The sequence below is a fragment of the Phyllobates terribilis genome, unplaced genomic scaffold (genome assembly GCF_046119375.1).
Source record: "Phyllobates terribilis strain yellow unplaced genomic scaffold, ASM4611937v1 Scaffold_1__5_contigs__length_1240528914, whole genome shotgun sequence".
In the NCBI taxonomy this organism is placed as follows: Eukaryota; Metazoa; Chordata; class Amphibia; order Anura; family Dendrobatidae; genus Phyllobates; species Phyllobates terribilis.
The window spans coordinates 700,527,061-700,671,239 of record NW_027362761.1 but is presented as its reverse complement, the minus strand read 5'-3'; the positions used below and the strand labels follow the sequence as shown (position 1 = coordinate 700,671,239).

General features: G+C 43.8%; 1 protein-coding gene across 1 annotated transcript; it reads left to right on the top strand.

The window, feature by feature from the left end:
* The first annotated feature begins 27,063 nt into the window (after positions 1-27,063).
* On the top strand, positions 27,064-135,687 carry DIRAS1 (DIRAS family GTPase 1). Its single transcript, XM_073685597.1, has 2 exons — positions 27,064-27,781; positions 133,881-135,687. The coding sequence occupies exon 2, from the start codon at positions 133,900-133,902 to the stop codon at positions 134,494-134,496; it is 597 nt and encodes a 198-aa protein (XP_073541698.1). The 5' UTR covers positions 27,064-27,781; positions 133,881-133,899; the 3' UTR covers positions 134,497-135,687.
* The last annotated feature ends 8,492 nt before the right edge of the window (positions 135,688-144,179 follow it).

Genomic DNA, 144,179 nt, shown 5'->3' with positions numbered 1-144,179 from the left:
TTGGCTGCATTTGGCTGGATCTGAGCACACAGTATGGCTCTGAATACATCAGAATTCATTCGGCTGCTTCAGTCCTGTGTCACATCATCAATAAACACTAGTGACCCAGTGCCACTGGCAGCCATGCATGCCCAAGCCATCACACTGCCTCCGCCGTGTTTTACAGATGATGTGGTATGCTTTGGATCATGAGCTGTACCACGCCTTCGCCATACTTTTCTCTTTCCATCATTCTGGTAGAGGTTGATCTTGGTTTCATCTGTCCAAAGAATGTTCTTCCAGAACTGTGCTGGCTTTTTTAGATGTTTTTTAGCAAAGTCCAGTCTAGCCTTTTTATTCTTGATGCTTATGAGTGGCTTGCACCATGCAGTGAACCCTCTGTATTTACTTTCATGCAGTCTTCTCTTTATGGTAGATTTGGATATTGATATGCCTACCTCCTGGAGAGTGTTGTTGTTCACTTGGTTGGCTGTTGTGAAGGGGTTTCTCTTCACCATGGAGATTATTCTGCGATCATCTGTTGTCTTCCGTGGGCGCCCAGGTCTTTTTGAGTTCACCAGTGCTTTCTTTCTTTCTCAGGATGTACCAAACTGTAGATTTTGCCACTCCTAATATTGTAGCAATTTCTCGGATGGGTTTTTTCTGTTTTTGCAGCTTAAGGATGGCTTGTTTCACCTGCATGGAGAGCTCATTTGACCAAATGTTTACTTCACATCAAAACCTTCAAAATCCAAGCCCCACACCTCAAATCAACTCCAGGCCTTTTATCTGCTTAATTGAGAATGACATAAGGAAGGGATTGCCCACACCTGTGCATGAAATAGCCTTGGAGTCAATTGTCCAATTACTTTTGGTCCCTTTAAAAACAGGGTGGCACATGTTAAGGAGCTGAAACTCCTAAACCCTTCATCCAATTTTATTGTGGATACCCTCAAATGAAAGTTGAAAGTCTGAACTTCAACTGCATTTGAATTGTTTTGTTTAAAATTCATTGTGGTAATGTCTAGAACCAAAATTAGAAAAATGTTGTCTCTGTCCAAATATATATGGACCTAACTGTACATTCAAAAACTCAAATGGCGCTCCTTCCCTTCTGAGTCTTGATGTGCACCCAAACAGTGTTTTTTCCCCACGTATGGGGTATCTGCATACTCAGGGGAAATTGCACAACAAATTTTGGGGTCCTTTTTTTCCTGTTACCCCTGCAAAAATTAAAAAATTGGGGTCTAAAGTAACATTTTTGTGAAAAAAGTTAAATGTTAATTTTTTTCTTCCCCATTCCAAAAATTCCTGTGAAGCACGTGAAGGGTTAATAAACTTCTTGAACATGGTTTTCAGCACCTTGAGGGGTGCAGTTTTTAGAATGGTGTCATTTTTGGGTATTTTCTGTCATAAAGGCCCCTCAAAGTCACTTCAAATGTGATGTGGTCCCTAAAAAAAATGGTTTTGTAAATTTTGTTGGAAAAATGAGAAATCGCTGATCAACTTTTAACCCTTATAGCGCACTAATAAAAAAAAATTTTGGTTCCAAAATTGTGCTGATGTAAAGTAGACATGTGGGAAATGTTATTTATTAACTAGTTTGTGTAACATATCTCTCTGATTTAACGGAATAAAAATAAAAAATTTTAAAATTGTGAAATTTTCAAAATTTTTGGCAAATTTCCAATTTTTTCACAAATAAACGCAAGTGATATCGAAGAAATTTTACCACTATCATGAAGTACAATATGTCACGAAAAAACAATCTCAGAATCAGCGGGATCCGTTGAAGCGTTTCAGAGTAATTACCTCATAAAGTGACAGTGGTCAGAATTGTAAAAATTAGCCTGGTCATTAACGTGCAAACCACCCTGGGGGGGGGGGGTAAAGGGTTAAAATAAAAACTTGGAGAAAGAAGGGTTCCCAGTGTTGGAGCTTTTTTTGCAGTAAATCTTACCCCATGGTTTAATATTTCCGGTAATTTGTTAATCCTGATAAAGCATCGGTAAATAGGTGTTTATAATGTTGTTTATTCGTGGAAATTCAGGGCTATAGTTAGTAGCAAATGTTAATTGTTTATTATTATTAGTTTTCTTATATTTATTTTTATTTTTCATAATTTCTGTTCTTGGAATGTCACTAACTATATTATTTGCTCTTTGGAGCATCCATTTAGGGTATTTACGTGCTCATACTTTAGGGCAGCACGGTGGCTCAGTGGTTAGTGCTGCAGCCTTGCAGTGCTGGGGTCCTGGTGTTAGAACCTTGCTCTTAGGTTTTTTCCTTTGCTGGTCACATGACCTTGTTGGCCTATTTAATCCTGCTCCGCCCTTCTGGCTTTGCTGGACTTCATTGTATATCTACTTTCTAGCTAGCCTGTGCTCTGTATCTAACTCTGTTAGTTTGCTTGGTCTACGGACCTCTATGTTCTATATATTTTGTTTGTTCGTCTGTCTGCTACTATTTCTGTTAGGAGGTGTCCCATTTTCCTCCCAGTCCTTAGTACTTGTAGGGATTCCTTCCCCACATCTATAGGTCTCCGTACAGACTAGCTTAGGACTTTAGCAGGTCTGATCGCAGGATCAGGTTCCCTGTTACATCGTAGGGATTCAGCTGAGTTCTATCGTAGGGACAGATCTCCTCTCTTTCCTTAGCTCTGGTAGCAGAACATAACACCTGGGTTCAAATCCCACCAAGGACAACATCTGCAAGGAGTTTCTATGCTCTCCCCATGTTTGTGTGGGTTTCCTCCAGGTTATCTTGTTTCCTCCCACACTCCAAAGACATACTGATAGGGAATGTAGATTGTGAGCTCCAATGGGGACAGCACCCATAATGTCTGTAAATTGTCTGAATTGTAAAGCACTGCAGAATATGTTGCAACTATATAAATAAAAAGATTATTATCTGCTTCTTGCTTGTATTTATTCTCTAGTGTGGTGTTCCTTTTTGTATGGATAAGCTCACCCACCGGTAAATTTTTTATCACTTGCTTGGAGTGACAGGAAGTTGCCCATAGAGTAGAATTAACGACCATTTTTTTCCTGTATGGTGACACTGAAATATATGAATGGTCATTGTTGTCCAGAGTAATATGTAAAAAAGTCAATGATATTACTTTCAATCTTATATGTAAATTTCAAATTCAGATTATTATGATTAATATATTCTATAAATTCATATGCCGACTCCTCCGTACCCCTCCACACTAGAAGGAGGTAGTCCAGGTACCAACCATACCATCCAATGCTAGAGGAGAACGGGTTGGACTCAGAATAGATAAATAGTTCTTCCCAGTAGAACATATAAAGATTGGCTATAGAAGTAGAGAAAGCTGAACCCATCGGGGCTCCCTATTTCTAGATATAGTATGTATCATTGAATGAAAAATAATTATTTTCCCACAAAAAGTCAATCGCCATAATTAGAAATTCTTGTATATTCTCCTCATAATTACTGTATTTTCGTAAGTGTTCCGTAAGTATATAAGTAACTTCCCTATGTAGTAAGCTTGGATATAGGCTAACTACAGTGCATCACAACTTAACCACACGGGATTATTTAGCCAAGGTTTTTTGTCCAATGAGGAAATGACGTGTTTCGTATCTTTGATGCAACTGGGCAAAGTCCTTATTAAGGGTTGAAGATATAAATCAATCCAGGAGTTTAGCTGTTCTCCTAGGCTCCCATTTCCCGCAACTATCGGTCTTAATGGAGGGGGAAATATATTTTTATGTGTTTTGGGGAATGAATGAAAGATAGGTGTCACCGGATTTTTAATTAACAGATCCTCTGATAGTTTTTTATTTATAGCTCCCATCTGTAATCCTTTTCCCAAGAGTTTTTCCAGCTTGGAAGATATTTTAATTGTAGGATTATAGTCCAATATTTTTTATAAATCACTTGATCTTCCAACATAGATAGGTTCAATCGTTCGTATAGTCTAGCATTCATCAAAACAATAGCTCCTCCTTTATCCGCCTGGCAGATTAGAAGGTCTCGGTTGTTCTTTAATAGCTTCCTTCTCTTTCTTAATAATATTAGTGAATTTTTGTTGTACTGTTAATGAATTCTTTAGTTTATGGAGTTCTTTCTCCACTGTTTGCTGAAAAATATCTAGAATCTGAGGACGAGATTGGATTGGTTAAAAATACGGGTTTTTAACATTGAAGAAATGATTCTGATTTATTGTATCGTCCTTCTGTTCACTTCCCAATAAATTTAAATTATATATAGCAGTCTGTTTTGTAAAGTTTCCTATATCAGTAATTGTCGGAAGAAAATCCTCCAACATTGTTGAGTCTTCAGTATCCATTATATTCGTATTATCCTTAAAATGGCATTTCAATGTAGATTGTCTGGCAAATCTATTAACATCTAACAGAGTCTTATATATAGGGTGGGCCATTTATATGGATACACCTAAATTAAATGGGAATGGTTGGTGATATAAACTTCCTGTTTGTGGCACATTAGTATATGGGAGGGGAAAAATTTTCCAGATGGGTGGTGACCATGGCGGCCATTTTGAAGTTGGCCATTTTGGATCCAACTTTATTTTTTTTCAGTCGGAAGAAGGTCATGTGACATCAAACTTATTGAGAACTTCATAAGAAAAACAATGGTGTGCTTGGTTTTAACGTAACTTTATTCTTTCATGAGTTTTTTACAAGTTTATGACCACTTATAAAATGTGTTCAAAGTGCTGCCCATTGTGTTGGATTGTAAATGCAACCCTCTTCTCCCACTTTCAACACACTGATAGCAACACCGCAGAAGAAATGCTAGCACAGGCTTCCAGTATCCGTTGTTTCAGATGCTGCACATCTCGTATCTTCACAGCATAGATGTTATGATCTGCTACAAGCACTAAGGAAAGACAGGAGATCTGTCCCTACAATAGAACTAAGCTTGATCCCTACGATGTAACAGGGAACCTGATCCTGTGATCAGACCCGCTAAAGTCCTCAGCTAGTCTGTACGAAGACCTATAGATATGAGGAAGGGATCCCTACAAGAACTAGGGACTGGGAGTAAGATGGACACCTCCTAGCAGAAATTGTAGCAGAAAAGGACAAACAAACAACATAGAACATAGAGGTCAAGAGACCTAGCTAAACTGACGGAGTAAGGTAACAAAGCACCTGGCTAGCTTAATAGTAGAAATTACAATGACGTCCAGCAAGGCCAGAAGGGCGGAGCAGGATTAAATAGGCAAAAGAGGTCATGTGACCAGCAAACTAGAAAAAACCTAACAGGAGAGTTCTAACATTACCTCCTCTTCAATGAGGATCCTCCGGATCCCCTAGGCCCAGGCTTATCCGGAAACCTCCTGTGAAACGCTCTGACAAGTCTGGAAGCAGAAACATCATCCGCCCTCACCCATGAGTTATCCTCGGGACCGAAACCCTTCCAAGCGACGAGATACTGCAAACTCCCTCTTGCCGTCTAGAATTAAGGATGCGGGAAATTTCATATTCCCCGTCCTCCACCACCGGAGGAACAGTGGCAGTGGCGTCTCTATCAGATACATCAGCTTTTTTCAATAGAGAAACATGGAACATCGGATTAATCTTCCAGGAGGTGGGAATCTCCAACCTAACAGCAGATTGGTTAACTACCTGAAGCACCTTAAAGGGCCCTACAAACTTGGGACCCAATTTTTTAGAAGGAATCCTCAACCGCAGATTCTTAGAGGACAACCAAACCATGTCACCAGCCGTAAACAAAACCTCTTGACGTTTCCTGTCAAAGTACCTCTTAGACTTTTTGTTAGCCTCCTGCAGATTACCACGCACATCCGTCCAAACTCTTTCCAAATCACCGGAAAAACTCTCCTCCTCAGGCACAGCCGATACCAATTTGGAGAATGACCCAAAATACGGATGTCTCCCAGAACTGTTATGTTCTGCTACCAAAGCTAAGGAAAGAGAGGAGATCTGTCCCTACTATAAGACTCAGCTGAATCCCTACGATGTAACAGGGAACCTGATCCTGCGATCAGACCTGCTAAAGTCCTAATCTAGTCTGTACGGAGACCTATAGATTTGGGGAGGGAATCCCTACAAGTACTAAGGACTGGGAGGAATATGGGACACCTCCTAACAGAAATAGCAGCAGACAGACGAACAAACAAAATAGATAGAACCTAGAGGTCCGTAGACCAAGCAAACTAACAGAGTTAGATACAGAGCACAGGCTAGCTAGAAAGTAGATATACAATGAAGTCCAGCAAAGCCAGAAGGGCGGAGCAGGATTAAATAGGCCAACAAGGTCATGTGACCAGCAAAGGAAAAAAAACCTAACAGCAAGGTTCTAACAGTACCCCCCCTTCTAAGAGGATCCTCCGGATCCCCTAGGACCAGGCTTATCAGGAAATCTCCTGTGAAACGCTCTGATAAGTCTGGACGCAGAAACATCATCTGACCTCACCCAAGAGTTATCCTCGGGTCCGAAACCTTTCCAGGCCACAAGATACTGCAAACTACCTCTATACCGTCTAGAGTCAAGGATGCGAGAAATTTCATATTCCCCGTCCTCCACCACCGGAGGAACAGAGGCAGAGGCGTCACCATCCGACACAACAGCTTTTTTTAACAGAGAGACATGAAAGACCGGATTAATTCTCCAGGAGGTAGGAACCTCCAACCTAACAGCAGATTGGTTGACAACCTGAAGCACCTTAAAGGGCCCTACAAACTTGGGACCCAATTTCTTAGAAGGAATCCTCAACCGCAGATTCCTAGAGGACAACCAAACCATGTCACCAACAGCGAACAAAACCTCCTGTCGTTTCCTATCAAAGTAGTCTTTAGATTTTCTGTTGGCCTCCTGAAGATTACCACGCACATCCGTCCAAACTCTTTCCAAATCACCGGAAAAATTCTCCTCCTCAGGCACGGCAGATCCCAACTTGGAGAACGACCCAAACGACGGATGTCTCCCAGAACAACAAAAAAAAGGCGAACAACCAGCAGAAGAAGATGTATGATTGTTCAGAGCAAATTCGGCAAGTGGCAGAAACTCAGACCACCCCTCTTGATTGTCTGCCACAAAACAACGCAAGAACTGCTCAACATCCTGGTTTTTCCTTTCTGTCTGGCCATTAGATTCAGGATGATATCCGGACGAAAACGACAAATGAATTCCCAACCTGTCACAAAAGGCACGCCAAAAACGAGCCACGAACTGAGGACCCCTATCAGAAACAATGTCAGTAGGAACGCCATGAAGTCTGACAATTTCCTTGACAAAGGCCTTAGCGAGAGTTTTAGCGCAGGGCAGTTTGACGAAGGGAACCAAGTGACACATCTTGCTAAAACGGTCCACGACCACCCAGATGACAGTAAAACCCTCAGAGGGGGGAAGGTCAGTTATAAAGTCCATAGCCAAATGTGTCCAAGGAGCACTGGGGACCTCCAAAGGACAAAGCAACCCCGCAGCAGGAGTATGTGAGGACTTAGATCTAGCACATATAGTACATTGGCGCACCCACTTAATGACTTCCTTCTGCCATCCAGGCCACCAAAAACTGCGACCCACCAGTCTCTTGGTCTCAGAGATTCCGGGATGACCTGCCAACCGAGATTCGTGACACTCAACAAACAAATCTCTCCTAAAGGTCCCAGGCACAAACAACCTCCCATGAGGAGTGTTAGATGGGGCATTCTCCTGAGCTTTAAGAATCTCATCTTCCAAAACGGAGTCTAAAGCAGCTATCACAACACCTTCTTGTAAAATGTTTTCCTCTTTCTCAGCACCGACTATGGGAGAAAAACTGCGAGACAAGGCATCCGCCTTAACATTCTTAGTACCAGGGATGTAAGTAACGGAGAAATTAAACCGCGAGAAAAACAGTGCCCACCTAGCCTGACGGGCATTCAGGCGCTTGGCAGCGTCAAGATATATCAGATTTTTATGATCCGTAAGAACCTGAACGGGAAATTCCGCACCTTCCAAGAAGTGGCGCCAGTGTTCAAATGCGAGTTTAATAGCCAATAATTCCCGATTACCAATATCGTAATTCAATTCAGTCTCCGAAAATTTTTTTGAAAAAAATGCACAGGGATGTAATCCATCCCCGTTATCCTGAGACAATACTGCGCCAACCCCCACAGAGGAAGCATCAACCTCAACCAAAAACGGCCTAGTAACATCAGGCTGCATAAGGATGGGAGCAGAGGTGAACCTCTCCTTGAGATACACAAAAGCTTCAATGGCCTCAGAAGACCACTGAACCGCATCAGCACCTTTCCTGGTGAGATCAGTCAGAGGTTTGACAATACTAGAAAAATTTTTTATGAATTTTCTATAGTAATTGGCGAAACCCAAAAACCTCTGTATTGATTTCAAACCAATAGGCCTAGGCCATTCCTGCACAGCCTGAACCTTAACCGGATCCATCTCAAAACCTTTGCTGGAGATAATGTAGCCCAAAAAACTAATTCTCTGTACAGCGAACTCACATTTCTCCAGCTTAGCAAAAAGCGAATTGTCCATTAATAACTGTAATACCTCACGCACGCTCCGCCAATGAGACTCCAGATCTGGCGAATAAATCAAAATGTCATCCAAATACACAACCACATTTTTACCGATCAAAGGTCTAAGGATGTCATTAATCAGATTCTGAAAAAATGCAGGAGCATTAGTAAGACCAAAAGGCATAACCAGATTCTCAAAATGACCCACAGGAGTGTTAAAAGCAGTCTTCCATTCATCACCCTCCTTCATGCGCAACAGATTGTATGCCCCCTTAAGGTCAATTTTAGAGAACCACTTGGCCCCCAATAACTGGTTAAACAGATCAGGAATCAATGGCAGTGGGTAAGGATTGCGTACCGTAATTTTGTTAATCTCACGAAAATCCAGACAAGGACGTAAACCGCCGTCCTTTTTTTTTACAAAAAAAAATCCAACCGCCACAGGAGACTTAGAGGGCCTAATGTGACCGGCGGCCAAACTTGTCTGTATGTATTCCTCCAAAGCCTTCCTCTCAGGAATAGTAAGGTTAAATAAACGACTTTTAGGAAGAGTCGCTCCAGGGACAAATTCAATAGAACAATCATAGTCTCTATGGGGAGGCAAAACCTGCGATTCTTTCTCAGAAAAAACTCTCCAAAAATCCTGAATAGGAACAGGCAATTCTCCCCTATCCAAAGCTGCAATACGCTCGTTACAACACTTGTCATAACATTTATGGCTCCAGGATTTAATTTCACTGGTAGACCAATCCAGTACAGGATTGTGAAATTTTAACCAGGGCAAACCCAATATTACTGGAGAAGGCAAGTTATTCAACACTACCAAATCCAATTTCTCATGGTGAACACCATTAATAGTGAGAGGAAATTCACTGACCTTGAGAGTAATATTCTTCAAAGGGGAGCCATCCACAGAAACCACAGCAATGGGGGATGATAAAGGTTCAGGTTTTAAATTGAGTTTTTCCACGAATCCCCCATCAATAACATTCAGTGTAGACCCGCAATCAACAAACACCCGAAATTCCATTAATTTTTCCTGAGCAATCGTGGAAGCAGCTAAAAATATACCCTTGGAATTTAAACAGGCAATACGGGCGTGACTGACCATTTTTTTTTCTTTCTTCATACGAAGCTCACAGCCTTTAATCAAATGACCAGATTTTCCACAATAGAAACACAAGCCTTCTGAAAAACGACGGTGTTTTTCTTGAGAGCGAGGTGCCACCGATCCAATCTCCATCGGTTCACCACTGTTAGTACACACATTATCATAACCAGAAACTGACATAGCAGAGGATTTGCTCTCATTAACCCTAGCACGCAGTCTTCTGTCCACCCGTATAGCTAATTGCATAGCCTGTTGCAAATCCTCAGGTGTAGGATAAGCAATTAGCAGGTCTTTAACCTTTTCACTGAGCCCAGCAAGAAATAGACTTTTCAGAGCAGAATCGTTCCACCCTGTTTGAGTGGACCAACGACGAAAATGTGTACAATATTTTTCCATATTACCTGATCCTTGTTTTAAACGTCTCAACTCAGTCTCAGCTGATGCCACACGGTCAGGATCATCATATAATAGTCCTAAAGCAGAAAAAAAACTATCCACTGATCTGAAGCATGTATCACTAGGTTGCAAAGAAAAGGCCCACTCCTGAGGCTCTTTGCGCAAAAGTGACATTATGAACCCTACGCGCTGGGATTCATCCCCAGAGGACTTGGGTCTCAAACGAAAATACAATAAGCAAGCATTTTTAAATGAAAAAAATTCTCGATGTTCACCAAAAAATAAATCCGGCAAACATACCTTAGGCTCCAAGAAATATGCTCCAGGACAGTTACTCACGTGCTGACGGAGCTCGGCCACTTCCAGAGAGAGTCCCTGCAGGTGTTTAGCCAAATCCTGAACCGACACCATGATGGAACAGAAAAAAATCTTTCCTTAGAGAATTTACAGGCTGGACTTACTGTTATGTTCTGCTACCAAAGCTAAGGAAAGAGAGGAGATCTGTCCCTACTATAAGACTCAGCTGAATCCCTACGATGTAACAGGGAACCTGATCCTGCGATCAGACCTGCTAAAGTCCTAATCTAGTCTGTACGGAGACCTATAGATTTGGGGAGGGAATCCCTACAAGTACTAAGGACTGGGAGGAATATGGGACACCTCCTAACAGAAATAGCAGCAGACAGACGAACAAACAAAATAGATAGAACCTAGAGGTCCGTAGACCAAGCAAACTAACAGAGTTAGATACAGAGCACAGGCTAGCTAGAAAGTAGATATACAATGAAGTCCAGCAAAGCCAGAAGGGCGGAGCAGGATTAAATAGGCCAACAAGGTCATGTGACCAGCAAAGGAAAAAAAACCTAACAGCAAGGTTCTAACAAGAACAACAAAAAAAAGGCGAACACCCAGCAGAAGAGGATGTATGGTTGTTAAGAGCAAATTCAGCAAGCGGCAGAAACTCAGACCACCCTTCTTGATTGTCTGCCACAAAACAACGCAAGAACTGCTCAACATCCTGGTTATTCCTTTCTGTTTGGCCATTAGACTCAGGATGATATCCAGATGAAAATGACAAATGAACACCCAACCTGTCACAAAAGGCACGCCAAAAAACGAGCCACGAATTGAGGTCCCCTATTAGAAACAATGTCAGTAGGAAGACCATGGAGTCTGACAATCTCCTTGACAAAGGCCTTAGCGAGTGTCTTAGCGCAGGGCAGTTTGATGAAGGGAACCAAGTGACACATCTTGCTAAAACGGTCCACGACCACCCAGATGACCGTGAAACCCTCAGAGGGGGGAAGGTCAGTAATAAAGTCCATAGCCAGATGTGTCCAAGGTGCACTAGGAACCTCCAGAGGACAAAGCAACCCCGCAGCAGGAGTATGAGAAGACTTAGATCTAGCACACACAGTACATTGACGCACCCACTTAATGACTTCCTTCTGCCATCCAGGCCACCAAAAACTGCGACCCACAAGTCTCTTGGTCTCAGAAATTCCTGGATGCCCTGCCAACCGAGACTCATGACACTCAACAAACAAATCTCTCCTAAAGGTCCTAGGCACAAACAACCTCCCATGGGGAGTGTTAGATGGGGCATTCTCCTGTGCTTTAAGAATCTCATCTTCCAAAACGGAGTCCAATGCAGCAATCACTACACCTTCTTGTAAAATGCTCTCCTCCTCCTCAGCACCGACCATGGGAGAAAAGCTGCGAGACAAAGCATCAGCTTTAACATTCTTGGTACCCGGAATGTAAGTAACGGAAAAATTAAACCGCAAAAAAAAAAGTGCCCACCTAGCCTGACGGGCATTCAAGCGCTTGGCAGCATCAAGATAGATCAGATTTTTATAATCAGTGAAAACCTGAATGGGAAAATCAGCACCTTCCCAGACATGACACCAGTGTTCAAATGCGAGTTTAATAGCCAGCAATTCCCGATTACCAATATCGTAATTAAGTTCAGTCTCAGAAAATTTTTTTGAAAAAAAGGCACAGGGATGTACTCCATCCTTGTTTTCCTGAGACAACACCGCACCGACCCCCACAGAAGAAGCATCAACCTCAACCAAAAACGGCTTAGTCACATCAGGCTGCATAAGGATGGGGGCAGAGCTGAACCTTTCCTTTAGAAACACAAAAGCTTCAATGGCCTCAGTAGTCCACTGAACCGTATTAGCACCTTTCCTGGTGAGATCGGTCAGTGGTTTAACAATAATAGAAAAATTTTTAATGAATTTTCTGTAGTAATTGGCGAAACCCAAAAACCTCTGTATCGATTTCAAACCAATAGGCCTAGGCCATTCCTGCACAGCTTAAACTTTCACCGGGTCCATCTCAAAGCCCTCGCTGGAGATAATGTAGCCCAAAAAACGAATTCTCTGTACAGCGAATTCACATTTCTCCAGCTTAGCAAAAAGCGAATTGTCAATCAATAACTGCAATACCTCACGTACGCTCCGCTAATGAGACTCCAGATCAGGCGAATAAATCAAAATGTCATCCAAATACACAACCACATTTTTGCCGATCAAAGGTCTAAGGATATCATTAATAAGATTCTGAAAAAATGCTGGTGCATTGGTAAGACCAAAAGGCATAACCAGATTCTCAAAATGACCCACAGGAGTGTTAAAAGCAGTCTTCCATTCATCACCCTCCTTCATACGCAACAAATTGTATGCCCCCCGGAGATCAATTTTAGAGAACCATTTGGCCCCCACTAACTGGTTAAACAAATCAGGAATCAATGGCAGTGGGTAGGGATTGCGTACAGTAATTTTATTAATCTCGCGAAAGTCCAGACAAGGACGTAAACCGCCGTCCTTTTTTTTAACAAAAAAAAAATCCAACAGCCACAGGTGACTTAGAGGGTCTGATATGACCGGCGGCCAAGCTCGTCTGTATGTATTCCTCCAAAGCCTTTCTCTCAGGAATAGTAAGATTAAATAAACGACTTTTAGGGAGAGTCGCTCCAGGGACAAATTCAATGGTACAATCATAGTCTCTATGAGGAGGCAAAACTTGTGACTCCTCCTCAGAAAAAACTTTCCAAAAATCCTGAATAGGTACAGGTAATTCCCCTTTATCCACAGCAGCAATGCGCCCGTTACAACACTTGTCATAACACTTAGGGCTCCAGGACTTAATTTCATTGGTAGACCAATCCAGTACAGGATTGTGCAATTTTAACCAGGGCAAACCCAACACTACTGGAGAAGGCAAAATATTTAATACCACCAAATCCAAATATTCTTGGTGAATACCATTAATAGTGAGGGGAAATTCATAAATCTTGTGAGTAACACATTTCAAGGGAGAGCCATCGACAGAAACCACGGCAATAGGGGATGACAAAGGTTTGGGTTTTAATTTAAGTTTTTCCAAGAATCCCCCATCAATCACATTCAGAGTAGAACCACAATCCACAAATACCCGAAATTCAATTAATTCTTCCTGAGCAGCGGTGGTAGCAGAAAGAAATACACCCTTAGTATTTAAACAGGCTATACGGGCGTAATTGACCTTTTTTTTTTCTTTGTTCATACGAAGCACACAGTTCTTAATGAAATGGTCAGATTTTCCGCAATAAAAGCACAAACCTTCAGAAAACCTGCGGTCTTTTTCCTGAGAGCGGGGTGACATCGCCCCAATCTCCATCGGCTCTCCAATGTCAGTACAGACCCTCTCAGAACTCGGAGCTGACAAGGCAGAGGATTTACTCTCATTAACCCTTGCACGCAGTCTCCTGTCCACCCGTATAGCTAATTGCATTGCCTCCTGCAAGTTTCCAGGTGTAGGATAAGCAATCAGCAGATCCTTAACCCTTTCACCTAGCCCTGCAAGAAACAAACTTTTCAGAGCAGAATCGTTCCACCCCACCTGAGCAGACCACCGACGGAAGTGAGTACAATAATTTTCCACATTACCTGATCCCTGCCTCAAATGTCTCAATTCCGTCTCAGCTGATAAGACACGATCAGGATCATCATACAATAACCCCAAAGCAGAAAAAAAACTATCCACTGATCTAAAGCACGGATCACTAGGTTGGAGAGAAAAGGCCCATCCCTGAGGTTCCTTGCGCAAAAGTGACATTATGAACCCTATGCGCTGTGATTCATCACCAGAGGATCTGGGTCTTAAACGAAAATACAATAAACAAGCATTTTTAAAGGAAAAAATATCCTGCTGTTCACCAAAAAACAAATCAGGCAAACGTACCTTTGGCTCTACAAAATGCGCTCCAGAACAGCTACTCACGTGTTGTTGGAGCTCGGCCACCTCCAGAGAGAGTCCCTGCAAGCGTTGAGCCAAATCCTGAACCGACACCATGATGGAAACTGGAGGTCTTTCCTTAGAGAAATTTTTGGGCTGGACTTACTGTTATGATCTGCTACAAGCACTAAGGAAAGACAGGAGATCTGTCCCTACAATAGAACTAAGCTTGATCCCTACGATGTAACGGGGAACCTGATCCTGTGATCAGACCCGCTAAAGTCCTCAGCTAGTCTGTACGAAGACCTATAGATGTGAGGAAGGGATCCCTACAAGAACTAGGGACTGGGAGTAAGATGGACACCTCCTAGCAGAAATTGTAGCAGAAAAGGACAAACAAACAACATAGAACATAGAGGTCAAGAGACCTAGCTAAACTGATGGAGTAAGGTAACAAAGCACCTGGCTAGCTTAAGAGTAGAAATTACAATGAAGTCCAGCAAGGCCAGAAGGGCGGAGCAGGATTAAATAGGCAAAAAAGGTCATGTGACCAGCAAACTAGAAAAAACCTAACAGGAGAGTTCTAACAATAGACAATTGCCTTCAGATAACCCCAAAGATAAAAATCTAAGGGGGTCAGATCAGGAGACCTAGGTGGCCATTCAACTCGCCCATGATGACCAATCCACTTTCCAGGAAACTGTTCATGTAGGAATGCTCGGACATGACACCCATAATGTGGTGGTGTACCATCTTGTTGGAAAAACTCAGGGAACGTGCCATCTTCAGTGTATAAAGAGGGCAACACATCATCATGTAGAAATTTCAGATATCCAGTGGCATTGAGGTTTCCATTGATGAAGAATGGCCCCACTATCTTTGTACCCCATATACCACACCATACCATCAAGATAAGAGGACTCTTCAATGACCGGTGTTCGATTATCAGAACTGGATTGGACTTCATCTGTATTCCTTGGTACAAACTCTAGTTCTTCGGGACTTAGTTCACTCTCCTGAGGATAGTAAATCACTCTCTTTGCCGGTCCGAGAAATAGAACAGCGTGCTCTTCTTCATTCGAGCTCTCAAGGTCACTGTCCACCTCCAGAGCTTCAGCCTTAGTCGATCTCGGTCGTTGGCGATCTGCTCCTGGGAAGTCTTGTGGTGGAGGGAGAGAATCACAGGGTAGTAGTAAATTGCAATGGACTACTCTGGCTTTCTTGTCCCCCATTTCCAATCGGATTTCATACACTGGACTATCATCGGCTTTCCTCTTCACAACAACATACACCTTGTCTTCCCAGTACGAATTAAGTTTTCCTGCACCACCTTTTTCACGTACGTTCTTGACTAGCACCTGACTTCCCTGTGCCAATTCTGCTCCATAACATTTTCGATCATAGTACTCCTTACTCTTGCTCTTCCCTTGCGTAACCACTTTGGACGCTGTGTTGTATGCCTCTGCCATCCGTTCCTTCCATTTCCAAACGTACTCCGGATAAGTTTTGTAAGTCTCTGACATCGGAGTATCGAACATGGTGTCAATTGGCAGTCTTGGCGATCGTTCATACAATAGGAAGAAAGGTGAGTAACCCGTTGCCTCACACTTTGTACAGTTATACGCATGTAACACTTTTGACAGAGAACTCTTCCAGTCTTTCTTCTCGTCAGCTGTTAAAATGCGCAACATCGACAATAATGTCTGATTAAAACGTTCTACTTGTCCATTACCCTCTGGGTCATAGGGTGTTGTGTGGGATCTCTGAATTCTACAGTACTTTCCTAACTTGGCAAAGAGCTGGTTCTCAAATTCTCTTCCATGGTCATGGTGTAACCTCATAGGGAACCCAAACTTCAAAGCAAAATCATTGAAGAACTTCTCTGCCGCTGTTCGAACAGATTTATTGGTGGTGGCATACGCTTGCGCAAATCGAGTAAAATGGTCCATCACCACCAAGATGTATTCTTAACCACCCTTGCATGTCTCGAGATGTAGAAAGTTTATTGAGACCATGTCAAACGAATACGTAGTTTGGATGTTGCCCATAGGTGCCCAGGCTGATGTATTGGGACATTTATCTTTCAGACACCCACACTCCCAGGTCAAGTACCTCTCAATATCTCTTTGCATGTATGGCCAGAATAAACGTTCATGGATCAAGTTGGTTTTCCTTTCCACTCCTAGGTGTCCCATTTTTTCATGGAGTTCTTTGAAGACCAACCTACGGAATACTCTGGGTAGTACCAACTGCCGGTTTTGTCCTCCTTTACGATACAGGATACCGTCATCACTGAGGTAGAGCTTCGTCCATTCTTTAACTAAAACAGATACTGCTGGTGACTCATTATCTCTCTCCCGTTTACTTGGAAACCGATTTTGGTCCACATAAAGTAGTATTCTACCAATTATGTGATCTTCCCATTGTGTTCTATGGATTTTTCCTTTTGGTAGTTGTATGGACTGGGGGTGATCTTGTTCTCTCGCTTTTATGGTGGTTTCCACCATCAATCGACACCACAATGGTGTGTCTTCCTCTTGATAAGCTTGCACTGCTTGGATAGTGCTCTCAATTACTTCCAGACTGATTTCCTCCATGCATTCTTGCATGAACTCCTCAGGCTCTAGTGGCATTCTCGACAATCTGTCAGCATCCGCATTGCATTTTCCTGGCCTGTACTTGATGCTGAAATTGAAGTCAGCTAGTTCAGCAACCCATCTCTGACCCGTTGCATTCAGTTTGGCAGTAGTGAGGACATAGGTCAAAGGGTTGTTGTCAGTGTATATCTCAAACTCTTTGTTATAGTAGAGATAATCTCAAAATCGTTCACATATAGCCCATTTCAAGGCCAGGAACTCCAATTTTCTGGAATGTACCGTACAGACCAAAAATTTAGACACACCTTCTCATTTAAAGATTTTTCTGTATTTTCATGACTTTGAAAATTGTACATTCACACTGAAGGCATCAAAACTATGAATTAACACATGTGGAATTATATACTTAACAAAAAAGTGTGAAACAACTGAAAATGTGTCTTATATTCTAGGTTCTTCAAAGTAGCCACCTTTTGCTTTGATGACTGCTTTGCACAATCTTGGCATTCTCTTGATGAGCTTCAAGAGGTAGTCATCGGAAATAGTTTTCACTTCACAGGTGTGCCCTGTCAGGTTTAATAAGTGGGATTTCTTGCCTTATAAATGGGGTTGGGACCATCAGTTTTGTTGTGCAGAAGTCAGGTGGATACACAGCTGATAGTCCTACTGAATAGACTGTTAGAATTTGTATTATGGCAAGAAAAAAGCAGCTAAGTAAAGAAGAAGGAGTGGCCATCATTACTTTAAGAAATCAAGGTCAGTCAGTCTGAAAAATTGGGAAAACTTTAAATGTGTCCCCAAGTGCAGTTGCAAAAACCATCAAGTGCTACAAAGAAACTGGTTCACATGAGGACCGCCCCAGGAAAGGAAGACCAAGAGTCACCTCTGCTTCTGAGGATAAGTTTATCCAAGTCACCAGCCTCAGAAATCGCAGGTTAACAGCAGCTCAGATTAAAGACCAGGTCAATGCCACACAGAGTTCTAGCAGCAGACACATCTCTACAACAACTGTTAAGAGGAGACTTTGTGCAGCAGGCCTTCATGGTAAAGGACTAAAGAACACAAGGAATGAATATTAGACCAGTGGAAATCTGTGCTTTGGTCTGATGAGTCCAAATTTGAGATCTTTGGTTCCAACCTCCGTGTTTTTGTGCAACGCAGAAAAGGTGAACGGATGGACTCTACATGCCTGGTTCCCACCGTGAAGCATGGAGGAGGAGGTGTGATGGATGGTGTGGGGGTGCTTTGCTGGTGACACTGTTGGGGATTTATTCAAAATTGTAGGCATACTGCACCAGCATGACTACCACAGCATCTTGCAGCGGCATGCTATTCCATCCGGTTTTGCGTTTAGTTGGACCATCATTTATTTTTCAACAGAACAATGACCCCAAACACACCTCCAGGCTGTGTAAGGGCTATTTGACCAAGAAGGAGAGTGATGGGGTGCTACGCCAGATGACCTGGCCTCCACAGTCACCAGACCTGAACCCAATCAAGATGGTTTGGGGTGAGCTGGACCGCAGAGTGAAGACAAAAGGGCCGACAAGTGCTAAGCATCTCTGGGAACTCCTTCAAGATAGTTGGAAGACCATTTCCGGTGACTACCTCTTGAAGCTCATCAAGAGAATGCAAAGAGTGTGCAAAGCAGTCATCAAAGCAAAAGGTGGCTACTTTGAAGACCCTAGAATATAAAACGTATTTTCAGTTGTTACACACTTTTTTGTTAAGTATATAATTCCACATGTGTTAATTCATAGTTTTGATGCCTTCAGTGTGAATGTACAATTTTCAAAGTTATGAAAATACAGAAATACTTTAACTGAGAAGGTGTGTCCAAACTTTTGGTCTGTACTGTAGATGGTAATTCTTCTCGGCATCTGTCAATGTTCTAGAACCGTAACTGATGACTCTCAATTTTCCATCTTGATGCTGATACAGGGCAGCTCCCAGTCTAACTTGAGAAGCGTCATAATAAAGAACAAACGGTAAGTTGAAATCAGGATATCCCAAGATGGGTGGTTTTACCAGGTAGTCTACTAGTTCTTCCAATACCTCCTTGTGGTCTGCTGTCCAGCGAATGGGCTGTTGGGACGAAACGGAGTTGTTTCTTTTAAGCCCGGTCCTACCCGCGTTCTTCTTTTTCTCCGTGGGTGCTGTTGACTCTGTTGTTATCCCCAAGAGGAGGTATAGTGGGGCAGCAATCCTGGAGAAGTTCTGAACGTAAGTACGATAGTAGGAGAGGAATCCTAAGATCTGCCTCAACAGTAGAGGGCCGCTTGTCTTTTAATGCCAGTACCAGAGCGATTTCTGCTGGGTCCATGGTATATCCTTCTCTGGACACAATTTTCCCTAGAAATCGGACTTGCCTTTTGAACAGTTCACACTTCTTTGGGTCAAATTAACTCTGTGTTGTTGATACCGCTGTAATACGGTTCTCACGTGTTCCTCATGGTCCCGGAAGGTTTTGCTGTGTGTCACATGGTCATGCAAGTACGGCTGGCAGATATCGTCCCTCAATCCTCCCAAACAGGTCTCAATGCTCCTCTGAAATTCTGCTGGAGCTGAACTGAGCCCAAACAGTATGTGGATACACTCCTATAACCCCCACAGTGTGATGAATGCTGTCAAGGGTCTACTGGACTCTTCAAGAAACCCTTGATGATATGCTTTACCCTGATCGAGGACAGAGAACCAGGTACTTCCTGATATGCTGGATAGCCTATCTTGAATCTTTGGTATTGGCTGCTGATCAGGTAATGACTTTCGGTTTAGTTCCCGGTAATCACAGAGAGTCTCAACGTACCGTCCTTCTTCCTAACACAAACAATAAGAGAGGAATAAGACTACTTCAACTTTTGAACCCAACCTCTGTTGATTAGATCTTGTAAATACTCTTTCACTTCACGGTGTAATGGTTTTGGCACAGACATGTAACTTCTGGTTACTGGGGTCGTGGCTTTCAAATTGATTTTCAATTGCAAAGATGGGATACAGCCTATATCAGAGTCATCTTTAGAGAATGCATGACACTCTTCTCTCAGCATCTGTTTTGCTATCGCTATATCTTCAGCACACAAGTGTTCCAGGGATACTGGGGGATCCCAGGACCCTGAGGTGGGTCATGCAATTTCCTCCCCTGGGCAACTCCTGTTCCTTGGTGGGGAGACTGAATTCACGGTAGACCCCTGGGCGGGTCTCACACTGGCTGGATATACCATTTTAACGGTTTCAATGTGACTTAACACAGTCTTTGGATCCAGTCTAATTTTGTATTTCAAAGTATTCATCACCAGTAGGAATCATGAGCACAGTCTCACCATGAACGAGGCCTTCTGGAAGTTCTGAGGAGTCTTTTGGCACGAACAGTCTTTTCTGGACTTTTCTTCCCGGTTCTACCTGGACTCCACACCTCTCCCCCACCATTTGGTTTGCAGGGCTGATGGTTGGGCTCCAGCCTAACTTGACTTCTTTTAGGTCCATTGTATTCTGTGCTTTCTTTAATTTATGAATCACATTTTCCACCACGGCGTTGGGTACGGCTAGCGATGTGACAATTGCATCCACCACCAGCGTCCCTGCCTTGTGTTTCGTGATGACCTCACTGATTACATTATAACCCAGGATAGGATTCTCTGCCACATTCTGATCACTGGTCATGAGAAAAGGTACCTAAAGCTCAATGGTGTTGCTGTTCCTTGTGGCCCTCAGTTGGAAAGTCACTTCCACCCAGCCTATGAAAGGGATTTCGGTCTGGTTGACAGCTTTGCCATGGAGTTCCACTGGTCCTAAGAGTTCTTTTAGTGACCGAAGACAGGTATGTGGCAGGTAGCGCCTTCTCCATTCTTCATTTAAAAGGCTCGCTTCGGCTCCTGTGTCCCACAGTGCTTTTACCAGGAGTCCATCTAGCTGGCACCGTATAAAGCACCTTTCAACGATTAGGCTGATGAGGCTATCTTTACTGACCGAGTAATCTTCCTCCCAGGAGTACATTGTTTGACTTCCACACTGGGCATTAAGTAACTGATGCCCCTGTCTCTCTTGCAGCTGTTGTAGATGGGAACTCACTTGGGGATAGTACTGACACAGCCGTTTTACCTCATGCGCTGTTCTGGGGTTAGGTGAGATTTGGATTTGCTTCTGGGGCCTCCTCCGTGTCGTGGTTATCAGTCGCCCCGCACTGGCAACCTCCTGTCTTTTAACATAAATGACCGTGACCATTGACCTTCCTTGGCATAATGTCCTTCCTCACCACATCTTAGACAGTGGACACACATTGTACTCTGATTTGATGAATGGCGTACTTCACAAGCCGGCTATCTTCTCTTTTGGAACCCACTCCTGGGTCTGAGTGATACAGGTTCAGACCTGGAACAAATCAACTTTTTCACTTCAATCAACTCGGCTCGCATTTCTCCTTTTAATTCCTCCCAGTCAGCAATGGCTGTCCTCTCTTTCGTTGGTGATTTAAGGTTCCCTCTCGGAGGGTCTCCATGATTATCTTCGGACTGGCCACCGGGGGTCTCCAACTTCAGCTGACTCATTTTGGTGATTTTAGGTGCAGAGCCTTTCTTTAACTTCTCTTCGCTATCTGATTCCAAACTAGCTGCATCACTAATTTTTTCATTTAGGACTTCGTCCAGAATGCCAGGATCTTCTAGGTAGTGTTTCAGCTGCAACTTGATGTCTTTACTGATTAACCCTGTTCCCATTGATCTCAAGAACTTCTTCTGGACTAGTCCAGCATCAAACTTCTCCTTCGCTTTTACATCTCTGGATGCAAACAACAGTGTATCCTTCAGTTCAATTGCTCTGAACAAGAAACTTTGGGGTGATTCATTATTTTTCTGTGAGAGGTTAATGAGTCGGTGGAACAATTCTGAAGTACTCTCTTCTTTATAGTGCCCTTTTAAAATCATCTTCAGCTGTTGCAAAGTCAATTGACTCTTCATTTCTAGAATATTACGGAGGTTCAAGCCTGGGCTGATCGCTTTCACCACCCCCTCAACGATCTCTGGTGCAACAAGTTCATATAAGACAGTTTCTCTTTCTGTTCACACTCTCCAATCTGTCCCAGGATCTTGAATTCTTTCCTTAGGTGATTTGTGGTGTTAGAGAGGACTGTCTTCCTGATTTATCTAACCCGAGCAGGGTAAAGGTTCTGTCTGAGTCTGTCACCCGTTCAGAGGTTTTGGTCGATTCCTGCAGGGCTGTTGTTAGGGCTTTGAATTGTTCTTTGAATTCCTGTAGTTTTGTCTGCGGACGGGGATTCCCGCTTTTGGTAATTGGTGCCGCCCCTCCATCCTCCAACTTCAACCTGGTTAGAAACTGTGTTAGCTCCTGGAGGAACATCTCCATGATGTCTTCAGCTTCTTTCTCCCCCAGCTCATCCAATTTTGCATTAATGACAGCTAACAGTTGCCTGCGGTTGTGTGCTTTAGAAATCTGTTCTTCTGACATCTTTATATGTTCTGCTACTGTTCTCAATTCTTCACAGGTTAACGGAAGAAGCAGCTCCCTAATTCTGTCCATTTGTATTTCCACATCCATTGCTGCTAGTGAGTTTTCTTTAGGGCTGGTTCCCTTTAACTGGTGTAGCAGAGTTGAATTGAGGTGCTGTGCTGCTGTGTTTTTCCAGACACTCTTCCTCTTCTCCCTCTACATGCTAATTCAAGCTTAGAATTCTCCGTACGGGCCAACAATGTTACACGCACGCCGCTAGGTTCAGATAGGGCGAGACGGGTTTCATTAATTCTTTGGCATCCTGGGGGAACCGTTACTCTGGGCGACCATAGGCTGCAGCTATTGCTGACCAGACACATCTGACAAGAGTCTTTTTCAACAGTTTAACAGTGAAATTTAATCTGAAGCACAGCCAGTGTAATTCAAGGATATTACAGCAACAATCTTCATTACAGTACAGTCTGAGTTTCTTGAGCAACCGGCTCCAGTAACAATACAGCAGTTTCTTCACAAGGCGCAGTATTACAGTCTCTTCAGTAGCATACTTCAGCATAGATTAGATCTCTTAGCAGCACACTTCTATGCACACACAACCACAGGCTTTTCCTTCACAAGGACACAATAGTATACAGCATTCTTTATCCTGCATGGAGATGGAGGGGGTAGGGTTTGATGAGGGAGATGATCCCTGTGACACAATTCCTTCCAGTCCTTATCTTCCTGCCCAATAATACTCTGCACTGTTAGTTCAGGGAGTTTATGTGACCTGTGTTTAGTTTCTCTCCTGATCTGAATCCTGTTCAGTTGCCTTCTGTCAGATCCAGATAACACACCACCTTTCTCTTCGGCTTCAGTCAGACTACAATCCCAAGTTCCCCATAATCCCCCTGGGGCTCTGCTGAAAAACTCCCTGTCTCCTGTGACTGTGTTAACCCCTCTAGTTGCTGGATGCTTCTGAAGCATAACACTTTCTGTCTCGTGTGCTTGTGTTATTTGTAACAGTTGCTGGATGCTTTTGAAGCAACAGCACTACTTCTGCATGTCACACAAGGACAGTCATGGAAACAATTATTACCTACAATTAGATACAGTACAGACCAAAAGTTTGGACATACCTTCTCATTTAAAGATTTTTCTGTATTTTCATGACTATGAAAATTGTACATTCACACTGAAGGCATCAAAACTATGAATTAACACATGTGGAATTATATACTTAACAAAAAAGTGTGAAACAACTGAAAATGTGTCTTATATTCTAGGTTCTTCAAAGTAGCCACCTTTTGCTTTGATGACTGCTTTGCACACTCTTGGCATTCTCTTGATGAGCTTCAAGAGGTAGTCACCGGAAATGGTCTTCCAACAATCTTGAAGGAGTTCCCAGAGATGCTTAGCACTTGTTGGCCCTTTTGCCTTCACTCTGCGGTCCAGCTCACCCCAAACCATCTCGATTGGGTTCAGGTCTGGTGACTGTGGAGGCCAGGTCATCTGGCGTAGCACCCTATCACTCTCCTTCTTGATCAAGTAGCCCTTACACAGCCTGGAGGTGTGTTTGGGGTCATAGTCCTGTTGAAAAATAAATGATGGTCCAACTAAACGTAAACCGGATGGAATAGCATGCCGCTGCAAGATGCTGTGGTAGCCATGCTGGTTCAGTATGCCTTCAATTTTGAATAAATCCACAACAGTGTCACCAGCAAAGCACCCCCACACCATCACACCTCCTCCTCCATGCTTCACGGTGGGAACCAGGCATGTAGAGTCCATCCGTTCACCTTTTCTGCGTCGCACAAAGACATGGTGGTGGGAACCAAAGATCTCAAATTTGGACTCATTAGACCAAAGCACAGATTTCCACTGGTCTAATGTCCATTCCTTGTGTTCTTTAGCCCAAACAAGTCTCTTCTGCTTGTTGCCTGTCCTTAGCAGTGGTTTCCTAGCAGCTATTTTACCATGAAGGCCTGCTGCACAAAGTCTCCTCTTAACAGTTGTTGAAGAGATGTGTCTGCTGCTAGAACTCTGTGTGGCATTGATCTGGTCTCTAATCTGAGCTGCTGTTAACCTGCGATTTCTGAGGCTGGTGACTCAGATAAACTTATCCTCAGAAGCAGAGGTGACTCTTGGTCTTCCTTTCCTGGGGCGGTCCTCATGTGAGCCAGTTTCTTTGTAGCGTTTGATGGCTTTTGCAACTGCACTTGGGGACACTTTCAAAGTTTTCCCAATTTTTCGGGCTGACTGACCTTCATTTCTTAAAGTAATGATGGGCACTCGTTTTTCTTTACTTAGCTGCTTTTTTCTTGCCATAATACAAATTCTAACAGTCTATTCAGTAGGACTATCAGCTGTGTATCCACCAGACTTCTGCACAACACAACTGATGGTCCCCATTTATAAGGCAAGAAATCCCACTTATTAAACCTGACTGGGCACACCTGTGAAGTGAAAACCATTTCCGGTGACAACCTCTTGAAGCTCATCAAGAGAATGCCAAGAGTGTGCAAAGCAGTCATCAAAGCAAAAGGTGGCTACTTTGAAGAACCTAGAATATAAGACATATTTTCAGTTGTTTCACATTTTTTTTGTTAAGTATATAATTCCACATGTGTTAATTCATAGTTTTGATGCCTTCAGTGTGAATGTACAATTTTCATAGTCATGAAAATACAGAAAAATCTTTAAATGAGAAGGTGTGTCCAAACTTTTGGTCTGTACTGTATGTAATACTGTTTTTCTGATTCGCTATGTCTCTTTCCTCATGTGCAGGCATTGCAGGACCTTATGTATTCATAGTTATGACCACTGGCAACTATCTAACTGTCACTATATCAGTGGTTGTAACCATGGATATCTAAGGTCCTGCAATGCCTGCACATGAGGAAAGAGACATAGCAAATCAGAAAAACTATACTACATTTCTAATTAAAGGTATTTGCTAATATTATTATTATTATTACACCTACTACATATTGGGATAGGATCTCAGAGATGGGAATACCCCTTTAACTCTAATGGGGGGCATTTGGTTTCGATAAAGGTGTGCAGCATTTGGCAGATACCCCAATGGAAGCTAAACAGACCCCATTATAAAGGGATACTTATGATAGTTTTTATATTAGTCATGCAACAAATACAGTTTTCAGTCATGCAACAAATACAGTTTGCAACAAAACTGATGGTGGTTCTGATGCCATATTCCTGTATGGATAGTGGTTCTGTTGACGTATTCATGTACTGATGATGCTTCTGGTCTTGTAATCCTGTATTGATTGTGGCTGTGGTGACATTTTCATGTAGTGATGGTTGTTCTGGTGCTGTATTCATGTACTATTGATGGATCTGGTGATGTATTCACAGTTATGATTGCTCTGGTGCTGTATTTATCACCAGAGCCATCATCAGTACATGAATACAAAACAAAAATCTTCATCAGTATGTGAATACATCACCAGAGCCATAAACAGTACCTAAAAACGGCACTAGAATCACCATCAGTACGTGAATACATCACCAGAACCATCATCAGTAGATAAATGCATCACCAGAACCATTATCAATAAATTAATGCATCACCAGAACATAAATACATCAGAAGATCCACTATAAGTAAATAAATACACCATAACCCTCATCAGTACAGTTGAAACCAGAAGTTTACATACACTATATAAAGGGTTAAAGGGTCATCAAAGGGTCACTATTGACTTTTAGGATTGCTACTTCCTGTAGGTGGCTCTAGAGTTCTGGTCCTCTTCCTCTCTGAAGAGACAATTTGCATATTTCCCAGAGGAGCATTGCGGCTTTAAAAGTCTCGTCACCGTGACATGCTTAACATGTCGCTCTCCGCAAGGAGAAATGTTACCCCTTAGATACGGTCTGACGCCTCTCACCCAGTCAAACCAGAACTCACACTTTGCACTGACGAGGGGCAGTACCCCGAAGCACAGTGTCTGCAAATTGAGTTTCTGGTTCAGGCTTATATCCTAAGTCATGTGATAAGGCTCGTTAAAGGGTCACTATTGACTTTTAGGATTGCTACTTCCTGTAGGTGGCACTAGAGTTCTGGTCCTCTTCCTCTCTGAAGAGACAATTTGCATACACTATATAAAAAGACATATATGCATGTTTTTCTCAATATCTGACATGAAATCAGAATAAACCTTTCCCGTTTTAGGTCAATTAGGATTACCATATTTTTTAATATTTGCCAAATGCCAGAATAATGAGAGAGAGAGAATGTTTTAAGGCATTTTTATTACTTACAGCAAAGTCAAAAGTTTACATACACTAAGATTACCATGCCTTTAAACAATTCTGGACTGCCCATATGATGATGTCATGTGTTTAGAAGCTTATTTTTTGGCAACATCTGAGTTAATTAGAGACACCTGTGGATGTATTTTAATGCACACAATGCTTCTTTGTGTAGCATCATGGGAAAGTCTAAAGAAATCAGCCAAGATATCAGGAAGAGAATTGTGGACTTGCACAAGTCTGGCTCATCCTTGGGTACAATTTCAAAATACCTGAAGGTGTTTCATTCATATGTACAAACAATTATACGCAAGTACAAACAAGATGGGAATGTCCAGCAATCATACCGCTCAGGAAGGAGACGGGTTCTGTGTCCCAGAGATGAACGTGCTTTGGTCTGACATGTGAATAAAAACCTTCTACTCACCTAATTCAGGCTTCCTGTCCAGCACGGCTCCATCACCTCGTCCACCTGGTGCATCAGTGGGTGCCGGACGGCGCATTGGCGTCACTGCATTGCGATGTCCTCTGTATACGCCAGGGTTCCCGGCCGAGCAGGAAGCTGATTACAGTAACTGACACTGCTGCCCTGTGAGCCTGCACTCCAGCTATCACTGTGCTGAATGCCTGCGGCCAGAGGAAGGTGGGCAGCTGCAGGCATTCAGCAACGTCAGTTTTTTTATTTCTGAAATGCACCTCCCTCGGGTAGGCAGGAGGTTTCGCCCTAGGCAGGTGCCTACCCTGCCTACCCCTAGTCCCGACCCTGACTGGAGTGCTGCTCATGAGTGACAAATTACACCATGTCCCTGAATGATTAATCACAAGTGGAGAGCCACAGACTAAGGAAAGAGGGAGAGCAGGAAACTGCTGTGTGTGGCTCTTTAGCAGAGAGAGACTAGCAGGATGTGTGCAAGGGAGCTGTGAGCATCCTGACCAGAAAGCACAAGCCCCTAGACAGCTGCAGCACGGAGGAGAAGGAAAGCACAAGCCCCTAGACAGCTGCAGCACGGAGGAGAAGGAAAGCACAAGCCCCTAGACAGCTGCAGCACGGAGGAGAAGGAAAGCACAAGCTCCATATATGAGAAGCCCGTGGACTGAAGGGGCTGCATGTTGTGCTGGAGCTGTGCACACGCTCTAAGAGCAGACACAGAGCTGCTGCACGTACTGGACCAGGAGGAGAAGCTGGAGACATCCTGCCCAGAAGCAGCATCTACACTGCGGAGGAGACTGCGAACAATGCTGTAAACAGGCAGCGGCAGGACACGACGGACGAGGTGAGAGGCTGCACCACTGCTTCCATGCTCGCTGCTCATTAGCAAGATTACCATTATAGGGCACAGTGATGGCATCTGAGGAAAAATCCTGCAGCAGGAGAGTCAGCATTTTAATGAGGGGAGCAGAGGGAGGCTGGCATTTCCCAGCTACAAGCTCTGTACATGGAGCAATATGAGGCTCCTCATCTATTTGTATTGTATATGAGGATTACAATACATATTGTATTAGAGCCATCAGAATTGCTTCAGCCGGAAGTCAGCTAGATCTCTTTCACAAATTATCTATATATGTATAACAAATGATCTAGATCTATGTATTGATCTGTGTATGGCGATCACAAATTATTTATAGCTGTCTCTATCACATACGAGCTATGTATAAATATCTATGCATCTCCTTATCATATATCTATCTATAGGACTATTTATATCTCTCACACATTTGCTATCTATAATATATTACTAGCTAATGTCATTTGAATTCACACAAACAGGCTATTTCCACCGTACACAGACGTGTGTGTGTGTATATATATATATATATATATATATATATATATATATATATATTGCACCGTCTGCTAATTGCAGGGTCGGGGCGCTCTCTCTTTCTCTTGCCTTCTATCTCCTCACCTATACCCTAGTAATACGTCTTTGTGCAGTCATGCCCTATACAATAGCTTGGCACCACTTTGTAATGACCACAGCAGTATTAACCTTGAACTGGTAGAAGTTCAGTTCTTGGACCATGTGCAGAAGACCTTCCAGAGAAGGACACCCCACTCACACTGTGGCTGGATGACATTGTACCAAACACCCTCATCAGTCTGCAATGCAACGTGAGGCCATCAGCACATGAAGTATCCCAACATGAGCCTTTGCTTGGTGTGTGTAGAGTGGGTCAGGTTGTCTGATTCAGCATATCCCACCGCATTGCTATTAACCATTGACTGATGTGTCTGTTTTTCTTTTTTTTACAATTAATTATTGCAGTGAAATCTAAGTTATCACAATCCAAGTCTACAAATTCATGTAGATCATGGTTTTACCAGCAAGCTATTATTACAGAGGCATTTGCAGTTCTCTCATTGCTTGGTTGTCATGTGGGAAGGGGCTCAGCTTCTTGTCATCTCACTCTAGATTGCTGGATCAGTCGTGACTTTACTCCTACTGGTCAGGAGAATGTGAATTGTGCTGCAATGCATGTCTCATTATTGAGGAATCCCCCCACATAACAGGAATGCGTCACATACAAGACCTGAATGACTCACATGACAAAACACAAATGTATCACCAATTACATTCTGCTATTTTTCCTCACGGTTCTCTCAGCTACATCAGTACAATCACTGCTATAATGGCCATAATAACCATGATTTAAATGCTCATGGTAAAATGCAGAGAAAGTCATTGATAATGTTCTGAAGATAATTTCCAAATTGTCCCCATAGAGGACACATTTTTTAATATTATTTCATCATCTTTGGTGTTTTAAAAGACAAGCTTAAAACAGAGGAAAATTATTTTCATTCATTCAGCTAGTCTTCAATGGATAAATATGATGGCTCAGTGGTTAGCACTGTAGCCTTGCAGCGCTGGGGTCCTGGGCTCAAATCCCACCAAAAACAACATCTAAAAGGAGTTTGTATGTTTTCCCCGTGTTTGCGTGGGTTTCCTCCAGGTTCTCCCTTTTCCTCACACACTCCTAAGACATACTGATAGGGAACTTAGATTGTGATTAGGGACAGTGATGATAATGGCTGTGGAGTTCATGGTGCTATGTACATGAGGGAAATAAATAATGTTATTGAAAAGATATAGTTATAAAAAAGGCTCTTTAGTATATGGTAAATATCTTACTTTGTGGCTGAGTTTTCAGTGTTTGAAGTTACATAATTATTCTGTATCGCTTTTATGTCTTTACAACAACACTCCTTGTCTGTGCAATAATGTTCCCATCCTAACTTTTTTAATAGGGTCAGAGCATAAGTAGAATGTGAAAATAACTAAAAGTGCTGTTAGCTTGGAGCACTGATAAGATATATGATGTCAGGGGAGGACACCCGGAGAGGGAGCAGTGGGGTCACACACATTCCACCACTGTCACCAGTCTGTCAAAGTTAGCAGCCGGGGACCACGACACCGTGGCTGCTTCCACTACTAGGCCGGTTATGGTTGATCACACAGTGAGAGTATGGTATTAACACCTCTGATTCAACGTATGTAATATATACATTTATACGGGCTGATTGGACACCAGTTACAGGTAGCATATGGCTTAAGATGTGCAGTTTACAGAGCAAGAGGAGCAGAGCTATTTAATTTTATATATTTAATCCGGAAAGGTAAGCAGTGTTTATAAAAATATACAAAGATGACACAAAATGGAAACAAAACAATACGGTGTATACAATTACATGGAATAAAAATGAATAACGAAAGAGAAGTACTAAACCTGATGTTGCAGGAATGGCTCTTACCTTTATGGAGGGAAGCGCTCCGATTAGATAAATGGAACACACTTATAGCAAACTATGTCTTCCAGAATGAACAATGACAGACACCCAAACTCTCATTTTTATTAGATCAAGGTTACGCCCATATACCTCCCCTTGCTGAGCTCATATGGGGGCTGGTTGTGGGATGTGCTATGTCTTTTCAAATTTCATGAGATCCCTAACTTTCGCCTCTGGAGGTCCCAGGCAGTAGATATTAGAGTCATGTTTCCTATTGCGATTTTACCTTTCTATAGAGATGAAACATGACATGGATAGCATCATCCTTCAGACCAGTATTAAGTTGGAGGGGTTAGAATGGCCTTAATGTGATGTGAGTGAATGCGTTATGTTCGTTCCTTTGCTACGACGCTGAAAATATATCTCTCACACATATCGGATCAACGCAAACCCCAAATATTCATCACTGACTACTGGCTCCAAAAAGTCTCAGAACAGTGCTTTGATCAGAGGAAGCTATTGCCTGGGAATTGTACTTCCCTGCCTCTGCGTAAACAAATCCCCCGCTCTAGTCACTGGTTCCCAGAGCTGATCTCCTGTGGTAAATACCTGGTCACTGCAGGAGGTCCCTACTTCAATGGAGGTTGAAGTGTCAGCTCCCTCTCACTTCCCCAGTTATAATTAGTTCCTCTCCTCCCCAGTTCTAATTAATCCCATATGTTTAATGTGAAGTTCTACTTCAATGTGTTAGAACTCTCCTGTTGGTTTTTTCTAGTTTGCTGGTCACATGACCTTTTTTGCCTATTTAATCCGGCTCCGCCCTCCTGGCCTTGCTGGACTTCATTGTAATTACTACTCTTGAGCTAGCTTGGTGCTCTGTTACCTTTCTCTGTTGGTTTTGCTAGGTCTTCTGACCTCTATGTTCTATGTTGTGTGTTTGTCTTTTACTGCTACAATTTCTGCTAGGAGGTGTCCAACTTTATCCCAGTCCCTAGTTCTTGTAGGGATCCCTTCCTTGCATCTATAGGTCTTCGTACAGACTAGCTGAGGACTTTAGCGGGTCTGATCGCAGGATCAGGTTCCCCGTTACATCGTAGGGATCCAGTTTAGTTTTATTGTAGGGACAGATCTCCTGTCTTTCCTTAGTGCTTGTAGCAGATCATAAAAGTAAGTCCAGCCCAAAAAAATATAAATAAATTTCTCTAAGGAAAGACCTCCAGTTTCCATCATGGTCTCAGTTCAAGATTTGTCTCAACGCTTGCAGGGACTCTCTCTGGAGGTGGCCGAGCTCCAACAACACGTGAGTAGCTGTTCTGGAGCACATTTTGTGGAGCCAAAGGTACGTCTGCCTGATCTATTTTTTGGTGAACAACAAGATTTTTTTTCTTTTAAAAATGCTTGTTTATTGTATTTTCGTTTAAGACCCAGATCCTCTGGTGATGAATCACAGCGCATAGGGTTCATAATGTCACTTTTGCGCAAAGATCCTCAGGGATGGGCCTTTTCTCTCCAACCTAGTGATCCGTGCTTTAGATCAGTGGATAGTTTTTTTTCTGCTTTGGGTTTGTTGTACGATGATCCTGATCGTGTCTCATCTGCTGAGTCTGAATTGAGACGTCTGAGGCAGGGATCAGGTAATGTGGAAAAATATTGTTCTCACTTCCGTCGGTGGTCTGCCCAGGTGGGGTGGAACGATTCAGCTTTGAAAAGTTTGTTTCTTGCAGGGCTAGGTGAAAAGGTTAAGGATTTGCTGATTGCTTATCCTACACCTGGAAACTTGCAGGAGGCAATGCAATTAGCCATACGGGTGGACAGGAGACTGCGTGCAAGGGTTAATGAGAGTAAATCCTCTGCCATGTCAGCTCCGAGTTTTGAGAGGGTCTGTGCTGACAAAGGAGAGCCGATGGAGATTGGGGCGATGGCACCCCGCTCTCAGGAAAAAGACCGCAGGCTTTCTGGAGGTTTGTGCTTTTATTGCGGAAATTCTGGTCATTTTATTAAGAACTGTGTGCTTCGTATGAACAAAGAAAAAAAATGGTCAGTCATGCACGTATAGCCTGTTTAAATACTAAGGGAGTATTCCTATCTGCTACTACCGCTGCTCAGGAAGAATTAATTGAATTTCGGGTATTTGTGGATTGTGGTTCTACTCTGAATGTGATTGATGGGGGATTCTTGGAAAAACTTAAATTAAAACCTAAACCTTTGTCATCCCCTATTGCTGTGGTTTCTGTTGATGGCTCTCCCTTGAAGAGTGTTACTCACAAGGTCTGTGAATTTCCCCTCACTATTAATGGTATTCATCAAGAGAATTTGGATTTGGTAGTATTAAATAATTTGCATTCTCCAGTAATTTTGGGGTTGCCCTGGTTAAAATTGCACAATCCTGTACTGGATTGGTCTACCAATGAAATTAAGTCCTGGAGCCCTAAATGTTATGACAAGTGTTGTAACGGACGTATTGCTGCGGTGGAAAAAGGGGAATTACCTGTACCTATTCAGGATTTTTGGAGAGTTTTTTTCTGAGGAGGAGTCACAAATTTTGCCTCCCCAAAGAGACTATGATTGTACCATTGAATTTGTCCCCGGAGCGACTCTTCCTAAAAGTCGTTTATTTAATCTTACTATTCCTGAGAGAAAGGCTTTGGAGGAATACATACAGACAAGCTTGGCCGCCGGTCACATTAGGCCTTCCAAGTCTCCTGTGGCTGTTGGATTTTTTTTTTGTAAAAAAAAAAGATGGCGGTTTACGTCCTTGTCTGGACTTTCGTGAGATTAATAAAATTACTGTATGCAATCCTTACCCACTGCCATTGATTCCTGATTTGTTTAACCAGTTAGTGGGGGCCAAGTGGTTCTCTAAAATTGATCTCCGGGGGGCATACAATTTGTTGCGCATGAAGGAGGGTGATGAATGGAAGACTGCTTTTAACACTCCTGTGGGTCATTTTGAGAATCTGGTTATGCCTTTTGGTCTTACCAATGCTCCAGCATTTTTTCAGAGTCTTATTAATGACATCCTTAGACCTTTGATCGGCAAAAATGTGGTTGTGTATTTGGATGACATTCTGATTTATTTGCCTGATCTGGAGTCTCATTGGCGGAGCGTACGTGAGGTTTTACAGTTATTAATGGACAATTCGCTTTTTGCTAAGCTAGAGAAATGTGAGTTTGCTGTACAGAGAATTAGTTTTTTGGGTTACATTATCTCCAGTGAAGGTTTTGAGATGGACCCGGTTAAAGTTCAAGCTGTGCAGGAATGGCCTAGGCCTATTGGTTTGAAATCGATACAGAGGTTTTTGGGTTTCGCCAATTATTACAGAAAATTCATAAAAAAAATTTCTATTATTGTCAAACCGCTGACCGATCTCACCAGGAAAGGTGCTAATGCGGTTCAGTGGACTTCTGAGGCCATTGAAGCTTTTGTGTTTCTAAAGGAGAGGTTCAGCTCTGCCCCCATCCTTATGCAGCCTGATGTGACTAAGCCGTTTTTGGTTGAGGTTGATGCTTCTTCTGTGGGGGTCGGTGCGGTGTTGTCTCAGGAAAGCAAGGATGGAGTACATCCCTGTGCCTTTTTTTAAAAAAAAATTTCTGAGACTGAACTTAATTACGATATTGGTAATCGGGAATTGCTGGCTATTAAACTCGCATTTGAACACTGGCGTCATCTCTTGGAAGGTGCTGAATTTCCCATTCAGGTTTTCACTGATCATAAAAATCTGATCTATCTTGATGCTGCCAAGCGCTTGAATGCCCGTCAGGCTAGGTGGGCACTTTTTTTCTCGCGGTTTAATTTTTCCGTTACTTACATCCCGGGTACCAAGAATGTTAAAGCGGATGCTTTGTCTCGCCGCTTTTCTCCCATGGTTGGTGCTGAGGAGGAGGAGGAGAGCATTTTACAAGAAGGTGTTGTGATTGCTGCTTTGGACTCCGTTTTGGAGGATGAGATTCTTAAAGCTCAGGAGAATGCCCCATCTAACACTCCCCATGGGAGGTTGTTTGTGCCTAGGACCTTTAGGAGAGATTTGTTTGTTGAGTGTCATGAGTCTCGGTTGGCAGGTCATCCAGGAATTTCTGAGACCAAGAGACTTGTAGGTCGCAGTTTTTGGTGGCCTGGATGGCAGAAGGAAGTCATTAAGTGGGTGCGTCAATGTACTGTGTGTGCTAGATCTAAGTCTTCGCATGCTCCTGCTGCGGGGTTGCTTTGCCCTCTGGAGGTTCCTAGTGCACCTTGGACACATCTGGCTATGGACTTTATTACTGACCTTCCCCCCTCTGAAGGTTTCACGGTCATCTGGGTGGTCGTGGACCGTTTTAGCAAGATGTGTCACTTGGTTCCCTTCATCAAACTGCCTTGCGCTAAGACACTCGCTAAGGCCTTTGTCAAGGAAATTGTCAGACTACATGGCGTTCCTACTGACATTGTTTCTGATAGGGGACCTCAGTTCGTGGCTCGTTTTTGGCGTGCCTTTTGTGACAGGTTGGGAGTTCATTTGTCGTTTTCATCCGGATATCATCCTGAGTCTAATGGCCAGACAGAAAGAAAGAACCAGGATGTTGAGCAGTTCTTGCGTTGCTTTGTGGCAGACAATCAAGAGGGGTGGTCTGAGTTTCTGCCACTTGCTGAATTTGCTCTTAACAACCATACATCCTCTTCTGCTGGGTGTTCGCCTTTTTTTTGTTGTTCTGGGAGACATCCGTCTTTTGGGTCATTCTCCAAATTGGTATCGGCTGTGCATGAGGAGGAGAGTTTTTCCGGTGATTTGGAGAGATTTTGGACGGATGTGCGTGATAATCTTCAGGAGGCTAACAAAAAATCTAAGAGGTACCTTGATAGGAAACGGCAAGAGGTTTCATTTGCTATTGGTGACATGGTTTGGTTGTCCTCTAAGAATCTGCGATTGAGGATTCCTTCTAAAAAATTGGGTCCCAAGTTTGTAGGGCCCTTTAAGGTGCTTCAGATAGTTAACCAATCTGCTGTTAGGTTGGAGGTTCCTACCTCCTGGAAGATTAATCCGGTGTTTCATGTTTCTCTGTTGAAAAGAGCTGATGTGTCGGTTGATGACGCCTCTGCCACTGTTCCTCCGGTGGTGGAGGACGGGGAATATGAAATTTCCCGCATCCTAAATTCTAGACGGTATAGAGGGAGTTTGCAGTATCTCATCGCTTGGAAGGGTTTCGGACCCGAGGATAACTCATGGGTGAGGGCGGATGATGTTTCTGCTTCCAGACTTGTCAGAGCGTTTCACAGGAGGTTTCCTGATAAGCCCGGGCCTAGGGGATCCGGAGGATCCTCTTAGAAGAGGGGGTACTGTTAGAACTCTCCTGTTGTTTTTTTTCTAGTTTGCTGGTCACATGACATTTTTTGCCTATTTAATCCGGCTCCGCCCTCCTCGCCTTGCTGGACTTCATTGTAATTGCTACTCTTGAGCTAGCTTGGTGCTCTGTTACCTTTCTCTGTTTGTTTTGCTAGGTCTTCTGACCTCTATGTTCTATGTTGTGTGTTTGTCTTTTACTGCTACAATTTCTGCTAGGAGGTGTCCAACTTTATCCCAGTCCCTAGTTCTTGTAGAGATCCCTTCCTTGCATCTATAGGTCTTCGTACAGACTAGCGGAGGACTTTAGCGGGTCTGATCGCAGGATCAGGTTCCCCGTTACATCGTAGGGATCCAGTTTAGTTCTATTGTAGGGACAGATCTCCTGTCTTTCCTTAGTGCTTGTAGCAGATCATAACACAATGGAGGTTTACATGTAAGTTCTTTCTCACTTTCCCAGGTATAATTAAACCTATATGTTCAATGTGAGGGTGATATGCCACCTCTCCAGAGATGTCTGTATGGATTTAAATTTTTTCCATGACACCCACTTCTTTTAGAGGTGGCATAGGAGACTGATTTACTGATCGTCTCGCAAGCCCATCTCATGGCACAACCTCCCTGGATCCTATAATACTCTCTCCTTCTTGGACTTGGAAATGGGCTTCTCCGTGAGGTCATTCAGCGCCTCAAGACTGGCATCTATGGGTAGGGCAATCTGAAGCTCCTGGCTAGGGTAAGCCAAAAGCAACGTTAAGGCCTCAACCTCACAGTAACCCTCTGGGACCTGCTCTCGGTCAGTAGCTGGTCCTGTTATCCCACTGGATGATGAGGGTCCAGAAGGCAGAGCTTTACCTGTGTTCTGGGCACTCAGACTGCGAGTGACAGCGGCTATGTAGGCTGTCTCTCCGGGTGATAACAACACTTTCCCATCAGCCTCACAGGCTGTGAGTAACCCTTTTCTCTCACCCTGACAGACTGGGGATACTACTTTTCCACCATCCTGACAGGCTGTGGATAACACTTTCCCATCACCTTGACAGACTGTAGGCAACACTATCCTGCAAGGCTGTGGATAACGCTTTCCCATCACCCTGATAGGCTATGGGTATCTCTTTCCTATCACCCTGACAAGCTGTGGGACACACTTTCCCGCCATCCTGACAGGCTGGGGATAACACTTTCCTATCACCTTGACAGAATGTAGGCAACACTTTTCCTTCACCCTGACAGGCAATGGGTACCGCTTTCCCATCATCCTGACAGGCTGTGCCCAACACTTTTCCCTCATCCTGACAGGCTATGGGACACACTTTCCCACCATCCTAACAGGCTGGGGATAAAAACTTTTCCCACCTCCCTGATACCTCAGGAGCAATGCTAATCATGTGGCAGCTACCACCGGCCATGTCACAGTCTGTAGTGACACTGGTCAGCTGCACGGAACCACCGCCTTCATGATCCCCGTGCTTATTCATGTCACCCTAAGCACTGATGCTGGCTCCTTTTAGGGGATCCTCAGCAACATCATCCCGCAGCATGACATGGCTGAGTTCTCCTATACAACAAAACACATGATCATCATGCTTGACATTGACATCTAAGTTATTGACATTTGAATCACACAAAGTACCAGATCTGTGAGGGTTGTCATGAATGTATTGAGCGACCAATCATCTCAGATCAGTTCCAAACAAAACATTTGTGGGGAGGTTCTCGGACACCTACACTTCCCTTAACCCCCTCTTGGCACCCCAGTCTAGGAAAACCTGGGCCATCGGTAAAGGTCTTCGAGCACCCTCAATCCCGGTGACAATGCGGGATCGTCCCAGCGATAAGTTCTTCAGGCAACACAAACTTAGGGCGGATGAGGGTTCGTTCTGCACCAGTGTCCTTGAGCCAAACAGTGACGGTGTCCCCACTGTAAACTGTTGCAAGTTTTCACGGGCCCACCCAACCATCGCACCCACAAAAAGTAAAGCTACATTAGGACTCTGGGCCTCGGAAGCAGGGTGCCTCTTCTGCCTTTCCGGGCAGGTGATGCTGATGTGTCCAGGTCGGTTGCAGGTAAAGCAACGACGACAGAGTCAGATGCAGACCGAGTGCTGGAAGATGGGGAGGACTGGCTGGCAGAGGCATTGGGTGTTGGCTTAACCTCTTTCCAGCGGGTGACTGCTTCAATCTGCGTGGCCTTGGTGGCCTCCTTTGGCTCCCAGTCACTCACGAACTGTCGCACCTCCACAGGGCAAAGATGAAGATTGGTCCTTCAACATCAGGTCCTGTAAACCCTCAAAGGTGGTAACCGATTATCTCTGGACCCACTGCTTGAAGTTGGTTCTGAGCCTGTCCACCATATCACTGTAGCTTTTGTGAGGTCCACTTTGGAGGGTCCAAAACTTTTTTCAGTACACCTAAGGGTTCAGCTGATATTTCCTTATCAGGGCCTGTTTGATGGCCTCATAGTTTCAATTGTGTTCACGAAGGAGAGCGGTGAATGCCTCCAGAACTTTTCCTCGTAGCCCTGTGGTTAAATATCGAACCCGCTATCTGCAGGCCTTTTTTTAAACCCTCTCAAAAACGTGTCCAGATCTGTGACCTTGTCCATGACAGGAAAATGCTCGGGATGGGGTTTAAAGGTGTTGACATTACTGGACTCACTGTGGGGTAGATTGCTCCTTCTGGAGACAAATTAATGCCACCTGGTGCTCTCACTTGGCTTGGGCCTGTTGCTTGGCTCTCTCATCCTGTCGTTCGGTAAACTCACATTCTGCTTTGTGTTCTTGTAGCACAAGCTGCATCCGCATTTGAGGGTCGCATCCTCCTAGTTGCTGCAGAATGAGTGACAAGCAAGAGTCCATTCCACTCTGGGAGCTATGGCTGCTGCTGGCCCCATCTGAGTCGGACACTTTTGGAACCGAATCCACAACTGGGCTTCCTGGTGCTCCGCTGGTCCCTGGCTCTGGTGCCATATCATGTTGGTGCCTGCTATCATCCTCCAGGTCAACACTGTCGGACCCCATCGAGACCTAGCTCCTCACACAAATGGATCAGCACAGTTTTCTCATGCTTAGCATAAGCAGCTGCCATCTTAGCCGTCAATTGCCAAATATAAGATAGAACAAAAAAACAAAAGAATGGAAGGGGTGTAATTGTTACACATACAGTATTGTCCCAGGCATTAGCATAGCTACTGGGGGGGCCCACTAGAGCCACGGCCGATTCTGTGATAAGGAAGAAGGCGGTGCTCTGAGGTGTCAGAGAGCAGCAAAATGCTTGCTCCCCTATCTGAGACTTTTCACACTGACTAGCAGTCACAGAGTCTCCGTCTGTGTTTTACAGTGCTAACCTGATAAGCTTCGGACAGTTAGCTCCGCTCAGTGGGTGCTCTGGTTCATACACTCTGGACACCCCTGTGTGCTAGTGCCCACCAGATATTTACCTCAGACACTGCCTGGCCATGACCTTAACTTATGCTCTTTGCTCACCCCAGTAAGTTGGATGACAAATTGCCAGTGCCATCCATTAACTAGCTGCCTGCAACCTTCATCTGAGGGTGGCTGAATTTATTAGGTTAATTAAATTCAGGTATGTCATATGAATGTGAGAGGATGGGGTATTGTGGGAGCTGATGGGTTTGTGGAGGGAAGACAGGGCGCTGGGGGCCATATTATAGTGTTTCGTTTTCTGAGATTATATCCACTACATTGCATTTAATAGGTGCTGTTTGGAGAGGGTGGAGATGGGGAGGTAAGGGACTTATTATTCTTACAGTCTGGGTCTTATTATAAGCCCAGCCTGTTATTATAACAAGCCCCCATACAGTAACCATGTCATGGGCAGCATTGTATTAATTTCTAGTGTTGAGCGAGCACTAAAATGCTCGGGTGCTCGAAGCTCGGACCGAGCTCACCGTGATACTCGGGTGCTCGACCCAAGTAACGAGCCCAATGTTAGTCTATGGGAGACCCGAGCATTTTTGCGGCGGCACCCCCGGCAGTCTGTAGAAAGCCTAAAAAGTGCCCAAAACGATAGTGACAGTGCTCAAATGACATGGGGACTGAATGGGGATCGCCCAGGAAGCATTTCTGACCCCCAGGTCACTGCTGTCAACAACGTGGTCAGAGGTATTAAGCCACTTTTACGGGCTAACAATAAAACGTTCAAAAACGAAACTGAAACGGTTTTCCTGTGAAATATGTTAAGGAACATCCTTTCCAGGGTAAAGACTTGTGTATAAGGTAAAATAAATAACCAAAAACAAAAATACTCCTCCACACCTTGGGCTATGTTCACAAGTAGCATTTTTTTATGCATTTTTGCACTTTTGTATTGCTTTCAACAGTGACAAATGCATTCACCGGGAAATGTCATTGTAACGGGTCTGGGAGGCGGAACCTCTGGGCTACTATACAAGGGAGCGGTCCTTGTAAGGGAGCGGGTGGCGACCAGGCAGGCAGTCACAGCAGGTGACCGGGACAGTCTCTGGGTGTACGGGCAGGAGGTCACGGCAAGTGATCAGGGCAGTCTCTGGAAGAACGGGCTGGAGGTCACGGCAAGTGACCGGGGCAGTCTCTGGAAGAACGGGCTGGAGGTCACGGCAAGTGACCGGGGCAGTCTCTAGGTAAGGGGTAGGTACGACCTGTGATGGCTGAACCTCCAGGTAGGCTAGCAAGGCAGATGGAGGATGTGTGCTCCTAGGTGAGCAAGCGAGAGTCTCTGGAATAGCAGGTGGTCACAGCACGTGACGGCGGAGCCTCCAGGTAGGCAAGCAGGCAGGTAGCGGAGAAGCGCTCCCAGGTGAGCGGGCAAGAGTCTGGAATAGCTGGTGGTCACAGCACGTGACAGCGGAGCCTCCGGGCAGGCAAGCAGGCAGGTAGCGGAGAAGCGCTCCCAGGTGAGCGGGCAAGCTGGTCCATAGACAGACTGACCGGAGTTGTAAGGCAGACCGTCGGACCTCAGGCAAGCAGGCAGGTAGCTGATGTGCGCTCCCAGGTGAGCGGGCAAGTTGGTCCTTAGACAGACTGACCGGAGTTGTAAGGCAGACCGTCGGACCTCAGGCAGGCAGGTAACAGGAAATCAGGCAGGATTAGGACAGCAAGCTGGCAGGAATCTGGCAGGTAACTGGCAGGTAACTGGCAACGGGACCTGAGGGCTGAAGCAGAGTAGAACGGTGCAACAACATTGCTCGGGCACCTCCATTTTGGAGGAGGTGCCTTATATATGGTAAAGTCCTCCGGCCATTGGCCGGGGACTCCTTAGGACGGCGCGCGCGGCCCCTTTAAGAGGGAGGGAGGGCGCGCGCGCGCGCCCTAAGCACAGTGGCCGGGAAGGAGCGCGCGCTGCCAGCAGAGCGGGAGAGGGACGCCGGGCACGGAGCAGAGTGGTGAGGGGAACAGCGTCCCTGCCTAGCAGAGGGCAGGGACGCCGGCACTACAGTCATTTTAACATTTTACAACCTTATCTGGCCATGTGCTGTGTGACACATGCATAAAGTGCTGAAAAGACATGGGAACAGCATGGGGAAGAGCCCTGGAAGCATCTCTGAAACACCGAGTCTCTGCCAAAAAGTGTGCCTATCAGAAGTGATCCTTGCCGCATCAGAAGATGCAGACTTGCAACTATCCCCGTGCAAGTCCTTGTCCCAGGGCAGTGTTCAATTGTACCTCCCCCATTCCTTGCAATTCAAGCGCAAGTATGCAGCCTGCCACCCACCCACCCCAAGGCTGCAATACCATACTGCTTGCTTGCACTTGAAATTGGGCCTTTTAGGCATGTGGAGCCGGAATCTGGCCACCACGTCATGGCTGCGTCGGCGGCCTGGTATCCTTACTCAGTCCCCGGCGGCCTGGTGTCCACACTTGGTCCCCAGCCGCCAGGGGGCGGCCGGGTGTCCATACTCGGTCCCCAGCCGCCCCGCGGCCGGGTGCCCTCACACGGTCCCCAGCTGCCTGGGGGCGGCTGGGTGTCCATAAACGGTCCCCAGCCGCCCCTATTTGAAGGACAGCCTAACCACAAACACTTGGACAAGTGAATGTAGCCAGGGTTGGTCCATCTGACTGATGCCTTCACACTGGGTTAATATTGTGGAAGCTGGGACACAGTTGGACACTGGGATGCAACACGTCCTCCAGACATAGAGGATTGTGGGTCCTGGGTCAATCAGGCTTCAACACAAAGTTCAGAAGGTAGACAGCAGCAGTGGTCGGCCTCCTACACAACAAGTAAATTATTCATGATCATGAGGCCATCCATCTCCTTAACTTTCTGTTTCTTGGAATGCAAGCGCATGTATGTAGTAGCAGCTAGGCCTGAGGTGGTCAGCGTTTTGGCGCATATCCTACCTCCTCCGAGGATTGCTGGATGTTTTCCTGCTACTATCCCAGTTCTATGACTCCTGTTAAAACAAAGCTTCAGGTGATGAATGATGGATGAGGTGATGGCAAAGGAGAAAGAGCAGGAAGAACAGGGACCATTCACATCAATATCAGGCCAGTCAACCACACGTCTTGTAGGATATGTTTCTGTACCAAAAGGAGCGGTTCGGCTGCACAGTTATAGGGCATACAGTGAGTGCAATGCCTACCAAAAATTTAGAGGCACTCTAATGCCCCTTGGAAGTGACATGGAGGTCAGAGTGCCTTAACGAAACCGTTTTTTCCATTTATAGCAACTGGGTCTCCTGTACACTGTTGGCCTAAGCAGTGAATGGAAGGCTTTCCAAAAATTATGAGGAACTGCAATGCCCCTTGAAACAGACGTGGATTACAGCGTACTAAAAACCTTCTACCCATTATTGGGGAGTGGGTCTCCCTTAGTGTTCGCCTATGCATTGAAAAGCAAAAGCTGACTAAAATTAGGAGGAAATGCAATACCCGTTGGAAGAGTCGTGGAGGTTAGAGTTAATTAAAAACAACATTTCAATGCCCCTAGGAAGAGCTGTGGAGTTCAGAGTGGTTTAACAAGACGGTTTTAATGCCCCTTGGAAGAGACGTGGAGGTCACAGTAGCTTAACAAGACGGTTTTAATGCCCCTTGGAAGAGTGGTGGAGGTCACAGTAGCTTAAAAAGACAGTTTTAATGCCCCTTGGAAGAGACGTGGAGGTCACAGTAGCTTAACAAGACGGTTTTAATGCCCCTTGGAAAAGACGTGGAGGTCAGAGTGGTTTAATAAGACGGTTTTAATGCCCCTTGGAAGAGACGTGGAGGTCACAGTAGCTTAACAAGACGGTTTCAATGCCCCTTGGAAGAGTGGTGGAGGTCACAGGAGCTTAATAAGACGTTTTAAATGCCCCTTGGAAGAGTGGTGGAGGTCACAGTAGCTTAACAAGACGGTTTTAATGCCCCTTGGAAGAGTGGTGGAGGTCACAGTAGCTTAACAAGACAGTTTTAATGCCCCTTGGAATAGATGTGGAGGTCAGAGTGGTTTAACAAGACGGTTTTAATGCCCCTTGGAAGACTGGTGGAGGTCACAGTAGCTTAACATGACAGTTTTAATGCCCCTTGGAAGAGTGGTGGAGGTCACAGTAGCTTAACAAGATGATTTTAATGACCCTTGGAAGAGTGGTGGAGGTCACAGTAGCTTAACAAGATGGTTTTAATGCCCCTTGGAAGAGTGGTGGAGGTCACAGTGGCTTAACAAGACAATTTTAATGCCCCTTGGAAGAGTGGTGGAGGTCACAGTAGCTTAAGATGGTTTTAATGCCCCTTGGAAGAGTGGTGGAGGTCACAGTAGCTTAACAAGACAGTTTTAATGCCCCTTGGAAGAGACGTGGAGGTCAGAGTGGTTTAACAAGACGGTTTTAATGCCCCTTGGAAGAGACGTGGAGGTCACAGTAGCTTAACAAGACAGTTTTAATGCCCCTTGGAAGAGACGTGGAGGTCACAGTAGCTTAACAAGACTGTTTTAATGCCCCTTGGAAGAGACGTGGAGGTCAGAGTGGTTTAACATAACAGTTTTAATGCCCCTTGGAAGAGTGGTGGAGGTCACAGTAGCTTAACAAGACGGTTTTAATGCCCCTCGGAAGAGACGTGGAGGTCCCAGTAGCTTAACAAGACAGTTTTAATGCCCCTCGGAAGAGACGTGGAGGTCGCAGTAGCTTAACAAGACGGTTTTAATGCCCCTTGGAAGAGACGTGGAGGTCACAGTAGCTTAACAAGACAGTTTTAATGCCCCTTGGAAGAGACGTGGAGGTCACAGTAGCTTAACAAGACTGTTTTAATGCCCCTTGGAAGAGACGTGGAGGTCAGAGTGGTTTAACATAACAGTTTTAATGCCCCTTGGAAGAGTGGTGGAGGTCACAGTAGCTTAACAAGACGGTTTTAATGCCCCTCGGAAGAGACGTGGAGGTCCCAGTAGCTTAACAAGACAGTTTTAATGCCCCTCGGAAGAGACGTGGAGGTCGCAGTAGCTTAACAAGACGGTTTTAATGCCCCTTGGAAGAGACGTGGAGGTCACAGTAGCTTAACAAGACAGTTTTAATGCCCCTTGGAAGAGACGTGGAGGTCACAGTAGCTTAACAAGACTGTTTTAATGCCCCTTGGAAGAGATGTGGAGGTCAGAGTGGTTTAACATAACAGTTTTAATGCCCCTTGGAAGAGTGGTGGAGGTCACAGTAGCTTAACAAGACGGTTTTAATGCCCCTCGGAAGAGACGTGGAGGTCCCAGTAGCTTAACAAGACAGTTTTAATGCCCCTCGGAAGAGACGTGGAGGTCGCAGTAGCTTAACAAGATGGTTTTAATGCCCCTTGGAAGAGACGTGGAGGTCACAGTAGCTTAACAAGACAGTTTTAATGCCCCTTGGAAGAGACGTGGAGGTCACAGTAGCTTAACAAGACTGTTTTAATGCCCCTTGGAAGAGACGTGGAGGTCAGAGTGGTTTAACATAACAGTTTTAATGCCCCTTGGAAGAGTGGTGGAGGTCACAGTAGCTTAACAAGACGGTTTTAATGCCCCTCGGAAGAGACGTGGAGGTCCCAGTAGCTTAACAAGACAGTTTTAATGCCCCTCGGAAGAGACGTGGAGGTCGCAGTAGCTTAACAAGACGGTTTTAATGCCCCTTGGAAGAGACGTGGAGGTCACAGTAGCTTAACAAGACAGTTTTAATGCCCCTTGGAAGAGACGTGGAGGTCACAGTAGCTTAACAAGACTGTTTTAATGCCCCTTGGAAGAGATGTGGAGGTCAGAGTGGTTTAACATAACAGTTTTAATGCCCCTTGGAAGAGTGGTGGAGGTCACAGTAGCTTAACAAGACGGTTTTAATGCCCCTCGGAAGAGACGTGGAGGTCCCAGTAGCTTAACAAGACAGTTTTAATGCCCCTCGGAAGAGACGTGGAGGTCGCAGTAGCTTAACAAGACGGTTTTAATGCCCCTTGGAAGAGACGTGGAGGTCACAGTAGCTTAACAAGACAGTTTTAATGCCCCTTGGAAGAGACGTGGAGGTCACAGTAGCTTAACAAGACTGTTTTAATGCCCCTTGGAAGAGATGTGGAGGTCAGAGTGGTTTAACATAACAGTTTTAATGCCCCTTGGAAGAGTGGTGGAGGTCACAGTAGCTTAACAAGACGGTTTTAATGCCCCTCGGAAGAGACGTGGAGGTCCCAGTAGCTTAACAAGATGGTTTTAATGCCCCTTGGAAGAGTGGTGGAGGTCACAGTGGCTTAACAAGACAATTTTAATGCCCCTTGGAAGAGTGGTGGAGGTCACAGTAGCTTAAGATGGTTTTAATGCCCCTTGGAAGAGTGGTGGAGGTCACAGTAGCTTAACAAGACAGTTTTAATGCCCCTTGGAAGAGACGTGGAGGTCAGAGTGGTTTAACAAGACGGTTTTAATGCCCCTTGGAAGAGACGTGGAGGTCACAGTAGCTTAACAAGACAGTTTTAATGCCCCTTGGAAGAGACGTGGAGGTCACAGTAGCTTAACAAGACTGTTTTAATGCCCCTTGGAAGAGACGTGGAGGTCAGAGTGGTTTAACATAACAGTTTTAATGCCCCTTGGAAGAGTGGTGGAGGTCACAGTAGCTTAACAAGACGGTTTTAATGCCCCTCGGAAGAGACGTGGAGGTCCCAGTAGCTTAACAAGACAGTTTTAATGCCCCTCGGAAGAGACGTGGAGGTCGCAGTAGCTTAACAAGACGGTTTTAATGCCCCTTGGAAGAGACGTGGAGGTCACAGTAGCTTAACAAGACAGTTTTAATGCCCCTTGGAAGAGACGTGGAAGTCACAGTAGCTTAACAAGACTGTTTTAATGCCCCTTGGAAGAGACGTGGAGGTCAGAGTGGTTTAACATAACAGTTTTAATGCCCCTTGGAAGAGTGGTGGAGGTCACAGTAGCTTAACAAGACGGTTTTAATGCCCCTCGGAAGAGACGTGGAGGTCCCAGTAGCTTAACAAGACAGTTTTAATGCCCCTCGGAAGAGACGTGGAGGTCGCAGTAGCTTAACAAGACGGTTTTAATGCCCCTTGGAAGAGACGTGGAGGTCACAGTAGCTTAACAAGACAGTTTTAATGCCCCTTGGAAGAGACGTGGAGGTCACAGTAGCTTAACAAGACTGTTTTAATGCCCCTTGGAAGAGATGTGGAGGTCAGAGTGGTTTAACATAACAGTTTTAATGCCCCTTGGAAGAGTGGTGGAGGTCACAGTAGCTTAACAAGACGGTTTTAATGCCCCTCGGAAGAGACGTGGAGGTCCCAGTAGCTTAACAAGACAGTTTTAATGCCCCTCGGAAGAGACGTGGAGGTCGCAGTAGCTTAACAAGATGGTTTTAATGCCCCTTGGAAGAGACGTGGAGGTCACAGTAGCTTAACAAGACAGTTTTAATGCCCCTTGGAAGAGACGTGGAGGTCACAGTAGCTTAACAAGACTGTTTTAATGCCCCTTGGAAGAGACGTGGAGGTCAGAGTGGTTTAACATAACAGTTTTAATGCCCCTTGGAAGAGTGGTGGAGGTCACAGTAGCTTAACAAGACGGTTTTAATGCCCCTCGGAAGAGACGTGGAGGTCCCAGTAGCTTAACAAGACAGTTTTAATGCCCCTCGGAAGAGACGTGGAGGTCGCAGTAGCTTAACAAGACGGTTTTAATGCCCCTTGGAAGAGACGTGGAGGTCACAGTAGCTTAACAAGACAGTTTTAATGCCCCTTGGAAGAGACGTGGAGGTCACAGTAGCTTAACAAGACTGTTTTAATGCCCCTTGGAAGAGATGTGGAGGTCAGAGTGGTTTAACATAACAGTTTTAATGCCCCTTGGAAGAGTGGTGGAGGTCACAGTAGCTTAACAAGACGGTTTTAATGCCCCTCGGAAGAGACGTGGAGGTCCCAGTAGCTTAACAAGACAGTTTTAATGCCCCTCGGAAGAGACGTGGAGGTCGCAGTAGCTTAACAAGACGGTTTTAATGCCCCTTGGAAGAGACGTGGAGGTCACAGTAGCTTAACAAGACGGTTTTAATGCCCCTTGGAAGAGACGTGGAGGTCAGAGTGGTTTAACAAGATGGTTTTAATGCCCCTTGGAAGACACGTGGAGGTCACAGTAGCTTAACAAGATGGTTTTAATGCCCCTTGGAAGAGTGGTGGAGGTCACAGTAGCTTAATAAGACGGTTTTAATGCCCCTTAGAAGAGCCATGCAGTACAGCATATTAAAAACATTATTCCCATTATTCGGGAGTGGGTCTCCCATAGTCTTTGCCTATGCCTTCCAAGCAAAAGCTGCCAAAAATTAGAACGGAGGAACTTGCAATGCTGGCAACACGGACCACGGTCACCCTGGTGGTATAGTGGTGGTGGAGGCTGAGGATAAGGAGAAGAGCAAAAGACAGCTGAAATGAGGAAGTGTATACCCATGTGTGGGTGTGTAGCGGTGCATGGGAATACACCTCCCGAAATAACACAGTGGATTTGACTTTATGTTACTCTGCTGTCATTTGGTGGTGATGAGAAGTCTGGCCCAATCCAGCCCTTGTTCATTTTGCTAAGGGTCAGCTTGTCAAAATTGTCAGTTGACAGGCGAGTGCGCTTATCAGTTATAATTCCCCTAGCGGCACTAAAAACACGCTCCAATAACACGCTAGCGGCAGGGCAGGCCAGTACCTCCAAGGCGTACAGAGCGAGTTCATTCCAAGTGTCCAGCTTGGATACCCAATAATTAAAAGGCACAGAGGAATCACGGAGGACGCTGGTACGGTCGGCAAGGTACTCCCTCTCCATCTTTTGAAACTTTCCACTCCTTGTGAGAGTACCCCGCGCCTCAGGGCCTGTAAGCTGGGCGGGTCTCAGAAAACTATCCCAGAATGTTGACAGTGTTCCCCTGCCTCTGCTGGATTGGAGTTGCGTCTCTCTCGCCTGTACGCCTTGGTTGGTCAACGAACTGTGACCTCTGCCGCTAGCGTGTTCAGATGGGAATTTTTTTAACAGTTCTGCAGCAAGGGCCTTCTGGTACCACCACATTTTTGTAGACCTCTCCACCTCAGGAATAAGAGAGTGAAAGTTCTCCTTATAGCAGGGGTCTGAAAGTGTCACCAACCAGTAATGACTGTCACCCAACATTTTGACAACGTGAGGGTCACGGTTGAGGCAGCGTAACATAAAGTCAGCCATGCGTGCCAGACTGGTAACAGGCAAGACTTCCGTGTCCTCACCAAGATGACGACTGACCATGCTCTCCTCCTCCTCCTCCTCCCCCCTGTCCTCAGGCCACCCACGCTGAACCGACGGTATGACAGTTGTAGAGGTACTACCGTCTACAGTGCATGATACCAGCTCCTGTTCTTCCTCCTCCTCCTCCTCCTCTCCCTCATTGTCCCCCAATGCACTTTGGGATGAGATGAGGCTGGGCTGTGTGTTATCGCCCATTACGGCTTCTTGATCCATCTCATCATACTCTGGCTGCAATGCCTCCTCTTTAATTCTCTGCAGAGAGCGTTGCAAAAGACAGACAAGTGGGATGCTGACGCTAATGATGGCGTCATCGCCACTCACCATCTTGGTGGATTCCTCAAAGTTTGTCAGGATGGTACATATGTCAAACATCCAGGTCCACTCCTGACGTCTTATGTGTGGAGTCTGACCTGAATATCGACGGCCTTGTTGCAGCTGGTACGCCACAACTGCTCTCTTCTGCTCACAAATCCTTTGCAACATGTGGAGGGTAGAGTTCCAACGTGTGGGGACATCACACACCAGTCGGTGTGCCGGAAGATGCAAACGCTGCTGCAACATAGCAAGGGCGGCGGAAGCTGTAGCCGATTTCCGAAAATGAGCTGACAGGCGGCGTACTTTGATGAGCAGATCTGGCAACTCAGGGTACGATTTAAGAAACCGCTGAACCACGAGGTTAAGCACATGAGCCAGGCATGGTACGTGTGTGATCTCGCCTCGCCTCAGAGCCGCCACCAGGTTACGGCCATTGTCACACACGACCATGCCTGGATGTAGGTTCAGCGGTCTCAGCCACAGATCTGCCTGCTCTTTCACAGCTGTCCACAACTCACAAGCAGTGTGAGGTTTATCACCTAAGCTTATGAGTTTCAGCACAGCCTGTTGCCGCTTGGCTGAGGCAGTACTTCAGTGCTTCCAGCTTGTATCTGATGTGGTGATATCTGAGATGGAGGCTGAACATGAGGAGGAGGAGGAGGATGATGCGCAGGAGCTGTACACTGTGGGGGAAACTCTGACTGACATAGGGCCCGCAATCCTCAGTGTGGGGAGGATGTGTTCCGTCCCAAGGTCATACTGGGTCCCGGCTTCCACTATGTTTACCCAGAGTGCCGTCAGGGAGATGTACCGTCCCTGGCCACAAGCACTTGTCCACATGTCCATTGTCAGGTGGACTCTCCCAGTAACTGCATTGTTGAGGGCACGGCAGATGTTTTGGCACACGTGCTTGTGTAGTGCGGGGATGGAACACCGGGCAAAATAGTGTCGGCTGGGGACTAAGTACCGAGGGACAGCCACCGCCATAAGGTTGCGGAAGGATTTCGTCTCCACCAGCCTAAAAGGCAGCCTTTCCAACGCAAGCAGTCGTGAAATGTGCGAATTTAGGACTGTGGCCTGTGGGGCGTTGGCTGCGAATTTGCGCTTTCGTTCATTCAAAGCTCTGGGATATGGACAATTGAACGCTGCGGTGGGACGTGGACGTGGACGTTGATGCTGTTTCTTGAGAAACTGCCATAACAAGTGAAGACTGAGAGGAGGGGGCATAATTGCATGCAGTATGGACAGGGGATTGCCTTGCACGCACAACAGGGGGTTCTATTACACGCACAATAGCGGAAGAAGCACTGGTGACACCCGCTGACACTGGTCGTGGACCCTGGGGTTCGCCCCACAAAGTCGGGTGCTTTGCTGCCATGTGCCTGATCATGCTGGTGGTGGTCAGGCTGGTAGTTTTGTCACCCCTGCTGATGCTGGCATGGCAGGTGGTACAAATGGCCATTTTGGGGTTATCAGCAGAGTCTTTAAAAAAATTCCAGACTCTGGAAGACCTTCCGGTTGTACTGGCAACGTCCCTCGTGTTGGTGTTACGGGGAACGGTTGCCCGCCTTCTGTCTGTGGCCACCACACTGCTTCTTCCTGCCTGTTGGGGTACTCTGCCTCCCTCCCCCTGTGTGCTGCTGGCCTCGCTCTGTGTGTCCTCCTGCCATTTTGGGTCAGTTACTAGATCATCCACCACCTCCTCCTCTTCCACTTGCGCACCACGATCCTCCTCCTCACTTCGTGGCAATTGTGTCTCGTCATCGTCCACCTCTTGTGACAAATTGCCAGCGTCGACTACCTGTGGCCGTGGCTGTTCAAATATTTGGGCATCGCTACATGGGATCTCCTCTTCCACCACTTCAAGCGGAGCAGGCGAGGGGCACAAATATGGAAATGGACCAGTGAACAGCTCTTGAGAGTGTCCAAGTGTGGGATCAGTTGCTGTCTGACGACACTCGGCATGTTGGGAGGAAGGAGCATCAGGGTGAGGAGGAGTATGTGGTCGAGACTCACGGCTACTAAAACTTGACCGTGTGGAAGACAGACCGGAGGTGGTGGTGCCCAGGTAACTGGAAGTATTATCTGCTATCCAATTAATAACATGTTCACACTGATCAGTTCGCAATACTGGTGTTGTAGTGTGCTTCCCTAGTAATTCGGTCAAGAAGTGGGAGCGAGAAGATGTGGCTGTTGGTTGTGGCACATTTTCACCTTGGTCACGGCCCCGTCCTCTACACGTACCATCACCAGAACGTCCAGTTCCACGTCCCTTGCCACGCGCCTTGCCCATTGTAAATGAAGTAAAGTAGCTTACACTCGCACTATCAATGGAAAAAGGGTAAAAAAAAGTAGATTAGAACCGTGGAAGAGGAAAACCACAGTTCTATTTATCTGGCCTACACCAGACTATTTTAAACAGATATATTTGTGTCTGAACAGTCAGGGAGACACTATTACTGTTTTTTTTTTACGGAAAAAATGCCAAAAGCAGGATAATACAGAGATTTGAACCGTGGAACTGCAAAACCACAGTTCTAGTTATCTGGCCTACATCAGACTCTTTTAAACAGATATATTTGTGTCTGAACAGTCAGGGAGACACTATTACTGTTTTTTTTTACGGAAAAAATGGCAAAAGCAGGATAATGCAGAGATTTGAACCGTGGAACTGCAAAACCACAGTTCTAGTTATCTGGCCTACACCAGACTCTTTTAAACAGATATATTTGTGTCTGAGCAGTCAGGGAGACACTATTACTGTTTTTTTTATGGAAAAAATGCCAAAAGCTGGATAATACAGAGATTTGAACCGTGGAACTGCAAAACCACAGTTCTAGTTATCTGGCCTACACCAGACTCTTTTAAACAGATATATTTGTGTCTGAACAGTCAGGGAGACACTATTACTGTTTTTTTTTACGGAAAAAATTCCAAAAGCAGGATAATACAGAGATTTGAACCGTGGAACTGCAAAACCACAGTTCTAATTATCTGGCCTACACCAGACTCTTTTAAACAGATATATTTGTGTCTGAACAGTCAGGGAGACACTATTACTGTTTTTTTACGGAAAAAATGCCAAAAGCAGGATAATACAGAGATTTGAACCGTGGAACTGCAAAACCACAGTTCTAGTTATCTGGCCTACACCAGACTCTTTTAAACAGATATATTTGTGTCTGAACAGTCAGGGAGACACAATTACTGTTTTTTTTATGGAAAAAATGCCAAAAGCAGGATAATACAGAGATTTGAACTGTGGAACTGCAAAACCACAGTTATAGTTATCTGGCCTATACTCTTTTAAACAGATGTATTTGTGTCTGAACAGTCAGGGAGACATTATTACTGGGTTTTTTTACGGAAAAAATGCCAAAAGCAGGATAATAAAGAGATTTGAACCGTGGAACTGCAAAACCACAGTTCTAGTTATCTGGCCTTCACCAGACTCTTTTAAACAGATATATTTGTGTCTGAACAGTCAAGGAGACACTATTACTGTTTTTTTTTACGGAAAAAATGCCAAAAGCAGGATAATATAGAGATTTGAACCGTGGAACTGCAAAACCACAGTTATAGTTATCTGGTCTACACTAGACTCTTTTAAACAGATATATTGGTGTCTGAACAGTCACAGACACAGTACATTTTTTTTTGGGTGGGGGTGGGGGGGAAATACCAAAAGGTTAATAAGACACGTATTTGTACAGTCTGACTGAGGAAAAAAAAAAATACAGGATTTAGATGAAAAAAAAAAGGATATTTCCTGGCCCCTGAGACCGGGGAATAAGTCTAGCAATTTGACCAGCAGGAGCACACAGGACTGTAATGCAGTGTTTGTTGGTATAATCACTGCGTCTCCTATACAGCCGGCCTGCCTGCCTGATATCTGGGATGGATATTAGTCCTGAGAAGGACTGTTTGTTTGATTTGGCAGCCTTTAGAGACCCTACACTACCTATTTCGCACTATATATCTCTCCCTAACTCAGCAGCACTGACCCTACACTGGCTGATCTGGAGCGACTGTGTCCAAGATGGCGGCGCTCGCTGTTAAATACTCGAGGTGACGCTGTGCTGCCAGCCAATCACTGTAATGCCCACAACCAACATGGCTGTGGCATTACAGTGACTGGCTGGCAATCCCTGCATGTTCATTGGCTCTGTAAAGAGCGCCAAACATGCAGGGCGGAGACCCGAGCTCCCGCCCGAGTAACCCGGAAATGCTCGGTGCTCGCCGAACATCTCGAGTAGCGTGATGCTCGGGCGAGTGACGAGCAGTGTCGAGCATGCTCGCTCAACGCTATTAATTTCTTAAAAAAGCAACTTATTATTGTAAAGTTAGTAAAAGGGAATCGGAAATCTGTCAGCTGATGCACGTTTCCCAAACCATGTGCAGCATGTATCATCCACTGGCTGTAGTATCCCAGCCATGTATGTTTGTAAGGGGTACAGGGTGGTAGTAGTGGCGAGAGACTGCAGTTGTTGTGTTCCTACACCCTGACCGCCCACAAATACAAGATAATGTCCCGGTTGTCTGGTGATTTGCATGTAGTGCTCAACACTTACAGTTTCCCGGGAAATCTCTGTTTTCTTCAGGAGTTCAGTTGTTGCCGGCAAATAATCACTTTCAGGCTCTATCTCTCTTTTATATAACATAACTTTACTAAACTCCGTTTGTTCAGTTTTAGTCACAGATACAGTCTTTTTGGACATCACCGTTACAGTTGTCATCATCTCTTCTGTTCCTCCTGTCCTGTCTTCAGTTAGTTTCCCCAGTACCACAGCTTCCAGAACACGGTCCTACTCTCCTCAGGTATGTCCCTGTCCATTCTCCCCTCCTTGGGAGTAGTGAAGGCTGGCTCCATCAGTCCTTCTACAGGCCGTAGACCTCAGACGTTTAGGGAATTTTCCTCAGAGTTGTCTGCTTTATCGTTCCCCAAGCTGCCTAACTCTTTTCCATCATCTGTCTGTATCTCTATTGACCTTCAGCCCCCAGGGCCCTGAACTTCTCCTCAGTCTTCCTTCCTTTGTCCTTAACATTACCAACAGCAACAACTGCTCTGACTCAACTGAACCCTGACAGGAATAACCATTTTTCTCCCCTCTGATCCAAACTCTTCCCCTTTCTTAACAGAGCCAATCAGCAACCATCTCCGCTGGTCCCTGGGCAAACTTCTCCTTTACTACCCTGACTCCTTCTACACTGGAGCTATTACTAAATACATTAACTATTTCCATCCTAAACTATTGTGCCCACCATTGCACTGTACCCAATTCCTAATCTAATACACTATCTACTCCTAACATATACTGTCCCTGTAACTAACATTAAACAATAGGTATTTACATATTCATATATAAACACAGAGTAGAACTATACGTACACAAAAGGGAAAGAGGCGCATGACCGTCCCGGTCACCCTCTTACAGATTCCCGGTTGAGGAAGGGAAGATTCTGGAAATGTTATTGAGTTGGAGGCAGCAGGAGGTGGTAAGGGCTTGGATATGTGGTTTGAAGGACAAGGCAGGGTCAATGGTTATTCCGAATCTTCAGCCTTCTGATACAGTAGAAGGCATGATGTACGGTCATTTATTGTGATAGATCTGGTAGGGCGGTTGAGTAAGATGGAATAAACATTGAGTTTGATTTTGTCCACATTGAGTTTTGGAAAGCGTGATGAGATTAAGGATAATATGGCTGATAGACACTCTGGGACTCTGGACAGCAGAGAGGTGACATCTGGGCCAGAAAGGTAGTACTGAGTGTTGTCAGCATATACAGTAGGTGGCATTGAAAGCAATGAGACTTTGAGCTGTCCAAAGCCAAAGGTATAGATGATTTTAGGACAAAAAGAAACAGAAATTGGGCTTCCAAAGGCGCTGACAAGGATGCGAGGAAGAGAAAATAATGTTTTGAAAACGTTAACATTTATTGAGCTATGCGTTAAGGAGCTGGTCCAGCCCCTTCATCAGGCTTTACAGACTGAATAATAATACCATCATTTATACCATCCCTAGTGACCTCACAATCTTACTGATTGGTTGGCCTCATAAAGTTAATTTCATTACTTCACCTGTATTAAAAACATACATCCAATAGCAATTACCCATGCCATTTGCAATCCCTGCAAACATGTATCCATACAAATTGTTGTTTTAGTATAATTACATACAATGAATCATTATAAACATTTCCTGAAAAACATTCAATGTGCAGATAAAAAAAATAATTTTTCACAAAAATGTTTTTTCACTTTTTTTTCTCTTTCTTTCTCCTTTTAATTTTCTTCTTTCTTTTTTGTAAATAATGCAATAGTATCCAAACAAATCCTCACTGGAAGGTATTATCTACACATTCATTTAAACCCTCAGGCGTCAAGGTGCATAGTCTAAATATCCAATAAGACTCCCTGTCCTTAAGTTTCTGGAATCTATTGGTTGTATTTTGAGTTATTTGTTCTATAAGGGTAAGTTTCAGAAGGTAAGGATCATTTTTGTGATCAGTGAGGAAATGTTTAGATAAGCTATGTGTAATAATACCTTTCCATATATTATACCTACAGTGGTGGCCAAAAGTATTGGCACCCCTGCAATTCTGTCAGATAATACTCAGTTTCTTCCTGAAAGTGATTGCAATCACAAATTCTTTGGTATTATTCTCTTCATTTAATTTGCTTGCAAGGAAAAAACACAAAAGAGAATGAAGCAAAAATCAAATCATTGATCATTTCACACAAAACTCCAAAAATGGGCCAGACAAAAGTATTGGCACCCTCAGCCTAATACTTGGTTGCACAACCTTTAGCCAAAATAACTGCGAACAACCGCTTCCGGTAACCATCAATGAGTTTCTTACAATGCTCTGCTGGAATTGTAGACCATTCTTCTTTGGCAAACTGCTCCAGGTCCCTGATATTTGAAGGGTGCCTTCTCCAAACTGCCATTTTGAGATCTCTCCACAGGTGTTCTATGGGATTCAGGTCTGGACTCATTGCTGGCCACCTTAGAAGTCTCCAGTGCTTTCTCTCAAACCATTTTATAGTGCTTTTGGAAGTGTGTTTTGGGTCATTGTCCTGCTGGAAGACCCATGACCTCTGAGGGAGACCCAGCTTTCTCACACTGGGCCCTACATTATGCTGCAAAATTTGTTGGTAGTCTTCAGACTTCATAATGCCATGCATACGGTCAAGCAGTCCAGTGCCAGAGGCAGCAAAGCAACCCCAAAACATCAGGGCACCTCCGCCATGTTTGACTGTAGGGACCGTGTTCTTTTCTTTGAATGCCTCTTTTTTTTTTCCTGTACAATCTATGTTTATGCTTTTTCCCAAAAAGCTCTACTTTTGTCTCATCTGACCAGAGAACATTCTTCCAAAACATTTTAGGCTTTCTCAGGTAAGTTTTGGCAAACTCCAGCCTGGCTTTTTTATGTCTTGGGGTAAGAAGTGGGGTCTTCCTGGGTATCCTACCGTACAGTCCCTTTTTATTCAGACGCCGACGGATAGTACGGGTTGACACTGTTGTACCCTCGGACTGCAGGGCAGCTTGAACTTGTTTGGATGTTAGTTGAGGTTCTTTATCCACTATCCGCACAATCTTGCGTTGAAATCTCTCGTCAATTTTTCTTTTCCGCCCACATCTAGGGAGGTTAGCCACAGTGCCATGGGCTTTAAACTTCTTGATGACACTGCGCACGGAAGACACAGGAACATTCACGTCTTTGGAGATGGACTTGTAGCCTTGAGATTGCTCATGCTTCCTCACAATTTGGTTTCTCAAGTCCTCAGACAGTTCTTTGGTCTTCTTTCTTTTCTCCATGCTCAATGTGGTACACACAAGGACACAGGACAGAGGTTGAGTCAACTTTAATCCATGTTAACTGGCTGCAAGTGTGATTTAGTTATTGCCAACACCTGTTAGGTGCCACAGGTAAGTTACAGGTGCTGTTAATTACATGAATTAGAGAAGCATCACATGATTTTTCAAACAGTGCCAATACTTTTGTCCACCCCCTTTTTTAGGTTTGGTGTGGAATTATATCCAATTTGGCTTTAGGACAATTCTTTTTGTGTTTTTTCATTGAAGACAAATTAAATGAAGATAATAATACCAAAGAATTTGTGATTGCAATCATTTTCAGGAAGAAACTGAGTATTATCTGACAGAATTGCAGGGGTGCCAATACTTTTGGCCACCACTGTATGACTATTCATTCTGTTGTGGACCCTCACAAGAAACCTCAGTACAGTCATCCATTAGAGGTTCCCATCAGTGTGGGGGAATGAAATGTTTGAGTTGCAATATGATAAAACGAGTGTATAACATTCTAGTCCACGGTCACAGGGAATGTTTTCCCTATCTATGAATTTTTAAATTGCAATGCAAACTGTCATCTATCTGTTGCAATGTGACTGCAGCCTTCAGTATGTTGGCCGCGCAACACAAGCAGTCGACAACAGGATGAATAGTCATAGGTATAATATATGGAAAGGTATTATTACACACTAGATGGTGGCCCGATTCTAACGCATCGGGTATTCTAGAATATGTATGCGGCCGACCAGGCGCGAATAATCATCTCCCGGCTGCATCGCCGCTGACCTCCATGCGGCTACTGTCGGGAGATCAGCGGCTAGGGCCGCTGATCTCCCGACGGCAAGTGTGAAGGGAGGACCGGGGAGCGAGGCCGCCGGTTGGGGTACTTCTGCCGCGAGCAGCCGGGAGATGACCGGCTAGAACCGGTCATCTCCCGGCTGCGTCGCCGCTGATCTCCCGACAGTGGCCTGTGTTTCAAATCCGGCGCCAATTCGCGGCCGGGCTGCACCAATCAGAGAAGCGGTGTTTTAAATTTTGCGCCAATATCGCTGATTGGTCGCACCCGCCCGGCCGCGACCAATCAGCGAAGCGTGTTTCAAATCCGGCGCCAATTCGCGGCCAGACTGCACTCGTTGCTGATTGGTGGCGGCCGCGACCAATCAGGACAGCAGTGTTTTAAATTTCGCGCCAACATCGCTGATTGGTGAGGACCAGGGAGTGGCGCTGCCTGTGCGGGTACTTCCGCTGCGACCAATCAGAGAAGCGGTGTTTTAAATTTCGCGCCAATATCGCTGATTGGTCTCGGCCGGGCAGGCGCAACCAATCAGCGAAGCGTGTTTCAAATCTGGCGCCAATTCGCGGCCGGATTTTTACATCGGTGTGCCACCTCTCTTTCTTCATGTATGAATTGTGACTTCCGCTGCGAGCAGCCGGGAGATGACCAGTCATCTTCCGGCTGCATCGCCGCTGACCTCCATGCGGCTACCGTCGGGAGATCAGCAGCTAGGGCCGCTTATCTCCCGAAGGGAAGTGTGAAGGGAGGACCGGGGAGCGGCGCCGCCTAGGCTGCTGGTCGGGGTACTTCTGCTGCGAGCAGCTGGGAGATGACCGGCTAGCGCCGGTCATCTCCCGGCTGCATCGCCGCTGACTTCCGTGCGGCAGATGAGGCGCTAACGGCCGCCATCTTGTTCTGAAATCCCGCGTCGCTGATTGGCCGCGGCCGGACCAATCAGCGACGCGGGATTTCCTGGACGGACTGACAGACGGGATAAGCCAATTATATAGTAGATAGTTTATCCAAACATTTCCTCACTGATCACAAAAATGATCCTTACTGTCTGAAACTTACCCTTATAGAACAAATAACTCAAAATACACACAATAGATTTCCGAAACTTGTTAACAAGGAGTCTTATTGGATATTTAGACTATCCACCTTGACGCCTGAGGGTTTAAGTGAATGTGTAAATAATACCTTACAGTGAGGATTGCTTTGGATACTATTGCATTATTTACAAAAAAGAAAGGAGGAAAGTAAAAGGAGAAAAAAAGGGATTTTTTTTGGGGGGGGGGGGTTTATTCTGCACATTGAATGTTTTTTAAGAAATGTTTCTAATGATTCATTGTACTTAACTATATTAAAACAACAATTTGTATAACTATATGTTTGCAAGGATTGCAAATGGCATGGGTAATTGCTATTGGATGTATGTTTTTTAATACAGGTGAAGTAATGAATTAACTTTATGAGGCCACTCAATCAGTAAGATTGTGAGGTCACTAGGGATGGTATAAATGATGGCATTATTATTCAGTCTGTAATAGCCGGATGAAGGCGCCACACATTTTAAAGTTTTAAAACATTATTTTCTTTTGGAAGCCCAATTTTTGTTTCTTTTTTCCCAAATTCTCAATCCGGATCTCCTATGGAAGTTCAGAGGGCGTAGCTGCAGCTGTGGAGGATCATTTTTGCAATTACCAGGGTTGTGTCTGCTGCTGCCTAACCGATTCAGGTGAGTAGAAATCACTCACCTCTCTCAGAAATATCTGTTGATCTGCTCAAGGAGCGCTTTGCATCTGTTTTTTCAAAGGTGTAGATGAAGAAGAATAGGAGTCTCAGGACAGAGCCTTCAGGGACACCAACAGAGAGAGGGCCGGATGGTGAGGTAGCATGGGAATAGACCCTAAATGTGAGATTAGTGAAGTGTGAGGAGATCCAGGAAAAGGGCCAGGTCTGTGATGCCAAGGGAAGAGAGGATTTGTACTAGAAAGGAGTGGTTAACTGTGTCAAAGGCAGAGGACAGGTCTAGAAGGAGTGTTATAGAATATTGTTTGTTAGCTTTGGTGGTTAATCAGTAGTTAGTATTTTTGGATAGGGCAGTTTCAGAGGAGTGGAGGGGATGAAATCTGGTTTGTAAATTGTGGAAGAGGGAGTTGGATGAGAGGTAGGAGGAAAGTTCAATGTTAGCGCGTTGTTCGAGGAGTTTGAAAGCGATCAGAAGTAGCAATATGCAGAGATACAAATAAAAAAAGCACAGCAGCACTCGACTATGGCCAAGATACACAAAGTCAGTGTGAACATTGAATTTAGACTATATCATTATTCAGGAAGCTGCACTTACAAAAAGCAAAGGTTCTTAGCACATAAATTGACCAATTTATGTGTGCCCATCAACAGCGGCAAGGTGACCTCCCATCTGATGGGTTCCTCGTTTTACTTACCATGCCACTTTTGGGCTACAAGCCTACATCTTTGGACAACACACGTCACTCCTGGGCTAAAACGCCTACAATTTAAACGGGCAGGTAAAACTGATTATAAATCACCTGCTGGTCAATGGGAGGAGTTCAGTGTCAGGTAGAAGGCAATTCAACCTCCTGTAGAGATAAATAGTAAAAAAAAACCTGACCAGCACCTCCTAAGTGTGAATTGGCGCCAGCTGCATGAATTGCATAATACAAATAAAAAAAGCGGAGCAGCACTCCACTATGGCCAAGATACACAAAGTCAGTGTGAACATTGAATTTAGATTATATTATTGCTCAGAAAGCTGTACTTACAAAAAGCGAAGGTTCTTAGCGCATAAATTGGCCAATACATGTGTGCCCATCAACCGCGGCAAGGTGACCTCCCGTCTGATGGGTCCCTATTCTGAAAATTGCTTGTTAATTGCTTGTAAATGTGGTAAAATCTACCTGTGAGTACGTTTTCTTCCAGTGCTGCTCCGCAACCCTGGATGCTTGGCATAGCTTTTTTGTGAGGTTGGTGTCTATTGATTTGTTATCTTCTGGTATGGATGAGAGGGGTGACCAAATCAATAACTGATCTGAGTGTAATATTTAAGAAAAAAGTGGCTGTTTTGTGTTGTGTAGTGAAAATATGGTGGACAGTGGCAGGGCTGGCCTTAGTCTGTATGAGTAAAACTCAATAGGGTGGGAGCACCAAAGAGCAGTTTTGCATCAGTTACCCAGGACGCAAACAAGGACAGAAGGCCTTTTTTAAAAAAAAAATCCTAAGAACTTTGATTTAGGGTTTCTTCCCAACGTTTTTTTTCCTGACCTAATATGACCCCAACAATATGTATTATACTATAAATTCCCCTGTATATTCAGTGTGGAATCTGCCTATCAAATCTGCATTAATTCCACTACGTCTGAACTCACTCTTAAAGGGGTATTCTGATGTAATACACTTATGCTGTATCCATGGATATTACATAATGGGATAGTATATGCATATCTCACCAATGTGACCCACATGTATCTCAAGAATGAGGCACTGCTGCTTCTCATGGAGGGGTGGTCAAAATTCCTATGCACATGAATGCTAAATCTCTTGACTGAGAGCGGCTCATGGCATGGCCCCATTAGTGAGATCGGCATTTAGTATATATTTCTGGCAAATCCTGTGGATATGCCTTAAATGTACAAGATGAGAATACCAAATGATGCACGATGTATCTGGGGATTGTACAAAATGAGAAAAAAAATCTCATTGGCATTGCCTCTTCAGTGACCTGAATATGGAGGTGCAGCACTAAATACACAACATGGACAGGTGTGGCACTGTTTATGGAAGAATACTGAAATATTAATCCTGAATAACCCCTTTAATAAGTGTGGGCTCACACTATACGCCATTTTTTTCTCTCGTCATTTCCCAATCCCCATAAATAATCTGATTGTTGTGTTGTGCGGGTGGCTATGATTACAGGGACACCAAATATGTCCGTGTTATTTGCTGATTTGTGATGTTTATTATTTAAAAATCAACGTATTAAAAATAACTTGTTTTTCATTATTATTTTTTTAGTTATTTTATAAGATGAAAAAAATCTCTTAGCATATGTGCACACGATCCAGAGCTGCTGCTTGTTTATGCAGCGTCAAACCCGCAGTGGCCAGATGTTACAGCATAGTGGAAGGGATTTCTAGGAATCCCATGTCCACCATGGGTCTTTCCAGTGTAAACTGACATGTGCTGCTTCTTTCCAGACCACAGCATGTCAATTTCTCTTGTGGGTCGACATGCTGTCTTTCCCCATAGACCTAACCTCTATGAGGAAAGTGGAAAAAAAATTGTGCCACTTATTTGCATATTGAGCGGAAGCCGCCGGTAGCTATTCCTTAGCGTCGGGACCGCAGGCTGGTACGCATCGTGGGCACATACCCTGATTCTCCCTGTACAACAAAAATACATACATTGTACACAGCAGTGTATTTCTATTAGTACTATCAGCCTATAGTCAGATTCTGCAGTACAGATCAAGTGCATGGAATTCTGCGCTTTACATCACTAGAGCTTGTGGCTCAGCACAGTAAAGCTCTCATTTTTCAGTAATGTGAATGTTGTGGGTTCAAGACCTGAGTAGACACTAAAAAAAGATTAATTTGTAATTGCTTATTATTTTTAATACTTTTAGGCTACATTACCACAATCAGGAACAGCAGCGCTTTGGACGCAGCATATTCTCGCTGCTTAAATCCGCATGTGTTCACTGAACCATGTGGAGTTACTGCATCTGATGACATTCTAGTGTTGAAATTCTATAGTGGAGACTAAATCCCACCCACTGTGCTTGTTATGTAGAACGCAGCGTTTTGGATGCAGCGCCGGTGAGCTAGGGCTCATAGCCTTATAGGAACAAGATAAATATTTTTCTTCAGCTCAGTATACAGGCACCATAAAAATATATTGTTATATATACAATGTATTTCTATGGAAATGTATACTCTGCTTCTGGATTCATTGCAATGTAGAGTCAAGATAACCGAATTCTCCACGATGGTTGGGAGCTATGTCTCAGCTGCTGCAGAACATCATATTTGACACCTCAGCTGCTGCAGAACCTCATTATATAGATCTCAGCTCCTGCAAAATTTCATAATACACACCTCAGCTATTGCAGAGCTTTGTAATGCACGTCAGCAGCTGCGGAACCTCGTGATACCTACCTTAACTGCTGCAGAACTTTATTATACACACCTTAGCTTCTGCAGAATTTCATTATACACACCTCAGCTGTTTCAGAATCTCATAATCACCTCTGCTGTTGTAGAACCTCATAGTACCCACCTCGACTGCTGCAGAACCTCATAATAAACACCTTAGCTGCTGCAGAACCTCATAATAAACACCTTAGCTGCTGCAGAACATTATAATACCGCAGCTGCTGAAAAACCTCATAATATACACCCAACTGCTGCAGAACCTCACAAAAAAACATTTCTGCTACTGCAGAACCTTATAATACCCACCTTACCTGCAGAGCTTCATAAGACATACCTCAGATGCTGCAAAACATCATAATACACAGCCCAACTTCTACAGAGCCTCAAAATAAATATCTCATCTGCTGCAGAAAATTATAATACTCACCTCAGCTGATGCGCAAGCTCAAAATACAGAACCTCATAATATAGCCTTAACTGTTTCAAAACATCATAATACACATTTCAGGTGAGGCAGAACCTCATAATACACATCTCAGCTGCTGGAGAACTATATAATACACATCTCAGCTGCTGGAGAACTATATAATAAACATCTCAGCCGCTGGAGAACCACATAATACACATCTCAGCTGCTGGAGAACCACATAATAAACATCTCAGCTGCTGGAGAACTATATAATAAACATCTCAGCTGCTGGAGAACCACATAATAAACATCTCAGCCGCTGGAGAACTACATAATAAACATCTCAGCTGCTGGAGAACCACATAATAAACATCTCAGCTGCTGGAGAACTATATAATACACATCTCAGCTGCTGGAGAACTATATAATAAACATCTCAGCCGCTGGAGAACCACATAATACACATCTCAGCTGCTGGAGAACCACATAATAAACATCTCAGCTGCTGGAGAACTATATAATACACATCTCAGCTGCTGGAGAACTATATAATAAACATCTCAGCTGCTGGAGAACCACATAATAAACATCTCAGCTGCTGGAGAACTATATAATACACATCTCAGCTGCTGGAGAACTATATAATAAACATCTCAGCTGCTGGAGAACTATATAATACACATCTCAGCTGCTGGAGAACTATATAATAAACATCTCAGCTGCTGGAGAACCACATAATAAACATCTCAGCTGCTGGAGAACCACATAATAAACATCTCAGCTGCTGGAGAACTATATAATACACATCTCAGCTGCTGGAGAACTATATAATAAACATCTCAGCTGCTGGAGAACTATATAATACACATCTCAGCTGCTGGAGAACTATATAATAAACATCTCAGCTGCTGGAGAACCACATAATAAACATCTCAGCTGCTGGAGAACCACATAATAAACATCTCAGCTGCTGGAGAACTATATAATAAACATCTCAGCTGCTGGAGAACCACATAATAAACATCTCAGCTGCTGGAGAACTATATAATACAAATCTCAGCTGCTGGAGAACTATATAATAAACATCTCAGCTGCTGGAGAACCACATAATAAACATCTCAGCTGCTGGAGAACTACATAATAAACATCTCAGCTGCTGGAGAACCACATAATAAACATCTCAGCTGCTGGAGAACTACATAATAAACATCTCAGCTGCTGGAGAACCACATAATAAACATCTCAGCTGCTGGAGAACCACATAATAAACATCTCAGCTGCTGGAGAACTATATAATACACATCTCAGCTGCTGGAGAACTATATAATAAACATCTCAGCTGCTGGAGAACCACATAATAAACATCTCAGCTGCTGGAGAACTACATAATAAACATCTCAGCTGCTGGAGAACTATATAATACACATCTCAGCTGCTGGAGAACTATATAATAAACATCTCAGCCGCTGGAGAACCACATAATAAACATCTCAGCTGCTGGAGAACTATATAATACACATCTCAGCTGCTGGAGAACTACATAATAAACATCTCAGCTGCTGGAGAACCACATAATAAACATCTCAGCTGCTGGAGAACCACATAATAAACATCTCAGCTGCTGGAGAACTATATAATACACATCTCAGCTGCTGGAGAACCACATAATAAACATCTCAGCTGCTGGAGAACCACATAATAAACATCTCAGCCGCTGGAGAACCACATAATACACATCTCAGCTGCTGGAGAACTATATAATAAACATCTCAGCTGCTGGAGAACCACATAATAAACATCTCAGCCGCTGGAGAACCACATAATAAACATCTCAGCTGCTGGAGAACTATATAATAAACATCTCAGCTGCTGGAGAACCACATAATAAACATCTCAGCCGCTGGAGAACTATATAATAAACATCTCAGCCGCTGGAGAACTATATAATAAACATCTCAGCCGCTGGAGAACTATATAATAAACATCTCAGCTGCTGGAGAACCACATAATAAACATCTCAGCTGCTGGAGAACCACATAATAAACATCTCAGCCGCTGGAGAACTATATAATAAACATCTCAGCTGCTGGAGAACTATATAATAAACATCTCAGCTGCTGGAGAACTATATAATAAACATCTCAGCTGCTGGAGAACTATATAATAAACATCTCAGCTGCTGGAGAACCACATAATAAACATCTCAGCTGCTGGAGAACTACATAATAAACATCTCAGCTGCTGGAGAACTATATAATACACATCTCAGCTGCTGGAGAACTATATAATAAACATCTCAGCCGCTGGAGAACCACATAATACACATCTCAGCTGCTGGAGAACCACATAATAAACATCTCAGCTGCTGGAGAACCACATAATAAACATCTCAGCCGCTGGAGAACCACATAATACACATCTCAGCTGCTGGAGAACTATATAATAAACATCTCAGCTGCTGGAGAACCACATAATAAACATCTCAGCCGCTGGAGAACCACATAATAAACATCTCAGCTGCTGGAGAACTATATAATAAACATCTCAGCTGCTGGAGAACCACATAATAAACATCTCAGCCGCTGGAGAACTATATAATAAACATCTCAGCCGCTGGAGAACTATATAATAAACATCTCAGCCGCTGGAGAACTATATAATAAACATCTCAGCTGCTGGAGAACCACATAATAAACATCTCAGCTGCTGGAGAACCACATAATAAACATCTCAGCCGCTGGAGAACTATATAATAAACATCTCAGCTGCTGGAGAACTATATAATAAACATCTCAGCTGCTGGAGAACTATATAATAAACATCTCAGCTGCTGGAGAACTATATAATAAACATCTCAGCCGCTGGAGAACCACATAATACACATCTCAGCTGCTGGAGAACCACATAATAAACATCTCAGCTGCTGGAGAACTATATAATAAACATCTCAGCTGCTGGAGAACCACATAATAAACATCTCAGCTGCTGGAGAACTACATAATAAACATCTCAGCTGCTGGAGAACTATATAATACACATCTCAGCTGCTGGAGAACTATATAATAAACATCTCAGCCGCTGGAGAACCACATAATAAACATCTCAGCTGCTGGAGAACCACATAATAAACATCTCAGCTGCTGGAGAACCACATAATAAACATCTCAGCCGCTGGAGAACCACATAATACACATCTCAGCCGCTGGAGAACCACATAATACACATCTCAGCTGCTGGAGAACTATATAATAAACATCTCAGCTGCTGGAGAACTATATAATAAACATCTCAGCTGCTGGAGAACTATATAATAAACATCTCAGCTGCTGGAGAACCACATAATAAATATCTCAGCTGCTGGAGAACTATATAATAAACATCTCAGCTGCTGGAGAACTATATAATAAACATCTCAGCCGCTGGAGAACCACATAATAAATATCTCAGCTGCTGGAGAACTATATAATACACATCTCAGCTGCTGGAGAACTATATAATAAACATCTCAGCCGCTGGAGAACCACATAATACACATCTCAGCTGCTGGAGAACCACATAATAAACATCTCAGCTGCTGGAGAACTATATAATAAACATCTCAGCTGCTGGAGAACCACATAATAAACATCTCAGCTGCAGGAGAACTATATAATAAACATCTCAGCTGCTGGAGAACCACATAATAAACATCTCAGCTGCTGGAGAACCACATAATACACATCTCAGCTGCTGGAGAACTATATAATAAACATCTCAGCTGCTGGAGAACCACATAATAAACATCTCAGCTGCTGGAGAACTATATAATAAACATCTCAGCTGCTGGAGAACCACATAATAAACATCTCAGCCGCTGGAGAACCACATAATACACATCTCACCTGCTGGAGAACCACATAATACACATCTCAGCTGCTGGAGAACTATATAATAAACATCTCACCTGCTGGAGAACCACATAATAAACATCTCAGCTGATGGAGAACTATATAATAAACATCTCACCTGCTGGAGAACCACATAATAAACATCTCAGCTGCTGGAGAACTATATAATAAACATCTCAGCTGCTGGAGAACCTCATAATACACATCTCAGCTGCTGGAGAACCACATAATACACATCTCAGCTGCTGGAGAACTACATAATAAACATCTCAGCTGCTGGAGAACCACATAATACACATCTCAGCTGCTGGAGAACCACATAATACACATCTCAGCTGCTGGAGAACTATATAATAAACATCTCAGCCGCTGGTGAACCACATAATACACATCTCAGCTGCTGGAGAACCACATAATAAACATCTCAGCTGCTGGAGAACTATATAATAAACATCTCAGCTGCTGGAGAACCACATAATAAACATCTCAGCTGCTGGAGAACCACATAATAAACATCTCAGCTGCTGGAGAACCACATAATAAACATCTCAGCTGCTGGAGAATTACATAATAAACATCTCAGCTGCTGGAGAACCACATAATAAACATCTCAGCTGCTGGAGAATTACATAATAAACATCTCAGCTGCTGGAGAACCACATAATAAACATCTCAGCTGCTGGAGAACCACATAATACACATCTCAGCTGCTGGAGAACCACATAATACACATCTCAGCTGCTGGAGAACCACATAATACACATCTCAGCTGCTGGAGAACCACATAATAAACATCTCAGCTGCTGGAGAACCACAGAATACACATCTCAGCTGCTGGAGAACCACATAATACACATCTCAGCTGCTGGAGAACCACATAATACACATCTCAGCTGCTGGAGAACCACATAATAAACATCTCAGCTGCTGGAGAACCTCATAATAAACATCTCAGCTGCTGGAGAACTACATAACAAACATCTCAGCTGCTGGAGAACCACATAATAAACATCTCAGCTGCTGGAGAACTATATAATACACATCTCAGCTGCTGGAGAACCACATAATACACATCTCAGCTGCTGGAGAACTATATAATAAACATCTCAGCTGCTGAAGAACTATATAATAAACATCTCAGCTGCTGGAGAACCACATAATAAACATCTCAGCTGCTGAAGAACTATATAATAAACATCTCAGCCGCTGGAGAACCACATAATAAACATCTCAGCTGCTGGAGAACCACATAATAAACATCTCAGCCGCTGGAGAATCACATAATACACATCTCAGCTGCTGGAGAACTACATAATACACATCTCAGCTGCTGGAGAACTACATAATACACATCTCAGCTGCTGGAGAACTACATAATACACATCTCAGCTGCTGGAGAACTACATAATACACATCTCAGCTACTGGAGAACCACATAATACACATCTCAGCTGCTGGAGAACCACATAATAAACATCTCAGCTGCTGGAGAACTATATAATAAACATCTCAGCCGCTGGAGAACCACATAATAAACATCTCAGCTGCTGGAGAACTATATAATAAACATCTCAGCCGCTGGAGAACCACATAATACACATCTCAGCTGCTGGAGAACTATATAATAAACATCTCAGCTGCTGGAGAACTATATAATAAACATCTCAGCTGCTGGAGAACCACATAATAAACATCTCAGCCGCTGGAGAACCACATAATACACATCTCAGCTGCTGGAGAACCACATAATAAACATCTCAGCTGCTGGAGAACTATATAATAAACATCTCAGCTGCTGGAGAACCACATAATAAACATCTCAGCTGCTGGAGAACTACATAATAAACATCTCAGCTGCTGGAGAACCACATAATAAACATCTCAGCTGCTGGAGAACTATATAATAAACATCTCAGCCGCTGGAGAACCACATAATACACATCTCAGCTGCTGGAGAACCACATAATAAACATCTCAGCCGCTGGAGAACCACATAATAAACATCTCAGCTGCTGGAGAACTATATAATAAACATCTCAGCTGCTGGAGAACCACATAATAAACATCTCAGCTGCTGGAGAACCACATAATAAACATCTGAGCTGCTGGAGAACAACATAATAAATATCTCAGCTGCTGAACAACCTCATAATAAACATCTCAGCTGCTGGAGAACCACATCATAAACATCTCAGCTGCTGGAGAACCACATAATAAACATCTCAGCTGCTGGAGAACCACATAATAAACATCTCAGCTGCTGGAGAACTACATAATAAACATCTCAGCTGCTAGAGAACTACATAATACACATCTCAGCTGCTGGAGAACTACATAATAAACATCTCAGCTGCTGGAGAACCACATAATAAACATCTCAGCTGCTGGAGAACCACATAATAAACATCTCAGCTGCTGGAGAACCACATAATAAACATCTCAGCTGCTGAAGAACCTCATAATAAACATCTCAGCTGCTGGAGAACCACATAATAAACATCTTAGCTGCTGGAGAACCACATAATAAACATCTCAGCTGCAGGAGAACTATATAATAAACATCTCAGCCGCTGGAGAACCACATAATACAAATCTCAGCCGCTGGAGAACCACATAATAAGCATCTCAGCTGCTGGAGAAATATATAATAAACATCTCAGCCGCTGGAGAACCACATAATACACATCTCAGCTGCTGGAGAACCACATAATAAACATCTCAGCTGCTGGAGAACCACATAATAAACATCTCAGCCGCTGGAGAACCACATAATAAACATCTCAGCTGCTGGAGAACTATATAATAAACTTCTCAGCCGCTGGAGAACCACATAATACACATCTCAGCTGCTGGAGAACCACATAATACACATCTCAGCTGCTGGAGAACCACATAATAAACATCTCAGCCGCTGGAGAACCACACAATAAACATCTCAGCTGCTGGAGAACTATATAATAAACATCTCAGCTGCTGGAGAACCACATAATAAACATCTCAGCTGCTGGAGAACTACATAATAAACATCTCAGCTGCTGGAGAACCACATAATAAACATCTCAGCTGCTGAAGAACCTCATAATAAACATCTCAGCTGCTGGAGAACCACATCATAAACATCTCAGCTGCTGGAGAACCACATAATAAGCATCTCAGCTGCTGGAGAACCACATAATAAACATCTCAGCTACTGGAGAACTATATAATAAACATCTCAGCTGCTGGAGAACCACATAATACACATCTCAGCTGCTGGAGAACCACATAATAAACATCTCAGCCGCTGGAGAACCACATAATAAACATCTCAGCTGCTGGAGAACTATATAATAAACATCTCAGCCGCTGGAGAACCACATAATACACATCTCAGCTGCTGGAGAACTATATAATAAACATCTCAGCTGCTGGAGAACCACATAATAAACATCTCAGCCGCTGGAGAACCACATAATAAACATCTCAGCCGCTGGAGAACTATATAATAAACATCTCAGCCGCTGGAGAACTATATAATAAACATCTCAGCCGCTGGAGAACTATATAATAAACATCTCAGCTGCTGGAGAACCACATAATAAACATCTCAGCTGCTGGAGAACCACATAATAAACATCTCAGCCGCTGGAGAACTATATAATAAACATCTCAGCTGCTGGAGAACTATATAATAAACATCTCAGCTGCTGGAGAACTATATAATAAACATCTCAGCTGCTGGAGAACTATATAATAAACATCTCAGCTGCTGGAGAACTATATAATAAACATCTCAGCTGCTGGAGAACCACATAATAAACATCTCAGCCGCTGGAGAACCACATAATAAACATCTCAGCCGCTGGAGAACTATATAATAAACATCTCAGCCGCTGGAGAACTATATAATAAACATCTCAGCCGCTGGAGAACTATATAATAAACATCTCAGCTGCTGGAGAACCACATAATAAACATCTCAGCTGCTGGAGAACCACATAATAAACATCTCAGCCGCTGGAGAACTATATAATAAACATCTCAGCTGCTGGAGAACTATATAATAAACATCTCAGCTGCTGGAGAACTATATAATAAACATCTCAGCTGCTGGAGAACTATATAATAAACATCTCAGCTGCTGGAGAACTATATAATAAACATCTCAGCCGCTGGAGAACTATATAATAAACATCTCAGCTGCTGGAGAACTATATAATAAACATCTCAGCTGCTGGAGATCTATATAATAAACATCTCAGCTGCTGGAGAACTATATAATAAACATCTCAGCTGCTGGAGAACCACATAATAAACATCTCAGCTGCTGGAGAACTACATAATAAACATCTCAGCTGCTGGAGAACTATATAATACACATCTCAGCTGCTGGAGAACTATATAATAAACATCTCAGCCGCTGGAGAACCACATAATAAACATCTCAGCTGCTGGAGAACTATATAATACACATCTCAGCTGCTGGAGAACTACATAATAAACATCTCAGCTGCTGGAGAACCACATAATAAACATCTCAGCTGCTGGAGAACCACATAATAAACATCTCAGCTGCTGGAGAACTATATAATACACATCTCAGCTGCTGGAGAACTATATAATAAACATCTCAGCCGCTGGAGAACCACATAATACACATCTCAGCTGCTGGAGAACCACATAATAAACATCTCAGCTGCTGGAGAACCACATAATAAACATCTCAGCCGCTGGAGAACCACATAATACACCTCTCAGCTGCTGGAGAACTATATAATAAACATCTCAGCTGCTGGAGAACCACATAATAAACATCTCAGCCGCTGGAGAACCACATAATAAACATCTCAGCTGCTGGAGAACTATATAATAAACATCTCAGCCGCTGGAGAACTACATAATAAACATCTCAGCTGCTGGAGAACCACATAATAAACATCTCAGCCGCTGGAGAACTATATAATAAACATCTCAGCCGCTGGAGAACTATATAATAAACATCTCAGCCGCTGGAGAACTATATAATAAACATCTCAGCCGCTGGAGAACTATATAATAAACATCTCAGCTGCTGGAGAACCACATAATAAACATCTCAGCTGCTGGAGAACCACATAATAAACATCTCAGCCGCTGGAGAACTATATAATAAACATCTCAGCTGCTGGAGAACTATATAATAAACATCTCAGCTGCTGGAGAACTATATAATAAACATCTCAGCTGCTGGAGAACTATATAATAAACATCTCAGCTGCTGGAGAACCACATAATAAACATCTCAGCTGCTGGAGAACTACATAATAAACATCTCAGCTGCTGGAGAACTATATAATACACATCTCAGCTGCTGGAGAACTATATAATAAACATCTCAGCCGCTGGAGAACCACATAATAAACATCTCAGCTGCTGGAGAACCACATAATAAACATCTCAGCTGCTGGAGAACCACATAATAAACATCTCAGCCGCTGGAGAACCACATAATACACATCTCAGCCGCTGGAGAACCACATAATACACATCTCAGCTGCTGGAGAACTATATAATAAACATCTCAGCTGCTGGAGAACTATATAATAAACATCTCAGCTGCTGGAGAACTATATAATAAACATCTCAGCTGCTGGAGAACCACATAATAAACATCTCAGCTGCTGGAGAACTACATAATAAACATCTCAGCTGCTGGAGAACTATATAATACACATCTCAGCTGCTGGAGAACTATATAATAAACATCTCAGCCGCTGGAGAACCACATAATAAACATCTCAGCCGCTGGAGAACCACATAATACACATCTCAGCTGCTGGAGAACCACATAATAAACATCTCAGCCGCTGGAGAACCACATAATAAACATCTCAGCCGCTGGAGAACCACATAATACACATCTCAGCTGCTGGAGAACCACATAATAAACATCTCAGCTGCTGGAGAACTATATAATAAACATCTCAGCTGCTGGAGAACCACATAATAAACATCTCAGCTGCAGGAGAACTATATAATAAACATCTCAGCTGCTGGAGAACCACATAATACACATCTCAGCTGCTGGAGAACCACATAATAAACATCTCAGCCGCTGGAGAACTATATAATAAACATCTCAGCCGCTGGAGAACTATATAATAAACATCTCAGCCGCTGGAGAACTATATAATAAACATCTCAGCTGCTGGAGAACCACATAATAAACATCTCAGCTGCTGGAGAACCACATAATAAACATCTCAGCCGCTGGAGAACTATATAATAAACATCTCAGCTGCTGGAGAACTATATAATAAACATCTCAGCTGCTGGAGAACTATATAATAAACATCTCAGCTGCTGGAGAACCACATAATAAACATCTCAGCTGCTGGAGAACTACATAATAAACATCTCAGCTGCTGGAGAACTATATAATACACATCTCAGCTGCTGGAGAACTATATAATAAACATCTCAGCCGCTGGAGAACCACATAATAAACATCTCAGCTGCTGGAGAACCACATAATAAACATCTCAGCTGCTGGAGAACCACATAATAAACATCTCAGCCGCTGGAGAACCACATAATACACATCTCAGCCGCTGGAGAACCACATAATACACATCTCAGCTGCTGGAGAACTATATAATAAACATCTCAGCTGCTGGAGAACTATATAATAAACATCTCAGCTGCTGGAGAACTATATAATAAACATCTCAGCTGCTGGAGAACCACATAATAAACATCTCAGCTGCTGGAGAACTACATAATAAACATCTCAGCTGCTGGAGAACTATATAATACACATCTCAGCTGCTGGAGAACTATATAATAAACATCTCAGCCGCTGGAGAACCACATAATACACATCTCAGCTGCTGGAGAACCACATAATAAACATCTCAGCTGCTGGAGAACCACATAATAAACATCTCAGCTGCTGGAGAACCACATAATAAACATCTCAGCTGCTGGAGAACCACATAATACACATCTCAGCTGCTGGAGAACTATATAATAAACATCTCAGCTGCTGGAGAACCACATAATAAACATCTCAGCTGCTGGAGAACTATATAATAAACATCTCAGCTGCTGGAGAACCACATAATAAACATCTCAGCTGCTGGAGAACTATATAATAAACATCTCAGCTGCTGGAGAACCACATAATAAACATCTCAGCCGCTGGAGAACCACATAATACACATCTCAGCTGCTGGAGAACTATATAATAAACATCTCAGCTGCTGGAGAACTATATAATAAACATCTCAGCTGCTGGAGAACTATATAATAAACATCTCAGCTGCTGGAGAACCACATAATAAACATCTCAGCTGCTGGAGAACTATATAATAAACATCTCAGCTGCTGGAGAACTATATAATACACATCTCAGCTGCTGGAGAACTATATAATAAACATCTCAGCCGCTGGAGAACCACATAATACACATCTCAGCTGCTGGAGAACCACATAATAAACATCTCAGCTGCAGGAGAACTATATAATAAACATCTCAGCTGCTGGAGAACCACATAATAAACATCTCAGCTGCTGGAGAACCACATAATACACATCTCAGCTGCTGGAGAACTATATAATAAACATCTCAGCTGCTGGAGAACCACATAATAAACATCTCAGCTGCTGGAGAACTATATAATAAACATCTCAGCTGCTGGAGAACCACATAATAAACATCTCAGCCGCTGGAGAACCACATAATACACATCTCACCTGCTGGAGAACCACATAATAAACATCTCAGCTGCTGGAGAACTATATAATAAACATCTCACCTGCTGGAGAACCACATAATAAACATCTCAGCTGATGGAGAACTATATAATAAACATCTCACCTGCTGGAGAACCACATAATAAACATCTCAGCTGCTGGAGAACTATATAATAAACATCTCAGCTGCTGGAGAACCTCATAATACACATCTCAGCTGCTGGAGAACCACATAATACACATCTCAGTTGCTGGAGAACTACATAATAAACATCTCAGCTGCTGGAGAACTATATAATAAACATCTCAGCCGCTGGAGAACCACATAATACACATCTCAGCTGCTGGAGAACCACATAATAAACATCTCAGCTGCTGGAGAACTATATAATAAACATCTCAGCTGCTGGAGAACCACATAATAAACATCTCAGCTGCTGGAGAACCACATAATAAACATCTCAGCTGCTGGAGAACCACATAATAAACATCTCAGCTGCTGGAGAATTACATAATAAACATCTCAGCTGCTGGAGAACCACATAATAAACATCTCAGCTGCTGGAGAATTACATAATAAACATCTCAGCTGCTGGAGAACCACATAATAAACATCTCAGCTGCTGGAGAACCACATAATACACATCTCAGCTGCTGGAGAACCACATAATACACATCTCAGCTGCTGGAGAACCACATAATACACATCTCAGCTGCTGGAGAACCACATAATAAACATCTCAGCTGCTGGAGAACCACAGAATACACATCTCAGCTGCTGGAGAACCACATAATACACATCTCAGCTGCTGGAGAACCACATAATACACATCTCAGCTGCTGGAGAACCACATAATAAACATCTCAGCTGCTGGAGAACCTCATAATAAACATCTCAGCTGTTGGAGAACTACATAACAAACATCTCAGCTGCTGGAGAACCACATAATAAACATCTCAGCTGCTGGAGAACTATATAATACACATCTCAGCTGCTGGAGAACCACATAATACACATCTCAGCTGCTGGAGAACTATATAATAAACATCTCAGCTGCTGAAGAACTATATAATAAACATCTCAGCTGCTGGAGAACCACATAATAAACATCTCAGCTGCTGAAGAACTATATAATAAACATCTCAGCCGCTGGAGAACCACATAATAAACATCTCAGCTGCTGGAGAACCACATAATAAACATCTCAGCCGCTGGAGAATCACATAATACACATCTCAGCTGCTGGAGAACTACATAATACACATCTCAGCTGCTGGAGAACTACATAATACACATCTCAGCTGCTGGAGAACTACATAATACACATCTCAGCTGCTGGAGAACTACATAATACACATCTCAGCTACTGGAGAACCACATAATACACATCTCAGCTGCTGGAGAACCACATAATAAACATCTCAGCTGCTGGAGAACTATATAATAAACATCTCAGCCGCTGGAGAACCACATAATAAACATCTCAGCTGCTGGAGAACTATATAATAAACATCTCAGCCGCTGGAGAACCACATAATACACATCTCAGCCGCTGGAGAACCACATAATACACATCTCAGCTGCTGGAGAACCACATAATAAACATCTCAGCTGCTGGAGAACTATATAATAAACATCTCAGCCGCTGGAGAACCACATAATACACATCTCAGCTGCTGGAGAACCACATAATAAACATCTCAGCCGCTGGAGAACCACATAATAAACATCTCAGCTGCTGGAGAACTATATAATAAACATCTCAGCTGCTGGAGAACCACATAATAAACATCTCAGCTGCTGGAGAACCACATAATAAACATCTGAGCTGCTGGAGAACAACATAATAAATATCTCAGCTGCTGAACAACCTCATAATAAACATCTCAGCTGCTGGAGAACCACATCATAAACATCTCAGCTGCTGGAGAACCACATAATAAACATCTCAGCTGCTGGAGAACCACATAATAAACATCTCAGCTGCTGGAGAACTACATAATAAACATCTCAGCTGCTAGAGAACTACATAATACACATCTCAGCTGCTGGAGAACTACATAATAAACATCTCAGCTGCTGGAGAACCACATAATAAACATCTCAGCTGCTGGAGAACCACATAATAAACATCTCAGCTGCTGGAGAACCACATAATAAACATCTCAGCTGCTGAAGAACCTCATAATAAACATCTCAGCTGCTGGAGAACCACATAATAAACATCTTAGCTGCTGGAGAACCACATAATAAACATCTCAGCTGCAGGAGAACTATATAATAAACATCTCAGCCGCTGGAGAACCACATAATACAAATCTCAGCCGCTGGAGAACCACATAATAAGCATCTCAGCTGCTGGAGAAATATATAATAAACATCTCAGCCGCTGGAGAACCACATAATACACATCTCAGCTGCTGGAGAACCACATAATAAACATCTCAGCTGCTGGAGAACCACATAATAAACATCTCAGCCGCTGGAGAACCACATAATAAACATCTCAGCTGCTGGAGAACTATATAATAAACTTCTCAGCCGCTGGAGAACCACATAATACACATCTCAGCTGCTGGAGAACCACATAATACACATCTCAGCTGCTGGAGAACCACATAATAAACATCTCAGCCGCTGGAGAACCACACAATAAACATCTCAGCTGCTGGAGAACTATATAATAAACATCTCAGCTGCTGGAGAACCACATAATAAACATCTCAGCTGCTGGAGAACTACATAATAAACATCTCAGCTGCTGGAGAACCACATAATAAACATCTCAGCTGCTGAAGAACCTCATAATAAACATCTCAGCTGCTGGAGAACCACATCATAAACATCTCAGCTGCTGGAGAACCACATAATAAGCATCTCAGCTGCTGGAGAACCACATAATAAACATCTCAGCTGCTGGAGAACTATATAATAAACATCTCAGCTGCTGGAGAACCACATAATAAACATCTCAGCTGCTGGAGAACCACATAATAAACATCTCAGCTGCTGGAGAACCACATAATAAACACCTCAGCTGCTGGAGAACTACATAATAAACATCTCAGCTGCTGGAGAACCACATAATACACATCTCAGCTGCTGGAGAACCACATAATAAACATCTCAGCTGCTGGAGAACTACATAATAAATATCTCAGCTGCTGGAGAACCATATAATAAACATCTCAGCTGCTGGAGAACCACATAATACACATCTCAGCTGCTGGAGAACTACATAATAAACATCCCAGCTGCTGGAGAACCATATAATAAACATCTCAGCCGCTGGAGAACCACATAATAAACATATCAGCTGCTGGAGAACCACATAATACACATCTCAGCTGCTGGAGAACCACATAATAAACATCTCAGCTGCTGGAGAACCATATAATAAACATCTCAGCCGCTGGAGAACCACATAATAAACATCTCAGCTGCTGGAGAACTATATAATACACATCTCAGCTACCGGAGAACCTCATAATACACATCTCAGCTGCTGGAGAACTACATAATAAACATCTCAGCTGCTGGAGAACTATATAATACACATCTCAGCTGCTGGAGAACTATATAATACACATCTCAGCTGCTGAAGAACCACATAATAAACATCTCAGCTGCTGGAGAACCTCATAATACACATCTCAGCTGCTGGAGAACCACATAATAAACATCTCAGCTGCTGGAGAATTACATAATAAACATCTCAGCTGCTGGAGAACTATATAATACACATCTCACCTGCTGGAGAACCACATAATACACATCTCAGCTGCTGGAGAACCTCATAATAAACATCTCAGCTGCTGGAGAACCACATAATAAACATCTCAGCTGCTGGAGAACTATATAATACACATCTCAGCTGCTGGAGAACTATATAATACACATTTCAGCTGCTGGAGAACCACATAATAAACATCTCAGCTGCTGGAGAACCACATAATAAACATCTCAGCTGCTGGAGAACCACATAATAAACATCTCAGCTGCTGGAGAACCACATAATAAACATCTCAGCTGCTGGAGAACTATATAATAAACATCTCAGCCGCTGGAGAACCTCATAATAAACATCTCAGCTGCTGGAGAACCACCTAATACAAATCTCAGCTGCTGGAGAACTATATAATAAACATCTCAGCTGCTGGAGAACCACATAATAAACATCTCAGCTGCTGGAGAACTATATAATACACATCTCAGCTGCTGGAGAACTACATAATAAACATCTCAGCTGCTGGAGAACTATATAATAAACATCTCAGCTGCTGGAGAACTACATAATACACATCTCAGCTGCTGGAGAACTATATAATACACATCTCAGCTGCTGGAGAACTATATAATAAACATCTCAGCCGCTGGAGAACCACATAATAAACATCTCAGCTGCTGGAGAACTATATAATAAACATCTCAGCCGCTGGAGAACCACATAATAAACATCTCAGCCGCTACAGAACCTCATAATACACATCTCAGATGCTGGAGAACTACATAATAAACATCTCAGCTGCTGGAGAACCCCATAATACACATCTCAGCTGCTGGAGAACCACATAATAAACATCTCAGCTGCTGGAGAACTACATAATAAACATCTCAGCCGCTACAGAACCTCATAATACACATCTCAGCTGCTGGAGAACCACATAATAAACATCTCAGCTGCTGGAGAACTATATAATAAACATTTCAGCCGCTATAGAACCTCATAATACTCATCTCATCTGCTGGAGAACCACACAAGAAAAGTTGAAGAGAGAGCAGATTTAGATGCTGGACCTGATCAGGTGACTTCCAGGAAGGAGTTCCTGGAGATAAGAGGCCAGCGCGCCAAGCCTGAGCAGTTTTTGGCGCCAAGCAGCAGAGAGGAGGAGACCGTTGCTTGCTGAGAAGCCCCGTGTGGCAGGCCTAAGCCAGAGGTCTGTGAGGTGCCACAGCCGGGCGCCGGTGGAAGAGCTCCAGATCCCTCACAGATGTGACCCGAGTACTGTGCCTGCCGAGGAGACTCGGAGCCTGCTTGCGGTGCTGAGTGAGTTCGCTTTACCCGACGTCGCCCGCCGACAGACGAGGTCTAGACCCCCCCTACCCAAGGCTTGAGAGATTGCCTCCAACAGCAAAGAAGAGAGGAGTTGAGAGACTGCTGAGCCAAGAAAGTCACGCCAGTGAAAGCAGAGGAGCTGCATACGTGAACAGGGTCGTCACTTCTACTGTTCACTCACGGTACGGGGCCAATTGGGTTTATGTACTCAGGTTGGGAGGGGAACGGTTGGGGTTAAAGGAGCTCAACGTGATCTAATTGAATTTGTCCGGAAAAGACTTTCGGCCTAGCGGGAATAACCGGTGACCCCCCCTAGGGCCATATGCAGAGTTAAAGAACTCATGTGGTGTCTCCCATGACTGAGGGCACCACATTACTTTGAGAGATTTTGTATCTTGCTAATATTTCAAATTACTGTTCATTACCCTTGTTGCCAATCCCTTGTTCAGAATACCTGTATATATATATATAAACTGTTTATATTCATCTCTGACTGTTCTCGCCTTGTGTCTCTGTGCGTTGCATTCCGGCACCTGCATTACATTTGGCGTAGTCGGCAGGATGCAACATTCAGACGCAGAGATGGCGGAGCAGCCTGTGACTGGGTCCGGCCAGAGCCATATACCCCTGGGGGCTATGCTCGGCCATCTTCCCAAGTTCACGGGGGATGGCATGTCACTGTGGGACTGGGTAGAAAGACTGAGAAGTATGCTACGTATGTATCCCCTCGATCCCCTAGCCCAGGCGGAACTGGCCCTCCTAACCCTTGATGGAGAGGCCCGGCAGACTGTGATGTACCGCCCACCTGGGGACCATGACACCGTGGACAAAGTGTTTAAAATTCTAGAGCACATGCACAGTGACACCACAGATCTGGGACACTTGCGCCTACGGTTGTTTCAGCGTGTCCAAGGGGAAAATGAGACCATAAATCAGTATGTTACTGCATTGCAGGAAGTGACGGCCCATATCACTAAGAAGGCTCGAGACGGGAACCGAGGACCGGGACCATTAAATGAAGTGTTGCGTGACCAACTGATTGCTGGCTTGAAAGACCCTTCCCTGAGGCAGATCTTGAAGGAGCGGCTGCGTTTGAGCCCTGATCTGGGCTTCCTCGAGGTAGGGGCTGAAGCTAGAGTCCAGGAGAAAGAAGTTCCTATTCTCAAAGCCACAGTTTGAAGTCTTGAGGCAATTGCCCCTGGATTCACTAACAAAGAGCCTGATTGGGTACGGGAAATACGTCAGGAAATTCAAGATATTCGGGGTGAGTTGAACGCTATCAGAAAGACCCCTGCTGCCCCCTTGCCGATGGACCGCCCAACGCGGACGGAGACCAGAGCGAGAAAGACGTTCCTACCAGGCCCCAGCACGGCATGTACCTGACCTTTCGGTAGAACGAGGACCAGAGTGTTGGACCTGCGGCGGTAGGGGGCATATCTCCAAAGACTGTCCAAACCGAGAAAGGAGGAGGAGGGGACAGCTGTTAAACTAAAATGCCCCACGGTTGTGGAGCATACCGTGGGGTCTCGAGCTTCAGAGAGTGGAAGAGGGAGCTCTGAAGACATTGTCTCTGAGAGGCCCATTATCTGGGCTGAATTTAATGGGCAGCGGATCCGCTGTCTAATGGACACCGGGTCTCAAGTGACCACTATGCCTGAGACGTATTTCCAAAGTCACTTTCCTGAAGTTGCGGGAACCCACTGTCAAACTGGTGGTGGCTAATCAACTACCTATCCCAGTAGCGGGAGTAGTATGGATGTCTGTCCGGGCATGTGAAAAGGACCTCGGTCGGAAAGGGATCGTACTGACCACAGGGCCCTGAGGCGATGGGCCCATTGTAACCCTGGGCATGAATGTGCTGAAGGAGGTAGGACAGTTCCTGGCTGAGGGCTGTGACAAAAAGAACTGGACCCGCGCCACTCGAGACCCAGCTAACAAGAGAGTATTCCATCATCTCGTGCGGGTCAGCCAAATTCAAAAATTGCCCGCTACCTCTCAGTACCTTGGTAAGGTATCGATACCACCCGAAGCCACAATGACACTGCCAGTGGGACAGACTGTACTCACGTTACCGGTGCTGGCACATGTGTCCTTAGAAGGTTTGGACATTCAAATTGAACCAGTGGAGGGAGAGGAAGCGCCCTCTGGACTCCTGGTTGCTCGGACCCTGGCCACCGTGCGGCAGGGTCGAGTGCCCGTGCGTTGCATCAATCTAAGTGGCACGAATTTACAGTTGTTGCCCCGACAAGAGGTAGCGCGAGTGTGTATAATGCCAGAGGCCCTTACCAGAGCTGACACTATAGGGCTGGCACCTGTGGAAGGAGAGCCATGGACCCTGGAGGTGTCCCTCAACAGCCAGGAGAATGGAAAAGAACCCTTGGCTGGGCGCCACCTCTTGGAGAAAATGGAGGCTAATCTTACTGAGTTTTCTGCTGGACAAGTAAGGCAGATCGAACAACTTCTACAGCGATATCAGGGAGTGTTTGCACAACATGAAGACGATTTCGGGTGCACTTGGGACATTCAGCACGAAATACCCACCAGAAATACTGCTCCCACCCGAGAGAGATATCGGCAGATCCCGCCTCAAATGTTCCAGGAGGTGAAAGAGCTGTTGGGCCACATGTTGCGGAACGGCGTGATCCGCGAAAGTCAGAGTCCTTGGGCGGCTCCTATCGTGCTGGTCTGGAAGAAGGATGGTACCCTGAGATTCTGTGCAGACTATCGGAAGCTGAATGCCTGTACAGTACGGGACTCCTATCCACTCCCCCGAATTGAAGAGTCTCTATCTGCGCTAGGAAGCGCCAAGTTCTTCTCTTCCCTCGACCTGGCCAGTGGCTAATGGCAGGACCCAGTAGCTGAGAAGGATCGTCCGAAGACAGCTCTTGTTCTCCCTATGGGCCTATTTGAGTTCAATCGGATGCCGTTCGGGCTAACAAATGCGCCGGGAACCTTCCAAAGACTGATGGAAAGATGCTTGGGGGACCTCAACTTTGAAGCCACTTTAATATATCTGGACGATATAATTATCTATTCCGCTACGTTTGAAAATAATCTCCGCCGACTGGAACAAGTGTTAGAACGGCTTCAAAGGCACGGCCTGAAAATTAAGCCTCGTAAGTGTCGTCTCTTCAAGCGACAAATTGAATATCTGGGGCCCACTGTGTCCAGTGCAGGAGTGCACCCCACTGCGGAGAAAGTAGCTGCCGTGCAGAAGTGGCCCACACCCGCCAATCTAAAAGAACTGAGGGCATTTCTGGGGCTCGCTGGATACTACCGCAGATCCATTAAAGACTTCGCTAAGATTGCGATCCCGCTCAATGAATTGCTGAGAGGAACGGCTGGGGGAGCCAAGCGGCAGCCCATTCAGTGGGGCCCACGACAAGAAGAGGCATTCCGAGCATTGAAAATGGCGCTAATGGATGCCCTAATTCTGGCCTACGCTGACTTTTCGCAGCCTTTTATGTTGTACACTGATGGAAGCTTGCATGGACTGGGAGCAGTGCTGGCTCAAGTGCAAGGAGGAAAAGAGCGGGTGATCGCGTATGCCAGCAGGTCGCTTTGAGATACGGAGAAGAATCCGGACAACTACAGTTCGTTTAAGCTGGAGCTACTGGCACTGGTGTGGGCCATGACCGAGAAATTTGCTGAGTACTTGTCAGGGTCAGAAGTGCAAGTGCGGACAGATAACAACCCTTTGGCCCACTTGAAGAACGCCAAACTGGGCGCGTTAGAGCAGCGGTGGGTCGCAAGGATGTCCAAATACCAGTATAAAATCGCCTATCGGTCTAAGGCCCTGAACACTCATGCAGATGCCCTGTCCCGGGTCACTCAGACGGGGCTGAAGAGGGACAGGGATGAGGAGCTCGAAGGCGACGAGATTCCGCATTTCAGCCAGTTCGCTGCTGCCGTGGTCGACGCCCAGGAGACCAGAGAGGAGCCGAGTCCCACTCAAATTCTGGGTCGCTCAAGAGACGAGTGGATACATCTGCAACAATCCGACCCAGAGCTGGCAAAGCTGAGAGAATGGGTCGCCCTTGGTCAAAGACCCGACCAGGAAGCCAGAACCGCTTCACTTCCGACTACCCTACAAATCCTAGGCCTGTGGGAGAGGCTCTTCCTGAAGCATGGCTTGCTATGCCGAAGAATCCAGCTACCTCGAGAGTTTGATGTTACCTGGCAGGTAGTAGTTCCAGGAGCGCTGGTAACGCAGCTAGCCCAGGAAGCTCATAGAGGAGGTGCTCACTTCGGCGTAGAGAAGACCTTTCGGTGGTTGCAATGGCTGGTGTATTGGCCTCAACTGCGACAAGAAGTCGAGGGGGTGGGCCGAACATGTTGCCAGTGCGAGTTGAACAAGCCCCCGGAACAAAGAGCTCCCATTCAGACCATCCGAACTTCTGCCCCCTTGGAAGTCCTGATGATTGACTACCTGATGATAGGAACTTCATACAATGGTTATGGACACTGTTTAGTCATGACTGATCACTTCACCAAGTTCACAGTAGTGACGTCTACCAAAGACCAGACAGCAGAAGCCTCAGCTAAGGCCATTTGTCAGGATTTCATCCGGATTTAAGGGTGCCCGAAGCGGATACATTCTGACCAGGGGGCCTGCTTCCAAGGACGAGTGATGGATGAACTATACCGCATCTATGGGATCGACCGATCCCGAACAACGCACAATCACCCTCAAGGGAATGGCGCATGCGAGCGCTTCAACCGAACCCTGTTGCAAATGTTGCGAACGCTGGAAGCGGACAAAAAGATGAAGTGACCCGAATTTGTGTCCGAGCTGGTGTGGGTTTATAATAATCGAGTTCATGCAACTACTGGCTAGACCCCTTACATGTTGCTGTTTGGAAGAAGTGGGCGAGAAATTACTGAACTGGAGCTAGACTCAGAAGACTCCGGCCTGGATTCGAGAACACCAGCGCCGGCTCCATACAGTGAGAATATTGGTTGCTCAGAAGTTTCAGGAAGTCGAGCATGCAGATCGGCCCCCGACCTCAGGTGGATCACTCCAGCCAGGAGACTGGTGTACTGGTAAGGGTCAAATGATTTGGGAGTAAACTGGACCATCATTGGGAGGCGATACCATATCGGGTGGTGAAGAAGGTTCACCCAGACAACTCAGTCTACGAGGTTAGGCCCGAAGGGGATGACGCCGCGACACCCAGGGTGTTGCACCGCAATATGCTGCGACCTTGCTCCTCTGAAGCAGAATCCTGTAACGAGGTTGGGCCCTCAAACGAATTGGCTGGAGTGCCACATACAGGAACCTTGGGGAGATGAAGAAGGATGGGCCACAATGCAGCTGGGCCCGTCAGAACCGTCGATGCCAACCCCGAGTGGAACCCAGAATGAGTCGAGAAGTGACTTGCAATCCCCAGTGGTTGATTCATTGGATATCCCGGAGTCACCTCCGCAGGAGGAGCCCCGCAGAACTGAGCGGGCTAATGCCGGTATTCCTCCTAACCGAGTTTATCTGGTCTCAGATCCAACAGAAAACGCAGGAGTGTGCTCAACTTCTGTCTGAACTTGCACTGCCTGGAAAGAGACATCAATTCTGCAAGAAATCCACTCGCCCGAGGACTGGCGAACAAAAAGGAGGGAGGAATGTAGCAGAGGCAAGAGAGCCTTTAAGAGAACTCTTATATGATGCTTCAAAGATGGAGAGAGACTGCCATCTGCTGGCCAGACACAGTCAAGCGGAACCAAGATACACAAGAGAAGTTGAAGAGAGAGTAGATTTAGATGCTGGACCCGATCAGGTGACTTCCAGGAAGGAGTTCCTGGAGATAAGAGGCCAGCGCGCCAAGCCTGAGCAGTTTTTGGCGCCAAGCAGCAGAGAGGAGGAGACGCGTTCTCTGCGTGCTGAGAAGCCCCGTGTGGCAGGCCTAAGCCAGAGGTCTGTGAGGTGCCACTGCCGGGTGCCGGTGGAAGAGCTCCAGATCCCTCACAGATGTGACCCGAGTGCTGTGCCTGCTGAGGAGACTCGGAGCCTGCTTGCGGTGCTCAGTGAGTTCGCGGAACCCTATGTCGCCCGCCGACAGACGAGGTCTAGACCCCCCCCTACCCAAGGCTTGAGAGATTGCCTTCAACAGCAAAGAAGAGAGGAGTTGAGAGACTGCTGAGCCAGGAAAGTCACGCCAGTGAAAGCAGAGGAGCTGCATACGTGAACAGAGCCGTCACTTCTACTGTTCACTCACGGTATCGGGGCCAATTGGACTTAGGTACTCAGGTTGGGAGGGGAACGGTTGGGGTTAAAGGAGCTCAACGTGATCTAATTGAATTTGTCCGGAAAAGACTTTCGGCCTAGCGGGAATAACCAGTGACCCCCCCTAGGGCCATATGCAGAGTTAAAGAACTCACATGGTGTCTCCCATGACTGAGGGCACCACATTACTTTGAGAGACTTCGTATCTTGCTAATATTTCAAATTACCGTTCATTACCCCTGTTGCCAATCCCTTGTTCAGAATACCTTTTATATCTATATATTAACTGTTTATATTCATCTCTGACTGCCCTCGCCTTGTGTCTCTGTGCGTTGCATTCCGGCACCTGCATTACACAGCTGCTGGAGAACTATATAATAAACATCTCAGCTGCTGGAGAACTACATAATAAACATCTCAGCCGCTACAGAACCTCATAATACACATCTCAGCTGCTGGAGAACCACACAATAAAATCTCAGTTGTTGCAGAACCTCATAATAGACACCTTAGCTGCTAATGTTACATTAAATTGATAGGCTCGCATTTATTTCCACATTAAACCATTACATGGTGATCTGGAGAAAGCAGTAACGTCATGTATTGTATATGGCCATGCTACAACTGTTATTTTGCCACAAGGTAAGGGAACCTGACAGCGGATTCCTATTGCACCAATCACGGGCATAATGAAACAGATGTCAGCTCCATTATTGCAGCCATGTATGTTTTACTCTGATGTTGCAATTTTTCAGAGAAAACATACATTTAAAATCTGGCCTGGCATAATGCGACTAGTATGACTAGCCCAAGAGGCTGCTTTTACCTGCTCTGCTACCTTAAACAGGTGTCCCCCTGTGTTTGTAATTTTGCAAGTTGACATGCCGAATCCTAAAGTGTGTAATATACTGCTTCTCTCATGGTTCTAATTTTCAATTGAGAGAAGCAGTAGGAGGCGTCAGTCGGCACATTATTATGATAATTTTATTTATATAGCGCCAACATATTCCACAGCACTTTACAATTAAGCTGGAAAATGTAGAGAGAATAAAGACATTGCAAAGTAACACATAGATCAACAGTTACAGGAGTGAGGGTCAAACTTATAATCTATATTATAAGGCACATGACCACAAGCCTACAAATCGCATGTAAGTGATCATGTGATGACCGCTCTATTCGGCAAGTGGACAAAAATCCTAACAGAGCATATGTTGCTCATCTTTGGGATTCAACATGTCAACGTCAACTTGCAGACTTACAAACACGTAAATGACACATATATTACACACATTCACATAGCTCCCAACCGGAGCTCCTGGATATAGCGGGACTGTCTTGATTTTAGAGGTCAGTCCCGATAGGTCGAGGCTTTATCCTAACTTTCAATACACTCACTTTTCTCTTCGTGCGATATCTTCATTGCTGTATAGCTCCTCCTCCACAGTAGCGGAGCCGACATCTCTCTACACACACTTACATTAACTAAATACTAGTGTTGAGCGAGCACTAAAATGCTCGGGTGCTCGAAGCTCGGGCCGAGCTCACCGTGATACTCGGGTGCTCGACCCGAGCAACGAGCCCAATGTTAGTCTATGGGAGAGACCGGAGCATTTTTGCAGCGGCACCCCCGGCAGTCTGTAGAAAGCCTAAAAAGTGCCCAAAACGATAGTGACAGTGCTCAAAAGACATGGGGACAGCATGTGCATCACCCCAGGAAGCATTTCTGACCCCCAGGTCACTGCTGTCAACAACGTGGTCAGAGGTATTAAGCCACTTTAACGGGCTCACAATAAAACGTTCAAAAACTAAACTGAAACAGTTTTCCTGTGAAATATGTTAAGGAACTTCCTTTCCAGGGTAAAGACTTGTGTATAAGGTAAAATAAATAACCAAAAACAAAAATACTCCTCCACACCTTGGGCTATGTTCACAAGTAGCATTTTTTTATGCGTTTTTGCACTTTTGTATTGCTTTCAACCGTAACAAATGCATTCACCGGGAAATGTCATTTTAACATTTTACAATCTTATCTGGCCATGTGCTGTGTGACACATGCATACAGTGCTGAAAAGACATGGGAACAGCATGGGGAAGACCCCTGTATGCATCTCTGACACCCAGGTCACTGCCTAAAAGTGTGCCCATCAGAAGAGATCGTTTCCACATCAGAAGATGCAGACTTGCAACTACCCCTGTGCAAGTCCTTGTCCCAGGGCAGTGTTCAATTGTACAGTCATGGCCAAAAGTTTTGAGAATGACACCAAAATGATATTTTCACATGATCTGCTGGCCTCTGGTTTTTATTAGTGTTTGTCTGATGTTTATATCACATACAGAAATATAATTGCAATCATATTATGAGTACCAATAGGTTATATTGACAGTTAGAGTGAGTTAATGCAGCAAGTCAATATTTGCAGTGTTGCCCCTTCTTCTTCAAGACCTCTGTAATTCTCCCTGGCATGCTCTCAATCAACTTTTGGACCAAATCCTGACTGATAGCAGTCCATTCTTGCATAATCAATGCTTGCATTTTGCCAGAATTTGTTGGTTTTTGTTTGTCCACCCGTCTCTTGATGATTGACCACAAGTTCTCAATGGGATTAAGATCTGGGGAGTTTCCAGGCCATGGACCCAAAATCTCTATGTTTTGTTCCATGAGCCATTTAGTTATCACCTTTGCTTTATGGCAAGGTGCTCCATCATGCTGGAAAAGGCATTGTTGGGCGCCAAACTGCTCTTGGACGGTTGGGAGAAGTTGCTCTTGGAGGACATTCTGGTACCATTCTTTATTCATGGCTGTGTTTTTAGGCAAGACTGTGAGTGAGCCGATTCCGTTGGCTGAGAAGCAACCCCACACATGAATGGTTTCAGGATGCTTTACAGTTGGCATGAGACAAGACTGGTGGTAGCGCTCACCTCTTCTTCTCCGAATAAGCTGTTTTCCAGATGTCCCAAACAATCGAAAAGGGGATTCATCAGAGAAAATGACTTTGCCCCAGTCCTCAGCAGTCCACTCCCTGTACCTTTTGCAGAATATCAGTCGGTCCCTGATGTTTTTTCTGGAGAGAAGTGGCTTCTTTGCTGCCCTCCTTGAAACCAGCCCTTGCTCAAAGAGTCTCCGCCTCACAGTGCGTGCAGAAGCACTCACACCAGCCTGCTGCCATTCCTGAGCAAGCTCGGCACTGCTGGTAGTCCCATCCCGCAGCTGAAACAGTTTTAAGATACTGTCCTGGCGCTTGCTGGTCTTTCTTGGGCGCCCTGGAGCCTTTTTGACAACAATGGAAACTCTCTCCTTGAAGTTCTTGATGATGCGATAGATTGTTGACTGAGGTGCAATCTTTGTAGCTGCGATACTGTTCCCTGTTAGGCCATTTTTGTGCAGTGCAATGATGGCTGCCCGTGTTTCTTTACAGATAACCATGGTTAACTGAAGAGAAACAATGATACCAAGAACCAGCCTCCTTTTAAAGTGTCCAGTGATGTCATTCTTACTTAATCATGACTGATTGATCGCCAGCCCTGTCCTCATCAACACCCACACCTGTGTTAATGGATCAATCACTAAAACGATGTTAGCTGCTCCTTTTAAGGCAGGACTGCAATGATGTTGAAATGTGTTTTGGGGGTTAAAGTTCATTTTCTGGGCAAATATTGACTTTGCAAGTACAGTAATTGCTGTTAAGCTGATCACTCTTTGATATTCAGGAGTATATGCAAATTGCCATTACAAAAAATGAAGCAGTAAACTTTGGAAAAATTACTATTTGTCTCATTCTCAATACTTTGAACACTTGAAATGGGGCCTTTTAGTTTGGAGGAGGCCGAAGCTGGCCACTACCTCATGGCTGCTTCGGCAGCGAGTTATCCTTACTCAGTCCCCAGCCGCCCGGCTGCCGGGTGTCCACGCTCGGTCCCCAGCCGCCAGGGGGCGGCCGGGTGTCCACACATGGTCCCCAGCCGCCCCTATTTCTCCTTCAAACTTCCCCCACACTTTTCTTAGCCTGGCCTGCTTTAGGGCAGCATTGGACGAGCCCACCAGAGAACCAGACTCCTCCGGTGGGCCCTGGCTTCTCCATCAGGGGAGTTGAGAGTGCCAAGGTGAGGAGCATGATGATGATGATAGAAGTTAGCATCTGCTTTGTTTTCTTGGAATGCTAGCGTAAGTGTGCAACCTGCCACCCTCCCACCCCCAGGCTGCAATACCATACTGCTAGCTTGCACTTGAAATGGGGCCTTTTAGTTTGGAGGAGGCCGAAGCTGGCCACTACCTCATGGCTGCTTCGGCAGCTAGGTATCCATACTCAGTCCCCAGCCGCCCGGGTGTCCACGCTCGGTCCCCAGCTGCCAGGGGGCGGCCGGGTGTCCATACTCAGTCCCCAGCCGCCCCGCAGCCGGGTGTGCACACACGGTCCCCAGCCGCCTGGGGGCGGCCGGGTGTCAATAAACGGTCCCCAGCTGCCCCTATTTCTCCTTGAAACTTCCCCCACACTTTTCTTAGCCTGGCCTGCTTTAGGGCAGCATTGGGCGAGCCGACCAGAGAACCAGACTCCTCCGGTGGGCCCTGGCTTCTCCATCAGGGAAGTTGAGAGTGCCAAGGTGAGGAGCATGATGATGATGATAGAAGTTAGCGTCTGCTTTGTTTTCTTGAAATGCAAGCGCATATATGTAGTAGCGGCTAGGCCTGAGGTGGTCAGCGTTTTGGCTCATATCCTACCTCCTCCGAGGATTGCTGGATGTTTTCCTGCTACTATCCCAGTTCTATGACTCCCATTAAAACAAAACTTCAGGTGATGAATGATGGATGAGGTGGTGGCAAAGGAGAAAGAGCAGGAGGAACAAGGACCATTCACATCAATATCAGGCCAGTCAACCACAGATGTCTTGTAGGATATGTTTCTGTACCAAAAGGAGCGGTTCGGCTACACAGTTATAGGGCATGCAGTGAGTGCAATGCCTAACAAAAATTTCGAGGCACTCCAATGCCCCTTTGAAGTGACATGGAGGTCAGAGGGCCTTAACTAAACCGTTTTTTCCATTTATAGCAACTGGGTCTCCTGTACACTTTTGGCCTAAGCAGTGAATGGAAGGCTTTCCAAAAATTATGAGGAACTGCAATGCCCCTTGAAACAGACGTGGATTACAGCATACTAAAAACCTTCTACCCATTATTGGGGAGTGGGTCTCCCTTAGTGTTCGCCTATGCATTGAAAAGCAAAAGCTGACTAAAGTTAGGAGGAATTGCAATGCCCGTTGGAAGAATGGTGGAGGTCGCAGTGGAATAAAAAGACAATATCAATGCTCCTTGGAAAAGTGGTGGTGGTCGCAGTAACTTAACAAGACGGTTTTAATGCCCCTTGGAAGAATAGTGGAGATAGCAGTGGCTTAACAAGATGATTTTAATGCCCCTGGGGAAAGTGGTGGAGGTCGCAGTAGCTTAACAAGATGGTTTTAATGCCCCTTGGAAGAGATGTGGAGGTTGCAGTAGCTTAACAAGACGGTTTTAATGCCCCTTGGAAGAATGGTGGAGGTCGTAGTAGCTTAACAACACGGTTTTAATGTCCCTTCGAGAAGTGGTGGAGGTCGCAGTAGCTTAACAAGACGGTTTTAATGACCCTTGGAAGAGACGTTGAGGTCGCAGTGGAATAAAAAGACAATGTCAATGCCCCTTGAAAAAGTGGTGGAGGTCGCAGTAGCTTAACAAGACGGTTTTAATGCCCCTTGGAATAGACGTGGAGGTTGCAGTAGCTTAACAAGACGGTTTTAATGCCCCTTGGAAGAATGGTGGAGGTCGCAGTAGCTTAACAAGATGGTTTTAATGCCCCTTGGAGAAGTGGTGGAGGTCGCAGTAGCTTAACAGGATGGTTTTAATGCCCCTTGGAAGAATAGTGGAGGTCGCAGTGGAATAAAAAGACAATATTAATGCCCCTTGAAAAAGTGGTAGAGGTCGCAGTAGCTTAACAAGATGGTTTTAATGCCCCTTGGAAGAGATGTGGAGGTTGCAGTAGCTTAACAAGATGGTTTAAATGCCCCTTGGAAGAGACGTGGAGGTTGCAGTAGCTTAACAAGACGGTTTTAATGCCCCTTGGAAGAGACGTGGAGGTTGCAGTAGCTTAACAAGATGGTTTTAATGCCCCTTGGAAGAGTGGTGGAGGTCACAGTAGCTTAACAAGACGGTTTTAATGCCCCTTGGAAGAGACGTGGAGGTCGCAGTGAAATAAAAAGACAATATCAATGCCTCTTGAAAAAGTGGTGAAGGTCGCAGTAGCTTAACAAGACGGTTTTAATGCCCCTGGGAAAAGTGGTGGAGGTCGCAGTAGCTTAACAAGACGGTATTAATGCCCCTTGGAAGAGACGTGGAGGTCGCAGTAGCTTAACAAGACGGTTTAAATGCCCCTTGGAAGAGACGTGGAGGTTGCAGTAGCTTAACAAGACAGTTTTAATGCCCCTTGGAAGAATAGTGGAGTTCGCAGTAGCTTAACAAGACGGTTTTAATGCCCATTGGAGAAGTGGTGGAGGTCGCAGTAGCTTAACAAGACGGTTTTAATGCCCCATGGAAGAGACGTGGAGGTTGCAGTGGAATAAAAAGACAATATCAATGCCCCTTGAAAAAGTGGTAGAGGTCGCAGTAGCTTAACAAGATGGTTTTAATGCCCCTTGGAAGAGACGTGGAGGTTGCGATAGCTTAACAAGACGGTTTAAATGCCCCTTGGAAGAGACGTGGAGGTTGCAGTAGCTTAACAAGACGGTTTTAATGCCCCTTGGAAGAGACGTGGAGGTTGCAGTAGCTTAGCAAGATGGTTTTAATGCCCCTTGGAAGAGTGGTGGAGGTTGCAGTAGCTTAACAAGACGGTTTTAATGCCCCTTGGAAGAGACGTGGAGGTCGCAGTGGAATAAAAAGACAATATCAATGCCCCTTGAAAAAGTGGTGGAGGTCGCAGTAGCTTAACAAGACGGTTTTAATGCCCCTGGGAAAAGTGGTGGAGGTCGCAGTAGCTTAACAAGACGGTTTTAATCCCCCTTGGAAGAGACGTGGAGGTTGCAGTAGCTTAACAAGACAGTTTTAATGCCCCTTGGAAGAATAGTGGAGTTCGCAGTAGCTTAACAAGACGGTTTTAATGCCCATTGGAGAAGTGGTGGAGGTCGCAGTAGCTTAACAAGACGGTTTTAATGCCCCATGGAAGAGACGTGGAGGTTGCAGTGGAATAAAAAGGCAATATCAATGCCCCTTGAAAAAGTGGTAGAGGTCGCAGTAGCTTAACAAGATGGTTTTAATGCCCCTTGGAAGAGACGTGGAGGTGTCAGTAGCTTAACAAGACGGTTTAAATGCCCCTTGGAAGAGACGTGGAGGTTGCAGTAGCTTAACAAGACGGTTTTAATGCCCCTTGGAAGAGACGTGGAGGTTGCAGTAGCTTAGCAAGATGGTTTTAATGCCCCTTGGAAGAGTGGTGGAGGTCGCAGTAGCTTAACAAGACGGTTTTAATGCCCCTTGGAAGAGACGTGGAGGTTGCAGTAGCTTAACAAGACGGTTTAAATGCCCCTTGGAAGAGACGTGGAGGTTGCAGTAGCTTAACAAGACGGTTTTAATGCCCCTTGGAAGAATAGTGGAGGTCGCAGTAGCTTAACAAGACAGTTTTACTGCCCCTTGGAGAAGTGGTGGAGGTCGCAGTAGCTTAACAAGACGGTTTTAATAGCCCTTGGAAGAGACGGGGAGGTCGTCGTGGAATAAGAAGACAATATCAATGCCCCTTGAAAAAGTGGTGGAGTTCGCAGTAGCTTAACAAGACGGTTTTAATGCCCCATGGAAGAAACGTGGAGGTTGCAGTAGCTTAACAAGACGGTTTAAATGCCCCTTGGAAAAGACGTGGATGTTGCAGTAGCTTAACATGATGCTTTTAATGCCCCTTGGAAGAGACGTGGAGGTTGCAGTAGCTTAACAAGACGGTTTTAATGCCCCTTGGAATAATTGTGGAGGTCGCACTGGAATAAAAAGACAATATCAATGCCCCTTGAAAAAGTGGTGGAGGTCGCAGTAGCTTAGCAAGATGGTTTTAATGCCCCTTGGAAGAATGGTGGAGGTTGCAGTGGAATAAAAAGACAATATCAATGCCTCTTGAAAAAGTGGTGGAGGTCGCAGTAGCTTAACAAGACGGTTTTAATGCCCCTGGGAAAAGTGGTGGAGGTCGCAGTAGCTTAAGAAAACGGTTTTAATGCCCCTTGGAAGAGACGTGGAGGTTGCAGTAGCTTAAGAAGACGGTTTAAATGCCCCTTGGAAGAGACGTGGAGGTTGCAGTAGCTTAACAAGATGGTTTTAATGCCCCTTGGAAGAGACGTGAAGGTTGCAGTAGCTTAGCAAGATGGTTTTAATGCCCCTTGGAAGAGTGGTGGGGGTCGCAGTAGCTTAACAAGACGGTTTTAATGCCCCTTGGAAGAGACGTGGAGGTCGCAGTGGAATAAAAAGACAATATCAATGCCCCTTGAAAAAGTGGTGGAGGTCGCAGTAGCTTAACAAGATGGTTTTAATGCCCCTGGGAAAAGTGGTGGAGGTCGCAGTAGCTTAACAAGACGGTTTTAATGCCCCTTGGAAGAGACGTGGAGGTCGCAGTAGCTTAACAAGACGGTTTAAATGCCCCTTGGAAGAGACGTGGAGGTTGCAGTAGCTTAACAGGACTGTTTTAATGCCCCTTGGAAGAATAGTGGAGGTTGCAGTAGCTTAACAAGACGGTTTTAATAGCCCTTGGAAGAGACGTGGAGGTCGCAGTGGAATAAAAAGACAATATCAATGCCCCTTGAAAAAGTGGTGGAGGTCGCAGTGGCTTAACAAGACGGTTTTAATGCCCCATGGAAGAAAGTGGAGGTTGCAGTAGCTTAACATGATGCTTTTAATGCCCCTTGGAAGAGACGTGGAGGTTGCAGTAGCTTAACAAGACAGTTTTAATGCCCCTTGGAATAATTGTGGAGGTCGCACTGGAATAAAAAGACAATATCAATGCCTCTTGAAAAAGTGGTGGAGGTCGCAGTAGCTTAGCAAGACTGTTTTAATGCCCCTGGGAAAAGTGGTGGAGGTCGCAGTAGCTTAACAAGACGGTTTTAATGCCCCTTGGAATAATTGTGGAGGTCGCAGTGGAATAAAAAGACAATATCAATGCCCCTAGAAAAAGTGGTGGAGGTCGCAGTAGCTTAACAAGACGGTTTAAATGCCCCTTGGAAGAGACTTGGAGGTTGCAGTAGCTTAACGAGACGGTTTTAATGCCCCTTGAAAAAGTGGTGGAGGTCGCAGTAGATTAGCAAGACGGTTTTAATGCCCCTGGGAAAAGTGGTGGAGGTCGCAGTAGCTGAACAAGACGGTTTTAATGCCCCTTGGAAGAGACGTGGAGGTCACAGTCGCTTAACAAGACGGTTTTAATACCCCTTGGAAGAGACGTGGAGGTCACAGTAGCTTAACAAGATTGTTTTAATGCCCCTTGGAAGAGACGTGGAGGTCGCAGTAGAATAAAAACACAATATCAATGCCCCTTGAAAAAGTGGTGGAGGTCGCAGTAGCTTAACAAGACGGTTTTAATGCCCCTGGGAAAAGTGGTGGAGGTCGCTGTAGCTTAACAAGACGGTTTTAATGCCCCTTGGAAAAATGGTGGAGGTCGCAGTAGCTTAACATGATGGTTTTAATGCCCCTGGGAAAAGTGGTGGAGGTCGCAGTAGCTTAACAAGACAATATTAATGCCCCTTACAAGAGCCATGCAGTACAGCATATTAACAACATTATTCCCATTATTGGGGAGTGGGTCTCCCATAGTCTTTGCCTCTGCCTTCCAAGCAAAAGCTGCCAAAAATTAGGACGGAGGAACTTGCAATGCTGGCAACAAGGACCACGGTCACCCTGGTGGTATAGTGGTGGTGGAAGCTGAGGATAAGGAGAAGAGCAAAATACAGCCGAAATGAGGATGCGTATACCCATGTGTGGGTGTGAAGCGGTGCATGGGAATACACCTCCCGAAATAACACAGTGGATTTCACTTTTTGTAACTCTGCTGTCATTTGGTGGTGATGAGAAGTCTGGCCCAATCCAGCCCTTGTTCAATTTGATAAGGGTCAGCTTGTCAGCATTGTCAGTTGACAGGCGAGTGCGCTTATCAGTTATAATTCCCCCAGCGGCACTAAAAACACGTTGCGATAACACGCTAGCGGCAGGCCAGGCCAGGACCTCCAAGGCATACAGAGCGAGTTCATTCCAAGTGTCCAGCTTGGATACCCAATAATTAAAAGGCACAGAGGAATCACGGAGGAAACTGGTACGGTCGGCAAGGTACTCCCTCACCATCTTTTGACACTTTCCCCTCCTTGTGAGAGTACCCCGCGCCTCAGGGCCTGTAAGCAGGGCGGGTCTCAGAAAACTGTCCCAGAACGTTGACAGTGTTCCCCTGCCTCTGCTGGATTGGAGTTGCGTCTCTCTCGCCTGTACGCCTTGGTTGGGCAATGAACTGTGACCTCTGCCGCTAGCGTGTTCAGATGGGAATTTTTTTAACAGTTCTGCAGCAAGGGCCTTCTGGTACTGCCCCATTTTTGTAGACCTCTCCACCTCAGGAATAAGAGAGTGAAAGTTCTCCTTATAGCGGGGGTCTAAAAGTGTCACCAACCAGTAATGACTGTCACCCAACATTTTGACAACGCGAGGGTCACGGTTAAGGCAGCGTAACATAAAGTCAGCCATGCGTGCCAGACTGGTAACGGGCAAGACTTCCGTGTCCTCACCAATATGACGACTGACCATGCTCTCCTCCTCCTCCTCCTCCTCCCCCCTGTCCTCAGGCCACCCACGCGGAACCGACGGTATGACAGTTGTACAGGTACTACCGTCTACAGCGCATGATACCAGCTCCTGTTCTTCCTCCTCCTCCTCTCCCTCATTGTCCCCCAATGCACGTTGGGATGAGATGAGGCTGGGCTGTGTGTAATCCCCCGCTACAGCTTCTTGATCCATCTCATCATACTTTGGCTGCAATGCCTCCTCTTTAATTCTCTGCAGAGAGCGTTGCAAAAGACAGACAAGTGGGATGCTGACACTAATGATGGCGTCATCGCCACTCACCATCTTGGTGGACTCCTCAAAGTTTGTCAGGATGGTACATATGTCAGACATCCAGGTCCACTCCTGAGGTCTTATGTGTGGAGTCTGACCTGATAATCGACGGCCTTGTTGCAGCTGGTACTCCACAACTGCTCTCTTCTGCTCACAAATCCTTTGCAACATGTGGAGGGTAGAGTTCCAACGTGTGGGGACATCACACACCAGTCAGTGTGCCGGAAGCTGCAAACGCTGCTGCAACACAGCAAGGGCGGCGGAAGCTGTAGCTGACTTGTGAAAATGAGCTGACAGGCGGCGTACTTTGACGAGCAGATCTGGCAACTCGGGGTACGATTTAAGAAACCGCTGAACCACGAGGTTAAGCACATGAGCCAGGCATGGTACGTGTGTGATCTTGCCTCGCCTCAGAGCCGCCACCAGGTTACGGCCATTGTCACACACGACCATGCCTGGATGTAGGTTCAGCGGTCTCAGCCACCGATCTGCCTGCTCTTTCACAGCTGTCTACAACTCACAAGCAGTGTGAGGTTTATCACCTAAGCTTATGAGTTTCAGCACAACCTGTTGCCGCTTGGCTGAAGCAGTACTGCAGTGCTTCCAGCTTGTAACTGATGTGATATCTGAGATGGAGGCTGAACATGAGGAGGAGGAGGATGCGCAGGAGCTGTACACTGTGGGGGCAACTCTCTCTGACTGACATAGGGCCCGCAATCCTCGGTGTGGGAAGGATGTGTTCCGTCCCAAGGTCCGACTGGGTCCCGGCTTCCACTATGTTTACCCAGTGTGCCATCAGGGAGATGTACCATTCCTGGCCACAAGCACTTGTCCACGTGTCCGTTGTCAGGTGGACTCTCCCAGTAACTGCGTTGATGAGGGCACGGCAGATGTTTTGGGACACGTGCTTGTGTAGTGCGGGGAAGGCACACCGGGCAAAATAGTGTCGGCTGGGCACCGAGTACCGAGGGACGGCCACCGCCATAAGGTTGCGGAAGGATTCCGTCTCCATCAGCCTAAAAGCCAGCATTTCCAACGCAAGCAGTCGTGAAATGTGCGAATTTAGGACTGTGACCTGTGGGGCGTTGGCTGCGAATTTGCGCTTTCGTTCAAAGCTCTGGGATATGGACAATTGAACGCTGCGGTGGGACGTGGACGTGGACGTTGATGCTGTTTCTTGAGAAACTGCCATAACAAGTGAAGACTGAGAGGAGGGAGCATCTTTGCATGAAGTATGGACAGAGGATTGCCTTGCATGCACAACAGGGGGTTCTATTACATGCACAACAGCGGAAGAAGCAGTGGTGACACCCGCTGACACTGGTCGTGGACCCTGGGGTTCGCCCCACAAAGTAGGGTGCTTTGCTGCCATGTGCCTGATCATGCTGGTGGTGGTCAGGCTGGTAGTTTTGTCACCCCTGCTGATGCTGGCATGGCAGGTGGTATAAATGGCCTTTTTGGGGTTATCAGCCGAGTCTTTAAAAAAATTCCAGACTCTGGAAGACCTACCGGTTGTACTGGCAACGTCCCTCGTGTTGGTGTTACGGGGAACTGTTGCCCGCCTTCTGTGTGCGGCCACCGCACTGCTTCTTCCTGCCTGTTGGGGTACTCTGCCTCCCTCCCCCTGTGTGCTGCTGGCCTTGCTCTGCGTGTCCTCCTTACACGTTGGGTCAGTTACTAGATCATCCACCACCTCCTCCTCTTCCACTTGCGCACCACGATCCTCCTCCTCACTTTGTGGCAATTGTGTCTCGTCATCGTCCACCTCTTGTGACAAATTGCCAGCGTCGACTTCCTCTGGCCGTGGCTGTTCAAATATTTGGGCATCGCTACATGGGATCTCCTCTTCCACCACTTCAAGCGGAGCAGGCGAGGGGCACAAATATGAAAATGGACCAGCGAACAGCTCTTCAGAGTGTCGAAGTGTGGGATCAGTTGCTGTCTGACGACACTCGGCATGGTGGGAGGAAGGAGCATCAGGGTGAGGAGGGGTATGCGGTCGAGACTCACGGCTACTAAAACTTGACCGTGTGGAAGACAGACCGGAGGTGATGGTGCCCAGGTAACTGGAAGTATTATCTGCTATCCAATTAATAACCTGTTCACACTGATCAGTTCGCAATACTGGTGTTGTAGTGTGCTTTCCTAGTAATTCGGTCAAGAAGTGGGAGCAAGAAGATGTGGCTGTTGTTTGTGGCACATTTTCACCTTGGCCACGGCCCCGTCCTCTACACGCACCATCACCAGAACGTCCAGTTCCACGTCCCTTGCCCATTGTAAATTAAGTAAAATAGCTTACACTCGCACTATCAATGGAAAAAAGGTAATAAAAAGGAGATTAGAACCGTGGAAGAGGAAAACCATAGTTCTATTTGTGTGGCCTACACCAGAATCTTTTAAACAGATATATTTGTGACTGAACAGACAGGAAGACACTATTACTGTTTTTTTTTTTACGTAAAACAGGCCAAAAGCTGGATAATACAGAGATTTGAACCCTGGAACTGCAAAACCACAGTTCTAATTTACTGGCGTATACCAGACTTTTTTAAATAGATATATTTGGGGCTGAGCAGTCAGCGACACACAAAACTGTTTTTTTATGTAAAAAAGACCCAAAAGTGGATAATACAGAGATTTGACCCGTGGAACTGCAAAACCACAGTTCTATTTTTCTGGCCTACACCAGACTCTTTTAAACAGATATACTGGTGTCTGACCAGTCAGGGAAACACTATTACTGTTTTTTTTTACGGCAAAAAATGCCAAAAGCAGGATAATACAGAGATTTGACCCGTGGAATAGCAAAACCACAGTTCTATTTTTCTGGCCTACACCATACTCTTTTAAACAGATTTATTGGTGTCTGACCAGTCAGGGAGACACTATTACTGTTTTTTTTGCGGCAAAAAATGCCAAAAACAGGATAATACAGAGATTTGACCCGTGGAACTGCAAAACCACAGTTATAGTTATGTGGCGTACACAAGACTCTTTTAAACAGATATATTGGTGTCTGACCAGTCAGGGAGACACTATTACAGTTTTTTTTTTACGGCAAAAAATGCCAAAAACAGGATAATACAGAGATTTGACCCGTGGAACTGCAAAACCACAGTTCTATTTTTCTGGCCTACACCAGACTCTTTTAAACAGATATATTGGTGTCTGAACAGTCACAGACACACTCAATTTTTTTTTGGGGGGGGGAAATACCAAAAGGTTAATAAGACGCGTATTTGTACAGTCTGACTGAGGAAAAAAAAAATACAGGATTTAGATGAAAAAAAAAAAAATTTTTCCTGGCCCCTGAGACCGGGGTGATAAGTCTAGCAATTTGACCAACAGGAGCACACAGGACTGTAATGCAGCGTTTGCTGGTATAACCACTGCGCCTCCTATACTGCCTGCCTGATATCTGTGATGGATATAAGTCCTGAGAAGGACTGTTTGTTTGATTTGGCAGCCTTTAGAGACCCTACACTACCTATTTTGCACTATATATCTCTCCCTAACTCAGCAGCACTGACCCTACACTGGCTGATCCGGAGCGACTGTGTCCAAGATGGCAGCGCCCGGTTTTAAATACTCGAGGTGACGCTGTGCGGCCAGCCCATGACTGTAATGTCCACAAACAACATGGCTGCGGCATTACAGTGACTGGCTGGTAATCCCTGCATGTTCATTGGCTCTGTAAAGAGCGCTAAACGTGCAGGGCGGAGACCCGAGCTCCCGCCCGAGTAATCCGGAAATGCTCGGTGTTCGCCGAACATCCCGAGTAGCGTGATGCTCGGGCGAGTAATGAGCGGTGTCGGGCATGCTCGCTCAACACTACTAAATACACAATTCTATTATTTTCTTGACATTTGGTCTCCCCAGGAATCAAAACCACAACTTGTACCATTGAAGAGACCCGATAAAGCTGTGAGCCACAGACACCACTGAAATCAGTGGGAGGGTTTTGTATGCTTGAAGATACATTGTAGGCTCTGAACCCACAGGTAGATTATACTGGTACATAGAGATGCATCTGTACATAGCAGTGCATTTCTTTGTACCTGTATTCTAGAGAATAAAAGTAAGATTTTTTTTTCTTCCTATAAGATTAATAAAAAAAACAAGTACAATTTAATTTTCTCTTTTTGTGATTAGGAATTCAACCCATAACTTCTATCATTGCAGGCAGAAGCTAAAGCTATGAGCCACAGCCTCCACTGTTCAGGAGAGTGGGATTTTCTATACTTTAAGCTGCATTGCAGTCTCTGAACCCACAGGCAGATTATATTGTTACATAGAGATACAAAACAAGGAAAACACAATAACTGTCTGCGCATTAGTGGTCAGTAAAGCACATATGTTTGTCAGTGCCACAAAAAGTAATAAATGCACACATACTGTAAGGATAGAAAATATAGACCCATTCATGAAAATCAACAAAGAGGACTCCTAAACAAAGGGTCAGTAAATCAGAGTATGGTGAAAATATCAAAACTACATAGCAGTGTATTTCTATGTACCTGTATTTTAGAGGAATTTGTTTCTTCAAAATTACTAAAAAATAATGAGCAACAAGTGCAATGTAATTTTTAATGCGCGATTTTTAAAAATAAGAAACATCACAAATCAGCAGATAACTTGAACATATTTGGTGTCCCTGTAATCATAACAACCCGCAAAACACAGTGATCAGATTGTTTATGGTGATGGTAAATGGTGTGAAACATGGGGTTATTTTTTTTTTTTCTCCCATTAAACCCATAAAAAAGGTAAGAAAAATGTAAAGCTGAGACCATGTTCACACGTAGTGTAAATACTGCATTTTTTGTACTGCTTTTTTTCTGCACTCTTTCTACAGGTGTCCGCATCACATGATTGCAATAACAATGTTCTCTGATTATTGCGTGTTTGCTGCGTTTCTGTTATGTGTTTTGCCCTATCATTTATTATTGCATTTTTGGTGCAGGTGTTAAGCAATGTTTTTAATGTTTTTTTTTAATAGTACCAGCAAGCTTTAAATCTACACTTAAACATGCAATGATGTTTTTTTTACATGTTTTTCTTTAGGTTCCAGCTAGAAGACCAAAAGAGAAAAAAGCACCAAAACCGCACAGTACAAAATCGCCCTCAACTGTGCAGTGGGCATGGGTTTTCATGAAGCCACATCCACTTTGCTTGGTCATTCAGGCCATGTTTACATGATGCTTAAATGCTGCGTTCTTTCTGCTGCACAGAAATTCTACTGTGTTTATCTGTCCAAGCAAAGTGGATGTGATTTCATGAGAACTGCAAAGTTTTTCAGATTTTTTTTCCCTAGAGGTTTCTATGTGGACCCTACAAAAAATGCATGTAATTAACTACGGGTGTTTTTTTTTTTTTTTCAGAAAGAAATAGTAACTGGGTATGGCTTGGGCGTGATCAAAACTTGTGACGGGGCGCTAAGCGCCATAAACTTGTCCCTCTTTCTCTTCTGCAAAAGTTGGGAGTTATGACATACATATTATACACTACACACGCCCTGCACCTACTCTACAGTCAGGGGCCTATCAGAGCCTGCAGTTTCAGAACTTACTGGAGTCACGTTGAAGGCTCCCTCTGATGTCATTTCACCTATCAAAGGCCTGCCAGAGCCAGTGCAGGACCAAGAGCCATTGGCTCTGTGTTCCCCAATGGTTTTCAACTGGGGTATATCCAAGGAAATAGCGATGGCCCCCCTCACTCATGGGCCTGGTTGTTACGCCCCTGCATACTGTGGCCTACAGGAGTATAAATAAGTATTGAACACATCACCAATTTTCTAAGTAAATATATTTCTAAAGGTACTTTAGAATGATATGCACAGTGTGCTGTGATTTAAAGCTGCATATAGACGCACCTTCTACCCACGTGCATAATAGACTTATGTCAGTTATAAGGAGAAACACAATATGCGCTGAAAATAACTAATAGGCACTTGAAGGCTACCTTTACTTCTGCACAAATATAGTCCAAATGTGCCGTCCTATCCTGGATGATAATTCTTTGTTGGGAAGTATAAAGAGTCGATGTGTCAGATGTCTTGAATCCGGTATAAAGAGGGAGAGAAAGCCACAGGTACAAAAAGCCGGGCACACCCAGATACTTCTATTGCAAAAATATAATATTTTATTAAACCAGGATTTGACAAAGACCAATAAATCACACAAAAAAAACCCATTAAAAACACTTAAAAAAAGAGGAGAACCCATGCAAGGGTATAGTGTCCCAAACATGCACAAACAGGTACTTAATAATTTGTGGTATCAATAATCATTTAGAATTTTAGATTCAAAAAAGATATATATATACACTGCTGGCAATGAAGTAAATTATTAATAGCCCAATGTGCAAATATTCATGATTATAAAATGCAATAGTATGTGACTATAAAATGCAATAGTATATAGGATATGGGTAAAATGCAATATACATAAGTATTATTGAGGAGTCAAAGTAAGGGATGCTTGCTAGAGTCACCTAATCATCCTGACCATAAATTTAATCCTCAACAACCCAATATGCAAACATTTATAATTATGAGATACAATAGTATATAAAGGTTGAGCAAATTGTAATATAATATATATATAAGCATTAGGGTTGAGCGAGTATGTTCTGTCCGAGTATGCTCGGGCCGAGCTCCGAGTATTTATAGCTGCTCGGTGATATGGTTGAATCGCTCCCATTTGCATGATTTGCAACTGTTTGACAGCTTTATTACATGTGAGGAATGTGTAAGAAATAGACATTCCTCACATGTAATAAAGCTGTCAAACAGTCGCAAATCATGCACACAGGAGTGATTTAACCTTATCACCGAGCAGCTATAAATACTCGGAGCTCGGCCCGAGCATACTCGGCGAAAGGGTTAATAGAACATACTCGCTCAACACTAATAAGCATATATAAGCACTATTGAGAGGTCAGAGTCAGCATACCTGCTGTGGTCACCCAACGCGTGTCGCTGCCCACTAGCAGCTTCGTCAGGGGTAATTCCATGGTGTGACACCTCGTCTAGATATAGGAGGCTCAGGGGGGAAGTATCAGCTGAGGCGGATTGATTAATATACTAGAATTATCATCCTTTGAATTCCAGGTGGACACATGCATAGGCCGTCATAGTATATGGCAGCCGATGCATGTGTCCTAAAGATACATTGCATGCGTCTCACCGCAGTAATTGTGCAGTGCAAAGCGCTTCGTTTCCGTCCGGGCGCTCTCATGTAACATCACTTCCGGTCCGGCTTGATCACATGCGTTCCACCTAAAGTAACGGTGGAACGCAAACGGCGTCACTTCCTGTCGTAAGTGACGTGAAGCTAAACCAAAATGGTATGCGTTCCAATAATATGAACGCAAGCTTCCACTTTGTTAAAGGATCAAGATAAGTATATACAAAACGCTCTGCGCAAGGGAAAAATGGGAGAAGGAAAGAGGGGAAAAGGGGGAGAGGAAAGGTGGGGAGCTGGTAAGACACGTACACACAGAGGTACAAAGAGAACAATTGTAAGTGAAGTCATGAAAACACGAAGTGTTCACCAAGAACCTCAAAAGGAGAAAAGGGAGCATGCTCACACCCATACTCTCACCCATGTCTTGAATCCGTGCTTGACACTCCACAAAGAGTGTAGGCAACGTACCAGCTGGTCACGTTTGTTCTCACACTTGTTTGAAAAAAATCTGCCTCCCTGTGTCTGTGTGACGTCACCAAACTACTGGCTCTCTTTTGGGAAAAAAAGAGTACCTACTGTCCATCCAATGCATTTCTGAGGCTCCAACCTCAGGGAGAGACCGTAGTTTGGATGATTTGATTTTTTTGCCTGCGTGGATTGGATGGGTTGTTACCAACATCTCGTGACAATTTCCTGGCAATAGCACCTTTAGAAATATATTTACTTAGGAAATTGGTGAGGTGTTCATGACTTATTTTATCTGCTGTATATAGAAATCACATGGCCTCATAGCAAATGTTCTAATTGGGCCCCCCTCCCAAAAAAGAGCAATACCCCTTTTATGGCCATTTTAGAGTATGATGAACATACATGCCCCCACCCACACTGAGTATGGTATCCTTAAAGTGAATAGTATTTGTCAGTATGATGTCTCCATTCAGTATGACGGCCCCTACAGCTCCCTACTCTTCATAAGATCCCCCACACAAAATGTGGGTCCCCACAGCCCTCCTCGCAGAATGAGCGTTCATACAACTTACTATCAGTATGAGACCGAACTGTTCTACACTCAGTATAATGCCCCCTATACCGCCTCACACAATATAATGGCCCCCCCACAACTCCTCAATCAGTATGATTGACCCCACAGCCCCTCACACAGTTTTGGGGCCACCACAGCCCCCAATTCAGAATGAGGAGCCCCACACAGAATGAGGAACCCTGCAGCACATCATTCAGTATAAAAGCCCCCGCTTAGTATAAGGACCCCCACAGTCCCCAACTCAATTTGGGGGCCATCACATTCCCCTATTGCCCCTCAAACAGTATTATAGCCCCCACAGCCCCACACTAAGTATAATGGCACCCACCAGCCCCCCAAACAGTGTTATGGCCCCCCCCCAGCCCCTAATTAGTATGATTAGCCCAACAGCCCCCATTCAGATAGATTGGCCCCCACAATTACTGACATTAAAAAAAAAAACACAATACTCACCTCGCCCTGTTTCCCCAGTGCACAGCTTCAGTCTGAGCTGCGTGAGTACTGAGGCAACACACTGCAGGTGCGATGTAGTGACGTCGTCTCGCCTGCAGTACACGGAGTCTCAAACTCATAGGTCCAGGCTGAATGGTGGATCCTTGGGCTGCCTGATTCACCATTCCAATCAAGAGTATCCACATCTGGAGGATGCGGATACTGCTGAAATTGTGATGACAGGGGAATGGGGCCTAATGCCAAGTGGTGCCAGGCTCCCCGACTCATGAGCCCCATAGCACTCATGTGGGCTGCCGCTATGGACGGTACATCCTGTGAAAAAGTCACTGGCACAGTGTTGGAGAGGAGATATGTTTTACTGAGGCTATTAGCTTCAGTCATGGGAAACCTGGAAGTCTTCTCATACATGTTATGTGCTGAGAAGGTTAATCAGCTTAATGGGCCAGCTTTTTTGTGTACGACTATAGAGCGGGTGGGAGGTCGTTCACCATATGTCCACCCCAGGGTGTGGTGTGGGGTTTAAATACCCAGCTTGTAGTGGCATTCAGTGTTCAGTAGGTCTGGAGAGAGTAACTCCAGACATGTTTGTGTTGAGCTGACCTGAACCATGTGGAGTTGCTAAATTATAAGCAGGCGGTTCCCTGCTACTATAAGGACTGTGCTTTGTGTTACCATTTTGTTTTGTTTTCCTGTGTTTTTCTTTGATGGACTCTATGTTGGTTTATGCTGCATTTTAATAAACCAACAAGAAATTTAAAGAGAGAGCGTACCTGTATCTACCTCTGTGTGCAGCTGAGTGAGCGATCTACCTCAACCCCTGCCTGCATGTATTACACCCTACACATGATATATACAGTATACATAGATTAGTCACTGTACATGACACAAATATATATATACACACATACTACACCTTATGCATGACACATATATAATCATACACTATACATGAGACATACATATATAAAAATATATTGCTCCGAATACACTCACATGATCTTACTGAGATTGTTAGCATGCAAGGGATTGTAAGAGCATGTATTTCTGCGCCTGGTAGTCATACCCAATACTGAAAAAATTGAGGTGTTTTCAAAATGTAGTTTTCCATTTTTTTTATAATTTTCATATTAATATTGATCCTGTGATTCTCAATATACCACCACTCATTCTTGGTGTTGCAATTTCAATGTTGAGTGGTTAATTTTAAAATTCAGCAAATATTGTGTTTCGTTAGTAACTGAAAGCCATCAACGCATTCACTCCTGAACAGGATCACCTTTCATTGGGTGAGATCACCCAGTAGAATGCTAAACACAGAACAATAAGAGTTTAAATTCAATAGCATACATGTTATACTTTGTTTTTACCACAATATTATATACAGTGGCATGTAAAAGTTTGGGCACTCCTGGTCCAAATTACTGTTATTGTGAACCGTTAAGCAAGTTGAAGATTAAATGATATCTAAAAGGCCTAAAGTTAAAGATGACACATTTCCTTTATATTTTAGGCAAAAAAAATATTGTAATTTTAAAAATTACAAAAAGGAAAATGGGCCATTGCAAAGGTTTGGGCACTCTTGCAGATTTGAGATAACTTTGACCAAGATTTCAAACCTTAATTAGCTTATTAAGGTTATGGCTTGCTCCCTATCATTGTTAAGAAAGTCCAGGTGATACAAATTTCCCAGCTTTTAAAAACTCAGCCCTTCTAATCTTGTGCCAAAAATCAACAGCTATGGGTTCTTCTTAGCAGCTGCCTGGCACTCTGAAAATGAAAAGTTTTCAAGTTGCCCTTTCCTTAGTTCGAAATGTAATTAAGAAATGGCAGCTAACAGGAACAGTGGAGCTCAAGATAAGGTCTGGAAGACCAAGCAAAATTTCAGTGAGATCTGCTTGTAGGATTGTTAGAGGCAAATTAGAACCCCCGCTTGACTGCAAAAGACCTTCAGAAAGATTTAGCAGGCTCTGGAGTTGTGGTACATTGTCCTACTGTTCAGAGACACCTGCACAAATATGGCTTTCATGGAAGAGTCATCAGAAGAAAACCTCTCTAGCATCCTCACCATAAAATTCAGCGACAAAAGTATGCAAATGAACATCTAAACAAGCCTGATGCATTTTGGAAACAAGTCCTGTGGACCAATGAGGTTAAAATAAAACTCTTTGGCCACAATGATCAAAGGTATGTATTAAGAGAAGACCCAGAATTTCAGGAAAAGAACATCTCACTAACCATTAAGCATGGAAGCGGACCAATCATGCTTTGGGGTTGTGTTGCAGCCAATGGCAAGGGGAACATTTCACAGGTAGAAGGAAGAATGGATTCAATGAAATTTCAACAAATTCTTGATACAAACATAATAACATCTGTAAAAAAGCTGAAGTTAAAAAGAGGATGGCTTCTACAAATGGATAATTATCCTAAATACACTTTAAAATCCTCAATAGACTACCTCAAAAGGCTGAAGCTGAAGGTTTAACAATGACATCATTGAATATCTGTGGCTAGACCTCAAAATAGCAGTTCATGCAAGACGATCCAAGAATCTCACAGAAGTGGAAGAAAATTCCAAGGAAGAATGGATGAAAATCTCTCATACAAGAATTGAAAGACTCTTGTCTGGCTAAAAAAAAGCATTTACAAGCTGTGATACTTTGAAAAGGGGGTGCTACTAGGTGCTAACCATACGAGGTTCCCAAACTTTTGTATAGGCCCATTTTCCTTTTTGTAATTTTTAACCACTTTCTGACATTGTGCGAAATAATACGTTCCTATGCCCTGGGCCTATGGACCAGGTACATATTATCACGGCACAGCAATCGCGTCCGCACAGAAGCTGTGAGGGCTCGATCGCCACCGGGTGTCAGCTGATTCTGACAGCTGATTCCCGGCACTCAGTGCCAAGAGTGCTGCCCGCACCGCTCCCGACACTTTAACCCCATAAATGCTGCGATCGTGAGGGACAAAAGCCTTTAGAGGGACAAAAGCCCCTCTGCGACTTCATCGCGGGGTCCCTATCATTGCCATGGTGACCGGATGTCATCATGACAACATCCAGGTCACCAGGCACTAGCAAGCTAGTATGATCATGCGCAGTGTCTGCACCACTGACAGTTATGAGGTACAGTTGTGCTCAAAAGTTTACATACCCTGGCGGAATTTTTCCTTTCTTGGCTTTGTTTCAGAGAATATGAATGATAACGAAAAAACATTTTCTCCACTCATGGTAATTGGTTGGGTGAAGCCATTTATTGTCATACTAATGTGTTTTCTCTTTTTACATCTTAATGACAACCAAAAACATCCAAATGACCCTGATCAAAAGTTCACATACCGCAGTTTGTAATACTGTGTATTGCCCCCTCTAACATCAATGACAGCTTGAAGTCTTTTGTGGTAGTTGTAGGTTCTTTATTTTCTCAGATGGTAAAGCTGCCTATTCTTCTTGGCAAAAAGCCTACAGTTCCTGTAAATTCCTGCGCTGTCTAGCATGGACTGCGCGCTTGAAATCTCCCCAGAGTGGCTCAATGATATTGAGGTCAGGAGACTGAGATGGCCACTCCAGAACCTTCACTTTGTCCTGCTGTAGCCAATGACAGGTCGACTTGGCCTTGTGTTTTGGATCGTTGTCATATTGGAACGTCCCAAGTATGTCCCATGCCCAACTTCCAGACTGATGAGTGCAAATTTGCCTCCAGTATTTGCTGAAGACGTGCTGCATTCATCTTTCCTTCAACTTTTACCAAGTTTCCTGTGCCTCTGTAGCTCACACATCCCCAAAATAATAGCGATCCACCTCCGTGCTTTACTATAGGAATGGTGTTCCATTCATCATAGGCCTTGTTGACCTCTCTCCAAATGTAGCATTTATGGTTGTGGCCAAAAAGTTCAATATTGGTCTCATCACTCCAAATTACCTTGTTCCAGAAGTTTTGAGGCTTGTCTGTGTGCTGTTTGGCGTATTGTAGGTGAGATACTTTGTGGCATTTGCGCAGTAATGGCTTTCTACTGGCGACTCAACCAAGCCTCCCAATTTTCTTCAAGTGCCTCCTTATTGTGCATCTTGAAATAACCACACCGCTAGTTTTCAGAGAGTCCCGAATTTCAGCTGATGTTATTTGTGGGTTTTCCTTTGCATCCCGAACAATTTTCCTGGCGGTTGTGTCTGAAATTTTTGTTGGTCTACTTGACTGTGGTTTGGTTTTTACAGAGCCCCTGATTTTCCATTTGTTATCACAGTTTGAACGCTGCTGACTGGCATTATCAATTCCTTGGATATTTTTTTGTATCCCTTTCCTGTGTTATACAGTTCAACTACCTTTTCCTGTAGATCCGTTGACAATTCTTTTGCTTTCCCCATGACTCACAATCCAGAAAGGTCAGTGGCTGGATGAAAGATGCAAGAGTCTGTCTGGATCCCAGAAACTCACTCAGCTTTTATGCACACACACTGATTACAAGCAAACAGGTCACAGGTGAGGATGTTACCTTTAGTAGACATTCAAACCCATTTGTGTCAAATTCTGTACATGTTATCAGGCCAAAATCACCAGGGTATGTGAACTTTTGATCATGGTCATTTGGATATTTTTGGTTGTCATTAAGATTTAAAAAGAGAAAACACAGTAGTGTAACAATAAATGGTTTCACCCAACCAATAAACATGAGTGGAGAAAAAGTTTTTTTTATTATCATTCATATTCTCTGAAACAAGGCCAAAAAAGGAAAAATTCTGCCGGGGTATGTAAACTTTTGAGCACAACTGTATAGCAGTGATCCTGCACTAAAATACCTTATAACTTCAATCAAGCTGTGAAAGTCCAATAGTGGAACTAAGTAAAAAAATGAAAAGAAAATGAAAAAAAGTTGTAAAAATATTTAACATACAGTACAGACCAAAAGTTTGGACACGCCTTCTTATTTAAAGATTTTTCTGTATTTTCCTGACTATGAAAATTGTACATTCACACTGAAGGCATCCAAACTATGAATTAACATATGTGGAATTATATACTTAACAAAAAAGTGTGAAACAACTGAAAATATGTCTTATATTCTAGGTTCTTCAAAGTAGCCACCTTTTGCTTTGATGACTGCTTTGCACACTCTTGGCATTCTCTTGATGAGCTTCAAGAGGTAGTCACCGGAAATGGTTTTCACTTCACAGGTGTGCCCTGTCAGGTTTAATAAGTGGGATTTCTTGCCTTATAAATGGGGTTGGGACCATCAGTTGTGTTGTGCAGAAGTCTGGTGGATACACAGCTGATAGTCCTACTGAATAGACTGTTAGAATTTGTATTATGGCAAGAAAAAAGCAGCTAAGTAAAGAAAATCGAGTGGCCATCATTACTTTAAGAAATGAAGGTCAGTCAGTGCGAAAAATTTGGAAAACTTTGAAAGTGTCCCCAAGTGCAGTTGCAAAAACCATCAAGCGTTACAAAGAAACTGGCTCACATGAGGACCGCCCCAGGAAAGGAAGACCAAGAGTCACCTCTGCTTCTGAGGATAAGTTTATCCGAGTCACCAGCCTCAGAAATCGCAGGTTAACAGCAGCTCAGATTAGAGACCAGGTCAATGCCACACAGAGTTCTAGCAGCAGACACATATCTTCAACAACTGTTAAGAGGAGACTTTGTGCAGCAGGCCTTCATGGTAAAATAGCTGCTAGGAAACCACTGCTAAGGACAGGCAACAAGCAGAAGAGACTTGTTTGGGCTAAAGAACACAAGGAATGGACATTAGACCAGTGGAAATCTGTGCTTTGGTCTGATGAGTCCAAATTTGAGATCTTTGGTTCCAACCACCGTGTCTTTGTGCGACGCAGAAAAGGTGAGCGGATGGACTCTACATGCCTGGTTCCCACCGTGAAGCATGGAGGAGGAGGTGTGATGGTGTGGGGGTGCTTTGCTGGTGACACTGTTGGGGATTTATTCAAAATTGAAGGCATACTGAACCAGCATGGCTACCACAGCATCTTGCAGCGACATGCTATTCTATCCGGTTTGCGTTTAGTTGGACCATCATTTATTTTTCAACAGGACAATGACCACAAACACACCTCCAGGCTGTGTAAGGGCTATTTAACCAAGAAGGAGAGTGATGGGGTGCTACGCCAGATGACCTGGCCTCCACAGTCACCAGACCTGAACCCAATCGAGATGGTTTGGGGTGAGCTGGACTGCAGAGTGAAGGCAAAAGGGCCAACAAGTGCTAAGCATCTCTGGGAACTCCTTCAAGATTGTTGGAAGACCTTTTCCGGTGACTACCTCTTGAAGCTCATCAAGAGTGTGCAAAGCAGTCATCAAAGCAAAAGGTGGCTACTTTGAAGAACCTAGAATATAAGACATATTTTCAGTTGTTTCACACTTTTTTGTTAAGTATATAATTCCACATGTGTTAATTCATAGTTTTGATGCCTACAGTGTGAATGTACAATTTTCATAGTCAAGAAAATACAGAAAAATCTTTAAATGAGAAGGTGTGTCCAAACTTTTGGTCTGTACTGTACAAATCATGAGACATCGGGCTGGGGCATAGACCTCACTGGTGAGATGGGGCTGTGGCATAGACATCACAGGAGAAATGGGGCTGCAACATAGATATCACAGGAGACAAAGCGCTGCCACCACGAATTTCAGGGCCCCATACTGGCAAAATTTTCGGGCTCCCTTGAGAATCCACCCAAGCTTCACCTCTACCCCTCGAACCTTCCACAGCCCCATGACCAACCTTGGAAAAACTCCACTTCTGCACCACATCCTCACCAGTCACACATTAACAGTTCCCATCGAACACCATGTAACATAAATAGACCATCAGCTTTTGTTTTGGCCAGAAGATTTTTATTAAGCCTACCATCACGACAACGTAGACTCTTTTGGCAGGGCTCTACTCTACTCTAACGTATTAAACATTTCTTAAAATACCCAATACTCTTTTTAGGTATATTTTTATTAATTTTTCTTTAAGGGAATGAGTCACATACATTTTTTAAAATGTCTTATAATACCTCTCTCAAGAAATCACAGCCAGGGGGGTTGTAACTGAACCCACCCACTGTTATCTTTGGAGCGAACAGCTCTCTTCTGCCCCCTATCGTCCGGACAATTACATGAATGACCGGCGATTAACGGAGGAGGCCGCAGGCTGTTTCCACTAATATTTAGGTTATCGGGAAACTAACAGTGAGCATATGGTATATACACCTCAGATTCACAAGCATGGGATATGTGTACATACCCCCCTTATGGTCACGATAACCCAAGACTATTCGCTGCCATCACCAGTCATTTATACAGGCTGACTGGAGGTATGGTTCTGGTAGCATATGGCTTCGGGGTGCGGTTTACAAAAGAAACAGAACTATTCAATGTTATATTTAATCCAAAACGATAGGCAGTGTTTATAAAAAATATATAGATGTTACAAAGGGGACAAACAATACAACATAAACAATTACATAAAATAAAACAGGATTAACAAAAGAACTTGCTAAGCTAATCACAGAGATGATTCTAGCGAAGGAGAGCTCTTCGATTCATACATACGCCAATGTGTATCTCTCTACAGGAACACAGATCATAATTTGCCTTGACCTTTTATAAGCACCTGATTTACACCCTGTTATGCACACGCCCGGGCTGACGGGCGTGTGCGTGATTTAGTGATTCCACTGTGCCATGAACCGGAGAGTGCCTGGAGGGGCGTAACTAAGTATCAACCCGATCCGACCAAGGTCGCACGACAGCTAACGACGCCGTGCACCAGGGAGGAGCCGAGCAGAGGGACCAGGTGCTACTACAGGCCAGACCCCGGACACGGCTATTGACCCACACCGGGGAAGACAGGAACAGGCAGGTTAGGCTGGCACACAGACAGGTGGGTATTGGCAGGCACGGCTGGCATGCAGACAGGTGGGCACTGGCAGGCACGGCTGGAGTGCAGACAGGATACTGGCAGGCACGGCTGGTATGCAGACAGGGGGGTACTGACAAGTACGGCTGGCGTGCAGACGAGGAGGTGCTAGCAGGTTGGAGCACAGGCTGGATAGGGTCCAGTACAGACTGGGATTCAGGAACAGAACCGCATATTCGGTAGGCAAGCAGAGCAGAGAGGAATCGCTGGAGCGGTGGGCAAGGCGGAGCAGAGAGGTACCGCCGGAGCGGTGAGCAAGGCAGAGCAGGCAGAAACCACCGGAGCGGTGAGCAAGGCAGACCAGGCAGGAACCGCGAGAGCGGTGAGCAAGGCAGAGCAGGCAGGAACCGCCGGAACGGTGAGCAAGGCAGAGCAGGCAGGAACCACCGGAGCGGTGAGCAAGGCAGAGCAGGCAGGAACCGCCGGAGCGGTGAGCAAGGCAGAGCAGGCAGGAACCGCCGGAGCGGTGAGCAAGGCAGAGCAGAGAGGAACCGCCGGAGCGGTGAGCAAGGCAGAGCAGAGAGGAACCTCCGGAGTGGTGAACAAGGCAGAGCGGAGAGGAACCGCCGGAGCGGTGAGCAAGGCAAAGCAGGAAGGAACCGCCGGAGCGGTGAGCAAGGCAGAGCAGGAAGGAACCGCCGGAGCGATGAGCAAGGCAGAGCAGAGAGGAACCGCCGGAGCGGTGAGCAAGGCAGAGCAGGAAGGAACCACCGGAGCGGTAAGCAAGGCAAAGCAGAGAGGACAGGGCTCTGTTCACACTGAACAGACTGGAAGGGAAAAGCAGAACCAGATACACACAAGGTACTTACAGTGAAGTAGCGAGTGGACTCTAAACTCACAACAGAAGTACAGAGTCAACGAGTAGGAGTTAGTGTTAGAACTCTCCTGTTAGGTTTTTTCTATCTTACTGGTCACATGACCTTTTTTGCCTATTTAGTCCTGCTCCGCCCTCCTTGCCTTGCTGGACTTCATTGTAATTTCTACTCTTAAGCTAGCTTGTCACTTGTTACCTTTCTCAGTCAGTTTTCCTAGGTCTTTGGACCTTTGTTTTATTTTGTGTGTTTGTCTTTTACTGCTACAATTTCTGCTAGGAGGTGTCCAACTTTACCCCAGTCCCTAGTTCTTGTAGGGATCCCTTCCTTGCATCTATAGGTCTTCGTTCAGACTAGCCGAGGACTTTAGCGGGTCTGATCGCAGGATCAGGTTCCCCGTTACATCGTAGGGATCTAGCTTAGTTCTATTGTAGGGACAGATCTCCTTTCTTTCCTTAGAGCTTGTAGCAGATCATAACAGTTAGGTGCAGGTTCAGAGACTGCAGGAAAAGGGAAGGTACAGACACAGAGACAAACAGGCTAGGAGAGTGTTCAGACAGGAACTGACACTGCAACAAGATACAGGAGCGAGTCTGGGTATACGGCCCCCAGAGAGGCGGACAAACAGGCTAGGAGAGTGTTCAGACAGGAACTAACACTGCAACAAGATACAGGATCGAGTCTGGGTATACAGCCCCCAGAGAGGCGGACAAACAGGCTAGGAGATAGTTCAGACAGGCCTGGGAATACAGCCCCCAGGTTGGCGGACAGGCAAGAACAGAACGGGACCTGGCACATCAGAGGCAAGGAGCCCTCTGAAGGTAAGAGTTGCTCAGGCACCAGCTTCAGGGTGGAGCTGGTTTAAATATCCAATGACAGACAGCATTAGGCTGGAGACGCATTAGGGGTGTGCCCACAGCAGCTACAAGAAACAGGAAGAAACCGGGCCGCCGCCCTAAGCAGTCAGGACAGGGACAAGCAGACAGCAAGAACAGAAGCCAGGCTGGCAGACTGGACTGAAGATTAAGTTTGTGATCTTGCATAGTGGGAGATGGTGCACTATGCGAGTACGCCGCCAGGTATGTTACACACCCACACCCTGCCCCCCCCCCGTGATGACCTCACGTGGGCCGGGTTGTGGGATGTCCTCAGTTTTTTAGGATTTTATGATATTTCCAACTTATGCGATATCTTCACTCCTAACGATCTCAGAAGTTCAAGATTGCCGCCATATTTTTTACTGGGATTTCACCTTTCCATGGATAGTAAACATGACATGGCTAGTGTCAGTTATCTGTGGATTGATTTGGGGTTTATAGGCAGGTGTTACAGTTATGAGAAAACATGCAGATTTTTCCTCGATTAGCCCTGAAGATTCATGTCCCATTACGATTGGATCTAGACGAAACCCAATATTCATAACGTTCTTTCAGAGACGAAGTCTGGTGTCAATGTATTGCATTTCCCTTGAAGGAAACAAAAGTGTAATTTCAATTAAGGATGTATTTCCTGGTGACAAAAGCCTCTTCCACTTCATGTGTAAACACATGTACCCCTTTGTTATCCAACCCTCTTAAAAGACCTTTCCTGTCTTAATTACCTGCCGAATCTATAAACGTTTGTCTACACACAATAGACATCCTTGTTGGCACTGCAGGGGTCCTCTACTTCAAAAATAAGCTGCCTGCATGTTAACTAAGATTCCTCACTACACCATATGTTAACTGTGTGGTCCTATTATCAAAAAAGATTGGTAGATTGTAAGCTCTCTTTCCTACTGCAGAAGAGAGAGAAGGGAGGGAGGGTGAAAGCCCCCCTCACTAGTGGCTTCAGAGATCTTAATATTTTTCTATGACAACCACATGCAAGGGACAAATTACGCCACACCAAGAGCAGACCACATATTACCACCCCATAGTGACTGAATAATACCACATACATGGGACAAATACCACCACACCATGACCAGATCATATATTAGAAGAAAAAACAAATCATAAATGCAACCGTAGGGCCTAATTTCACTAAACAACCAAAAACAAAGAATTAGACCCCTAAAATTAACTTTTAATGATTTTGTTTCACAGCATGTAGTACCTATCATTTTAAAAACGTATATGGCAGTCAAAAAATCTGTATGGTATATGCCACATATTGAAAGTCTCAACCTAAACTAAGGGTTCCAGCCAGGGGATATTACAGAAGGGTCTATCACAGCCATAGATGTCCCTTTCTCCTGTCCCTTCCTGACAGCGGACGTTGGCACCCTAATTTGTACTGCGTGGCGCCCCCGCTCAACTCTTAATGAAAAGACACAGCATAGATAGGAATGGAAGATAGAAAACCTTATTGTTTGTTTTTATATATGTATAATAGAATCCCAGATGTACATGTTGGACATACACACGTGGTCAGAATTGTTGGTACCCCTCGTTTATATGGTGGATCACTTGTACCACCACATAGTGACCTAATAATACCACATACAAAGAACAAATAGTGCCACACCACGACCAGACCACATATTACCACCACATACTGACTGAATGCTAATATAAGGAACAAATACCATCACACCATGACTCACCAGTAGCATTAAATATGAGTTCTGTATATAGTGTCAGTGTACAGGTAATACAGGGATCAACAATGGTATACACAGGAGCCCTGCATATACACTGACAAGCAAAAGGGTAACAATGTTTTGAACTTTTGACTTTCGGGCTCTATATCTCACCATCCTCTACTGCTTTGAACGTGAGACTGCCATAATTTTATAGCCAATCATCTTCGCTATCTCATACATATTTTTGACTTGTAACTATTTAGCATAGGATTTGTTATGCAGATTCTTGTCATGTCACTGCATTGTTACTGTTTTGCTCTTAAAAATCTAAATTTAATTTTTTATTATTTTGTCAGTATTTTGTACATCCACTTTTGGCTTTCAACACTGCTTGCATCCTTCTGGGCATGCTGTTGATCAGATTCTAACATTTCTCAATCGAAATCTGATCCCAGCTCTCTTCTACACGTTTACAAAGTTTGTGCATACTTGTTGACTCACTTGGGTATGTATACAGCTTTTTCTTCAACTCTACCCTCAAGTATTCGATTGGGTTGAGTTCTGGGGACTGTGAGGGCCAATCCAGCACCTCTACTTCATTGTCATTCGCCAGTCTCGACGTATGCTTCCTGCTGGGACACTGTCGTTCTTTTCATACCCATAGTACTCGAGTGTACAAAGTAACTCATCTTGTAGGATACTCAAATATAGCGCAGTATTGAGACCACCATCGATTGTGGTCAAGTATCCAACGTCATTGGCTGTGAAACAGCCCCATATCATCAGGCTTCCTCCACCAAACTTGACAATTCCTTCAGTGTCTTGATCCGTTAGCCCCTTTTTCCCTAGCTTCTTCCAGACCCATTTACACCGATGAGAGCCTAGTCTATTGACTTTCATCTCATCGCTCTAAATAACCCCAGTGTCAAAAATAGCTGCAAAAACAACCCCTGCTATGTGTACATGTTATACACGCTGACACATGGGTATTAGGAGGAATTTTCCTGAGAAGAGAAGCATATACATTGACACGTGTGCACTTAGATCCTATAGAGCCGTGTGTGTGCATATAAAGCATTTTGTAAAACCGCGCATGCGTATTCGAGCCCTTGCTCACATATGATGGTCACCTGATCATAGCGTCACTCAGTCATCTGACCTGCTCATAAGTGATCATATAGATGTACGCACAGTCACCCGACGTGCCGATCAAATTACCCTACATCACTCTCATAGCGCACAAAGGACCAGGGCACATGCGTGTATCAACAGAAGAGCTTATTATAGACAGCAATTACAGTGGGTACGGAAAGTTTTCAGACTCCTTTAAATTTTTCACTCTGTTTCATTGCAGCCATTTGGTAAATTCTAAAAAGTTCATTTTTTTCTCATTAATGTGCACTCTGCACCCCTTCTTGACTGAAAAAAACAGAAATGTAGACATTTTTGCAAATTTATTAAAAAAGGAAAGCTGAAATATCATATGGTCATAAGTATTCAGACCCTTTGCTCAGACACTCATATTTAAGTCACATTCTGTCCATTTCCTTGTTATCCTCCTTGAGATGGTTCTACTCCTTCATTGGAGTCCAGCTGTGTTTAATTAAACTGATAGGACTTGATTTGGAAAGGCACACACCTGTTTATATAAGGCCTCACAGCTCACAGTGCATGTCAGACCAAATGAGAATCATGAGCTCAAAGGAACTGCCCAAGTTGCTCAGAGACAGAATTGTGGCAAGGCACAGATCTGGCCAAGGTTATAAAAGAATTTCTGCAGTACTCAAGGTTCCTAAGAGCACAGTGGTCTCCATAATCCTTAAATGGAAGCAGTTTGGGACCACCAGAAGTCTTCCTAGACCTGGCCGTCCAGCCTAACTGAGCAATTGTGGGAGAAGAGCCTTGGTGAGAGAGGTATAGAAGAACCCCAAGATCACTGTGGCTGAGCTCCAGCGATGCAGTAGGAAGATGGGAGGAAGTTCCACAAAGTCAACTATCACTGCAGCCCTCTACCAGTTGGGCCTTTATGGCAGAGTGGCCCGACAGAAGCCTCTCCTCAGTGCAAGACATATGAAAGCCCGCATAGAGTTTGCTCAAAAACACATGAAGAACTCCCAGACTATGAGAAATAAGATTCTCTGCTCTGATGAGACGAAGATAGAATTTTTGGTGATAATTCTAAGCGGTATGTGTGGAGAAAACCAGGCACTGCTCATCACCTGTCCAATACAATCCCAGCAGTGAAACATGGTGATGGCAGCATCATGCCATGGGGGTGTATTTCAGCTGCAGGGACAGGACGACTGGTTGCAATTGAAGGAAACATGAATGCAGCCAAGTACAGAGATACCCTGGATGAAAACCTCTTCCAGAATACTCTGGCCCTCAGACTTGGCCAAAACTTCACCTTCCAACAAGACAATGACCCTAAGCACACAGCTAAAATAACAAAGAGAGGCTTCAGAACAACTCTGTGACCATTCTTGAATGGCCCAGCCATAGCCCTGACCTAAACCCAATTGAGCCTCTGGAGAGACCTGAAAATGGCTGTCCACCAATGTTCACCATCTAACCTGACGGAACTGGAGAGGATCTGCAAGGAAAATTGGCAGAGGATCCCCAAATCCAGGTGTGAAAAACTTGTTGCATCATTCCCAAGAGGACTCATGGCTGTACTAGCTCAAAAGGGTGCTTCTACTCAATACTGAGCAAAGGGTCTGAATACTTATGACCATGTGATATTTCAGTTTTTCTTTCTTAATAAATTTGCAAACATTTCTACATTTGTTTTTTTCAGTCAAGATGGGGTGCAGAGTGTACTTTAATGAGAAAAAAAATGAACTTTTTAGAATTGACCAAATGGCTGCAATGAAACAAAGAGTGAAAAAATTTAAAGGGGTTTGAATACTTTTCGTACCCACTGTATATACTGCTGCACATGAGTATATGGAGAAAGGAAATTATAAAATAGATCACATAAAAATACAAAAAGGTATAAATAGAAGTATAAAACTAAAAAGCCTCTATCTACATTTGATATGTGAGATCATATTGGGATATGCGGTCACATGACCATCATCCCAATTATCAGTACGTGGAAACTCTATGTTTTAGACCAATCATGAAAACCAATAATTTTTCAAAATGCATAAACATTTAAATATACAGTACAGACCAAAAGTTTGGACACACCTCATTTAAAGATTTTTCTGTATTTTCATGACTATGAAAATTGTACATTCACACTGAAGACATCAAAACTATGAATTAACACATGTGAAATTATATACTTTACAAAAAACTGAAACAACTGAAAATATGTCTTATATTCTCGGTTCTTCAAAGTAGCCACCTTTTGCTTTGATGACTGCTTTGCACACTCTTGGCATTCTCTTGATGAGCTTCAAGAGGTAGTCACCGGAAATGGTCTTCCAACAATCTTGAAGGAGTTCCCAGAGATGCTTAGCACTTGTTGGCCCTTTTGCCTTCACTCTGCGGTCCAGCTCACCCCAAACCATCTCGATTGGGTTCAGGTCTGGTGACTGTGGAGGCCAGGTCATCTGGCGTAGCACCCCATCACTCTCCTTCTTGTTCAAATAGCCCTTACACAGCCTGGAGGTGTGTTTGGGGTCATTGTCCTGTTGAAAAATAAATGATGGTCCAACTAAACGCAAACCGGATGGAATAGCATGCCGCTGCAAGATGCTGTGGTAGCCATGCTGGTTCAGTATGCCTTTAATTTTGAATAAATCCCCAACAGTGTCACCAGCAAAGCCCCCCACACCATCACACCTCCTCCTCCATGATTCACGGTGGGAACTGGGCATGTAGAGTCCATCCGTTCACCTTTTCTGCGTCGCACAAAGACACGGTGGTTGGAACCAAAGATCTCAAATTTGGACTCATCAGACCAAAGCACAGAGTTCCACTGGTCTAATGTCCATTCCTTGTGTTCTTTAACCCAAACAAGTCTCTTCTGCTTGTTGCTTGTCCTTAGCAGTGGTTTCCTAGCAGCTATTTTGCCATGAAGGCCTGCTGCACAAAGTCTCCTCTTAACAGTTGTTGTAGAGATGTGTCTGCTGCTAGAACTCTGTGTGGCATTGACCTGGTCTCTAATCTGAGCTGCTGTTAACCTGCGATTTCTGAGGCTGGTAACACGGATAAACTTATCCTCAGAAGCAGAGGTGACTCTTGGTCTTCCTTTCCTGGGGCGGTCCTCATGTGAGCCAGTTTCTTTGTAGCGCTTGATGGTTTTTGCAACTGCACTTGGGGACACTTTCAAAGATTTCCCAATTTTTCGGACTGACTGACCTTCATTTCTTTAAGTAATGATGACCACTCCTTTTTCTTTACTTAGCAGCTCATCAAGAGAATGCCAAGAGTGTGCAAAGCAGTCATCAAAGCAAAAGGTGGCTACTTTGAAAAACCTAGAATATAATACATATTTTCAGTTGTTTCACACTGTTTTGTTAAGTATATAATTCCACATGTGTTAATTCATAGTTTTGATGCCTTCAGTGTGAATGTTCAATTTTCATAGTCATGAAAATACAGAAAAATCTTTAAATGAGAAGGTGTGTCCAAACTTTTGGTCTGTACTGTACATACATATCTGCTCTAAAAGGTGTATCCACCCTAAATATATATAAGTCCAAATAGATATACATGTCTAATAAAAAGACTCAAAAAGAAGTTTTATTCTGGTAGCATATGAGAGCAGTTGATCCGATGTGCCCGCATCCAGTCAAGCTCCGATATAGATGTCATAGATGTATACAGAAATCACAATGTGTCCAGTTATCTAGAATAAATAAAATATAAAATTAAAACCCAAGAACTAAAACACATAGCATTACATGCTGCAAGAAAGGCTCAGAGAGAGACACCCAACGGGGGCATCCAGTATTTTCTAAATGAAAGGTACAAATGATGTATGCTCATTAAGACCAAGGGGAGTCTCTGTCTCTAATTTAAATATCCATTCCACTTCTTTCTGAGCTAACTGCTGTTTCCAATTGCCTTCTCTTGGACCCGGTATTATTCGGTCAATGCCACGTATTTGTAGTAATGTCTCATCAGACCCATGTACCAGCCAGAAGTGGCGGGGTATTCTTTTAAGTTTAGTACTTATGATGGCCATACTTATAATCCTCTGAGCAAATCCTGCGAGCTCGCAGAAACTGTCCAGTTGATATGTTTTTTATTACGTGTGCGGGGTGCGATGATGAATGAAGGAGAGTATTGGCAGCTGTCTCTTTTCTATGCATATCCATTTGAAGATAACCTGATTCGTACACCTGTATTAACCATTTGAAGATAACCTGATTCCTACACCTGTATGGACTGATCAAGAAAGTTGATTGACTTAGGACTGGCTGTATAGGCAAGTCTGATATTATACTGTAGGGATTGTACTCACTTGGGTGCGTTGGAAGGCAAACAGGATGCATGTTCCTTTAAATGTCCATAACTGTTTATTTGCTTCATAAACCAGTCAAAGCAAAATGCAAACAAACAGCTTTTAGTGCAGGCAAAAAACAGTCCTTTGAGCAGAGTCTCTGGTTAGCCAGCGCTGTGGTCACACAAGCTGGCAGGCATCCAGTACACGGCTCTGTCTGGAGACAACCACACACAGGAGGCCTCCTCCCTCCAGACACACAGACCATGTGCCGAACAACAGCCTCCATTTTATAGGCTGTTAACCACAGCCAGAGGTGAGGCATGGTCGGATACCAATCTAAACTTACATCCTACAAGATAGTACCGTTATGTGCTCACTGCCCACTTTATGGCCAAGTACTCCTCTATGACCGAATAATTCGTCTCACATGATGACAGCTTCCTACTCAGGTAGAAAACAAGATGCTCCACCCCATGTATCTCCTGGGAAAGGACTGCTCCTAAACCGACATCTGAGTCATCCGTTTGGAGTATAAACTCTTTCTTAAAGTCAGGGGCAACCAGAACCAGTTGCTTACACAGTGCCCCTTTCATTTTTTGAAATGCCGTCTCTGCCTCTTCAGACCATTGCCGATTTCATCCCCTTAAGGAGGTCAGTCAGGGGTTCGACCATCATGGTGAAGTTTAGGATGAACCTCCTGTAGTATCCCACGATCACCAGGAAGGCTCTAACTTGTTTTTTTGACATCGGTCTCTGCCAGGTTTGGATTGCCTCCACTTTACTGATTTGGGGTTTGATCTCGCCTCTACCCACTACATATCCCAGGTATTTGGCTTCTTCTTTCCCCATGGCACATTTCTTTGGGTTTATTGAAAACACCGCCTTCCTTAAAGCATCAAACACCGCCTGGACCTTTTCCAGATGACTCTCCCAGTCCGGGCTGAAGATAACAATATCATCCAGATTTGCTGCGGCGTATTCCTTATGGGGGTTCAAGGATTCGATCCATAGCTCTTTGGAAGGTTGCAGGGGCCCCCTGCAGTCCAAACGGCATCCGGACATACTGGAAGCATCCGTCCGGTGTAGAAAACGCAGTCTTCTCCTTGGCTTTCCGTGCCAAGGGGATCTGCCAATATCCCTTCTTCAAATCCAAGGTGATTATGTACCTTGCTGGCCCAAGTTTCTCGATCAGCTCATCGACGCGTGGCATGGGATATGCGTCGAACTTGGAGACCTCATTCAACTTCCGATAGTCGTTGCAGAACCTCCATTCGCCATCAGGCTGTGTGACCAGGACAATCGGGCTCGACCAACCGCCCTTGGATTCCTCAATAACCCCGAGTTTCAACATACACTCCACCTCCTTGGAGATCACTTCTCGTCGGGCCCCCGGAATTCGATAGGGCTTCAAGTTTACCCGCAAATGTGGCTCCGTCAGAACTTTGTGTTCTACGACCTTTGTACACCCCGGCAACTCTGAGAACAGGTCCCGGTTCTTCTGGAGCAACTCCCGGCACTGCGTTTTTTGGGCCTTCGACAGAGTCTCCGCTATGGCTACACCTCCAACCTCATCTTCTGGCTTGCCCAGCAAGCACAGAGTTTCAGCCGGCTCTCTGTCTTGCCATGGCTTGATGAGGTTGACATGGTAGATCTGATATGGCTTCCATCTTCCTGTTCATGAATCTTATAGTTAACATCACCAAGCTTCTCCACCACCTCATACGGCCCTTGCCATTTGGGCAAGTATTTGCTGTCCACGGTAGGTATTAGCACCAGGACTCGATCTCCCAGATTGAACGTCCTCACTCTGGATGATCGGTTGTAGACCTTGGCCTGAGCCTCTTGTGCCTGGAGGAGATGTCCTTTTACTATGGGCATCACCTTCGCAATCCTCTGCTGCATCAGTGCCACGTGCTCGATGACGCTTCTTTGGGGCGTGACTTCGGCTTCCCAGGTTTCCTTGGCTATATCAAGGAGACCACGCGGATGTCGGCCATACAGAAGTTCGAATGGCGAGAACCCCGTAGGGGCCTGTGGAACCATCATGAATGGAGAACAACAGATACAGTCATATGAAAAAGTTTGGGCACCCCTATTAATTTTAAGCTTAATATTTTATAAAAATTGGTGTTTTTGCAACAGCTATTTCAGTTTGATATATGTAATAACTGTTGGACACAGTAATGTTTCTGCCTTGAAATGAGGTTTATTGTACTAACAGAAAATGTGCAATCTGCTTTCAAACAAAACTTGACAGGTGCATAAGTATGGGCACCTCACCAGAAAAGTGACATTAATATTTAGTAGATCCTCCTTTTGCAAAAATAACAGCCTCTAGTTTCTTCCTGTAGCTTTTAATGAGTTCCTGGATCCTGGATGAAGGTATTTTTGACCATTCCTCTTTACAAAACAATTCCAGTTAAGTTTGATGGTCGCCGAGCATGGACAGCCCTCTTCAAATGATCCCACAGATGTTCAATGATATTCAGGTCTGGGGACTGGGATGGCCATTCCAGAACATTGTAATTGTTCCTCTGCATGAATGCCTGAGTAGATTTGGAGCGGTGTTTTGGATCATTGTCTTGCTGAAAGATCCATCCCCTGCGTAACTTCAACTTTATCACTGATTCTTGAACATTATTGTCAAGAATCTGCTGATACTGAGTGGAATCCATGCGTCCCTCAACTTTAACAAGATTCCCAGTGCCGGCATTGGCCACACAGCCCCAAAGCATGATGGAACCTCCACCAAATTTTACTGTGGGTAGCAAGTGTTTTTCTTGGAATGCTGTGTTTTTTTGCCGCCATGCATAACACCTTTTTGTATGACCAAACAACTCAATCTTGGTTTCATCAGTCCACAGGACCTTCTTCCAAAAAGAAATTGGCTTCTCCAAATGTGCTTTTGCATACCTCAGCCGACTCTGTTTGTGGCGTGCTTGCAGAAACGGCTTCTTTCGCATCACTCTCCCATACAGCTTCTCCTTGTGCAAAGTGCGTTGTATAGTTGAACGATGCACAGTGACACCATCTGCAGCAAGATGATGCTGCAGGTCTCTGGAGGTGGTCTGAGGATTGTCCTTGACTGATCTCACCATTCTTCTTCTCTGCCTTTCTGATGTTTTTCTTGGCCTGCCACTTCTGGCCTTAACAAGAACTGTCCCTGTGTTCTTCCATTTCCTTACTATGTTCCTCACAGTGGAAACTGACAGGTTAAATCTCTGAGACAGCTTTTTGTATCCTTCCCCTGAACAACTATGTTGAATAATCTTTGTTTTCAGATCATTTGACAGTTGTTTGGAGGAGCCCATGATGCCACTCTTCAGAGGAGATTCAAACAGGAGAACAACTTGCAAATGGTCACTTTAAGTAGCTTTTCTCATGATTGCATACACCTGGCTATGAAGTTCAAAGCTCAATGAGGTTATAAAACCAAAAAAAGTGCTTTAGTAAGTCAGTAAAAAGTAGGTAGTAGTATTTAAAACAAGAAACTGATAAGGGTGCCCATACTTATGCACCTGTCAAATTTTGTTTGAATGCAGATTGCACATTTTCTGTTAGTACAATAAACCTCATTTCAAGGCAGAAACATTACTGTGTCCAACAGTTATTACATATATCAAACTGAAATAGCTGTTGCAAAAACACCAATTTTTTATAAAACATTAAGCTTAAGATTAATAGGGGTGCCCAAACTTTTTCATATGACTGTAAGGTAAGAGACAGTCCCTGTCTCTACCATCCTTTTCTTTGGCCTTCCTCAGCATACTCTTCAGCATTTTATTAAACCTTTCCAAAAGGCCATCTGTCTGAGGATGGTTCACTGAAGTCCTCAGCTGGGAGATTTGCAGGACCTTGCATAACTCCCTCATCACCTTACTTATAAAAGGTGTTCCTTGGTCGGTCAGGTTCTCCTTTGGTAAACCTGCCAGGAAAAAACGTGGACCAATTCGCAGGCTATACTATTTGCGGAGGAGTTTCTCAGGGGAATTGCTTCAGGAAAGCATGTGGCATGGTCCAGGATGACCAATATGTATTGATGCCCACAAGCAGATTTAACCAGGGGACCAACCAAGTCCCTAGCAATGCTCTCGAACGGCACTTCAATAATGGGCAAGGGCACGAGAGGACTTAGAAAGGTGGGGGTGGTTAACTGACATGTAGGGCAGGACCTGCAATGCTTTAATATTTCCCGGTGACACCCGGGCCAATAGAACCTCTGCACGATCCATTCCTGTGTTTTTTCCACACCCAGATGTCCCCCCAAGATATGTGAATGGGCCATGTCCAACACCTTCCATCTATAGGGGCTCAGCACTATTAACTGCTCCACCAGCTCCTCCCTCACTTTCTTGACCCGATACAACAACTCCCCACTCATCATATAATAGGGAAACCTTGTGTCAGCCCACGGCTCCTGTGCCAGCCCACGTCTCCTGTGCAACCCCATTTATGACGGTGACATTATTAAAAGCTTCCATCAGAGTTAAGTTCCTATGTTTGGCAGACCCCAAATTCTCGCTGGTCACCCCTAACTCCGGAATGTCAGACTCAGGGGACACTCATCCCCCACAAGGACACAAAAGGGTAATCTGTCTGACTCTGGGTGTGGCGATACCTCATTAGGGTTAACTGGTTCCATATCCAAGCCAGCAAACCTAGAACCCTTCCCCCACAGATCCCAAAATAAACAAAAGTCCCGACCTATAATAATATATTATATTACCTATATGTAGAATGTAGAATTATACTTCTCATCCAGCCTGTTTTAATTGTGTATTCCCCATTATCTTTTTGTGTGATATATCTGTATCTTCATTTTTTTGTTCAATAAATATGTAATTTAACTGATATTTGAGCAATGTTCCATTTTTTTAGGATGTAAAACTTATATTTCTCGAAGAGATCAGCAATACAATTAAAAAACTGAAACGGAATAAAGCCCCTGGGCCGAACGGTTACACAAATGAATTTTTTAAATCCTTGGTGATGGAGATTTCCCCGATACTGGAATTAGTCGTCAACAAAATATCCCATGGCGAACCCATTTTCCCCTCCGCAAACATGGCCTACATTAAGCTGTTATTAAAACCAGATATTAAAATAATATCCAAAATAATGGCTGACAGATTAGCCTCCGTTTTACCGCACCTCATATCTCCTGCTCAAGCAGGTTTCATTAAAGGCCACTCGGCTACTCTGAATATCAGAAAAGTGCTATTTATACTTGATAAAATCCACTCCTTACCCAAATTAAAAATTCCCCAGTGATTATATCACTAGATGTGGAAAAAGCCTTTGACAACATCAACTGGGATTGGCTATACAAGGTCTTAATGATATTTTTGTTAACATGCCCTTTCTTCAACTACATACGTATTCTATACTCTGTTCAAGAGCTGAGGTATACACCCCAGGTTATTTATCCCTTTTCCTTCCTTGAGAAAGGAACTAGACAGGGGTGTCCACTGTTCCCCCTTCTCTTCAGCATAGCTTTGGAACCCTTAGTCCGCATATTGTCAGATCCAAACACCTTCCCAGGTATCCAGTTTACAAGGAAATCAGTCCAGGCGGATTTTTTTTTTTGCAGAAGACGTTATTTTATTTATGCCGGACCCCATACACTAGCTTCCTATTGTACTTGACTTGGTCAAGAATTTAGGCATCTACTCCGGCTTTAAAATAAATGTTAAAAATGTGAAATACTTCCTTTAACCGAGAAAGGAATTAAACTTTTCCCCAAAGGTTCTTTGAGAAGTATAACCTTAGCAACCTCATATATTACTTATCTAGGAATCAAAATAGGCCGTTCACCTTCTTCATTATACACCCTAAATTAATCCCCCCTTATTAAAAAAATCATCAATCAACTAAAGGCATGGCAGGATTTGCCCCCATCATTTATAGGCAGGGCAAAGGTGAAAATGGTTAGCATGGCCAAGCTTATGTTACAAACCTTACCACTGCCCTTGAAACATTCCGACGTGACCTTACTCAACAGGGCATTCAGCCATTTTATCTGGAAGGGAAAACGTCTGAGGATTGGTCGGAATAAACTTATATCTTATACTTGACCGCTAGTTAATAATATATTTATTGTTGGTTTTAATCTCGTCTTACTTGTATTATCAGTTAAATCGATAAATGATACCAAAGTTTGCCCAGTCTGCGTACGGGCATATGAGCATTTGATTATTATCTTACATATACTGAATTGTTTATTCTAATAAAAATTATGTTTTAAAAAAATAAAATAAATGATGGTAGTCTCACGTTCGAAGCAGTAGTGAATAGTGAGATATCGAGCCTGAAAATAATTTTTCATTATCTGTACATTGGACAAAAAAAAATAGTTTTTTAATGTGTACATAGGCTATAAAACGTGTTGAAAAATTGATTTTTCAATGAATTCATGTATCACCATAATCTTGCTCTCTCTTTTGTCACTCTTTAAAATCTCAAAAAGTATTCTAGACATTGATTTGATGTTGCTTTCAGAAGATTATTAAAGGCAATCGGTCCGCTGTTTTTTGCTATGTAATCTGAGAGCATCCTAATGTCCGGGCTGAGACCTTGATTCTAGCGATATGTTACTTTCTAGTCTGCATGCTGTCATTTTGATACAATGCAGTGCTCACAATGCTGAGCCTTGTATTACCCAGCCCACACCACTGATTGGCAGCTTTCTGTGTACACTGTGCATTGACACAAACCTGTTAATCAGTGTTGAGGGTAGGGTTATACATAGCAGTTGACTTGGAGACATAAGACACCTAGCCTTCTAGTGATAATCTCCTGCTGATAAAACTCTGATTTTATTGAAACAGCCACACACAGCATATTAAGTAACACATCAGTTGAATCAGGGTCTCAGCCCATCATGCTGTTCTCAGATTATATAACAAAAACCTTCTGAAAGATTCCCATTAACCCCTTTACCCCCGAGGGTGGTTTGCACGTTAATGACCAGGCCAATTTTTACAATTCTGACCACTGTCACTTTATGAGGTAATTACTCTGGAACGCTTCAACGGATCCCCCTGATTCTGAGATTGTTTTTTCGTGACATATTGTACTTCATGATTGTGGTAAAATTTCTTCGATATCACTTGCATTTATTTGTGAAAAAAACGGAAATTTAGCGAAAATGTTGCAATTTTCAAAATTTGAATTTTTATGCCCCTAAATCAGAGAGATATGTCACACAAAATAGTTAATAAATAACATTTCCCACATGTGTACTTTACATCAGCACAATTTTGGAACCAAACTTTTTTTTGTTAGGGAGCTATAAGGGTTAAAAGTTGACCAGCGATTTCTCATTTTTCCAACAAAATTAACAAAACCATTTTTTTAGGGACCACATCACATTTGAAGTCACTTTGAGAGGTCTTTATTACAGAAAATACCCCAAAGTGACACCATTCTAAAAACTGCACCCCTCAAGGTGCTCAAAACCACATTCAAGAACTTTATTAACCCTTCAGGTGCTTCACAGGAATTTTTGGAATGTGGAAGAAAAAAATGAACATTTAACTTTTTTCACAAAAATGTTACTTTAGACCCAATTTTTTTTTACTTTCACAGGGGTAACAAGAAAAAATGGACCCCAAAATTTGTTGTGCAATTTACCCTGGGCCCGCATATACCCCATATGTGGGGAAAAACCACTGTTTGGGCGCACGGCAGGGCTTGGAAGAAAAGGAGCGCCATTTGACTTTTTGATTGTAAAATTTGCATGAATAATTAGCGGACGCCATGTTGCGTTTGGAGAGCCCCTGATGTGCCTAAACAGTGGAAGCCCCCCACAAGTGACCCCATTTTGGAAACTAGACCCCCCAAGGCACCTATCTAGATGCATAGTGAGCACTTGGAACCCCTAGGTGCTTCACAAATTGATTTGTAAAAATGAAAAAGTATTTTTTTTTCCACTTTTTCATTTTTACGAATCAATTTGTGAAGCACCTGGGGGTTCCAAGTGCTCAGTATGCATCTAGATAGGTGCCTTGGGTGGTCTAGTTTCCAAAATGGGGTCACTTGTGGGGGAGCTCCAATGTTTAGGCACACAGGGGCTCTCCAAATGCAACATGGTGTCCGCTAACAAATTGAATGGAAAATCGGCTCAAATTGTTAGCGGACACCATGTTGCGTTTGGAGAGCCCCTGATGTGCCTAAACATTGGAGCTCCCCCACAAGTGACCCCATTTTGGAAACTAGACCCCCCAAGGCACCTACCTAGATGCATAGTGAGCACTTGGAACCCCCAGGTGCATCACAAATTGATTCGTAAAAATGAAAAAGTGGAAAAAAAAACACTTTTTATTTTTACGGATTAATTTGTGAAGCACCTGGGGGTTCCAAGTGCTCACTATGCATCTAGATAGGTGCCTTGGGGGGTCTAGTTTCCAAAATGGGGTCACTTGTGGGGGAGCTCCAATGTTTAGGCACACAGGGGCTCTCCAAATGCAACATGGTGTCTGCTAACAAATTGGAACAATGTCGCGTTTGGAGAGCCCCTGTGTGCCTAAACATTGGAGCTCCCCCACAAGTGACCCCATTTTGGAAACTAGACCACCCAAGGCACCTATCTAGATGCATAGTGAGCACTTGGAGCCCCCAGGTGCTTCACAAATTGATTTGTAAAAATGAAAAAGTGTTTTTTTTTCCACTTTTTCATTTTTACGAATCAATTTGTGAAGCACCTGGGGGTTCCAAATGCTCACTATGCATCTAGATAGGTGCCTTGGGTGGTCTAGTTTCCAAAATGGGGTCACTTGTGGGGGAGCTTCAATGTTTAGGCACACAGGGGCTCTCCAAACGCGACATGGTTCCAATTTGTTAGCGGACACCATGTTGCGTTTGGAGAGCTCCTGTGTGCCTAAACATTGGAGCTCCCCCACAAGTGACCCCATTTTGGAAACTAGACCACCAAAGGCACCTATCTAGATGCATAGTGAGCACTTGGAACCCCCAGGTGCTTCACAAATTGATTCGTAAAAATGAAAAAGTGGAAAAAAAATACTTTTTCATTTTTACGAATCAATTTGTGAAGCACCTGGGGGTTCCAAGTGCTCACTATGCATCTTGATAGGTGCATTGGGGGGTCTAGTTTCCAAAATGGGGTCCCTTGTGGGGGAGCTCCAATGTTTAGGCACACAGGAGCTCTCCAAACGCAACATGGCATCCGCTAACAATTTGAGCCTATTTTCCATTCAATTTGTTAGCGGACACCATGTCGCGTTTGGAGAGCCCCTGATGTGCCTAAACAGTGGAGCTCCCCCACAAGTGACCCCATTTTGGAAACTATACCCCGCAAGGATTTTATTAATGGGTATAGTGAACATTTTGAACCCAGAGGTACGACACAGAATTTGATAACATTAGGTCATCATATTGAATAAGTTGTCATTAGTCTTGAGCGCAAGTGCTCGCTACTTGAGTTTGCATCGGGTACTCAGGTATGCACCATGTACTGCGTGTGCTCGAGTGACATGCTCGAGTCCCTGCCCCGCATGTTTCACGGTTATTAGACACCCAAAAAAAAACATGTGGGGATCGCTCGTGCATGGCAGGCAATCCCCGCAAAGTTTTTTTGGCCGCGAAGCATATGGGGCGGAGACTCGAGCATGTCACTCAAATACCCACGATACTCAATGCATACCAGAGCACCCGATGCAAACTCAAGTAGCGAGCACTTGCGCTCAACACTAGTCGCCATATCGTCATCTTTTTTTCTTACTTTTGAAAAAAATCCCAACCCCAACCCCAGCCCTAACCCTAGCACAACACTAACCCTAGCCCAACCCTAACCCTAGCCCTAGCCCAACCCTAACCCCTACCCTAACCCTAGCACAACCCTAACCCGAGAGTTTATTTTTTACGCCGTTCCTCGTGTGGTATAAGTGATTAGACGACTTTATTCTTCGGGTCGGTGCGATTACAGTGATACCAGAATCATATCGGGTTTTTATGATTGACAGCTGTCACACACTAAAAGACGCATTTTTTGTAAAATCTAGTTTTTGTATCGCCATATTTTGAGAGCTATAATTTTTCCATAATTTGGCAGAAAGAGTCATGTGACAGCTTGTTTTTTGCGGGATGAGTTGACGTTTTTATTGGCGCCATTTTCAGGCACGTGACATTTTTTGATCGCTTTCTATTCCGATTTTTGGGAGGCAGAATAAACAAAAACCAACAATTCAGGAATTGTTTTTTTTTTTTTTTTTTTTATTCTGTTCCGCGTGTGGTAAAATTGATAAGGTAGCTTTATTCTTTGGGTCAGTGCGTTTACAGCGGTACCACATTTATATTGTTTTTCTATGTTTTGGCGCTTTTACACAATAAAAGCTATTTTATAGAAAAAAATATTTTTTTGCATTGCTTTATTCTGAGAGCTATAACTTTTTGATTTTTCAGATGATGGAGCTGTATGGTGGCTTGTTTTTTGCAGGACAAGATGACGTTTTCAATGGTACCATTTTTATTTATATTCGTCTTTTTGATCGCGTGTTATTCCATTTTTTGTTTGGCGGTATGATGATAAAGCATTGTTTTTTGCTTTGTTTTTTATTTTATTTTTTTACCGTGTTCACTGAAGGGGTTAACTAGTAGGGCAGTTTTATAGGTCAGGTCGTTCCGGACGCGGCGATACCAAATATGTGTTCTTTTATTGTTTGTTTGCTGTTTTTTCATAATAATATTTATTGATGGGTACATTATATTTTTATTTTTGGTGGATTATTTTTTTTATTTTTTTTTTTAATATTTTTACAATTTTTTTTTTTTTTTCACTTTCTGAGAGTTTACACTTTTTTACTTTGTCCCACTCTGGGACTTTAACTTTTTTTATTCTGATCGCCCGCACAGCATAGGGATGGAGCACCATCCCTGTGCCATGCAGGCTGTCAGCGCTGCACAGTGAGAACATTGTGTGGTCGTGCATTGCGCATGACCAAACAATGTTCCTGCTGCCTGGTCACCTGGATGTTGTCATGACGACATCGGGTCGTCATGGCAACACCCGGGAAGCCGCGGCAGACAGCGCTGGAGGCCGGAAGAGGAGGTGAGTATTGCGATCACCTCCCCTTGCCTCCGCAATGCTACGATCGACTTCGATCGCAGCATTGTGGGGGTTAATGTGCCGGGAGCGGTGCGGGACCGCTCCCTACACATAGTACCGGGTGTCAGCTGTGACAATCAGCTGACACCCGGCGGCGATTGCGCCCGCACAGCCTGTGTGCGCGTGCGATCGCGATGACGTACTAATACGGGTCAGGCTCTTAAAGCCCAGGGCACTGACGCGTATTAATACGTCATGGTCTGTAAAGGGGTTAAAGGAAACCTATCATCAGAATTTAGCGCCATAAACTAATAGCATGCACACAGGACGCTGGCTCCCACTTCGCACGTGCCGCCCACACAATGATGGCAGTGGCCAAGTTGAAAAAATAATTAGTATTTAGCAGATCAATATCCTCCTTTCTCTCTGAACTGAACTAATAAAGACTTTTATTAACCAGGTGGGTAAACTGTTTGTAGATCCATCTCTTACCATATATGTGCATGCCCTATAATGCAAACAACTTCCGAGTATGCCAGTGACTGCACCTGAAAGACTATCAATTTGCCAAAACTGGGGGTCTACCTCTAAGTATAGTTGACTGCAGTAGTCCTGCTTATTGTGTCACTAGCTATAGGTGTTATATATATTTATTAGACTGTGACAATGTTGCCTAATATAGTAGTTTGTAAAAGCTGTCTGAATTTATTATGTAATTGTGTCTGTATTCTTTCAAGTCTAAAACACATTCCTTTTGCAATGAAATGTGATTGTGTTTTATTGTCTTTTATTCTAGGACTCAACAAGCCGTAAAGATGCCAGAACAAAGTAATGATTATCGAGTAGTTGTCTTTGGAGCAGGAGGTGTTGGGAAGAGCTCATTGGTTCTACGTTTTGTAAAAGGAACATTTCGAGACACTTATATCCCCACCATCGAGGACACATATCGACAGGTCATCAGCTGTGACAAAAGTGTTTGCACCCTGCAAATCACAGATACAACTGGAAGTCACCAGTTTCCAGCAATGCAGCGACTCTCTATTTCTAAGGGTCATGCTTTCATTCTGGTTTTTTCAGTCACCAGCAAACAGTCTATTGAGGAGCTGAAACCTATCTATCAACAGATCCTGCAGATTAAAGGAAGTATAGAGAGTATTCCAGTCATGCTGGTGGGAAACAAGTGTGATGAGACGCAACGTGAAGTGGATACAAAAGAAGTGGAGGCTTTGGCCAAAGAGTGGAAATGTGCCTTCATGGAGACCTCAGCCAAGATGAATTACAATGTCAAAGAACTTTTCCAAGAGCTTCTAAACTTGGAGAAAAGGAGAAACATGAGTTTAAATATTGATGGCAAAAGGTCCAGCAAGCAGAAGAGGGCAGAAAAAATTAAGGGGAAGTGCAGTGTAATGTAGGCAATGGAAATGCTGGTGCTTCTGTTTCATTCATGTATATACACAGTCATACCAGTTTTCACTTCTGTTGTTGCTTTGAAGAGAGGGATTGATATCCCTTGCTGCATTTTAACACTGTGACTGCTCAGGCATACGGAAACTGTTAACTGTTACTGCACATTCATTTTGCAGCAACGACAGGTTTTGCTTCACTATCAAATGTCATTCATTTTATTTTTGAAAAAATGTAAAATCTGACAGAACAATACCCCTTTTCTATTTTATTTTTTTTAAAGAAAGAACAATGGAGCTATGAAGTATCTACTCTGCTTCAACATCTGATTATATATACCGATTCACTCAATTCTAAAAGGGTGATGCTCAAATAAAGTATCAGCAGTGTGTCCTGGTCCAAAAGCACAATAGAAAGATGTATTGAGGAGCACAAACCAAGACATCGGAGAATACTAAGTTACCTTTGACCTTACCTATGTAGTACTGAGATAACAGAGAAGGCCTAAAATCCAGCTTAAGAGACTTGGCATAGAAAAGCAATCTGCATGCTTCTATTGAATGTATTCGGAAGATTATACAGTTCATTTGAAAATAAAGAACCGAAAACCATGGCTTTACAGATTAAGAAATGATATATTTGTGGGTTAAGCTGCTTATTAGTATTTATAGGAGTTTGGAGTTCTAGACTTGACCACAAATCGATTCACACACCTCTACATATGCATATGTACGTATGTTGGAAAATACTTATCTAGAAAGAAAGATGGACGAGATGACAATTTGGCACTTTTTACTTTGTACTGGTTCTTAATAAATCAACTCATTCGAAAAAGAAAAGAAACCATAACATTTGGTTTACTAATCTCTGTAAGAAAGGAAAATGCCATTGAGACACCACTGTTATGTATTTTGTGTGCAACTTCATTGTAAAGTATTTTTATACATGATATTATTTAACATCTTGTTGACTGTATGCACAGTAAGAGGAAAAGAAATGTACAAAATTAGTTGGTCACCTCTCTATTGTCAGACCTACCATCTATTATATGTGTGGCATTAACCTTAAATATGGGACAGTACCATAGAGATACTAAGAATATTCAATACTGCAGGATATTGTGATTACTTCATAAGAAAAAATGGTCCATATTATTGATAACCCTGTATAAATCATATCCCTTAATATATATATATATATACACTAAAAATATCAAAATATTTAAAAATGAACAGAGGATATCCATAGATAAAGTTATTACTTTGAAGGAATGTATGCTATGGAAAGGGGTTGTCAAGTAGTATATTAGCAATCATCATACATATATACAACACATCTCTTGTAACCTTTCCATGATGTAGAAGTATAGCAATGTATGTATAATGTTCATTGTCTGTGTGTAATATTAACCTAGTACAGAGCAAAAAGTGTTAAAGGCACAAGAGTAGGTGAATCTTATATGATTTGCCCCACAAACATACATTTTAGGCCCACATAGAGGTGTTCTCAAGCACAATGTACAGTGATTATCCAATAAACAGAATAGCACAGAACCTAATATGAAAAAGGAAAATCCAGCAACCACAAGAAAAAATATTTAAAATATCATATTTATTTTTGATAATTAAAAAAATACAAAAGAATTTATATATATATATCTTGTACAGCTCAAATCGCATCGACATTAGCGCTAATATGTATTGTTAATTCTTTCATATTTTTTTAATTATCTAGAATAATTTTTCTTGCAGTTGTTGGATTTTCCTTTTTCCTCCTCCATGGCATTATTGCTCAGGAAACCAGCCTGAGGTCTTTGTGCACCGCACCCCCTCATTCCAGTCATTTCTCCATCCGGTGAGCTGATGGTAGTTTCATCTTTTTCCCAGAACCTAGTATGCCAAGAGGGAGCTTTGGAGGTTAAAGTTACGTGATTAGAAAATAATCAATACCCCATATTACACAATCGTGTTTGACTGTAACCTAAAGAAGGTGTTTAAAATGGTTAGGAGCAACACTATAAAGCCAGTAGTGAGTCCATTAGTAAAAGTCAACTGCACTGATCATTTGCCAGTATTAGAATTGAAGTATCTAAAAAATAAAAGAGCACAAATCTTAATTTTAAAAGCACAATAAATCATCAGATATGAAGTAGGTTAAACTTTTTCTGCAGATCTGATTGTGTTTCAAATGGATAGACCATTACAGAAGGGTACAGGGCCATTTAACTCTGCAGGTAAGAAAACAGCAAGTTTGTTCCTGAATATTAGCCTACAAGAGCATAAAAAGGGCTACTAAACACTAATATTCTAAAATATATTCTATTCTATACCAGGGACTGGTTATACATATCTAGAGAGACAAATTCTTAGAATTATACAGCTATAAAAACAGTATATAGACTCAAACAAAGAATAAGTGTAAAACAAAGAACTAGGGATAAATGTATAAGCAACTAGAAATATGTACAACATTGTATCTGTACACATATAAACCCACGCCTTCAGATGTATGTCTATGGAGACTGGAAACATGTCTACAGAGATATGTACCAAGTATCTTGATGAGATTGGAAACACTTAATCATAGTGATGGAAACTAAGGATACACATGTACATAAAGAAGGAACCAACGACATGTACCCTTGGGCACAAGTTGTTCACTAATAATGTAACTAGATATTTTTACATATAGCAATTATCTATTTCTCCCATCAGACACCAGAATCAGGGATAAGTGTTACAGGGAGGAGAGTCAAGAGCACACATCTAAGGAGATGAACGAAACACTTGTGTCTCCAGACAAAGGACACAAGACGGCATGTTCTGTGAGATCAAGTGCCATATTTATAGGCACAGGGATGAAAGACCTTAGACACTGGGACCGTTAAACTTGAATACATCGACTGAAAAGAATGATGGGTTTCTACATGGAAGCAAAATAAGCATGTAGGATTTGTAAAAGAAATAAAACAGAAATAAATTATATTTCAAAGGAGCTTGTGTGAGATTATGATCAGAATTTACTCGACCGCCTCTATAGGAAACATGAATACTGAGTAATACATAATTTTAGATGAAGAACCTTATAGTAATGAGATACTAGTGACCAATCATTTTATATGTAACTAAATATATGTATTAACTTTAATCTTAATGTGCACCAGAGATCAACTAAAAAAGTAACACGTTGAAGGCTTCAGACATCCCCTTTTTAAAAAGAACCTGTCAGCATGATTTTGTAATGTACAGTAAAGACATGGCTGTAATAGTGTAATTACATTGATACCTTTGGTGAAGAAATCCACTTTTTACTTTTTTAATCAGCATTTGAAGTTTTCTGCTAATTAGATTTCGGTGCTCAGGGGCTGGACTGTACAGTGGTCTTCTCCTTCCTGTCTGTGATTCCCAGTTGCCCGCCTGCCTCCAGTCTGTGAATGGCATTACTCCTCTGTATGAAATCTCAGCAGTGACCAGTTATTCACAGACCAGAGGCAGGTGGAGGGGTCGAGGAATCACAGACAGGGAGGAGAAGACCTAATTAGTAGAAAACTTTAAATGCCGATTACAGAAGATCAAAAGCAGATTTCTTCACCAAAGTATCAATGTAATCAGTATTACAGCCATGTCTTTACTTTACATTACAAAATTGTGCTGAGAGCTTCTCTTTAGGTGTTGTTTTATGCTCTGTTTAGTGAATAATGTAGAGCAACCTACAGAGCTGCTCTGGTCAGTGGAGGGCTGTCCATTATATGTGCGATGACGTTGACAGTCATTGATTACAATGGGCTCTTTGCAGAGCTTGGTTGTCCATTGTAGTTGTTTTACATAGATATCAGCCATAAAATACTGCAGTTCCCTAACACAACTAATGGATGAGGTGTTCCTTTCAGAAAGACCCTGCGAAACGGCATAAATACTAAAGTATAAATAAAGTATAAATACTAAAACATAACCTTAAAAATGAAGCAAAACACCCCGAACATACTAATGCTATTTTATAATAACATTTGTCTGGTTTAGGTTTATTTTTTGTTTCATTTTGTGCCAAATTAGCGTTATTTAACACTGAAAAATTGTCATTAATTATATCTATATCTTGAATTATTGTCTGGGTTTTTTTTTCAATCTAATCTATTTTAGACTATTATTTTATCCAATTGTTTTATATAGCTAACATATATTATAATTTATATGGATGGCCAAACATATACCTTGTCTTGTCAGTTAAAACCATGATTCTAATAAATTACAATGTTTTGACAAATTACAATATATTTAACATAATGTATTCAGAAAAATGATACTTATCTTTTTAATGGAAACACTCTAAGGCTTTAATTCATATCAGCATATAAAAAATAAACAAGTTTTCATCCAGACAAAATGGATGATTTTTAATCTGAATTGTCCCATATGCCATCTGAATGCAATCTGTATTGATTCCATTTTTTTATACATCAGCAATTAATTTACAAGACCAAGTTCAGTTTCCTATGTTAATAATTGCAAATTATATTCTAAAAGTGTTTCAGGTGTCTAATCCACTGCTAGCCACAGTATTCTGGTTCTGGACATTTCACTTCCAGTCCTGTGCGCCAAACAAGAAAGTTTTCTGTTTCCGCACATAATATGTGTAATAAGTCAAAGCCCTTTTCTTTTTGTGGTGATGTAGAAACAGGGAAGGGGGCTGGCTTAGCTACCGACCAGAAGTGAAGTGGTGGGACCTGGGATATAGCTGCTACAAACCTAAACTAACCACATTCATAATTATTTGACTTACTAGTTAGCTCTTTTTTGGGGTTGGTGGACGGTGGGGTTTGGGGAGGTGAATGGGGCACGAAAACCTTTTTAAGCACCCCATGTTTAATCCGGTTGAAATCAGTTTGCCATCTTTACGGTCTCAGATCTTGCATTTGATGTGTTCCTGGCAACCCCTGACCAAGTTCTGTATCTCCCTGTTTGGGAAATACTGGTTTAAATCCACAATTGATCTCTTGACTCCTATAAATGAAAAAAACATTTGTACCCTGACTATTTTAAAAGAGCAGATTTTATTCTTTACAGCTTTATTGTCCATATTCTCTGTCCCTGAATAGTCAAAACAAATCAGTAGAGCTTAGCTTAGTGACATTTCTGTATTCAAAGCTCAGATGGTGAACACAAAATACACAATAGTAGATTTATATCATTGCAGCAATATTTGGGGTTAAAATTGCAGTTTTAGCCATGCACAAATGGAGCATACTAAATCTGCTGCTACCTCATGCCTGCCATGCGTATTAGTCAGTATTTTATATGAAAGGGGTTGTCCAGCTTTAAGCTACAAGTCTGCAGTCACTCCATGTGACTGCAGACTTGTGAATCCTCACATCGTGCGCTTTACACACTGTGAGAATTGTCATGTGCCGGCACTAGGAGCGGGTGGTCACGTGACTGCAAGTATGTGATTGCACACTTCCTGCCACATTCCGACTAGACTGTGTCTGACCTTGCTCAGTAGACTTGCATTGAGCGAGGTGGCACTCATCTAGTCGGCACGTGACCTCATGTATGCAAATGACATACTTGTGGCCACGTGCCCACCGCTCCTGGTGCTGGCACCGAAAAATCCTTACAGCACTCAGTACTCGTCATGTAAGGATTCACAAGTCTGCAGTTAAACAGAGTGACTGCAGACTTGTAGCTTTAAGGGGTTTGTCCCATGAAGTTCATTTTAATCAATAGATCTTTGAATTATAATAATTTCCACAGTTGGATGTGTTTATCTCAGCACAGGAACATTTTATTTTATGTTATAAATGTGCCCCTGCTGTGTACTGTGTAATGGCTGTGTGTGACCATATAGGAACATGGTCTGATCATACCACAGTTCCTGGGCAGGGGAGGAAGCAAAAGAGTATACAGACATTACAGCTGGAGATCACAGCTGATTCTTTCTTTGATCTAAAACATTTCCCCGTCTGTTTTTAAACAATGTTTTACTTTAAAGAATCAGCTGTGATCCTGTGCTGTAATATCTGTACACTCTTTTGCTTCCTCCCCTGCCCAGGAGCTGTGGTATGATCAGACCATGTTCCTGTACGGTCAGACACATCCATTACACAGTACAAAGCAGGGGCACATTTATAAGATTATCTCCACACAGGGATATTGTTTTTAAACACGTCCAATTGTGGAAATTATTATTATTCCAAGATCTATTGATTAAAATGTACTTTTGTTTGTGGGGAAAACCCCTTTAAGCAAAAAGCAGTGCATAAGTTTACTAAATTTGGAGCATTTTATATATTTTCTCCTAGTCTTTTTTTTCTAAACAGTTTTCAAACCTGCAATATCCAAACATCTGTATTTTCTGTGTATCAAATTGTTATCGCTACATATAGGTCACTGTCTGCATGAGGATAAGCTGTCAGTCCTTACATTTGCTTTTATATGCATAGATGCATGGAAGCACCTTGGCTTAATTGGAATTACTAACAATGGCTAGCACTCAGTCCCATTCAACCTCCACTCAACATGTCTATGATTAATTTGGTGTCACCTGCTTTTTTTTTCTAAAGAATGATTAACATATGTGCATCTTCTACAAGTCATAGTTTTATATCAATATCAAAAAAAGGCATGTGTAAATGCAAAGATCAGTTAAAGGGGTTTTCCCACGAATAAAAGTTTATTTTAATCAATAGATCTTGGAATAATAATAATTTCCACAATTGGATTTGTTTAAATATAATGTTCCTGTGCGGAGATAATCTTATAAATGTGCCCCTGCTATGTCCTGTGTAATGGCTGTGTCTGACCGTACAGGAACATGGTCTGATCATACCACAACTCCTGGACAGGGGAGGAAGCAAAAGAGTATACAGACATTACAGCACGGGATCACAGCTGATTCTTTCTTTGAAGTAAAACATTTCCCTGTCTGTTTTTAAACAATGTTTTTCTTTAAAGAATCAGCTGTGATCCCCTGCTGTAATGTCTGTATACTCTTTTGCTTCCTCCCCTGTCCAGGAGATGTGGTATGATCAGACCATGTTCCTGTACGGTCAGACACAGCCATTACACAGTACACAGCAGGGGCACATTTATAAGATTATCTCAGCACAGGAACATTTTATTTAAATACATTAATTTGTGGAAGTTATTATTATTCCAAGATCTATTGAATAAAATTAACTTTTGCTCCTGGGAAAACCCCTTTAATGATCCCTATTCTGCTTTGCAAATATTTTCTATGCATTTGCCAACAGGAAATGTGCTATATGTAATCTGAAATGGAAAGTATTTGGAAATGTTATCTTATATTATTCACATTATAAAAGGAATGGTGATGGATACAGGGAGTTAGTAAAACAGTCTTTACTATTCGGTTTATTAAAGGCAAGCAATGATTATTGAAATTGTTCCTTTAGGTAAGAATTTTTGATATCCTGTACAATCTTGTTTTCTATACTTTAGCTAATAATTGATTCTTAGCATGAATCAATTTACCGTAGTTATGTTTGGTTCAATTTATTTATAGTTTCTTCATGTAAATGCACTTAAGATAATATACAAGGACAAGTCAATTTAACGACAAATCAGATCCATTTATTTCCCAATGCATAGTACTTTATTATGGCTTTGTACAAACTTTCAGTTGAAGGGTATTGATAGAGGCCGTGGGCAGCCTTATGTATATTCATATGCCTCAAGATTTCATATTGCTTAAATTTGCCAGAAAAAATAACCCTTTCACTGTTCTTCCTGAGGCACCTCCTATTGGCACACGTAACTATATTACATAGCTGCAGTGACTTGTACATGTCCCCACATTATGTTATCATACATTCCACTCCTCTTTAGTACAGACTGGGTTTTTTTACACCTCCCTGTAGTTATACCTGCTCAAGCCCCCTTTAGTTTGGAGATTCGCCACAAAGGGAATCTCCAGCTCTGAAGCACTGTGTGTATTACATTTAAAAGGATACACCGTTTCCAGGCCAAACTTACATTAAAAAAAAGAGGAAAGGATGGTTAGCGTGCAAACCCCCCCCCAAAACTGTTCAGTTCATGACTATTACATATAAGGAATTTTCTCGGGTTTAAGTTGCAGACTATATAGAATTACATTTACTGAAGAGTTTATATGTTGGATATGATTAATAATACAAACATTCAAAAAAGGAAAGTAACTAGGAATTTTAGCTCCTTCCTGACAGCCATGCAATAAATGGGGCAATTAATTTATTTATACATACATACTGCCAAAATTGGATGGAGAAGTTGAGGTGTTGAGGTCTACAACAGAGAAGTATGTAAAATGTTTATGTAAAATGAATTTGGTTGCGTTCTTAGCTATCTCTACTAAAGGTGGTCATAGACCTTAATTAACTCCCGGATGAATTTTCGTTCAGGTGACAGCTATCTTTCCCCGCCTCCATATGCATGCACACTTGTTGTCAATGGGAAGAGATTAAATAAGCTCCTTATCTTTTGTAAAAAAAAAAAAAAAGGATTGGACATGCTGAAATCCAACATGCCCAATCCTTCTTCCCATTTGCTGTCAGGGGATTTGAACATCACCATACACATTAAGTGGGTATTTATTATGGAGCAATATAACAGATGCACAGATGCGTGTGTACAATATGGCTAAAGATAATTTTTGCCATGAACTTTGGATATACACATAATGGTACCTGAATGTGGCCTTTTAATTATTGCTACACTGGCTGTGACATGATCCTCTTTTTTCAACAGGAAATTGCCTACATTAGCTTGCTATACTGAAGCATTCATGTGCAAATTTTGAAACTGATCATTTTCTTCCACTCAATTGTTATTAGTTAAAAGCATAGTTCTAGCAAATAAATCAGGGTGTTTAAACGTAATACAGAAGCAAATGAACACCTTCAACGGAAATATATTTCTATTACCTTTCTACTTCTTGAAGAACACAAGGTGCAAAGTTCTGTTTTTCCTTGCTAAGGCATGAGGCTTTGGAGTCAATGGAGGGCATGAAAGCTGGGGTGCAATTCTGATTGCTTCCATATTGCCTGTGCTGACGATAATCCACAATGTCACAATGCTAAAACATTTGATGTAGATTTAAGAATAAAGATCTTGCAGTGCCCATTTTATAATGTGATCAGATGTCAACAATAATACACTTGCTAAGGATCTATCCATCTGTTAGTGATCAGGTTTCTTATTCATATCAGAATAGATTAATAATCGCTTCCTAGTGAGGAAGGATATGACGAGTGAAGTGCTCTAAAATTACATGTTCTCAGAATACATTTATGAAAATAATAATAAAACATTGTTTCCTAATATTATATGTGATATCAGTTGTCATTGTATTAGGCATTCTACATCATTTTCAGTTGTATGTTTATAATGTGTGTATACTAAAACCAGCATGCTCAAAGCACCAGGAGTGTTACATTAAACACTTTGATCAAGAGCAAAGCAAGTTCTAGGCATAGTCTTCCTCAAATGACCTAATCCTACATCCCAAAAGAACTGCGTGTAATCAATCTTGTAATTAAATAAATCTAATGAGAAAAACAGATGCTTAGCAAAATTGTTTTTTTACTTCCTAATCACATATGCCAACCACTGCTTTCTACTCTATTGCACATCCTGTCCACCTAGATGTAAGCTATCTGTCAGGACGATGTTACTACTGAAACTAGTAATATGGCTGT

Excerpts from the sequence above, each read along its gene's own strand:
- DIRAS1 (XM_073685597.1), top strand. The coding sequence starts at position 133,900 with ATGCCAGAACAAAGTAATGATTATCGAGTAGTTGTCTTTGGAGCAGGA.